Source organism: Girardinichthys multiradiatus, chromosome 21 (assembly GCF_021462225.1).
Source record: "Girardinichthys multiradiatus isolate DD_20200921_A chromosome 21, DD_fGirMul_XY1, whole genome shotgun sequence".
NCBI classification, from domain to species: Eukaryota; Metazoa; Chordata; class Actinopteri; order Cyprinodontiformes; family Goodeidae; genus Girardinichthys; species Girardinichthys multiradiatus.
Window position 1 is genome coordinate 1,484,358 of NC_061813.1, and position 144,179 is coordinate 1,628,536.

Sequence of the window (144,179 nt, forward strand, 5' to 3'; positions counted from 1 at the left end):
TAATTACAGACACATTTTATCGATGCTGTTACTGTTGGAGGCACATCAGGAATCACTCGGTGGAAACACTGGAATGAAAAAACAAAAACAAAACGCAGCTAATAATACGGTGCACATCCTAGAGAAAAGTGCTCCAAGTCTCTTCAGCTACTAAACCTGGGAGGATAGTAGAGATGTTTCATTTCTTTTTACTGCATGAGTCTGCAAAGAGAAGCCAAAATTGTTTCAAGTGATGTCAATCTTTATTATTATGGTAAAATCATATTTTTGTCCTTTATTTGCCATTAATAATACAATTTGCACATAAAAAAAAAATATTGCAGTTTTCAATTAGAATTACATTGCTCATACATTATCTTGCATGTAAACTTTATTTTTCAACAAGCACAATACGGCGGACGATTAATGACATTTAATGGGGATCTATGATGAGAGAGAAAGCTGACCCATGTGTAGTGTACACTCCCTTTAGTTACTGATCTACAAAACAATTTACAAATACAAGAATTAGTTCCTACAGTTTATAAAGCACCAGTTCAGAGCATCACTGGCTTAACTGATGCATGACTGTCTGCTGATAAGCAACAGAATGAATGAGTGCCGCAATCTCACAACAGTTCTTTTAATGGCTCCACTGCAGTCATACTAAGAAACGATCAAACTGGTCACGAGAACATCTGTAACATGTTTCACAATGTATGTAGTTCCTGCACCATTACATCATGGAAAATCATCTGGCCATCTACATGTGTGGAATTAAGTCAACTAAGCTGTGTGGTAAGAGTAGGACTAGCCTCTTTGTTCAAAGAGAAAGAAAAGATTCACATGAATCTTGTATAAATGACGCACTTCTACCACTTTATTCACCAGAGGATGGGTCTTCAGTTTCAGCATGGACAGATCAGATGGTGGCCTTTGTATGGTCAGGAAGGAAGCAGGCAACCTCACACTTTAGGAAGCATCTTCCTCATTTCTTTGCTCCATTGACCCACCTCTCTGAGAAAGGAGGAAGGACTCCCACACAGCCAGGCACTGCAAGAAAGAGGGTCACTGTCATTATCATGAGTAGAAAGAAAGTCAAACACTTCAAAAATTCCTGCCAAGTAAAACTTTGGTCCAGCCTTCCTGTTTCTACATAATTTAAGAGAGAACTTAGCAGCCAGGTTCTGCTAATCAGATCCTCTGGATTCCTGCTCAACAGCAGGTGTTAGCTCCAGGATAGGTCAGACTTTCCAGGTGTAAGTTCACACAATGCCAAGGTGGAAGCTAGGGCTGCACAATATTAGAACATTTTCTGATGGCGATTATATTGGTAAATATTGTGATGATATTAGGTGTGATATCTGCCTATTTTCTTCTTTCCTCTCTTTCTCATCTGTGCCTCCATCATTCTGATTAACATGTAAAATGCAAGTTTATAACAATTAAAATACATTAGCCAACAGTTACTGGACTCCACACAGTCCTTGGTAATATAAATATTATGATGACAATATAATTGCGATATATTGTGCAGCCCAAGTAGAAGCACATTAGCAAAGACCTACAAGAAGCAAATATTCTGCGTAACAATCTGTTTGTACACAGTCTTTTAACCCTTCCCAATCCTTTTACACAGAGAAAGATTACTCACAATGGGGAAACATTTAAGAGCCCAATAACTACATCTTAGGAAGTTCAAGCCAGGACAACTGGAAAGCAAAATGGATCAAGTATGACTTCTTTAAAAGGGTTGCCCAGAGAAAGCCTCTTCTCTCCTTAGTGAAGCTGGTTTCTAGACACCAGCAGCAGATCAGTCAAGGACTGGGTCCGATAGGAGGAAAGTAAAGACTAGAAAGCATGTCTGCTTGGCTGTCCGTCCGTCTTAAACCCTTTACAAATGTTTTTCCCTTTACAAATGTTGATTATTTTGATGGTTTTGGGTCACTCAGTTACATAAAAACTAGAAAACATCCAAAGCACAACAAAGCAAAACCCAAACTTCTTCAAAGTTCTCCAAATGTAAAAAGAACTTAATGATTTATGAGATTCCTGTGAAAATGAGCACACAGTCAAAGCTTAATGTAACACATTACCAAAGCCAAAAGTAAAGGAGATCAGAAGGGAACATCACTTTTCAAAGAGTCTGATTAGTTATAAAGTCGGACCAGCACCACAAGGATCTGTACAGGAAGGCACTGAATGGCTTTAATACTTTCAAGTCAACTGATGAGGAAAATCAAATGTGTAAGTTGACTTGAATTATCCTGTAATTAAGTTTTATCACCAGGTTTCCCTCGGCTGTAATTCAGACATGACAAAAGTCTGAATAACAGTGGACCTTTGAAGGTCTATCTCAGCACTTCTTTCATTTTTCCTAAATTCTTTTTTCAAAGAAATTTTTTGCCGTCTCATCAACATGGCTGCAGAGCTTACGTGTGTGTGTGTGTGTGTGTGTGTGTAAAATGAAAGACTTGACAAAGCAAATCGCACTTTTATGACATAGAGGTAGTTATCTAGGAGGCAGAAAGCCATCCAGCCATGGAGTGAAAATGACAAGCACATACCAATAAACACAAATGCATCCAGAGGCCCTTTTGTGGAAACCTGGGTGCCACTGTGTCAGAGCACATCAATAAAACAGTCCGTTTCTTCAAGGTACTTGCACTTTTTTTGGAGAGAGCAATAAGTCAGTGCCGCGGCCCACCAACTCTCCATTTAACAGCCAATTTCTCTCAGCAGCAAAAACAGCATCTTGGCACAGCAAGAGGCAGCTGAAATCATGAAAGGAAATTCAGAAGCGGAAATGCCACAACTGAAGCTGAAGCAAAATAAAGATATGAGCTGTGGTGCAGGTCCACATATTAGACCTTTCAGGCTGATGCCAAATAAACACGAGAACCTCCAACATATGGAAGTTCTTGTCATCAAGTGTTCTGGACTTGACTCAAATGAGAAACAGAAAAAAACTTTATTGCCAAGTAGTGTTTTACCTGTACGAGGAATTTGCTTTGGTGGTAAGGTGCTACACATAGACAAACATACAGCTGACATAAATACATTTGGAAATACACTCATCAGCCACTTTATTAGGTACACCTTGCTAGTACCGGGTTGGACCCCTTTTGCCTTCAGAACTGCCTTAATCCTTGGTAGCATAGATTCAACAAGGTACTGGAAACATTCCTCAGAGAGTTTGGTCCATATTGACATGATAGCATCATACAGATGCTGCAGATTTGTCAGCTGCATCCATCATGCGAATCTACACCACATCCCAAAGGTGCTCTATTGTTTAGATGGCACCGTCTAAATTTATGCATAAATAGGTTTATTGTGGTAGGCAGAAGTACAAATTAATTTTCAACTTTCACTACTTGATGCTGCAAAAAGATGACAATAGGCCAAGTATCCATAGTTTTTGTGTCAGACCACCAGGTGCTACAAAGGTGGGCTATACTTTCATTTTTCTGAACGAAATGATTTTGTTTATAACTAATCTATTTGCTTTTTATCTTCATTTTTTCCTTCATAAGCTGTTACACAGCAAGACTGCAATGTCGTTTATTTTTGTCTTCTTTGTATAAAATAATAATGGAAATAACAATGTACAAATATGATTATGTGTTGTCAAATGAAGAAGGTGAAAGAAAGAAAAATGCTGATTTCACTACCCAAGTTTGTGATTTCTTGTTCGTGTTAATTTGTTGTACTGGGATGACTGTATGATCAAATTATTTTCAGGCATTGTCGGTCACAATACTCATGATTTCTCTGGGATGGTTGATGAAGAGTCGTCCCACTATATTGCCTGATGATGTGAGCGATAACCCTAAACCTTTATTTTTCTCCGAGGTGAAGAAGGCCTGAAAAGGTGGCTGGGACCAGCCTGACAAATGGGTCCATTGACTCATTATTACTTAGAACATAAGATCTCTGGGGTTCAGGAACAATAGGAATCGAAAGATTGTGTTTGAGGGTTGAAAACGTGTGGTTGAGAAGAAGGTGACAGGAATGAATGAACGCCCAAGGTATGAATGATGAATGATGTGGGCCACATGAGTGAAAGGTTCATGGATCAAATGGTATGTTTTAGTTTCTGTGAGCTCATTTTTGTTCTGGGTTTTGATTCATAGTTGTGTTCAGACAACTAATGAACGTTTTAGAGTTCACCAAGTTTTGTTTTTCTCTAATGTCAGTGTTCCCTAGATGTGTTCAGATGCTCGTAAGTTGGAACAATGTTCTGGGTTTTAGTTTCAGAGGGTGAAAACTTAAATTTCTTATGAATTTTCTTGAGGTGAAATTGGATCTAAATTCTCTTTGGAATGGGAACAGAACCAAATAGAACCTGTCATTCTGCCATAGGGTTCTGGTTGAATAATTTGATGGTAAAAGATTTGGCAACAAACTTCTTTAAGAGGGGAGGCTGAAGCCGGCATGTGTTGTGTGTCTTAAATGTTTGTCTAAATTTCTGTTTCAATGTTTGTCTGACTAACCTTTAGACTTCAGAGAAAACATAAAGAAATAATAATAATCATAGGATGGGAAAATGGAAATGGATTTATTGGGGACAAAATGACTGTTTATAGTGATCAAATGTTTAACAGGAATGAATAACTAAATAATGATATGATTAAGGTTGTACAGAATATGCAAATTACTTTATCTAGTATTGAGGGTAGAGGTTACGGGGAAGGACCCTAAAGGTCTAATTTAGGTAGATATAATTAAATTATCAATGTGTTTGAAAAGTAGGTTGTCCAAAACACTGGACACCTTCATGGTAAATGATGTGAATACTTTGTTCTGGGGATGATTTCAAAACATTTTATGGAACAAATCTAACTTTGGCTACTAGTTAACGGACAATAAAGTAGCAACTAACTGGGTTACGATATAAATGTGATTTTTGGGTTAAAGGTGAGAAGATGACTCTATTATATTATCTACATATAAGATTCTCATGAAAACAGATACTGGAGCATTTCCTGTTCCCAACAAGCCCTAAAGGAAACTGTTATTGATTTTATGGATTCTGACAACAGAGTGAAAGGATGTAGAGATGCTTGACACTTTCACCTGGTCGGCTGAGAGAGATAATCACACAATCAAAAAACGATTAGCTAAAGTTATACAAAAATGAAGTGTCTGGATGCGCTGCCCTTGGTGATGTTTTACATAAGATCATCACCCACTGAGCTCATGGGTTTAACTCCCCATCAGCCGCTGACAGGAAGAACCATACCCTGACCTTTCACCTCCTCTCTTCAGTCGGGGTGTGAACCCAGTATGGATTCACAGAGAGAACAACTGACATGTTCAAAGATTTTAATCTGCTGTAAAGTTTTTGTCTCATAACACACAGGAGGCCCTAACAAAAGAACCAACAGGGGAGACGCCGGAGCACATTGAGTCTGGGGAGTGGATATACAGAAGGGTGTTCCACAGATCTTGGGAAGACCCAAGGTGGATTGGACCCTTTCAAGTGGTGAGCTCCACCACACACAGTGTGAAGGTCTGGTTGGATGACAGCATGACTAAGGTGAGCAAATTTTAGCACAAATCATATTGCAGCAAGGGAGAGACGTCCTCTGAAGGAAACCTCAGAGAAATCAAAAAAGGAAGAACGTACGAATAGGTTCGATTCGATATCTTTTGACTTAACATTTCATTTCCAGTTAACACATCAAAAATGTGCTTGTGAAACTAAATTTATTTATTCCAGTAACCATAACGTCAAACGGTAAGATTAACTCATCTTTTTGCTTTCAACTAACAAAATACTATTATGTGGAATCTGTGTCATAAATGTTTGAGTGGGCTGGGTTACTTCAACAGAGGGAACGTGATAAAGAAATAAACTGTTAAAATTATATTTGTTGGGTTAAAGCTTGAAGGAATCCTGGTAAATTTGAAAGGAGGTCACAAAATCAAAAATCACAGAGAGAAGGATTTCTAACGTAAAACTGTGAATAATTAACAAACAAATGTCTACTTCTGTGAATGTGGGAAATTGTGGAATAATTTGCATGAAGAGTTAAAGGAGTGTTCAATTATTTAATCAATTCAAATAACTTCATGAATAAAAATTATAACTTCCTATTTGCTTCTGAGTTATTTATTTATAGATGATGTTGGTTACAACTTAGTAGGAGGAGGAGGACCAGACGACTGCAATAGGTAATTGAACAGGGTTTACGATTCAGGGTCTTCTATATACTGATACACATTGTGCTGCTCATTTCCACTATGCTTCTAGTTTTTTTTTTTTTTTTGTTGTTTTAATTTTTCAACAGGGCATTATCATCTATTTGTGATGTTTTAATCATTTAAATTTCAGACACACATCACAGGTCTGTTCTATGGGAAACAGAGGGGGTCCACACACTGAGGGCTGCAGGCAGTTACCAGAGAAATGGCACTCCATTTGGGGCGCCGGAGTTACGCGACGGACGGAAGGAACTGCCGCCAATATTCTAGCTTAGGACCATATGCACTAGACACATTGATTGATGTGAGGTGGGTTCTTCCCACCTCAACAGGGGGATTGTTATGGATGTATGATTCTGTGGCCTTTTCTAATTATCTCTTTGCTGCCCTAATTAAATATATCAGCCCTTGTTGCTTATCTGGCGCACCGCTCACTGCTACAGCTTACACAACATCCTTAGGGGCATGACTACAACCATGGGCTTCATTAAAGGGGGTCCGGGAGTGCCAACCGCCTGTCAGATGCCAATAGTTAAAGGGTCGGGCCCCTCAAATCAAGGGTGTAAGAAAGAGGGGGCCGTGATCAGGCTCACTGGATTGACAGAGGATAACCCATAAGTGATTTTTAGGGGGGGAGCCCGCCATCTGACCCGTTATCCTTCACACTGATTTCTATGACTTAATGAATAATGTTGATATTAAAGGAATCAGAATATTTGATTTAATGGTATGAATGCTGTACCAGATAAGTTAATGATAGATTGATTAAATGAAATTAGTTAAGCACCTGTCATGAATGAAAGTATTAATAGAACCTCGCAGGTTATTTTTTAGTTATGTGTTCACCTCTATAGGTTGATTTTTAGGACATGTTAAGTCATAAATGGAGGCTGCTTTAAATACGTTTTCTAATTGTGTTAAACAGGTACATTGTTTTGTAATGATGAAATATTTTTGGCTAAGATTCATTTGATTAAGCCACTATGTGGCCTGCTTTAATGATAATGATAATAGTAGTTGATGATTACCTACGATTGGGCGTAATCGGCCCGGTATGAACATATGATTTTATATTCCATTTTAAGACTGGGGGTGGGTACCCAGTTGCAGGTGGTCCACTACCCAGTGCCAAGGGGGTTAACTGATCTAAATTAGTGAGGTGCCTTTAAATGACACCTCATCAGGGGGGTTGTTAGGAATAACCTTTATTAATATTGCTCATAGCTATTTTTACCTTTTATACAATAGTGAAGTAAAGTATAAGTTCTAATGTTTCCCTTTTGTTAAAATAGGATAAGAAGCTCGTAGACACACAGTACAAGGACAAATGGCCCAAGGTTTGTCATAAATGACCTGAAACTGGGCCACTGGGTTTGATAGTAGATGAAGTATGGACACCCGCTACTACACAATCTAACAGAGAGACACCACAATGGTGACACATAGTCTACTGATAATCACTGAGGGAGGGAAAATCCATTGCATTGGAGTGCCAAATATAAAACTACATGTGACCTTCTATCGAGGCTCTTCGTCATCCTCTAACAGACGGCGACGGTCCGAGACGGGAGCCTCAGCGCTAATCTCTGTAATCATTCCTCTGCCTTAATTTAGATTAAAGGAGCTAAAAGTTAGAAACTGGTTGAGAGTCGTTCCTTTAAGAGTCTTTAGATAGAGTAGTGACTGTTTCCGGGGTTCCAAAAGGACCGGAGGAGCTCCGAGGCGTCTGACCGCCAACAGGGTGCGGTAGCTCGGATACAAGCGAGGAAAACTCCCTCTGTGAATAAAACAATTTACAGTTTATGGGAAATGATTCCAGGTCAGGACTACATGTCTTCTCACTGGAACAATTGTTTGTTTTTACAGATTGGACTATGATGCATGTTCTCATCAGGTTTTAGATTTTCATCTTCAAGCTCCAATTAGGTAAAAAAAGGATAATTACCTTCAAAACGATCCACAGTGAGAAACAACAAAGCTGCACAGTCTGGTCAAATAGGTCTTCATTGGGAGCATATGCCCGCTCCTGTTGATATTCAAGTCACTCAGCAGTATATCCATATTATATGGGAATAACTGCCAACCAGACAGCTGAAGCTATGACTGTCTGGCTTTTAAGTGTTAGAATAAATTCAAAACCCCTAAAAATATCCCAAGACATCAGTTCTAAAGTCTTTGTACGACAAATAATATTTCTCTTGAATATTTTTTCTGAATTCATTTTTGGCAAATATGATTCAGCCAAACAAAAACAAATGCTTATCAAAGGAGGAGCAGTTTCCACTCTTCCTAACAGAGTTGTTTAATTCAGCCACACTTGAGAGTATAAAAGGCCTGTTTAAGTTTATGACACACCATTTAAATCAAATTCAAGTCCTGACTTTGACTTGGCCACCCCAAAACCTTCATTTTTGTTTTTATGAGCCACTCTAGACCACACTTGCTCGTGTGGTCCAGACCACTGCCCTACTCCAAAGCCCAAATGTGTTCGGACAAACAGACATCCTCATATAGATACATCTTTAAACACAAGGCTAACAATATGTTTGTTTGTGTGTGTGTGCGTATATAAATAAATGAACATATCTTTATATTGAAACAGCTCTCTACTGAATCATTATACTTTGTTATGCCTTGATAGAATCAGTCAGTCATTTTCTACCGCTTATTCCATAGTGGGTCGCGGGGGAGCTGGTGCCTATCTCCAGCAGTCTATGGGCGAGAGGCGGGGTCACCCTGGACAGGTCGCCAGTCCATCGTAGGGCAACACACAAACAACCATGCACACACTCATTCATACACCTAAGGGCAATTTTAGAGTTACCAATTAACCTAACAGGCATGTCTTTGGACTGTGGGAGGAAGCCGGAGTACCCGGTGAGAACCCACGCATGCACGGGGAGAACATGCAAACTCCATGCAGAAAGACCCCAGGCCGGGAATCGAACCCAGGACCTTCTTGCTGCAAGGCAACAGTGCTACCAACTGCACCACCGTGCAGCCTTGATAGAATATTACATTTTATTATTTTCTCAAAAATAAAAATGTATCTACTCTCTTTGGTTTCTTTAGACAGATTGTTCCACAGATTTATTTCATAAACAGAACTACAATGTTCCACTTGTTTAGTTCTTTACGTTTTTTACAAATCTCTGATCCTCTCAAATTATAAATTCTATCTCTTTTAATAAATCTTTTTTGCACACGTGCTGGTAATATACTGTTATGTATTTTAAACATTACTAGCAGAATATAATAGTCCACCAAGTCGTGACATTTCATTAAATTTAATTTGAAGAACGATTTTTTTGGATCTCTGTAGCATTTTTGGCTTATAGTTCTAACAGCTCTTTTTTACAAAAGAAAAGTAGAATTTGTATACATTTTACAGGCATTCCCTCAAACTTCTACACAAAAGGACAAATAAGGAATGATCAATGAATTCTACAGGTCCTTCTCAAAATATTAGCATATTGTGTTAAAGTTCATTATTTTCCATAATGTAATGATGAAAATTTAACATTCATATATTTTAGATTCATTGCACACTAACTGAAATATTTCAGGTCTTTTATTGTCTTAATACGGATGATTTTGGCATACAGCTCATGAAAACCCAAAATTCCTATCTCACAAAATTAGCATATTTCATCCGACCAATAAAAGAAAAGTGTTTTTAATACAAAAAACGTCAACCTTCAAATAATCATGTACAGTTATGCACTCAATACTTGGTCGGGAATCCTTTGGCAGAAATGACGGCTTCAATGCGGCGTGGCATGGAGGCAATCAGCCTGTGGCACTGCTGAGGTCTTATGGAGGCCCAGGATGCTTCGATAGCAGCCTTTAGCTCATCTAGAGTGTTGGGTCTTGAGTCTCTCAACGTTCTCTTCACAATATCCCACAGATTCTCTATGGGGTTCAGGTCAGGAGAGTTGGCAGGCCAATTGAGCACAGTGATACCATGGTCAGTAAACCATTTACCAGTGGTTTTGGCACTGTGAGCAGGTGCCAGGTCATGCTGAAAAATGAAATCTTCATCTCCATAAAGCTTTTCAGCAGATGGAAGCATGAAGTGCTCCAAAATCTCCTGATAGCTAGCTGCATTGACCCTGCCCTTGATAAAACACAGTGGACCAACACCAGCAGCTGACACGGCACCCCAGACCATCACTGACTGTGGGTACTTGACACTGGACTTCTGGCATTTTGGCATTTCCTTCTCCCCAGTCTTCCTCCAGACTCTGGCACCTTGATTTCCGAATGACATGCAGAATTTGCTTTCATCCGAAAAAAGTACTTTGGACCACTGAGCAACAGTCCAGTGCTGCTTCTCTGTAGCCCAGGACTGGGGAATGTGGCATCTGTAGCCCATTTCCAGCACACGCCTGTGCACGGTGGCTCTGGATGTTTCTACTCCAGACTCAGTCCACTGCTTCCGCAGGTCCCCCAAGGTCTGGAATCGGCCCTTCTCCACAATCTTCCTCAGGGTCCGGTCACCTCTTCTCGTTGTGCAGCGTTTTCTGCCACACTTTTTCCTTCCCACAGACTTCCCACTGAGGTGCCTTGATACAGCACTCTGGGAACAGCCTATTCGTTCAGAAATTTCTTTCTGTGTCTTACCCTCTTGCTTGAGGGTGTCAATAGTGGCCTTCTGGACAGCAGTCAGGTCGGCAGTCTTACCCATGATTGGGGTTTTGAGTGATGAACCAGGCTGGGAGTTTTAAAGGCCTCAGGAATCTTTTGCAGGTGTTTAGAGTTAACTCGTTGATTCAGATGATTAGGTTCATAGCTCGTTTAGAGACCCTTTTAATGATATGCTAATTTTGTGAGATAGGAATTTTGGGTTTTCATGAGCTGTATGCCAAAATCATCCGTATTAAGACAATGAAAGACCTGAAATATTTCAGTTAGTGTGCAATGAATCTAAAATATATGAATGTTAAATTTTCATCATGACATTATGGAAAATAATGAACTTTATCACAATATGCTAATTTTTTGAGAAGGACCTGTATGTTTTCACCAAGAGTAACACCCACGTATTTGATCTCTCTCACACGCTTAATCACAGCCCCAATCACTCTATAGCTAAATATCATGTAATTAGATTTTTGAACATTCATTGATAATTTATTTACATTCAACCATGATTTTATGCTACTCAAATCCTTTTTAACTACATCCAACACATCTGTCACATTTTCACCAGAATAGAAAAAAGTGGTGTCATCTGCAAAGAGATTACTTTGAAGATGTCTAGGTACATGAACTAGATCATTGATATATACATAAAAAAAGTATACAAAAACATATTCGTCTTGGATCATTTTTTATCCCATTGTTTATTATACCCCACTGAGTCTTCATGTTATTTTTCTTTTTACTTAATAACTGACTGTAAAAGTATTTTTTACGTTTTCTTTCAGCCTCTTTTGTTCTTATTTTTAAGAAACGTTTATCTAAATATTTTTTCTTCCTAAAGGCATTTCTTTTTCTTTTTTTTTTTTTGGCACTAGAGGCCTCTATTTTCAGTAGGCAGACAGGGAATAGAGGCAGAAAGAGGGGGAAGGACCTGGGACTCGAATCCAGGACGGCCTCTTCGAGGACTGTAGCCTCTATATAACCCCTACACCACCAGCATAGCGCCCTCAGGAATGTCCTAATCCTTTTGTCATCCATGGTTTGTCAATAACATTCTTTGGCGAAAAACAGCACAAGTCGCAATTTTTGTCACACAGTCCTTGCAGTATTATTATGAAAGAGTCATATGCCTGGTTTACATCATGTACATATATTGCATCCCAGTTTTGTTTTCTCAAGTCATCTTTCAACGTTTCTAAGGCTTTAACAAATAACCTTCTCCAGATGTACTGTATATATTTTTGTATAAAGGGGCAATTACCTTCTCACATAGGGCCAGGTTAGGTCATCTGAAAACATATAAAATCATTTGAAAACAGCTGCTTTTGATTTACTCAGGTTATTGGAGTCTGATATTAACATTTCTTTCCTGATTTGAAGTATTTTAGTAGGACAAAAAGCCAAAAACAGAGGCACTTTGTAAGGGGGCAAACACTCATAGCCCTGGATTATGCTTTCTTCCTCACGCTACCACTCTGAACTCTTTTCTGGCCTGAACTCTTTCTAGATGGAATAAAAACGCTTCCAGGAGCTGGCATCTTATTTGATTCTTCAATGTCATATCTCTGTGCTCCACAATCTTAAATCATTTACAGGCCTTGGGGCAAAAATGGCCCTCACCAACACCCATATGATACTTTCCCACAATTAACAGTGTGAGCTTAGCCTGTCTGAAGACATTTCAAAAAACATTTAAGCTATTTTCACACCAAGATAAATTTTTATAGCTATATTTGTGTACATGTTTCCAGTAAAGCATGGATGCAAATAGATTCTCTTAGCAAAGCTTTAGAGTCCTTCACTACTGAAGGTAGCAACTACTGAAAGCTTTACTCTGTGGAACTCATTTTGCCTAACAATACTATTGTGTATTATTAGTTCTGCTGAGCCAATATGTCCTACATAGGAATTGTTCTGATTTACACATGGTGCTACTTCTCTTCTCTGCCTCCTTTCCCCATCTTACAGCTCTCAGACTCCATACGTTTTAAACAACATTTTGGTTCATTTTGCTTTTAAAACCCCATTTCTTATCAGCATAAGACATGTTGACTCCTCCCAACAAAGAAGGTCTACATAAAACAGGGAAGCTGTGTGACACCAAGAACAAACATGATGTCATTTGTTTGACAAAACCAAGCCAAGACGCAGAGGATAAAAATAGCTTTCTCAATGGAATCCTATGTTTATGAGTAGGACTTTGTTTGTGACTATATTTATGTAGAGAAATTAGGCGCTTTTTTGTAAAGTGCCAAATATTTGTGAATTTTGATATATATATAGCTTTTTTTTAGGTTCTACTGCAGAATCTTCCCTTGGCAGATGGACGTTTCTAGCCAGCATCAACAGTCAGACAGATGGCCTCATGTTTGGGTCTATAACACTTAAGTGCACATGCTAATCAATGCTTTAAGATTCTTTTCAGGCGTTTCTGTTTACATGCCAGGTTAGGTTTTTGCCATATGTTGCATCATTTTGGTGCCTTGAGAACTTTCCAGTCTGACACCTTGCTACCATGTTAATCAGCAGCACCCTCCCTTTACTCTCTAGTTGTGCTTTGACTGCAGGAACAGTTTCCAGGAACCAGGGTAGATTCCTCTTTTATCCCGTCTTTTCCACTCAAGCAACCAATACCAGATCGATTTTTCTAGACAGAAATCTACCCCAGGAATGACCCTGGTAGGGTAGTAGAACTTGTAATTGCTTTGCAGAAGAATAGTGCTAAAATATTTCTTACTGGTTGAAACTTTCCAACAGTACGTGTCAGGCATCTCCAGGCTTAAATTCTTTGATTTTATCTTTTTAAATTTTACAACCCATGTATTTTCATTTGCAAATCCAGTTTACCTATGTTGAATACAACTATGTTATACATTGTTTATATCTAATCAGCAAACCTTAGAGAAAATACTAAATGAACAATTAACTTTCTGTCTGGAGGTAGAAAGAGTGATGCACATGTCAAAGTCACTTTTTAGGAATTCAAAGCAGAGTGCTAGAATACTTTACAGTGTTTATGTTCTGAGATATAGATGAAAAAGTGTGAATCATCAACCATTTTAAGGTTGAAAAATACAAGGCAGACTGTCACAGCAGCTACATGCATCTTTAATCCAGCTTCTTAGTATATAGCTTACTAGATGGTGATTTTTGTCTGTTCTAGAGGGTAACTGATGTAAAATAATCCCAACATCTGACTGTCAGGATGGATTCCTGACCAGAGATCTCTTCTCCTTTCTTTTCCTTTCGTCTGCTTTAAACTAAAGTTGAAACTAATTTTGCTGGTGCAGAGATCTGTGTTGTTACAATTACACAAAGTTTAACTTAGCTTTGCAGTCAATTTACATATCTTATAGAGAGTAATTGCTGTGATGGAATCACAGGTTATAGTTTTATTGTTCTCTTCCATACATTCTGGGAGTGTCAGCCAGTTTTATAAAAATTTCCAAAGTAGCAACATGTTCTGAAGTAACAGTAGTGATCCCACTTTACCTGTCCTGTTTTGGACCTCACAATGGAAACACATAAACAGGAAATAGAGATTTCCAGAAAATTGCATTTCTGGGGAACCGTCACCAGGCGTTTAGTGAAAGCGTGGCTTTGTTCCTTATTTAATTGTGTTGCAGTGAAGGAACGTTTAAAGGAACAGCTCATTTTTAAGGTTGTTATGCAGAATAAATGCCTTTTCTGCAGTAGATAATTTTATTAGCTTTTTGGTTTGTTGAAAAAGAGCAACAATAACCAGTCAGAGCAGGAACAAGATAGAAGTTCCAAACATCTGCTATGTTAAAATAAATCCAATCTAAAAAAACAGGTTACATCAGTTCATGAATATATTGTACACATTAAACTGGTGTCATACTTGCATTAGACACTTATTTACATAGAAAGCTTGTTTATAAGAACCATAGTAATAGTTTGCAGTCTGTAACAATATTCCCTGCCATTCAAAACACCTTTTGTCAAACAGTAACCTCTGGTGTTTAAAGCAGTCCTGCACAGACACACACCAGATGGTTCAGTTTAGAGTTACTTTAAGTTTATTAAACTCTGCTTTGGTGTTGGCCCCTTTCTGACTAACTGTTAGCTCCAAAGCCACTAAAGTGAAGATGCTAAAGGAGCGGCAAACTGCAGGTAGGAAATGTACTGGACATGACTCAACTTCTAATAAACTGAGTTATCCCAGAAGTACATGTTGCATCAAATCTTTTTCAGCCAAGTCATATTTTTGATATTTCTTTTTCAGTCGCTGTGATAAAGAAAATTTAAATGTATTTTGTCCTTCTGAGGTGATGATCCATCTGACCTAACAATGGCTTCCACCTTCCTTCCTGTTCCCTCCTGTTGGTCATCCTGACTGCATTTACAAGCTAAAGGGGAAATGTTTATCACAGAGGAGTCGAGATGTCTGCGTGAATATTAGGTTGATTCTCACCTCTGCTCTTCCTAGAGGGGGTGCCAGGCCACATGGGGTTTTTGCTAAGCTGATATAAGGAAGTGTCTCATCAGATTTGGTCTCGGCTCTGCTCAGTAATACGTCTGATACTGCAAGACCCATCTCCCTTATAAGGCCAAATTAATAAAGCTGATTGAATGGTCATCATCGTTCTCTTTCTTTAGAAAATACATTTTTTCTTCAACTATCACCACAAAACATATTTCTGACTTTTTTTCTTTTTCTTTAGATCTTGAAAACAGGCAATTACTAATTTAACTCACAAAATCCAACGGCTTCCTTTCTGCATAGATTAGTTGCCCCTTTACTCAGCAATCAAGAAGTAGTTTTTCTCTACCCATAATAGCCTTTCTGCAGGCCTCGATGCCAAGTACCCGTTGAACAGCAACAAATCAGATTGTTATCCATGTAAAAAAAAAAGACGTAGGACTAAGTGGTAAATCCAAAGGGAAGATTAGAGATTGGGCTTTGGTATCATTCCTTCCCCCATCCTTCTAAGTGCCATTACTTAACTCCGGTAAACACATTAGAACTAATGAATAACTTCAGCAGGGTGTCTTTATGGATATTAGAGTTTTAAAGTGTGAGCTAGCAGCTTACAGTGAGCTGCTGTTACTGAAGGTTGTGGTAGTATTTAAGGCATTAATTAAAAAATAGGGGTTTGTACTGCCTAACTCTTCCTAACCGTGGCTGGAAACAAGCAGGTGGATCAGGTATGAGACCTTGCAGTTTGAAATTCCCTAAAAAACGCAGACAACTTCTTTAGCATGAACACAGCATTTTTTTTTTTTGTAGGATTTCTTTGGAAAGCAAACGATCATTAACTCATAGCTAGTCACACTGAAACCCTTTTTACCTGGTGAGGGAGTCAACCATCCACTACATACATATAGTCAGATCTGTTAATATGGGAAGACCATCATTTGTGTTTTTAAGAGAGAATAACTGAATCTCACTGGCTTTAAAACAGCTTACACAAGACAAAAAAAATCTGAACCTAAGAATGAGAAATAAAAGTGAGGTGCTGCTGCCCTCTGCTGGTAGAGATGGAGCCTCAAGGACCAAAACACACTGAAAGCATACTGAAGCATATTTCTATGATTGAAACCATAATGGTAGAACTGGTTGGTACAGTATAAAATTGATTGCTGTATTATTTACATGCTGCACTGTTAACTGCCCCGTCTAGCTTACTATTGCTTAGTTTCTCCCCATCTCTGATGCATTCCTATCTCTTGTAATACTTAAGTCCTTGCATTACAGATTGGGAACACATGAGATACATGTCAACACATCGGCGGCCATTCTTTCTCCTCCCTATCGCAGGCAACACCACACTGCTGTAGGGTCTTGCGGTGTGGAATGATGAGCCCCCACTGGAGGATCCGGTTACCCTGTTACTCTCCCTGCACCTCTTGGTGTACCTACCTCTGTGTCTGTCAGTGTGGGCCTTCAGGGACCTATCCTGTGCTGCTCTTAGTGGCTGACGTTTGTCACTGTTCTAACAATTTTACTCTTATAGGTAACAAATTCACACAGGCATCTACCCAAAGCACGCACGCACACACACACTCACACTCACCCACACACACAAGCACACACGCACACTCACACACATCCATGTTTTACTATCTTTATGAGGACTTTTCGGTTACTTCAATTAACTTCCATTCATTTTCCTTGATTTTTAGTGCTTAACCCTGACCCTCACACTAACCCTAACCCTAACAATAACTCAATTCATACCCTAGTCCTAAACCTAACCCCTGTCCCAAGAACAGAATTTGAAAAAGTGAGGACCAGGAAAATGTCCTCACTTTGCAATAAAAATCTGAAAAATGGTTCTCTCAGCGACAAGAACACACACACACACTGTGGCTGAAGATCATACAATTACAAAGCTCCCATTTCCTTGATGAGGCCATGATTTAATAAATCAGTCACACAATAGAGATACCATCTCCTATTACCCTTTCAGATGTGCAAAGCTGTCCTGGAACATGCAGGCTGCCAGCTTCTCTGTATGGCACCGCTAAAATACCGACAGCACATGTGGGGAAGAAACTGACAATTATTTTAAATTTAAATCTGGCAGGGGTATGAATAATTTAGGGCTTAACTATATGTCACTATATGAGGAAGATGTTTTAAAATGATTTATCATGGTTTGTTTATACTACAGAAACCTGTTACTATAGAGAGATGTGTACACCTTAGAAAGTTAGTCTACATGGGAATATTATTATTAAGCAATCCACACTAATAAATGTTAATAAGTGGAATGTTGTAGGAATGCATTTTACTTAGAGAAGATGATGGCAGAACAAAATATTTGTTTACCAATCAATACCTGCACATAATTTGAGCAAGTACTGCCTTTTGAAACTTACTGTATAGACCTTATTGTACTAGAAAAGTAACACCTCTGAGGTAAGAGCAGAAAACAGCCTCTATAAGAACTGAACAGCCAAGGTTCTGGAAATGTGAAGACAAAGAAGAATACAAACTGGCATAAAAGGATGAAAGGTCAGTGGAAGGGTTCCACTGAACTATTAATCTCACCTTCTCATAATAATCTACATTCTTGACAGCAGTGGAGATAAAAGCAGATTTAAGGTCAGCTCTCATTCTGGTCCTCCAGAGTGACCAGTCTCCACGCAAAGCGTTGTTGGCCTGTTCCATTCGGACTGCCAGGTCCTCCACCTCCTCCTGCAGCTGCCAGCCAAACACAAAGCAGTCACATGAACATCAGTTCATGCACATAAAAACGTCATAGCTGATGAGTTCAGTCAATCACAGATGAGTCTAGATTACACTGATCCATACAACATACCACAAAGTCCTTCTAGTTACCAGAGAAGATCCTAGAGTGTCTGGTGCTGATATGTCAGAAACAGATCTTTAGAATCAGTTTGACTTGTGGGTCGAGATGTCTGTGGATGAGCCTCTCCTCCCAATATGCTACCAGATGCCCTAGGAGTGGAGTCCAGATAAGACTATCAAACCTTTTCAAGTGTCTTAAGCTGGTGTCCTGCTGAAGGATGGTGCAAATGTAGAATAGTGCTGGATAAGTAGTTGGAAGGTCTTAGAGTAAAAGCTACAGTATCTCCCAAAAGTGGGTACACCCCTCATATTAAGGTAAATATTTTATTATATCTTTTTGTAAGGATTATGATTATTGATTAATTAATATTTATGAAAATTATAATAAAAAATCATAATTCAGGAAAATCATTTCTCAACCAAAAATCATTGCTTACGAATAGAACTCAGAGATGTCATCTGGTGATGTGATTATGGGCTCAAAGCTCTTAATAATTATAATTAGTTATTTATCATTAATAATTGATAATTATTAACCAAAACCACTAAATGTCACTGTTTAATCAACTGTGTCACCAATTGGTGGGGGAACTTTCGCCCTATTTTGACAGATGAATCACTCTTGCATGAAATAAACAGAAATGCTTCTCTTAAATATATATGTGAAGATTTATTGAAGCCATATAGCCCTGATATTCCACCATTCTGGTCCAAAAACCTTCACCTAACTAACCCGCAGCATTCTACCCAAAGGGATAAAAATGACTAATTAACAATAATAATAAAAGAAAATATATGCGCATTGAGTGTCTATGAAGATCAATCCAGCAGTTTTATGGACAAAATGTGCAATTTGGGTTAAATGGAAAGAGAAGTCTTCCTGGTGCTGATGTCTCGATTCCAGCGATCAGCTGATAGAACATGGGTGGGGGGGAGGAACACTTCAGCCACTAGCACCTGATTGTCCCAAATCTCGAACAAAGGGTGGGAGGAAACGAAATTGAGGCGTAAACGAAACTGAGGCGTAAGGTAAGGTAAGGTTATTTATAAAGCGCCTTTCAGCAACGAGACACTCAAAGCGCTGTACATATAATTACAATACAATCACAAAGAAAATAAACACAGATACAGAAAAACAAATCAAACAGAGGTAATACATTTTTTTTAAATAAAATAAAGAGAATAGAATGATATATAAGAAAATGAAAGGAAAATTGGACTGAAAACACAACTAATCATGCCTAGATGGCCCAGTCAAAGGCCACTCTAAACGTTTTTAATCTTGATTTAAAGCAACTTAGGGTTTCGGCGCTTTTACAGTTTTCTGGCAGTTTATTCCAGATTAGTGGAGCATAAGAACTAAAAGCTGCTTCTCCATGTTTGGTTCTGGTTCTGGTTCTGCAGAGTAGATTTGAGCCAGAAGACCTGAGAGGTCTGGCTGGTTGATCCACTGACAACAAGTCTGTAATGTATTTTGGTGCTAAGCCATTCAGTGATTTATAGACTAACAGAAGTATTTTAAAGTCTATTTTCTGAGCTACAGGGAGCCAGTGTAGGGACTTTAGAACCGGGCCGATGTGCTCCACTTTATTAGTTCTAGTGAGGACACGGGCAGCAGCGTTCTGGATCAACTACAGCTGATTGATCCACTTTTTAGGCAGACCTGTGAAGACACCGTTGCAGTAATCAATTCTACTAAAGATGAATTAGTTTTTCAAAGTCCTGCTGAGACATTAGTCCTTTAATCCTGGAGATGTTCTTTAGGTGATAGAAGGCCGACCTAGTTACTACCTTTATGTTCCTCTGAAGGTTCAGGTCTGAGTCCATCACTACACCCAGGTTTCCAGCCTGACTGGTGGTTTCTAGCTGTATTAACTGAAGCTGTGTGCTAACTTTTAAACGCTCTTCCTTTGGTCCAAAGATTATTACTTCAGTTTTGTTTTGATTCAGCTGAAGAAAATTTAGGCCCATCCATGCATTGATTTCTTCTAAGCATTTACCCAGCGCTTGAATGGGTCCATGGTCACCTGGTGACATCGTAACGTATAGCTGTGTGTCGTCTGCATAGTTATGATAATTTACGTTGTTGTTTATTAAAATCTGAGTTAGGGGGAGCATGTAGATATTGAATAGGAGGGGCCCTAAGATGGACCCTTGGGGAACGCCACATGTGATTTTTGTGCTCTCTGATGTAAAGTTACCTACTGACACAAAAAAGTCCCTGTCCTTCAAGTAGGATTTAAACCAGTTGAGTGCTGTACCAGAAAGGCCGACCCAGTTTTCCAGGCGCTCTAATAAAATGGAGTGATCAACAGTGTCGAATGCTGCACTAAGGTCCAATAATACCAGCACCGTGGTTCTTCCACAGTCTGCATTTATACAGATGTCATTGAACACCTTGACAAGAGCAGTCTCTGTACTGTGGTGAGCAGGAAGCCTGACTGGAAGACATCGAAGCGGTTGGTCGTTGTTAGGAAGTTGTTTAACTGCTGAAACACAGCTTTTTCAATAATCTTACTGATGAAGAGGAGGTTTGATATAGGCCTGTAGTTCTGTAGTAGCAGCTTGTCCAAGTTGCTCTTTTTCAATAGAGGTTTGATAATTGCTGTTTTTAGGGCCTGGAGGAAAACACCTGACAAAAGGGACGTGTTTATTATTTGAGTTAAATCAGATGTTATTACAGGCAAAGCTTTCTTAAAGAAAGCTGTGGGTAAAAGATCGAGACAGCAGGAAGAAGAGCTTAGTTGCTGTACGATTTCTTCTGCACAGGAGATCAAAACATCTCAGCATAAAACACTTCAATCAGTATTGCATGCAACAAGTTGATACCTTGGATTAACTACTAGTGATTCTAAATCACCTTCACTATGCCTCATCCTGCCCAGACCTCTAAATGCACCTATCTGGTTTAATATAAAAAAGGAACGAAATCCCTTTGACGTTGATTTCTACTTTCCACCGGTTGAGGATGGGTCAGGTCTGAAGAAAAACTGGGAAAAATATGAGGAACGTTTGAAGTCGACTGAATGAACAAAGAGGAAAACTCATCTCTTTGGAAATAAAACCTGTGTGGGTTTCCACCTGCGCTGGGGTCTTCGATCGGTATATGAATCTTCTGACCTTCTTGTATCAGAAAGAGTTCCAGGTTTCCAGCTCTTCAGAGAATCGCCGTGCGGAGGAAAAGCGCGCCTGCGGGCTTTTGTTTCTCCAGATGTGCGCCTCCGTTGCATTGTCTCGTGAGACACGCTGGAAATGGCAACGAAAGTTTATTTTCCGCGAGTTTTATAATCTTGAGTGACGTCAGAGCTGCAACGTCTGTTGAACTGTGCAGTAGAGGGTGACACGGGAGTGGATTTTCTCTCCTGTCTCATCCCGCTCCCACAGAAAAATGTCTTGTCCCATCCCAATCCCAGGCCTGCATAACAAAGAAAATCCTGTCCCGTCCCACTCCTGGTAAATTGATTCCCACTCCCGTCCCGCTCCCATTCAGAACGACTCCCACTCCTGTGCCACTCCCATTTTTGTTTTCTTCATTTAGTCTTTTGGCAATTTCTTTCTTTGAAGGACCAGTTAGGTCCCTGTTTTTAGTTGTAGTAAAGGCCAGTTAAAGTAAAAAGAATAATAATGAAGAAATAATAAAATATCAAACTAGGAAACAGACCATGCTTATCTTAGTTGAATAAACAAAATGTACATAGTTGTATTTTACTCATTTATTAAGTGATCGTTTCCTTTGAACAATGACATCACTTTTATGTTTCAAGTTGCTGGAACGAAAGAAAAATGCACCTAGTAAGAGAACTGTTCTTGTTGAACAAAAGGACAAAAAGGCAAAACCTTAATAATTTAGAAACTGGACCTCAATGGTTCACAGCCCTGGTCCTCAGGGACCCCTTCCCTGCTTGTTTTAGATGTGTGTCTGCTCCAGAACACCTGAATCAAATTCTGACATGACCTCCTATACAGGCATCAAGAATGGAGGGTCAAACTGGACAAAATTAATACAATAAAATCATCATTAAATAAATAAATGTTGTGAATGTCCCATAAGTGAAGTAAATGTAACATGAAAGAAATGTAACATTAAATTAAAGGTACCATTTATTTATTTAATACATCATTAGAAACAATAAATGTACCATTATATCATGAAATGGAATATTATGCAATTAAATGTGCCACAGAATAATTAAGTATAATTTTAAAGACGACATGACGTAATTAGTGGTACACTTAATATTTAATGATGTATTAAATAAATTGTACATTTAATGGTACATTCTATTTTTTTCTATTTCACAACATATTTATTTAATATCTTCCCTTGATGAAGCCTTTCTACGAGGTCCGCGAGGGGACATGGGGAATTTTTTCTTTTTTGTGTCCCCACGCAATAGTCTTTGCGTTATTTCGCAATACTTTGCGGGATAGTTTCCAAACCAGATAACTGCAAAAATGAAACAAACACTACACCCGTTTTGAGATTTATTGAGTTTTATTTTGAAATCAGCCTTAAATAAAATTATCTTCAATCAGACTAAAAGACAGTTTTTATCCACAAGCTGTCAAACAAACTACTGAACAATAATACTGCACGAAACCACATCTGTGACACGTTGTTTCCTTATTACTGCTGCATGATGTGTACTTTTTTTTTGTAAGCCATTAGTGTTTTTGTTTTTATCGTGATTTGAACGGTTCTTCTTATCCTAAGTATTTAATCGCATTGTTTACTGCGTGTTAACCTGCATATGACAAATAAACCATATCAATCACATATCAGTGCTGTTTGTTTTATGAGCAGTTTGTCATCTGTGCTGTTGCTCCAAAATGCCGAACGCAAAAGTATTGCGTGGGGACGCAAAAGAAATAAATTCCCCCATGTCCCCTCACGGGCTTCCGTACCTTACCTCTTAAATCTTTAGTGCACATGCAGCAATTTTGTTGGTCAGATGAGACTTGACACATGATGGTACTTTTGGTTTGATGAATGAAGAGATGCAGGGTTGATTTAATCCAGAATCTGCCAAACAAGTGTCCCTTAATCACTGGTGTCCTTGATTACGACTAAACACGTTTTATAAGCAGCAGACTGCGTGTTAAAACCGCTACATTCAACTCTCCTGAAGTTCGGTAATATTTGCGACTTTCCTGTCAGCTCTATGAGTTTAATAAATAAGTCCTTACTTCTGACTTTACGTTGCAAATCCAATTTTACCACGTCCAGTTCTCCACCTGTGTTTGCTCCCTCCTTTCTGAACGCAGGTGGAAAACATCGATCAGAAGCACTGTTGGCTTGTGGGTCGTGTAGTTCGTTTGACTCGCATTATAGTATAGGCTTCTTGGAAAAAAACTACACAATGGCGGCGTCGATCCAAGTTTTTTTTCCTTAAAGTTTATAACAAAGTCTCAGTTTTACATTTCCAAGGACAATTGATCCTAGTTTATTTTCCCTCCTATTGGTTAGTTCCCGCTCCCGTCTGCTCCCGTTCATTTTTTATCCTGTACCGTCCCAATCACGTGATCTTTACTGATGCTGTCTCCCGTCCCGCGGGATTCCCGTGACCCGTGGGACTCCCGAAAAATTGTCAGCCTCTACTGTGCAGCCCAGCCGGTCTATTACCCCAAAATGGATGAGCCCAACATTTTCATGGGACAACACTGAATATATGACACTTCATACAATGTTAAGTAGTCAGCTTGTAACACTGTAAATTTGCTGTCCCCTCAAAATAACTCAACACACAGCCATTAATGTCTACACCGCTGGTAACAAAAGTGAGTACACCCCTAAGTGAAAATGTCCACAGTCAGTCAGTGAGACAGGCACATTCCAAAACATTTTAATATTGTGTAAAAGCGCATCTAAGAAAATCTTATATATTATGAAGAATCATTACACATAGAGTGATATATTCCAAGCCTTTGTTTCTTGATGATTACAGGTCCTTCTCAAAATATTAGCATATTGTGATAAAGTTCATTATTTTCCATAATGTCTTGATGAAAATTTAACATTCATATATTTTAGATTCATTGCACACTAACTGAAATATTTCAGGTCTTTTATTGTCTTAATACGGATGATTTTGGCATACAGCTCATGAAAACCCAAAATTCCTATCTCACAAAATTAGCATATCATTAAAAGGGTCTCTAAACGAGCTATGAACCTAATCATCTGAATCAACGAGTTAACTCTAAACACCTGCAAAAGATTCCTGAGGCCTTTAAAACTCCCAGCCTGGTTCATCACTCAAAACCCCAATCATGGGTAAGACTGCCGACCTGACTGCTGTCCAGAAGGCCACTATTGACACCCTCAAGCAAGAGGGTAAGACACAGAAAGACATTTCTGAACGAATAGGCTGTTCCCAGAGTGCTGTATCAAGGCACCTCAGTGGGAAGTCTGTGGGAAGGAAAAGGTGTGGCAGAAAACGCTGCACAACGAGAAGAGGTGACCGGACCCTGAGGAAGATTGTGGAGAAGGGCCGATTCCAGACCTTGGGGGACCTGCGGGGACCCGCATTCCCCAGGTCAAGCCACTTTTGAACCAGAAACAGCGGCAGAAGCGCCTGACCTGGGCTACAGAGAAGCAGCACTGGACTGTTGCTCAGTTGTCCAAAGTACTTTTTTCGGATGAAAGCAAATTCTGCATGTCATTCAGAAATCAAGGTGCCAGAGTCTGGAGGAAGACTGGGGAGAAGGAAATGCCAAAATGCCAGAAGTCCAGTGTCAAGTACCCACAGTCAGTGATGGTCTGGGGTGCCGTGTCAGCTGCTGGTGTTGGTCCACTGTGTTTTATCAAGGGCAGGGTCAATGCAGCTAGCTATCAGGAGATTTTGGAGCACTTCATGCTTCCATCTGCTGAAAAGCTTTATGGAGATGAAGATTTCATTTTTCAGCACGACCTGGCACCTGCTCACAGTGCCAAATCCACTGGTAAATGGTTTACTGACCATGGTATCACTGTGCTCAATTGGCCTGCCAACTCTCCTGACCTGAACCCCATAGAGAATCTGTGGGATATTGTGAAGAGAACGTTGAGAGACTCAAGACCCAACACTCTGGATGAGCTAAAGGCCGCTATCGAAGCATCCTGGGCCTCCATAAGACCTCAGCAGTGCCACAGGCTGATTGCCTCCATGCCACGCCGCATTGAAGCAGTCATTTCTGCCAAAGGATTCCCGACCAAGTATTGAGTGCATAACTGTACATGATTATTTGAAGGTTGACGTTTTTTGTATTAAAAACACTTTTCTTTTATTGGTCGGATGAAATATGCTAATTTTGTGAGATAGGAATTTTGAGTTTTCATGAGCTGTATGCCAAAATCATCCGTATTAAGACAATAAAAGACCTGAAATATTTCAGTTAGTGTGCAATGAATCTAAAATATATGAATGTTAAATTTTCATCATGACATTATGGAAAATAATGAACTTTATCACAATATGCTAATATTTTGAGAAGGACCTGTATGTCTTACAGGTAAAAAATAAATAAATAAATACTGGTGTATACAGGACACTCATGTTGTCATGACAATGTTTTACACCAGTAAAGAGTTAATAACTTTAGAATTGTACCTTAAATCCGAAAGACACCAAGGATTCAACTAAACCTGTGGTCCCATCTTGTTTTATACCGTGAACCTTCATGGAACAATAACAAGGGTGTCCATGTGACATTTCATTTCTTATTACAGTGGATCAGATAAGGGCACAAACTGGCTTATATGCATTAGAAGCTTGAGGAGTGAATTAAAGCTGCTCTGCTCTCATTAACAACAAACACCTGTGTCGGGGCTGGGTTTTCCGGCTGAAGTCCTAATTAAAATCTAGCGGCTGGATTTAATGTTCTGCTGTTGGAGAGAAAATAAACACCGGCAAATCTCCACAAACACATTCCTTTAGCATACAGACAGGAGCAAACAACTCAGTTTCAGCCTCCGTGTTTCCACACTGTGAAGCCTGTTGTCTTCAGGTCTTTAAATCATGTGGTGACTGACACTGTTACAGTGTCCTGCTGGACAGAGGACTAAAAGGAACGCTTACTGAGGTAAGCATCTGTGGGAGATCTTTTCCCTCTACAATATGTACTGAGGTTGGACCCAGGTAGAGAACTCACTCCATGTTCCTCTTTCTTGCATCAAACCACAGTGAAGGTGTGTACAGCAGAGGACAACTATACTGTGCATGTCAATGTGTGTCTGATGAACTAAATCATACTTACTATTTCTTGGTCAGTTTTTCTTGATGCCAGGACCTCATTCTTCACCTCAAACTCGGCCTGGATGTTGTCTCTTCGTCTCATCACAGCCTGTAATAAACAGCAAAGTTTACTGAACTTCAATATATCACCTTTACAATATATGTATTGTATTGTTTTTCATGTTGATGAGGAAATGATCAGAAATGATCTGTCAACTAAACTGGACATCATGCAATACTAGCGATCTTTTTATCTGTATTTATTTCCACTATTGGTACAATCGGATTTCTTTTTTTAACCGTGTCCTGTCCGGCAGAGAAGCGCTCAGAATTGTTGTCTGAGTGCCAAGAAGAAGCCCAATAGATTTATTTTCACAAGTGGAGTATTACTGCAAACATTTTAGTGCTCAGCTTGATATTTATAAAAAATACTTTATTAGAAACTGCTTTGGGATTATTTCAATTGTTACAGAGACAGAAACGAAAAGGAAAAAAAAAAAGCAAGAGAGAAAATTGGGGCAAAAAGGGAAAAGTTAAAAAAAGTGCATGGTACTACTGAATGCAAGATGTATTTAGTGTTAACTGTGGCTCAATATAGAACATGTGTGTATCTGTTAACACCTGAATCTAAACCCCTGTGGGTCTGAGTATGAGCGCGCTTGTGTATACAAGGTTTTTCCATAAAAATATGCAATAGCGATTGTGAGGAGCCACAGACCTGCCCCCTTGGACCTGAGACAAACACGGAGGAGATCCGAGCCACAGGCATCCAAACGCCCCCCAGAGCACAAAAACCCCAGGAAGGCTTACCACAAGGACTACCGCAACCCCCCAGAGAAGAGCAGGGGAGAGCCCCAGGGGAACCACCCAGCAGCCAAAGTGCAGAAAACCCAGGGAGCTACAAGACCACAGGCCCCGCCAGCAACCGTCTACGCCAGAGCAGATTCAGCCATGGACCCAGAGACCCGAGACACATCACTCCCCAAGCAGAGGCCTGACAGAGCCCAGGGGCCCAGGCCCCGGCAAGCAGCCAAAGGGAGTGAACCGGCACACACCAAAGCACCCGGACACCGATAACCACAAATACACCAGCGGGCAGAGACCCCAGCCACCGACAAGGAGTGTGGCGGGGAGGAAATAGGCCCCACATTTGATAAGCAGCCTTAACTGATCCAGGAGAGGGAGCAGCCCAAGACCCAACCTGACACAAAAACAGGCACACAGTCACAATCACACATTCCCACCCTCATGCGTATAGATAAAAACACTCACACCCACGCACCCAATGTAAAGACACACAACAATGGACGTTGTATACTTACACACACTCCCCATACGTATTCTATACTCCCAGGTCCAGGTGCCGATACCTCAAAGGGGCAACCAGGCTCCGGACCCAGGAGGTGGTCCCTTTCCCTCCCGGGGTGGGGACAGGCAGACCACCCCAGCACCAGCCCAGACTAGTGCCAACTCTAGTCTGGGCCTGAACCCGAGCGACCCCAGCCTGGACCACGACCCCCTTGTCCCAACCCCAGTCCCCAACAACCCCCAATCCCAGCCTGAGAGGGCGCCATGTACAAAAGAAGAGTCTACCTGGTCCAAACTAGCCCACCAACCAGAGCCACCACAGGATAAAACAGTCCCAACCCCCAATGAAATTCTGATCTCAACTCCATGAGCCTGCCATCCCCCATGAACCCCAACATGAATTTCCCCACAGGGCCACCACCAACCAGGACACAGATATCGAACATATGCCCCTGAACCCAAATGCCATGAATTCCCTCCCCACGGGAGCACACCCCCACAGATGAGCTCCATCCCCGAAAAGCCGCCAAAGACGCACCTACACAGAGCAAGCTTCACACACAGACCCGCTCCAAGCACCCCGCCGCATCCTCACCCCCACCAAACAATGCGCCATGACGGCAAGGCAAGGGCCCCAGACGACACCACCACAGCCTCCGCCCAAAGGCGCAACAGGGCAGACACCACCAAGCACCGTGCCCACAACGGAACCCTCGACCCCACACCAAGATGGGACAAACTCACGCGGCAAGAGGACCCCGGCCAGCGGCAAGAACCCAGGGACGGCGGACAATATGATTCTTAATAAATATGAGTGACTGTTTCTGAAGTAAAATACATTTTGGTTATTAGACTGCAACTTAGAGTTTTTGGAAGCAAACAGTATTTTTGCAAAGTAGTTTAACAGTGTGGCTTACATTTAGAGGTTTGTTTTTGATTTATAAGACTGAATGAACATACCTGAGAGAAAGACCTAATAGAGCTAATATCTAGATGAGATCAGACTGGTGCTGGTGAAAAGGTGTATGAATGTCACTCAGAAAAGGAAGGATTTGCATATGGACTGTTCTGGTCTTAAGAGTTCTGGTGTTCTGCATGTTTTAGATGTTGTCCTTGATCAAGGCACCCGAAGGAAAAAAATGGGTGATTAGCAGGCTCATGCGGAATATTGGCAGGCTGAAGACATAACTCAGCCCTTTGTTTAGGGTGAGTTGGAGCAGGAACACATCTAAATGTTGCAGGACACCAGCTGACATGTGCTGGATGTAGTCACAGTTAAGGCGACGATGCTGAGGGAGCTGAGGAGAATCAAGATCCTGATGCTGAGAAAGTTGGAACTTTGCTTCCAGACAGAGAAACAGGATAATGGAAAGCCAACGATCATTTTTATTAAAGCTAATAAATAACCTGTTTTAGGGTAGGAGCATTGTTTTTATGCTTCCTAACTGTAATATCAGGTTGTTGTAATTAGGTCTGCATATCAATTGATGCAGTGATACTTCTCATTTTCTTTTTGTTATAGTGCCATGGAAAATATTTTCGATATTGTAGGAAACAGGAGAAGGTAGTGAGGGCTTTGGGTGAAGATGATGTAGCCTCATCAGTGAGACAGGCCGAGAAACCAGGAACAATCATATCAGAGAATGATCAGACCTGTGGCGGTGTTCCTTCAGTTCTGTGATTTTTAACCAAATACCTTTTTCATTTCTTTGCCAATCCATATTTTAAAGTCTTCCTGTCATGTTGTGAACCTGAGTGGACATGTGAAATACTCCGAACAATCAGAGTATTTTATGCTTAACACATGACAATGAGTGAGTGAAATCCTGTGGGACACCGGCATAACCCCTACATGAAGAGGAGAAACATAGCATTAATCCAATGCTGAAAACCAACGTGAAACGAAATCAGACATTGGCAGTTCCAGGTGACCCACGGTAAGAATTGCCTGACATAACATTTTTGTCAAAGCACCTTCAGGATCCAGTCAGGCATGTGATCAGTTTAACTGATGATTCTAACTGTAGATAGTCGACCTCACAGTCCCTCTCCTTGAACCGCCACCTTAATGTGGTGGAGGGGTTTAAGTGCTCGAATGATCCTAGAGGCTATGTTGTCTGGGGCTTCAATGCCCCTGGTAGGGTCTCCCATGGCAAACTAGGCTTTAGGTGACGGGTCAGACAAAGAGCGGTTCAAGACACCCCTCATGAGGACCACACAATTGAGGCACATGACGTCGCCCGGTACGGCGGAGCCGGGGTCCCACCTTGGATCCTCGCGGGACAAGGCCGGGCCAAGCCCGAAGGAGAGATGCGAGGCCATCCCCCAGTGGGCCCACCACCTGCAGGGGGAACCGTGAGGGACCAGTGCAAAGAGGACTGGGTGGTGGACGAAGGTGGAGACCTCAGCGGCCCGAACCCCGGATGCTTACGCTGGTTCTAGGGACGTGGAATGTCACCTCGCTGGGGGGGGGGAGGAGCCTGAGCTGGTGCGGGAGGATGAGAGATATCGACTAGAAATAGTCGGGCTCACCTCCAGAGCCCTTGGCCAGGCAGGTATTCAACTCCCACCTCCCTTACAGCGTCCCTTACTGCCGGACACCGGCAGTAAGGGACGCTGTCAAGCTGAAGAAGGAGTCCTATGTGCTGTGGTTGGCTTGTGGGACTCCTGAGGCGGCTGACGAGTACCGTGAGGCCAAGTGTGCCGCAGCCCGGGCTGTGGCAGACGGTAAAGCCTGGGCCTGGAGTTTGGTGAGGCCATGGAGAAGGACTACCAGTTGGCCTCAAAGCAATTCTGGCAAACCGTCCGGCGCCTCAGGAGGGGGAAGTAGTGCTTTGCCAACACTGTTTATAGTGGGGGTGGGAGGCTGCTGACCTCGACTGGGGACATTATCGGCCGGTGGAAGGAGTACTTCGAGGATCTCCTCAATCCTGCCATCACGCATTCCCTGATGGAAACAGAGGCTGGGGACTCGGGGTTAGACTCTTTCATCACCCAGGCTGAAGTCACCGAGGTGGTTAAAAAGCTCAGTGGGGGCTTCGGGGATGGATGAGATCCACCCTGAGTACCTCAAGTCTCTGGATGTTGTAGGGCTGTCATGGTTGACACGCCTCTTCAACATCGCGTGGTGGTCGGGGACAGTGCCTCTGGACTGGCAGACAAGGGTGGTGGTCACCCTTCTTATGAGGGGGACCGGAGGGTGTGTTCCAACTACAGTGGGATCACACTCCTCAGCCTCCCTGGTAAAGCCTACGCCAGGGTATTGGAGAGGAGAGTCCGGCCAATAGTCGAACCACGGCTTCAGGAGGAGCAGTGTGGTTTTCGTCCTGGCCGTGGAACACTGGACCAGCTCTACACCCTCTACAGGGTACTCGAGGGTTCATGGGAGTTTGCCCAACCGGTCCACATGTGTTTTGTGGACCTGGAGAAAGCATTCAACTGTGTCCCTCGTGGTGCCCTGTGGTGGGTGCTCCAGGATTATGGAATCGGGGGCCCTTTACTAGGGGCCATCCGGTCTCTGTACGAGCGGAGCAGGAGTTTGGTCCGCATTGTCGGCACTAAGTCGGACCTGTTCCTGGTGCATGTTGGACTCCGGCAGGGCTGCCCTTTGTCACCGGTCCTGTTCATAACTTTTATGGACAGGACTTCTAGGTGCAGCCAAGGGCCGGAGGGGGTCTAGTTTGGGGACCAGAGGATTTTGTCTCTTCTTTTTGCAGATGATGTGGTCCTGCTGGCCCCCTCTAGCCAAGACCTACAGCATGCGCTGGGGCGGTTCGCAGCAGAGTGTGAAGCGGCTGGGATGAAGATCAGCTCCTCAAAGTTCAAGGCCATGGTTCTCGACAGGAAAAGGGTGGCTTGTCCTCTTCAGGTTGGAGGGGAGTTCCTGCCTCAAGTGGAGTTCAAGTATCTCGGGGGTCTTCTTCACGAGTGAGGGAAGAATGGAGCGGGAGATTGACCGAAGGATTGGTGCGGCTGCCGCAGTCATAGGGGCACTGTGCCAGTCCGTTGTGGTGAAGAGAGAGCTGAGCCGAAAAGCGAAGCTCTCAATTTACCGGTCGGTCTACGTTCCTACCCTCACCTATGGCCATGAACTTTGGGTCATGACTGAAAGAACGAGGTCCCGGATACAAGAGGCTGAAATGAGCTTCCTCCGTAGGGTGGCCGGGCACTTCCTTAGAGATAGGGTGAGGAGCTCGGCCATCTGGGAGGGGCTCGGAGTAGAGCTGCTGCTCCTCCACATCGAGAGGGGCCAGTTGAGGTGGCTCAGGCATCTATGATGTGACTAAGATGTCACTTTCCATGGCATTCGTCACAATTTTGCACTGCCCAGCTGGAAACGGTAGCAGTTAGCAAAACAGATTTGGACTAGAACAGAATTGCACAACTGAGAGACAGCAAGACGTTAGAGCTCATTAATAAACAGAGATAAAACTTTATTCTAGCCTAGTTGAAAGGCTCATAGAAACCGTCTGGATATGGGACCTAGTTTGTATTGTAAAATTCGCATACAACCAGTCAGTCATTTTCTACCGCTTATTCCATATTGGGTCACAGGGGAGCTGGTGCCTATCTCCAGCAGTCTATGGGTGAGAGGCAGGGTACACCCTGGACAAGTCGCCAGTCCATCGCAGGGTAACACACAAACAACCAAGCACACACTCATTCATAGACCTAATTTAGAGTTACCAATTAACCTAACAGGCATGTCTTTGGACTGTGGGAGGAAGCCGGAGTACCCGGTGAGAACCCACGCATGCACGGGGAGAACATGCAAACTCCATGCAGAAAGACCCCAGGCTGGGAATTGAACCCAGGACCTTCTTGCTGCAAGGCAACAGTGCTACCAACTGCGCCACCGTGCAGCCCACGCATACAACCATTCAAACTTTAAAATGCTATCGAGGTTACAGAGCATGTGATGATCTGACCCTGCAGCAGTCCGATACACTGGATTGCATCAACTCTTCTGCCTGTGGAGTTGAGAGGAGAGGCACTGACATATATGATTAAAAGTTGCCTTCGACATGATAAAGTTCCGAATAAACTCGGTCTCTGTAAAGTTGTTAACATCCCTGCTCCACATTGCTGGCTGTGTCTCCGCATCCAAACAGTTTGTTTTGCTGAATTGGCAGTCAGATCTCCTTAAAACAGAACAATAAAGAGTTTCGCTCTCCTTTTATTCATGTGTTTCCCACACAGCTCCCACTGACAATAAATGGCTTCTGTTGTGTACTTAAACCATAACACCTATTTCTCCGTGTTTACTGACGATGCTCGTATTGTTCTTATGCGCATGCGGGTCAGTTTGTAGCTGCAACATGTAGCCATAATGGGAACGACCACACACAAAAAAATCAGATTTCTGAAAAAATAGGATTTGAGCATTAAGACCTGCAGTGTGAACGTAGCCTAACAGCTTAAGGTTGTGACTCTAGATGGGCTGCTCCAAACCACTGATAATATTACTAGGCCGAAGAAACATATTTATTAAATGAAAAGATTACTTAAAACCTAAATGGTGTTTTTCAGATGTCAACAATGCAGCATGTTCTCACCTTGAGAGTATCAGCACAGAGGACGTACTCATGCAGGGCGGGGACAAGGACCTCCGACAGCTGTTGGATCTGCTCCTCTGTCTCCTTACTGCACCTCTCCAAACAGCTACCAATGCCCTTCAGTGGTTCTGCCAGCTCCTCCTCTGACTCAGCCCACTGGAAATAGGTAGGGCTGTACTGCTTCAGTTCATCCATGTATTCTAAAAGCACACAGAACACAGTTAAGTTTTGGATTATATCTGCATGCATCAGTGTATTTGGTTTGTGAAATTGTATTCTTGTATAAACTGCATCCAGTAATTTTTTCCCCTCACATCTCCTGCCTCACCATTTTGGACATAACATAGGGAGAAGCCCCCAGAATGGTACTATGGCTGCATGATTGACTTTATAAACTCAAGATACCATGTGGGATGAAAGTAAACCGGTCACAACAATGAACCAGCCACCTGTATTTGTTTGACTTTCAGCCATTTCAGTGAGAATGGGCAGGCCAAACCCAGAGCCAGCACAAAGGAGGTGGCAGGCAGTCAGTTAGAAGTCTGGCCAACCATGTGGACAGAGCACCCCACCTGAAACCCCTGGATAACCAGGACCGAGGAATCATAAGGGCCCTGTTAAGATGGTGCCTTGGAAGACATCCCAACCTCATTTGTCCTGTATAGTGTGATCAATAGATTATTTTGTATTGCCTAAGCTAAAAGTTGGCATTTTAAGTCTTTCTAAAAGCAAATTTAGCTGAAATCTGTGCCAGTAGACAGATCAACTTCTAACTGAAAGGAAATGAGATTGTCAAATTCACCTTTGAAAGGTTTATATACATTTTTGAAAATAACTTAAAGTTAAAGAAAATGTTTATTACTGGAGAAAATTATGTTTACTTATTTTATCTTGAATCTGGACCATCTGGAATCTGGTTGTCCAAATTGATTTTTTCCAAATCCATTTTAATAAATATTGTAATCTAATATTTCTATTTAATATTTATATATGTTTAGGAGTAGCATTCTAGAAGTTTAACCTTTTGTAAAAATTCTGAACCTATATGTGGAGGCTCAAATGTCCATAAATATTATAATATGCTGGAACTTTAATTTTTATACCAAGTCTGGGGTGGTTAAACCAGAACCACACAGAATATTTTGTTTCTTTTAGGAAGGACCATCATCTTGATTGCAGACATTCTTCCTAAACGTGAGGGAGAGAGGGAGGGTTTTCAACCTTGTAAAGTCATCTTCTATTGCTTAGAATATTAGAATTTAATTGTAAAAGCTTGTTCAGCCTGTTAGAAATGTTGATGCCCAAGTACCTAATTTTCCTAATTTGTAATGGGATGGTTGGAATGAGCGCTACGGTTCGGGCCGCATTAATGCAAACGGTATAATAAAAATAAACTGCAAAAATGCAGTGTGAATGCTGTAAGCTGAATTCTTTAGCTGAAAGCTGGCAGAAACAAGCTGAAGTTGACTGCAGAAAATCTCCTGAAATGTAATGAATTAGCAGAAAACAGAAATGCTAAACTCCTCTGCTGAAAACTGGCAGAATGAGGCTACGCTTGACAGTGGAATATTTGCTGATATCTGATAAATTAGCAGAAATAGCAGAAACATTAGCAAAGAAAAACTCATCTGATCTGTTTAAATAGGAAGGCCATCAGCGATAAAACGGCTTAACAAGGTGAAATTACCTCAAAACTACTTGTTACAACAGTTAATGAAATCCAAGAACTGACAAAAACTTTAAAAAAGCAGGAAAGAGCTGCCAATAGATGAGCTGAAAAAGCATAGACTGAAGCAAAAATATGTTAAAATATATAAAATAAATGTTAAAATGTTAGGACTGCCTTGAATTTCAGAACAAGGAAGAACAAACAACAAATAAGCTGAAGAAACACAAAAACAAACTAAAAATTGCCTAAAAAGGCAGAAATCAGTGTAAGCACAGTCAGTGAAATGTAAGAATTTGGCAGAAACTTAGAGAGAAAGACAGGACGGCTAGACAGAGAAGAGATAAAGAGAGAGGGATGAGTGAAAGACAGACAGACAGACAGACAGACAGACAGACAGACAGAGACACGAGAAAGTCACAGAGGAGGAACAGACAAAAAGGCAGACAAACAGATGGAGAGAAAAAGTTAAATATAGTGGCAGAAAGAAAAAAAGAAGCAGAAATGTTAGAGAGAAGAGTGAAAGAGGCAGAAAGGAGAAAAAGAGAGCAAAAAAAGGAGGGAAAGAAGCAAAAAGGAAATAAAGAGAGAAGAGAGGATATAGAGGAGAAAAAGAAGCAGAATCGAGAGAGAGAGAGAGAGAGAAAGAGAAGCTAAAATGCTAACATTAGCATTTTGGCTATCACTAGCATGAAGGTTGATATTAATTTACCCCGTCTACTATGCAAAAAGCAATGTATAAGCTAAAATTTGCTAAAATGGTAATGCTAACTACAGCCTATGTTAAAAAGTCTATGAAATTGTCCTTTAAATGATTCACTCTTGTTCAGGTGTTTGAACAGCAGTAGAAGCTGTTTAAGTAGCTGACATCAAATGGTCGCTGTTTTGATGCTCCACTGGGACCTATGAAGATGGTCTTATCATCATAAGTCACACAGTAGTGGTTTCATTCTGGTTCTGATAGAAATTGGAAATGGTTCTGATAAAGTTTGAACCGGGTTCTGAAAACATTTGAACCTGGTTCTGATGGGATGTTTTTCCTGGTTCTGATAGAATTTGGATCTGGTTCTTATAGAGGTTTATACCTGGTTCAGATGAAAATTTGTAGAAGGTTCTTATATGCCTCTTTTCCACTGGCTCATTTTAGCCGGCGCGGCTCCGCTTCACCCGGTTTCGCTCTACTCGGTATGGTACCTGTTGTGTTTCCACTGACCCGCCGACGGCAGAAACTATGTTGGCTGAAGCCCCGCCTCCAGCTATGAGTATAGAGCGTTCTGCTGCTATTAACGTTACTGCGTTACATTAATTCACATTAAAGTAATCTGCGTGAAATGATAAAAAATAAATAAAAACATAAATAAACTAAATACTGATAACGTTTGTATTAATGTATATGCAAGAATGCTTTTTTATGTCTAAAATCATCCACTAGAATAAGTATCTGGACCACAGCCCAGTCAGAACTTCTAAAATACGGTTCAGAGGTAGTGATGTGAGGCGGGTGTGGCAGGAGAAGCAGAGAGGAGACGCTGCTGTCCCCCCTTTGGGGGAAATGTTTGTGCCTCTAAACAGCTGATTTTATGTGTGATCAGCTGGGTTAGGATGTTATTACATACAGCGCTCTGTCTGCGTTTAATTCAGAAAGCTGATTTGTCCTTTTTCTTTTCTGTCAGGCTTCAGGCTGGTTTATGACCCGTAAATTGTAAAATTACATGTATGACCTGCTCCAGCCACTGTGGTCCTTAATATTATTGTAGTTGCTCTTGAGTTTTATCAAATTTTCCCTGCACCGTCTCAATAAAAACATTCTCGTTTCTCCTCTTCCCACGGCCAATCAGTGGACAGCAGTCTGGTCACGTCACACGTAGTCCCTGCTCAGCCCCGGTCGGACCTGCTCAGGAGCACGGACCAAAAAACGTTAGTACCGGTACGGAAATAACAGTAATGGAAACGCTCGCAAAGCGAACCAAGTAGAGTAGAGTAGGGCCAAATCGAGCCAGTGGAAAAAGGGTTTTTGTGGGAAGATAGGATGTTGTTTTACTGTCAAAACCAGAACTAGAAGTCCAGACGCTGGAGAGGTCCATATCAGATCCTACAGATCCATCCACACAGCTGTGTGCAGAGTGTGTTACCAGGATAACCGTGTCACACTGCAAGAAAGCTCCAGCTCCTTCAGATTCCCCTGGCTCCCAGGACACAAGGCATCATTCAACTGGATCATCTCCTGCCTAAAAGTGTGAGAGCGGGCCACCACAAGCCAAAGAACTGTAAGCTGAGGAACATACAGGGAAGACCTTCACACATTGCACATAACCTTTCTCCGACATGATGAACTGGCGACGTCTGCAGCAGAGAGCATGTGAAACATGCGCCACAATATTTATTCTTCTTAATCTTTTTTGTTTCATCTGATGGCTGCTAGGGAGTCTTTTGCCTCGATAACAAGGTCTGCGACAGGGACCCAAGGAGTGTGAGTTGTTTTACAAATATTATATTCATCATTTATTCTTTTAATGTTTCTTGATTCTAATAATGCATCTGTAGAAGAGCAATGAACATAGTGAGTGCAAATAGCACAAAAGGCACTTTTGTGAGGTGATGCTCTGTCTGGCCTAGACAAAGGCTTTTGTCCCCCCTCCTGCAGCCTCTTGCAACTTTCTGCTCCCTGCTACAGCAGGAGCCCCCACTGTAGAATATATGATGAATGGAACATTTTAATACAGAAGAGTCGAGACATCTGGGTGACAGTTAATGAACAGTTTTGGCTCAGCTCAGCAACACGTCTGACCTGTAAACTGTCACCCTTATAAGGCTAAATTAATAAAGCTGATTAAGAGATGATCATCCATCTCCTTTGGTAAATATGATTTTTTTCCCACAACACGGTGCATCTCCCAGCTTACAGTGAAATGCTGCAAGAGCGGTCGTAAAAGCTAAACCTATCCAATGGTCAGCAAAAAAGAAAAGAGCAGAGCAAAGGATCAGCCAATTAAGGACCTGCATGAAGATCGTTCATTTTTGTAGGCTAAACACATAGAAAGTAATGACACCTCTACTTTGAATCAAATCCAGGATGTGGCGCAATCCCTGAGCAGCCTATGAAGAACAAATAGAGAGAAAAGCCCTATTTACCCTAATGGACCCAAATCTAAAAACTTCTAGCAAGGAGAATATGTAAACAATGAACCTAAAGAACCAAATATAATGTGAAATGCCTTCAGTAGCAAAAGATTTATCATAAATCAAAGAGGATAGAACAAACCTTTAAAACATACTGCACAGCATAATATTCCCAACCTGAAGCAGCAAACCTGGAAACAGCATCTATGTTTTTAACAACTTTAGATCTGCCATTATTAGGAACATACCAGAACTAAGAAAATACCCCAGGAAGACTGTTATCCATCTGAAAGGATTTTTTAAGGATGTGATCCTCTCAACATCAAAAAACTTTTAATTTCGTCCTTAAAGATGAGACGACTCCTGCCTTCTTTAGACGGGAGGAGATCTCAGTAATTCTTAAGCCTGGTACATATGGCAATGAATGTGAATCTTTTAGGCCACCCTGATCATTTAATATGGACTACAGATTGTTCACATCAACATTAGAATCAGATTAAACAGGTTTCTTAAAAACAGACAAACATCCCATAATGCCAGAAAAGAAAGCTCTTATATATGAAAAAATCTTCAAGAGTCTTTGATCCTGAGTCTGTATTACCTCTTTTCCACAAACATGGTTCGGAGCCCGTTCCGGATCCCGAATGTGATTTTGAACAGGTGTTGCGTGTTTACACCAACGAAAAAAGGTTCCAAAGCACAAACTCTGGTTCAACTCGGGCCCAGCAGAATACTTGGTTCTGCAAACCGTAACGTCACCCGTGGGAGGGTCGAAGTTGCAGACAAAAGAAGCAACAAGTACAGCGGCGAAGACGAAGATCGTACCATATAAACATTATCTATGTTTGTATAGTCACACTAAACATCCATTGTACAACTACATGTTACACTCAGGGATGCTGAACATATGCAAATGAAAACGTTATTCATACTATTGTTCTTGCACAGAGTTACAATGCAGTTTACGGACGATCTCTTTTTGCATTAAAAGAAACTCCGCTCTCACCCTCAAGCTTCCCCTCCGCACTGTATAACACCCACTGTTGATGACTCATGCTTCGTTCCCAAAACTGGTGGAAATGGGCGTCGGTGCTCAACTATGCAGCAAATTTCGAAGGGATGCGAAATGAATCGGTTCAAAAACGAGAATTCCTTCGGTGGAAAAACACAAAGCCTTTTCCACAGTTTTCAGTTAAGACTGATGGGCATAGCTTTATTTAGAACTATTAGTATTAGTATTATGATTATTTTTATTACTAGACTGATTTGGTTTTGAATATCAGATAATTAGATGTTTGAAATTTTACATCACAGCCCAACTGCTGTACTTAAAATAAATGGCAACATATCTGACCAAATAGCCATAGCAAAGCCTTGGAAAAAGGCAGCACAACTGTGCTTACGGTCATATTAGTTAGATAATAACTACAAATCTAAGTGGACAGAGATGGACACCCCTCATTGCTCAATACTAGGAAGCATACATTTTCAAAAGGAAATATTTAGTTAAACCCAATAAATGGATAAAAGTACCCCTGAGGACTTGGTACACACCCTCCATTTCTGCTACCTGTATGACCCCTTCTCTTTTCCAATGGTTATAATCAGTCTGAGAGAGGGAGGTATCCCAATCATTGTGGTGTTTAGTATAACAATGACCATCAGTGGGACCCTTTGTGGGGTTCCTTGAGACGACATTGTTCTAAATAAGCTCCGTTTAACTAAATAATCTGAACTGAAACTATCTCTGTAGTTATGCTGCTATAGGCTTAGGCTGCTGGAGGACATAATGACCACTTTCACCCTCTTCGCTACATTCTCACACTACTCTCCAATTTTGCATTATTTGCTGTTATTTCAGCTTTTAACCTTGTTCTCTCTTTTCTCTTCCTAGAAGCTACACCTGGCCTGACTCTGTGTCTACCAGTGACACCTATCTGGAGAGGGGAATCGTCCAAGCTTCTGCTGGCAACAACTTAATGCTCACCTTCTACAGATGATCCACATGGCTCTGTCTTTTAGTGTTTAACCCTTTCTCTCTCCTAGACATGGCTACTGACTGAGCTTCTACAGTCACTAACTCTATGTGCTCTCTTTCAGACTCTAACCTTGAAAACTGGCTCAGAGTTTATCTGTTCTTTCTTTCTAGATGAAACGACTAAAGGAGCTACATCCATTAACATTTACTTTTTCTTCCAATAGAAAGTACTCCTGGATCAGTACTTCTTTGTTCTCTTTGTGTCTCTGCTCTGTTCTCTCAAACCTCCAGTCGGTCGTGACAGATGGCCGCTCACACTGAGCCTGGTTCTGGTTCTGCTGGAGGTTTCTTCCTGTTAAAAGGGAGTTTTTCCTCTCCACTGTCGCTACATGCATGCTCAGTATGAGGGATTGCTGCAAAGTCAACACCAGTGACTGTCCACTGTCTCTACATGCTCATCCAGGAGGAGTGAATGCTGCAAGTCACTGACTGGATGCAATCTGCTGGGTTTCCTTAGATAGAAAAACTTTTTATCTAATTTGAATAAAAAGCTAACTCCGACTGCACTGTTCAATTGTTAGGATTAATTGGAATGTATGAACCTGACTGTTGTGAAGAACCTTGAGACGACATGTGTTGTGAATTGGTGCTATATAAATAAACTGAATTGAATTACAATCAGTTAAAAGATCAAAGACTACGGAGAACTGTAAGAATATTAATAGTCAGTGGCCTATCTCTTATCTCTCTTGTACCAAAAGGCTTGTATCTCTTTCAGAAACTCAGTGTAATGTTGCTTAGAAGAGGACTGCTTTAATTCTCTCTACATACGACATGACTTTAATAAAAAATATCAGTACTACAGTCTGTGTGAATGCATATAAAAAGTTTAAGCAAAAACGAAACCTACTTCTAATTTGAACAGGTCGAAACCAGAAGATACTAGACTTGTACATTAAATCTAGACGACAGAAAGAACTGACACAAATTGATTGGCTAAATATATGTAGACACACTTTTATCACCTCAAGTTCAGAAACATGGAGAGAATTTTTATGGAAAAATATCCTGAGATTCCCAAACTGCTGTCTCTGAACAGGAGAAAATGTAGGGACAAATCTGTCAATCTGTTCCACATATTTTGGGACTGTCCTAAACTGTCCCCCTACTGGAGCAAGGTGGTAACTACAATCAACTCTTAATTTACCATTCGGTTTTACCAAGAAATACAAATATTACAAAGCTATAAGTAGATGATTGTTGAGAGAAATGAGCCCAACTATTAAAGATTGGAGAGTAACTGATGGTCTTTCTCTTTACGGCTCCTAAACTTTAAAAATAGAATTCTCTTCTGAATCACATAGTCTAATCTCTATTTAAAGATGGCTCTGTCTCACTGTTCATGACTTTTAATGTTGTAATATTGTCTTTGGTTGAACCCATTATGGGCCAGCAGGTCAAAACAGGATCAGGAATATATGTTAGCTGTATGTGAAAGATAGAATGCAATATAAAAGTTACTCGACCTTCATATTCTGTTTCTGTACCGTCCCTTATGTCTGTCATGATATTTTACAGTAAAAAATAGCAAGAAAAATAAAGAAAAAATGTTAAAGCCAGTTTAGAAGTGCAAAATTGAAATAGCCATCCTGTGTAGTATCCGTTTTCCTACGTGTGTCCAAAATCAGCTTGTTGTCTGTGAAATGTCCAGTTCAGACCAGATCTACTCTTGCCAGCTCAGCATGCCACACTAGGAGATGCCTGGAATGCAAGGCCTTCCTGATATGGAGGTTTGCTTACCCAAGAGAAGATCCCTCTCTTCTCTCCAGGATTAGATATCTGATGGTCAAGGACTGTTTTATCTCTTTGTCTCCACTGTATTGTGAATTACATCGTCAGCGTGTGAAAGAACTGCAAAAGGCTTGGAAGTTCCTGTCTACAGCCGACTCAGACACAGGATTGATTGTCCGTTCTCAATTCTTGCAAGAATTCATTAAAGTTCCACTTTGATTTTCACCAATCTCCTTGTTAACTGAAATTATTGAGGTGCATTTTTAGTTTTCCATTTACAAACTCCATAATCATTTTGTCTGTTTTTAAATAATGGTGAAACCCTGTTTTACACCAGCTGCTCTGTCTCAGACACTGAGATATTCCCACAGCTCCTACTCTAATTTTTAAATATAATCTTTCAGCAGGTACTAAACATACTTCTCATTAAGCATACATTTCTGTATTAAGAATATATTTTTATTGGTCTGATGTAATATTCTGATCTAAAATGTCATATTTGCATTGGCTGGAAGCAGAAAACCATGCTTATGAACACAATTAAATGGCTTAAAAACATCAGTCTGTGTTCATTTATTTCAGTAACTTAGTTCACTTAGTGAAACACAGTTTAACTGAACTTTCAATAATATTCTAGTTTGTTGAATATGACTGTAATTTATTTAATAAATATGCTTGTCAGACTTGTTTGTTTTCCAGTTGAATTGTAAAGGACGTGTCACATTAAAATACTGGAAATAATTCCTCAAACCTGGAGGTGTGTATACTTTTGAGAGCCACTATATCTCAATCTTTCAACTATTACAGAATTCCAAATTCATCAATGTTTCATGCATTTAACTCCAGAAACTCTAATACAGACATTTAACTATCTAAAGGGTTAGGGTTCTATAATAAAATGTAAATGGCATCTCTAAAAATGAACGTGAGTTTGTTGCTGTGACTTTTTATCTCTGATGTTTTTAGTAAATATCTGAGGGGTGGGGAAAGAAGAAGAAATCAGAAGAGCAAAGCAGGATTAAGAAAAGTTTCCAATCAAAATTAACATTAATCAAGTAACAGGAGAAAATAACATTCAATTTAGATACATTTTCTATTACATCTGCTCACAAGCTGGTGTGGTACCTCTCTGTTCCTTGATGATCCTTTGGGTGACTTTGTCCACGGAGCAGATTTTGTTACTGAAGTCCTCAACATATTCCTGCATGACAGCAAACTCCTCCAGCTTGCTCCTCAGGCCTCGTACAGAGTTGGCCATCGCCCTCATCGTCTCGCCCATCCTGCTCAGAAAGCCTGGACCCTGTTTCCTGTGAGGGGCCAGCTCCTGCAGGACAGCCAGCATCAAAAGGCTTTTAAATGAATTGGTGGCTGGAAAAAAGTTTGGAGGTATAAATATTTTCCCAATGCTTATTCAAGTCAAGAAAAGGCTTCATTCCATCCTTTTTTCTGACTGTGTAGGAAACCTGAAGTTTAAAGGACCTCAGATTGTTTAAACATTTTGATTTAATTGATGTCGCTCACTAAAGCAAGTTTTTACTCCTCACAATCCCTTTACACATCAGTGTGTGTGTGTATGTGCATGAATGTGTGTCACAGAAACCTCTTCAGTAAGAAAGACTTTGAAGTGGTGGCTGTTGGACAGGATGGGATGCTCAGAGATCCTGTTGAGGAAGCGATGCAGGGCTTTCCTCCTGGTCTCGATAAAGTCATCATTGAAGCGATCCACCATGCCTTTCATCACAAACTTCTCTGGGAGAGGCTGCAAACACATCAACATCAAACCTCACACAAGCAATCAACATGATGACCATGATGCAGTTTCATCTGTTCATTTGTGGAAGTTGGTGTTAGGAGGTCAGGTGACAACTGATTTTCTGAGCTCTTCCACCTGTGGCTGTTTCATGGTTGTACTTGTTGTGCAACAACACACTTGGTTTTACCATTAGCAGATATGAATAATTATAACAACGTTTAGTCTGTTAGGTATTGTCCTGTGAATACCAGTCCAATGAGGCGTGGTATGACAGAACAACAGATCAAGATGTAATTCTGACATATTTTAGGTTAGGGAGAGAAGATGAAGGGACAACACAGCTAAAACAGGCAAACTCACCTTACTGGACCATTAGCGTTTCATCCGCTTATTGAAATCAAGTTTGTCTCAACTTTAAAACACAGCCCAAATTAAAAACAAAACTAGCCTCAGGGATTAGTGGCTGGTTGGCACGCAAATAGTTAAAGGCTCACAATGAAATATATAGTTTATTTATACAAATGCTTTTATGCAGAAGCTCAAAAAGAAATGTTATGGAGGCTAGTCTTTCTTTGGTCGGTTTATGATTGACGAATACAAGTGGTATCTGTCACATCTTCACAGCTTCCAAACACTGATCTGATGGCTCTGATTCAGACACTGGGTTTTCTGGAGCCCCGTGTGAAGGAGCTGGAGATGAGATTGCAACCTCAAGATGAGATGCAAGTCTGAAACCAGTGAGTGCGCCCCCCTCCTGATCCTTGCTCTTAGCAATCTGAAGCCAGCAGCAGGACTTTGATGTGTGCAAAGTCGAATTGATTACAACCACAATGTCGTCACAGGTCTGTTTAAAAAGTCACTCAGACATCTACTGCTGATCCAGAACGCTGCTGGCCGAGTCCTCACTAAAACTAAGAAAGTATCACCCAGAGAGCATATGACCCGGATTCTAAAGTCCTTCCACTGACTCCCTGTATCTAGAATAGATACAATAGATGTAGAATAGACTTTAAAATACTTCTGTTAGTCTATAAGTCACTGAATGGCTTAGCACCTAAATACATTTAAACGCTACTGCTGTTGTATCAACGTTCCCAAACCACTCAGGTCTTCTGGTTCCAGTCTTCTCTACATCCCCAGAACCAGAACCAAACATGGAGAAGCAGCATTCAGTTCTTATGCATCCAGAAGAATGTAAAAATACTAAATCTCTGAGTTATTTTAAATCAAGGTCTATTTGTTTAGATTTGCTTTTGATTTTATTTAAACTATTAACTGAAGCATTAATCTTAGTCTGTAGTCCAACTTTTTATTACCTGCCTTTATCATGTCACTGTATTGTACTTTTTTCATAATGTAAAGCATTTTAAATTGTCTTGTTGCTGAAGGGTGCTATTCAAATAAACTTATCTTGCCTTACAACCATGTTTGAAAGCTTCTGTTGCCATTTACCAGATTATCAGAAATCTCTGAAGATGGACAACCAAACTGTTTGGAGGATGATGTCATAATAATAATAATGTTGGAAACTCATGGTGTCACAACCTAATCAGTTAAATAATAAATAATAAAACCTGCAAAGGTTTCCTGAGCCTCTTAATGGTCTCTCCGTCGGGGTCAATAGGAGACACAATCATGGAGAAGACTGCTGACTGGACAGATGTCCAGAAGACATTCATCGACACCCTCCATAAGGAGGTTAAGCCACAAAAGGTCATTGTTGTTGAAAGAGTGCTGTGTCCAAGCATATTCATAAAAGGTTGACTGGAAGGGAAAAGTGTGGTAGGTAAAGGTGCACCAGCAACAGGGGTACCTGCAGCCTCGAGGGAATTTTCAAGCAAAATTTATTGGAGAATGAAGTTTGCATTATATTTGTAAATAAGGTCCCAGAGTCTGGAAGAAGAATGGAGAAGCAACAGAATCCATGTTGGCTGAAATCCAGTTTGAAGGTTCCAGAGTCAGCGATGATCTGGGCTACCATGTTACCTGCTGGTTCTGGTCCACTGGATTTTCTGAAGTAAACAGTCAACACAGCCATCTACCAGGACATTTTAAAGCGTTTCATGCTTCCTTCTGCTGGCAAGCTTTATGAAGACGCTGATCTTGGTACCTGCCATGTTGCGCTGATGCACTGATTCAGGTGAAAGGAGCCAAAGTATTGAGCGCATGAACATAAGAATGAACATACTTTTCAGAAGTCTGACTTTTCTGTTTAAAATATCCTTTTCTATTGATCTCATGTGATATTCTAATATTCTGGGACACCGAATTTTTGATTTTCATTCTCTGTAAGCCATAATCATCCAAATCATAAATAAAGACTTAAAAATAGCTCACTTTATGTGTAACTAATCTATGTAATATATGCGTTCACATTCGGAAATAAGAGACAACAAACATTGAACTTTTTCACAATATTGTACATTTGTTTTGTAAAAATACCTGTATTACAGTTCCTAATACAAGCAAAAAGAAATTAACGGGTTCCATTATAGTCTTCTGAGTCCGAAACAGAAACCTCAATATTTACTTCTGGTGTGGCTGAAAAGGTGATGCTGTGATACATACATGGACAATTAGAGTTGGGTAGTTTTCCTCCAACCGGCTTTTGAGCCACAGAAAATCCTGGTACCGTCGATGTACTTCATACTCGCTGGAGTCAAACTCACTGCGTGTGGTCTGGAGAAGACAAACGTTCATCATGCAGATTTACTTCTGTGCTTTGATCAGTACTGGGACTTAATTTTAACTAAGTAATTACAAAAACAAATAATGCGTTAAAAAGTAATCACACTGTGAACTATAAACCCATATCCCATCTAGAACAAGTTGTTGAATGAACAGTTGAGTAAATATCAGATGGTGCAGATGATTGTTACTACAGTCTATGAAACATCCAGTCCTGTCACATTTATCAGTGTGTGTTTTACCTATGGCACTCTTCTGTTACATGGTGTGTGTGTTTATCAAGATGACGCTTTTTAGACTGACGATGTTCTACTGCATAGGGAGCTTCTGTCAGTTGATTTTTTCTATCCCACTTTTAGGTTTACTGACTATGTTGGGCTGAAAGTCCAAGGCTCCGTTCACAACGAATGACTTCAACAATTAAAATAATTATTTGTTGAGTTACTCAGAAGACTGTGCCAAGTCCCCTGCCATGTCAGCCACACCAGGCATTAGCCATGTTGAGGTAAGGGGATTATCATCAGTGCAGACAGAGATTCTGCATATCGTAGTACGAGATTAAAATGCTTATAGGGTCATGGCTACATCTTTTAAGTACCACTCGTGTTAATAACCTAATAGTGGTGCATATGTGTGGAAGTTGCAGATTACCAAAATATCAAAAAACTCCAGCCTGGTTTAGCTGCAGAAATCGAGTCATTTCATGACATCAACAAACAGTACTTAGTTCCACTAATTTTCATATTAACTCAAAAATATGCATTTTAAACCGGTTCACAACAGACTGTGGAACTACTAACATACTCTGTGAGTGGACAGATTTACTAGCTCACCTTGGTCACAACTCTGTACATAACGAAGGTCTCAATAGCAGTGATGTGGCTCTCTGGGTTGTCCACAGTAATGAAGATCTCTTTATTAATGGCATCTTGCTGCTCCTCTTCATCCAGTCTGAACTGGTTGACCATGGAGTCAGGAGAGTTGGGCATGGGGCTACCTTCAGCCAGGGAGGTGTTCTGGATAAACAGATAATAATATGTTCTTCTTATGCTCTTAGATTAGTGTGATGATTTCAACAGTGTGGGTTGATCATGAAAAATGATTAAACCATAGCCTGACTACGCTCAGCAGTTTGAATAATACATGTCTTCTGTAGGGGGGAAAAAAAAGAACAAATTATAAACTACTGTTTATGTCTTCCAATGGTCCGATTCTCACCATTTTGCTTTATTTTATGCCCAGTTCAACATGTTTTGGTTATGAGTGGGTTATGAGGATATGTGGTTAAACCTCTAGATAATCAAAAACGTTCGCTCATGAAACAAATTGTTTTCTATGACCTGCCAAGTTTATGTTCTGTGTTTTTGGTATGGCAGGATGATATCTTATTCATCCATCCATCCATTATCTAAACCCTCTTATTTGTGCAGGGCCGCAGGGATGATGCAGCCTTCACGAATCAAAAAGCTTCCACCTTGTGACATCTACAGATAATGAATCACTGCTGGATGTGCAGGTTTATGATGTAGGAAAATAAAACATCACAATGAAGAAATTATTGTTAAATATTCAGAGTAGAGGGTGGAACAGGAACTGCTCTACTCAATATGAAACAGTAAGCAATACACTTTAACAATATCATTACATTTTTAGGCTGGAATTATTTCATGTTTTCAAAGAGCATGTCATACTTTAGCACGTTGCTGTTTAGAAAGTTGGACATTTGAACTGAACAGGTATTTGATAGTGACAACACTAACAACATAATAATAGTGATCTAGATGAAGTGCAGTAGAACAAATTCAGCAGTACATGTTAGAAAAAGCTTCTGTATACATCCACAGTATGACACACACAAGACCTCCCTCACTGTGGAGGTACTGTCCTCACATTCAAATCATACTGTTTATGCAAACATCAGTGCTCCCTGTAGGACGGTTTCCTCTGAAACAGCCTAGAAACTGCTGAGGTCAGCAGAAACTCTAAGGGATATACAGCAAAGAGAGATCTAACTCTGACCCTGTTTTAAGAATAGCCGCCTACTCACCCTGCAGCACTTCTTCACAAAATGTAGTCAACTCAAGATAAGTTTATTTTCAAAGAACTGGTTGTTATGGTTGCAGACTAAAGGAACAAGGGAGCAGCCTACTCTATAGGAGTTACACATGTTTTGGCATCATCATATAATCTTTTATATTTGAATTAGCTTAGATTATCTGAACCAAAATGATGAAGAAATGTCTGTCTGTAATTGAACTAGAAATGTAAAATACACAAAGGTGGGATTCTGACACGCCTAATGGTAGCCCTGTAAATTTTAACCTAAAATAATACACTCACCGGCCACTTTATTAGGTACACCTTGCTAGTACCAGGTTGGACCCCCTTCAGAACTGCCTTAATCCTTGGTGGCATAGATTCAACAAGGTACTGAAACATTCCTCAGAGAGTTTGGTCCATATAGACATGATAGCATCACACAGATGCTGCAGATTTGTCGGCTGCATCCATGATGAGAATCTACACCACATCCCAAAGGTGCTCTATTAGATTAAGATCTGGTGAATGGAGGCCATTTGAGTCCAGTGAACTCATTGTCATGTTCAAGAAACCAGTCTGAGATGATTCCTGCTTTATGACATGACGTATTATCCTGCTGGAAGTAACCATCAGAAGATGGGTCCACTGTGGTCATAAAGGGATGGACATGGTCAGCAACAATACTCAGGTAGGCTGTGGCGTTGACACAATGCTCAATTTGTACTAAGGGGCCCAAAATGTGCCAAGAAAATATCCCCCACACCATTATACCACCACCACCAGCAGCCTAAACCGTTGATACAAGGCAGGATGGATCCATGCTTTCATGTCGTTGACACCAAATTCTGACCCTACCATCCGAATGTCGCAGCAGAAATCGAGACTCATCAGACCAGGCAACGTTTTTCCAATTTTCTATTGTCCAATTTTGGTGAGCCTGTGTGAATTGTAGCTTCAGTTTCCTGTTCTAGCTGACAGGAGTAGCACCCGGTGTGGTCTTCTGCTGCTGTAGCCCATCCGCCTCAAGGTTTGACATGTTGTGCGTTCAGAGATGCTCTTCTGCATGCCTTGGTTGTAATGAGTGGCCATTCTCCTCTGACCTCTGCCATCAACAAGGCACTTGCGCCCACAGAACTGCTGCTCACTGGATATTTTCTCTTTTTCGGACCATTCTCTGTAAACCCTAGAGATGGTAGTGCGTGAAAATCCCAGTAGATCAACAGTTTCTGAAATACTCAGACAAGCCCGTCTGGCACCAACAACCATGCTACGTTCAAAGTCACTTAAATCACCTTTCTTCCCCATTCTGATGCTCAGTTTGAACTGCAGCAGATCATCTTGACCATGTCTACATGCCCAAATGCATTGAGTTGCTGCCATGTGATTGGCTGATTAGAAAGTTGCGTTAACTAGCAGTTGGACAGTTGTACCTAATAAAGTGGCTGGTGAGTGTATGACTGTGGTTGTTGAACTGCTACAAGTGGAAAATATCCAGGATGATTTACTTTACAGCTGCCCTGAGAGGCTCGCCAGGTCTTGTGATTATGGTAATCTAATCAGTGAACTCTGTCTTTGTTATGAGAGGAAGAGGGATAAGTCTGGTAGGTCAAACCAAACACGTCAGATAGTATTCTGCTCAGTTCTGTAAACCACTGGTTTCTGTAAACCCCTCTGAATTGAATCTTTGAACCAGGCCAGGCGGATTAATGACAGCTGGTGTTAGGGCTACAGCGACTGGATCATTATGAGCTTAGCCACATTATATGAACTCGAACATTTAACAGAATTCCAGGTTCATCCAATTTCCAACAGCCTGTCTCAAAGTGAAGCAGGAGAACCTCTGTAAGCATCTGTCCTCGTATGTTCTTCTTGTATGTTCTGGCCGGTGTTTACATCCCACCTAAGCTGATAACACACATGGAGAAAAAACACCCAGACTCGTCATTGTTCTTGGGGATTTTAACAGCGCAAATCTCTTTTTTTTCTACAACTTATTTTTGTTATTGAGTTTTCTTCGAACGGTCACAGTGTTGGAGCACATCGTACATACATAGTTATACATTCTTACATCAATGTCCTTATTAACCAGTATTGATGGTGGTGTCGTCTTCTTGTGATCTATAATCTGGCCATTTTTCCTCAAATTGTGTCTCTTGTAGTCCTATTTTATGTGTAATATTTCCATAACAAATAGTTCTTCCACTGTGCACAGCCACCGCTGCAAGGTTGGTGGTTCCACTTTGTACCACAATTTCGTAATTGTTTTTTCACTTGCTGATAGCAGCAAATACTCTCAGTATGCATTGTCCTAGATTACCCAGATAAAGTATTTGACACTTTTTTGGCACCTCATATCCTGTTAATTTTTTTTTTACTTAGCCATATTTTGTCCCAATAATCTTTTATCATTTGACATGATAAAAGATTTCTTTTTTTTTTACCGTGTCCTGTCCGGCTCTGTGTACTATTTAATTCCGTACCTCAGTGTAAGAACATTCATCTTGACTATCTCTAGCCAAAATCCAAGACCAAAATAACAGCCAACCCTATCTCCAAGTCTTTCCTAATTTCCTGGTTGATTTTTAAATAATTTGTCATATAATCAAATAACTTATTCATTTCTTTTGTGACATTTACTCCTAAGTATTTTATCGATTTTGCTTTCTGGTTGAGCTTATATATGCATCCTTTTTCTCCTGTGATGGAGAATAAATTAATTGACAAAATTTGCATTTTTGTGAATCCTGAATACTTTCCATAATCCTCTAATAACCTCTAATAGTTTTTAGGCAGCTATTGTTATCCTGCTTTTTTTTAAAAAAACACTGTATCATCCACATAAAGTCCTACTCTATGTTCCTCCTCCCCTATCTTCACCCCCTTAACATCTATTTGGTGCCTCATCATTTAAGCTAATGGTTCGATAAACAATGCGAAGAGACAGCACCCATCATGTTCCTCTTTCTAATGTGAATTTCTTTGTCAAGCTACCGTTTATTTTAATCCTTGCCTGTGGTTCCTGATACAGTGCCTTGCTAAAGTACTCGGCCCCCTGGAACTGGTCAACCTCTTGCCACATTTCAGGCTTCAAACATAAAGATATAAAATTCAATTTTTTTGTGAAGAATCAACAACAAGTGGGACACACTCGTGAAGTGGAATGAAATTTATTGGATGTGTCAAACTTTTTTAACAAATAAAAAACTTAAAAGTGGGGCATGCAATATTATTTGGCCCCCTTGAGTTAATACTTTGTAGCGCCACCCTTTCCTCCAATTACAGCTGCAAGTCACTTGGGGTTTGTCTCTATCAGTTTTGCATTGCATTGTGGCCAAACAGTTTGATTTTGGTTTCATCTGACCAGAGCACCTTCTTCCACATGTTTGGTGTCTCCCAGGTGGCTTGTGGCAAACTTTAAATGAGACTTTTTATGGATATCTTTGAGAAATGGCTTTCTTCTTGCCACTCTTCCGTAAAGGCCAGATTTGTGCAGTGTACGACTGATTGTTGTCCTATAGACAGACTCTCCCACCTCAGCTGTAGATCTCTGCAGTTCATCAAGAATGATCATGGACCTCTTGGCTGCATCTCTGATCAGTCTTCTCCTTGTTTGAGATGGAAGTTTAGAGGGACGGCCGGGTCTTGGTAGATTTGCAGTGGTCTGATACTCCTTCCATTTCAATATTATTGCTTGCACAGTGCTCCTTGGGATGTTTAAAGCTTGGGAAATCTTTTTGTATCCAAATCCGGCTTTAAACTTCTCCACAACAGTATCTCGGACCTGGCTGGTGTGTTCCTTGGTCTTCATGATGCTCTCTGTGCTTTGAACAGAACCCTGAGACTATCACAGAGCAGGTGCATTTATACGGAGACTTGATTACACACAGGTGGATTCTATTTATCATCATCAGTCATTTGGGACAACATGAATCATTCAGAGATCCTCACTGAACTTCTGGAGTCAGTTTGCTGCACTGAAAGTAAGGGGGCCGGATAATATTACACGCCCCACTTTTCAGTTTTATATTTGTTAAAAAAGTTTGACACATCCAATAAATTTCACTCCACTTCACGATTGTGTCCCACTTGTCTTTGATTCTTCACAAAAAATTAGAATTTTATATCTTTATGTTTGAAGCCTGAAATGTGGCAAGAGGTTGACCAGTTTAAGGGGGCCGAGTACTTTCACAAGGCTCTGTACATCAATTTCTGTGAGGACGTGTGTGCAGAGGAAGACCTTCTGCAAGATTGGTTTACATGGGTCACTTCCCATCTCAGGAAGCTGCTTAGGCACAAAGAAGAGTTTTACAGCAATGGGGATCGGGCCTTGTATAAGTGGGCAAGAAACAAACTGACCAAGGAGATCAGGGCTGTTAAGAGAAGCTACCGCAAGAAACTAAAAAATCAGCTTCTCAGCTAATGTTCCAGCTGCAGTTTGGATTGGTCTGAGAAACATCCCTGCCTAGAAGAGCCCATCTCCCAACTCTGAGCAGAATCCTAGTCTGGCACATGACTTTAAGAGCTTCTACCGCAGGTTTGAAAAGCAGCCGTTAACACCTCCCACCAACTCGTCCATATCACGTTCAAACACTAAAGCTCCCATGCACTAACCACACTCGTCTCCTTAGTTTGGATTGAAGATCTCCGAGGAAAATGTAAATAGGCCCTTTCATCGATCAGAAGACCAGGAAAGCTCCAGGGCCTGACAATGTCCTCCCTCGTGCCTGAGAACCTGTGCTGACCAACCGGCCCCCATCTTCACTCATACTTTCAAAAAGTCTCTGGATCTATGAGTGGTTTCTTCATGCTTGAAATGATTCAAATTCCTTGTTTGTGTGTCACAAACTTGGATGAAAGTGTTGATATGCAACACATGCATATTGGGAAAGTTAGATGTTTCAAAAGAGAAAATGAATTAAGTAAAAAAATAACAAATATTTTTAGTCCCCATAGCTGAGTGTAAATGAATATTCTAATGGTCCTTTTCAACTGGCTCTATGTAGGCCAGCCCCAATCCACCCAGCCCGCTTTGTGAGTGTTTCCATTACTGTTTTTCCGTACTGTGTTGTCCGTTTACGGCCATGTTCCTGAGCAGGTACAACTGAGTAGGGACTAAATGTGATGTGAACAGTCTGTTGTTCACATCAAGGTTTTCACCGAGGTAGTACAGGGAAAGTTTATTCAACTCAAAAACGACTACATTTTGGGCTTTTTCAATGGCCACAGCGGGTCAAACCGAAATATTTGCAAATTATAAACCATGACTGAAGGCTGAAAGAAAAGAAAAGAAAAAGGACACCATGTCAGCTTTCTGAATTACAGGCAGGTAGGGGCTCTGTATTTAATAACATCCTAAATCAACTGATCACACATAAATTCAGCTGTTCAGACTTGCAAACATTTCCCTCAAAACACACATAACAAAACCACCATAAAACAGTGTGTTTGGTTCGGAAATTTATTGACTGTCTTAAAATTCTGGCTGGGCTGTGGTCCAGATAATTATCCCACTGGATCATTTTATACATAAAAATATACAAGACATTCTTGCATATACAATAACACAAAAAGTATTTGTATTTTGGTTTTTTTATGTTTTTATTTTCTATGAATATTTTATGGTTTCACGCAGATGACTTTAATGTGACAATGTAACACATTTAACAGCGCACTACACTGATGGCTGGAGGCAGGGCTTCCAGCCAGAACTCCAGCCGTCAGTGAGTCAGTGAAGAGGCAGTAGGTTCTACACAGAGTGCCTCAAACAACTCAGTGGAAAATGGGCCAAAGACTTCATTCAATTAAAGAAGTGTGGTAAACAAATGATGTGAGTGATATACAATCACCAACCACTTTATTAGGTACAACTGTCCAGCTGCTCGTTAACGTAAATTTCTAATCAGCCAATCAAATGGCAGCAACTCAATGCATTTAGGCATGTAGACATGGTAAAGACGATCTCCTGCAGTTCAAACCGAGCATCAGAATGGGGAAGAAAGGTGATTTAAGTGACTTTGAACGTAGCATGGTTGTTGGTGCCAGACGGACTGGTCTGAGTATTTCAGAAACTGCTGATCTACTGGGATTTTCACGCACTACCATCTCTAGGGTTTACAGAGAATGGTCCGAAAAAGAGAAAACATCCAGTGAGCGGCAGTTCTGTGGGCCTAATGCCTTGTTGATGGCAGAGGTCAGAGGAGAATGGCCATACTGGTTCCAGCTGATAGAAAGGCAACAGTAACTCAAAGAACCACTTGTTACAACCAAGGCATGCAGAAGAGCATCTCTGAACACACAACACATCGAACCTTGAGGCAGATGGGCTACAGCAGCAGAAGACCACACCGGGTGCTACTCCTGTCAGCTAGAACAGGAAACTGAGGCTACAATTCACACAGCCTCACCAAAATCGGACAATAGAGGATTGGAAAAACGTTGCCTGGTCTGATGAGTCTCGATTTCTGCTGCGACATTCGGATGGTCGGGTCAGAATTTGGTGTCAACGACATGAAAGCATGGATCCATCCTGCCTTGTATCAACGGTTCAGGCTGGTGGTGGTGGTGGTGTAATGGTGTGGGGGATATTTTCTTGCCACACTTTGGGCCCCTTGGTACCAATTGAGCATTATTGGTATAAACACTTAATACAATAGCATGCACTTTGGTGCACTTATTTCAAGTACTTTAGAAAATATCAGATACAGAAGAGCGATTTATGGTTTATATGGGGATAGTCTTGTAATGTCATAATGTGATGTTAGATTTAAAACTAACATACCTATCAAAGAACCCTTACTGGTCCTCAGGAAAGACCTCCAAGTAAAGCAGATATCGGTACCGTTCAGGAAGCCGATTGGTGCATTATTTACCTGAAATTCTGGGTTGCTCTTTTACTCAGGCACAAGGTCAGCTTCCCTAACTTACAGAACTGAATGTCGACATAATTTCTTTTAGCAAAATTAAGCGGTTCGAAAACAACAGCGGTAGTGAAAAAGTTTGGCGTTATTTACGACAGAGTCTGGATTCTGGATACGGTTCTGTTCAACGCTTCCTGATGTCAGCTGAACGCGAATCAAAGTCCAGAAACTCGGAGCGGAGCAAAGCGGAATGTTCGACACCAACTTTGTTTTACCTTACTGAACACCTCAAGGTCTTCATCTTCATCCAGGTCCAACATGTGTCCAGAAATGTCCGCTGGGACCGTGGCTCCACTCATTACGCCGCCCGACCTTTCCAATGAAATCAATTCAGTCAGAAGACCTGAGTGAAACTTCCATTCCAACTTCTGAGCGGCAGATGACACATCCACAGCTACCGACACCACTTCCGCTGAGCACTTTCAAAGTATAAGCATGAGAACTGCGGCTGTTCTTTAGCCTCTTCAATTCACTTTATTTTGCGCTCATTCACAATAAAATACCGCCTAAAAGCAGCCAAGTCCATCAGATTTGAGGTATATATAGAAATATGAACTGAGAGTAATCCAGTCATGAAGACGGATCCAAATCCTGGTACATGAGGCGCAGTTCAATCCTGAGTGACAATGCAGTCAGTCCAGTGGTTGTGTATGACAACTTACTGAAAATGTTCAGCACGACAAAGGTGTGGGATGACAGATTAAATGACATTAAATGGCTAATCATATATTCTTGAGAGATTAAATAAATCGATTACATGATGAAAGAAGTAGTGCAGACTTCTTTGGTATTTTATGAAGAAACTAAATAACTGGTGCTTTTATTTTGCTAAATAACTAACCCACTTTCGGTATAATTATTGTCCTTTTTTAATACAACTGGAATCTACAGTACGCAGATGCGGAAGAGTCAGATCAGCATACAATCGGTCCTTTCACAGAGTGGCTTAAACTGATGGGTGTGTGCGGTAGTAGCTCCACAGCACTTTATCCTTCCTGCTACTGACCGACATGACTGTGGTTTACTCTTGTTTCAATAATGGTGCAAGACAGAAACTTTTTCAAAGATATCCCTTATCTCAGGTGATAGTGCATAAAGCTGAAATGGCTGTTATTCCATCGCTTCTGTTCAGGGTCAAACAGTGCATGTGGTTGCAGCCAGTTTTCTTGGCACTGCCTGTGATTCCTTACATCCACACTCTAGGAAAAACCATTGGAAAAACCCAAAAATCACATCTCCAACTGCACATGTCTGGAGCTGTCTTATTAATCCATGTAGCAGTCTGAGGTAACAGTACTTAAACATTTAGGAAATTCATTTTATATCAGAGAAATGTGTGAAGTTGACTGTAATCAGAGATGAGTTGCAATGAAATACCATACTTTTCATAATCTGTTGTGTAAAAACCAGTATGATAAAAAAAAGAGATAGAACCAGGAGTTTCTTACACATGGTTATGCAAAGAACAAAACAAGGATGCACATCAGTGTTTGTTGGAAGCATTAAATTCATTAAAATGACTCCATGGAAAATTTAGTTCCTGTGCAGAAAAATGGGATCCACGACAACTCCTAGGGTTGTAGACAACATAAAATGCAGAATAAAAAAAATAACGACAGTATAAAAAGACCTGTAGACTTTCTACTGAAATCCTAACCATTTAAAATATGATCTCATTTGTAACAATGTCTTTTGTCTTTAACCAATCAATACACATATTTACTCCTTCTGTCCTATTTTATTCTGTTCCGTTTTATCAAACTATATAGAATGGACGGTAGTCGTAGTATTATTGCTTACATTACAAGTGCCATAGCCTGATCTTGATCTGTGTCTCACTCAAACCTGCCCCCCTGGGAACATAACATGTAACTAACAACCCACTTGTTACATGGCCAATTACCAGGTTGGCTGGGCCTACAAGTAAGAGCTAAAAAGGCTGAATGAAGCTGGTTCTCTCAATTGCAGTCATATAAATTCTCAAGAAGGGTGTATTTCCTACAATTTACAAAAAAACATCTTTAAATCTTTTAACCATCTCAAAATAAAGAAGTCGGAGCAGAGTTGGCTACTATAGGACTGATGTCTAACTGACGTTGGCAACTGAAAAAAAATATGTTAACAATATAAAATATTTTTGCACAGTCAAATATGGGGCCCTACTACAGGTGTGTACACTCACCGGCCACTTTATTAGGTACACCTGTCCAGCTGCTCGTTAACGTAACTTTCTAATCAGCCAATCATATGGCAGCAACTCAATGCATTTAGGCATATAGACATGGTCAAGATGATCTGCTGCAGTTCAAACTGAGCATCAGAATGGGGAAGAAAGGTGATTTAAGTGACTTTGAACGTAGCATGGTTGTTGGTGCCAGACGGGCTGGTCTGAGTATTTCAGAAACTGCTGATCTACTGGGATTTTCGCGCACTACCATCTCTAGGGTTTACAGAGAATGGTTCGAAAAAGAGAAAACATCCAGTGAGCGGCGGTTCTGTGGGCCTAATGCCTTGTTGATGCCAGAGGTCAGAGGAGAATGGCCAGGCTGGTTCCAGCTGATAGAAAGGCAACAGTAACTCAAAGAACCACTTGTTACAACCAAGGCATGCAGAAGAGCATCTCTGAACTCACAACACGTGGAACCTTGAGGCGGATGGGCTACAGCAGCAGAAGACCACACCGGGTGCTACTCCTGTCAGCTAGAACAGGAAACTGAGGCTACAATTCACACAGCCTCACCAAAATTGGACAATAGAAGTTTGGAAAAACGTTGCCTGGTCTGATGAGTCTCGATTTCTGCTGCGGCATTCGGATGGTCGGGTCAGAATTTGGTGTCAATGACATGAAAGCATGGGTCCATCCTGCCTTGTATCAACGGTTTAGGCTGGTGGTGGTGGTATAATGGTGTGGGGGATATTTTCTTGCCACACTTTGGGCCCCTTAGTACCAATTGAGCATCGTGTCAATGTCACAGCCAACCTGAATATTGTTGCTGACCATGTCCATCCCTTTATGACACTTCAACTGTTTCTGTCTTAGTTTGGCATGCACACAAAATAACATAGGGCATGAAAACACATTAATACAACTACAACGCTGTATAATTGTATCCTGTGCAGATATTAAATTGTATTCAAATGAGTAAATAAATCCAGCTCAAAACATCTATTTACCAGGTCCAACTGCATGTTTTAAGACATAAGCAGAGGACCATACTCTTTAGTGTCATGTTTGCACTAGACTAAAACAGACTTCTGTGTTTTGGGATTGATCTAACATTGTGCTGAGTTCTAATTCTTTTAGGCGTAGTTTTTTTGAACAATGACGACACAATGTTGCAATCTAAATTGTTGTAATTCAAAACGAACACACATATTTCAATTCAATTCAATTCAAAAATTCTTTATTAATCCCAAAGGGAAATTAAATGTTGTTGTAGCTTATTATGAGGGTTTCCTCAAAGAGCCGTTGTAGATGATGATGGCTGTGAGCAGACATCATTTGTGAAGAGATCAGGATTTAATCTAAATTAACTGAAAACCTTGCCAAAACGAAGAGTCAGGAGAACGTTTCAGAGTCCTTCCCATCTGAAATCTCATTTCCTGCTCAGCATTTGAAACAATATGATACAGTCTGCATTTTTGTTGGGGCCAGACTTGGTGCCACCTTCAGTCTTGTCAACAAATGGCTTCACAGCCAGGCTCTCTGTCACCTTGAGGACTCAAGTAATTGTCCAAACATGAAGAGCTGGTGCAGCGTACACAGACAGCCTGTGTGCAGATGAAGCAGTCATTTGCATAATGCAATCATAATCTTTATTTACTGTAGTGTGGTGGGCCCTTGGGCTGCACTGACACAAGCCTCAGCGCCAAAAGATGTCAGTGTTGTACAAGCCACGTTGCACTACAGTCATTCATGCTACCTCTGGCCGCTGCTTGTTTTTGGCTCAATCATAAGCTGTACTACATTCTGAGTACAGCATCATAGCTGCTGCTTTAGATATCTTACTTATGTCTTACTGATTTGTGTAAAACAAAATTTGTGCAGTTAACTACAGGAACTAGGAGAGATTCTTTCTCAGTTACAGTTCTGTGCAAAAGGTCCCAAACCACATTTTTATTGCTTCCAATAAGACTTTTTGAATCTTTTTAAGTGGTCAGTCTGGCATATATATATATATATATATATCGAATCCATACAGTAAAACAACAGTATTTTTCTTCAGCTGTAGGGGACCTAAAAACACCTGTCACATCTTCTCATAGTCAAGCAGAAGGGAGGCTTGCCAAATAAATCAGTTCAACTCCACGGTCACTATTGTCTGTTCACCACATTCAGTCTCTATAGTAACAAGCCATTACAGCCGCTGTAATTGGTTATTTTCTCTACTATTTCAATACTCTGTCATCTTTTAACCCTGATATCCACCACAACATTATAACAAAGGTTGTGCAGCAGACCCAATGCTTTTTCAACTGGGCAGAATGGTATTGCTGCTGATTTAGTCAAAAACAAATAGACAGCAGTGTCTTCCTCGCAGACGTTTATGCTGCTTCTTACACATCAGCTTTTAATAATTCATCATGTGATCCATGGGGCGACATGAGCGGGAAAAAGCAATTGTGTACTTGTTTCCCTAACAGCCCCTCTGTCCAGCATCTTTCTACAAGCAAACTACATAATGTACATCCTCACTCAGTCAGATGGCTGCCTCCTTAGCAGTCATGGAACTTCTCTGCAAAAGTCTCTATAAAAAAACTCCTAAATGCAAAGGATGAACCTGTGTCATGTCTGCACATAACCTAGCACACAAGTGATTGTTTTATGGTCAATGTCAATGACATTCCATTGTTCTCACATTTTCATCCTAACATTTATTATGGGAAAAAAGCTAGCCAAACTAACCTGGTCCAATGTAAAATAAATGTTAACTGCTTGTGCCACCTTTACAACTGTAACTGGTAATGAGTGTTTTTGCAGAGATAATTTCATGAATAACATTCAAGCATGAATGCCCAGATTAAGATCATACCACAGGAGCTAAATGCGATTTAAATCTAGACTTTGATTAGGCCACTACAACATCTTCTTTTTGTTTTTTCAGGAGGCGTTGAGAAGTCGACTTGCTAGTGTCCTGCTGCATGAGCCAATTAAACCACTGTAGCTCAAAGAGTTAGTTTGGATTTTTTGGAGCATGGTTCTGTGAAGGTATGGGGAACAATTCTCTAACCCAAAGTATATAGACGTCAGATTACCATGGGTTTGTAGGAAAATTAAGTATACCCTCAAAGGTGGTGGAAGCTAAGAAGCTATTTTGACATGTGCTATATCAACCCACTTTATTAGCTGATTTGGTGAATCAGCTGATTATCACTCTGTTGGGATCATTTTTAAGCCTAGGAACATACTATTAGAGGAACATGGACGTTGTTTGGCTGAACAAAGCAGCACCCGAATTTAACAATGCTCTGTTGTAAAATTGCGAAGTAAAATTGAGTTTTATTTTAAAGATTTGTCTGAATGAGTCATTGATTCACTTTTGGATTAATTAGGGTAGGTAGGCCTCTTCTGGGAAGGTTCACCACTGTTCCATGTTATCTTCATTTATGAGTAAAGGCTCTCTTTGTGGTTCAATTGAGCCTCAAAGCCTTAAACACATATCAGTCCGGAACAGTTTATTCACATCAATGACCTTGTTTCTCCTTGTATTGCATGACGTCTAATAATGGAACCATTTACAGTATATAATGGTCCAATAACTATCTGTGGTGTGTGAAAGGGATTCATCATTTGAATGAACTCAAATGTGTCAGCAAATATGGTTCAATGAACTTACATGACCTTCCTCCATAGAGTAGACTTGAAGATAGGGTGAGGTGCTCCATCTTCCGAGGGGAACTCAGATGAGCGCAAAACCTCCTCCGACACATAGATTTTTGGTAAACAGATTAAAAAATATTGTTAAAAAAATCTCTGGCAAAGAGCAGATGTAAGAGTTTAAAGCTAAATTTTTGCTTGAACTTGCTAAAAACTGAAAATTTCGAATCCTAAATACTGGTTTTGCTAATTTACTAAATGTCTGGGAAATAAAATCTCTAGTTCAGTCTGACATATTTTAGGGTATTTTATAAGAATAACATTTTCTTTTTTCATAAAGACCTTTACATTCCAGACAAATAACTTATCCTATTTAATGCCCCAGTCTGTTCTGACTGACCCTAGAAAAGCAAATTGTGATGTATATCTGGTAACTAAACTAACTGTAAACTGATTTCTCCTATCTATGCTCACTTATGTTATGTGTCATCACATAACCCTTTCAAACATCACCTATTATCCTAAATAGGCAGAAGATAATCAATGCATATTGATCCATTCTCTCCACTACAGTCATAATTACTGCCAGTTTATCTCGTTTAATAAGATTGTTAAATCTACTCTCTCACATCTGAATACTCACAACATTGAACATAATTATTCTATTCCAACACTCCACGGGACATTTTGCTTTATTTTTTTAATATGCACCCTTCCAATTGCATTACAAACAATGCAGCCTTCCACTTTTGGCATTTTGTAATTCAAAACAATTCAAGCTCTCCCTGACAGGAATACTAAGGAGAAAAGAAAGGCACTCCAACACCAACCAGCATTAACATAGAGGAAACCATTACCACAACAGGAAGGTTGTGTCATGCATGCCTGGCAGATCACTTGTCTCATTCTTGTGAGTAGAATGTTTTTGTGTATACATGTCAGTGCCACTGTATGTACCCTCATCTACTTGGCTGCCTTAACTCCCCAAGGCTGTATGCTTTTAGTGACACATGAAGGAAATGCAACACAAGACAATATGTGATGTCAGTGTGTGCGTGTGTATGGGTAGTTTACACGTGTGTACATGTGTGTCTACCCATCCCCCCACCTTTCAGATTGGAATTTTCTGTAATGGTACTACAAAGGTCAGGCTTTTTCAGTGCTTGGCTGTAGCAGCGCTGTGCTAAAGGTCACCTCGCCATACCATTACATTATCTCCATGCCATTTCATACCAGTTTGTCTGTCTGATTGATTTTTAAAATAAAGTTGCATCTTCTGAAGGTTTTGGTGTGGCTGCTTGTCTTTCACAATGAAAGCTGTGCAAAGGTAGAAAAAAGAGAGAAAAACGGGGGGTCGTTGCCAGAGCTAAGTGATTGTCAGACTAGGAGAGGTGTGTCTAGCGTTCATGCCTCAAATGGTGACAATGATGAGCATTGCCTGCTGTGCAGGTGGCTGCCTTTTGTCAAGGTTCACTGTTGTTAGTGTTTCATATGTGCAGGTGTTGAAACATCACATCTAGTTGGCATAGAAACTTTCACATTGATGTGTAAAAGGTTAGAAGACCACCTCTAGATTAAGGGGAAAGTGTTTTATCTATAGTCTTTGTATATTTAAGGTTTCTTCATAGAATAATACCTTTGTCATTTTTATATTGAGCTTTGATACATTGTTCTTGTTTTTTTCTTTTCATTTGGTGGGGAAGCCAGTGTTATAAATTATGTGGGGGTTAAAAATCCCTTCATCTTTGTCTCTGTCAGAGGAACATCTGTACATTTGAGAAAATGAATATGTTGACAATTGCATTGACAAAAACTGTTTTGCAATTTTCCTGTATGAATGCGACCACTGCAGTCTTTGGCACTGCATTATTGGAAAGTGTGTGTATGACTGCAAATTTGCCCCCTGTATGTGCATCATAGTTAAAGTAACAAAAAGGGTAAAAGCCCCACAACTTGGGGCTGGTGGCATGGACCACCAAGGGTCGCTACTCCAGGTAGCAGGACCCAATCACACCCACATGATAGCCGTACACCTGACGGGAGCCTGAGGAAGATCAAAGGAACAGCAGCCCCTAGGCCAGAGGAAGGAAAGACACGAATATAGAATATAAGACATATTTTCAGCTGTTTCACACTTTTTTGTTCAGTATATACAGGGGTTGGCAATGAAACTGAAACACCTGGTTTTAGACCACAATAATTTATTAGTATGGTGTAGGGCCTCCTTATGCGGCCAATACAGCGTCAATTCATCTTGGGAATGACATATACAAGTCCTGCACAGTGGTCAGAGGGATTTTAAGCCATTCTTCTTGCAGGATAGTGGCCAGGTCACTACGTGATACTGGTGGAGGAAAACGTTTCCTGACTCGCTCCTCCAAAACACCCCAAAGTGGCTCAATAATATTTAGATCTGGTGACTGTGCAGGCCATGGGAGATGTTCAACTTCACTTTCATGTTCATCAAACCAATCTTTCACCAGTCTTGCTGTGTGTATTGGTGCATTGTCATCCTGATACACGGCACCGCCTTCAGGATACAATGTTTGAACCATTGGATGCACATGATCCTCAAGAATGGTTCGGTAGTCCTTGGCAGTGACGCGCTCATCTAGCACAAGTATTGGGCCAAGGGAAGCCATGATATGGCAGCCCAAACCATCACTGATCCACCCCCATGCTTCATTCTGGGCATGCAACAGTCTGGGTGGTACGCTTCTTTGGGGCTTCTCCACACCGTAACTCTCCCGGATGTAGGGAAAACAGTAAAGGTGGACTCATCAGAGAACAATACATGTTTCACATTGTCCACAGCCCAAGATTTGCGCTCCTTGCACCATTGAAACCGACGTTTGGCATTGGCATGAGTGACCAAAAGTTTGACTATAGCAGCCCGGCCGTGTATATTGACCCTGTGGAGCTCCTGACGGACAGTTCTGGTGGAAACAGGAGAGTTGAGGTGCACATTTAATTCTGCTGTGATTTGAGCAGCCGTGGTTTCATGTTTTTTGGATACAATCCGGGTTAACACCCGAACATCCCTTTCAGACAGCTTCCTCTTGCGTCCACAGTTAATCCTGTTGGATGTGGTTCGTCCTTCTTGGTGGTATGCTGACATGACCATGGATACCGTGGCTCTTGATACATCACAAAGACTTGCTGTCTTGGTCACAGATGCGCCAGCAAGACGTGCACCAACAATTTGTCCTCTTTTGAACTCTGGTATGTCACCCATAATGTTGTGTGCATTTCAATATTTTGAGCAAAACTGTGCTCTTACACTGCTAATTGAACCCTATATGTATATATATATATATATATATATATATATATATATATATATATGTGTATATATATATACAGGTCCTTCTCAAAATATTAGCATATTGTGATAAAGTTCATTATTTTCCATAATGTCTTGATGAAAATTTAACATTCATATATTTTAGATTAATTGCACACTAACTGAAATATTTCAGGTCTTTTATTGTCTTAATACGGATGATTTTGGCATATAGCTCATGAAAACCCAAAATTCCTATCTCACAAAATTAGCATATTTCATCCGACCAATAAAAGAAAAGTGTTTTTAATACAAAAAACGTCAACCTTCAAATAATCATGTACAGTTATGCACTCAATACTTGGTCGGGAATCCTTTTGCAGAAATGACTGCTTCAATGCGGCGTGGCATGGAGGCAATCAGCCTGTGGCACTGCTGAGGTCTTATGGAGGCCCAGGATGCTTCGATAGCGGCCTTTAGCTTATCCAGAGTGTTGGGTCTTGAGTCTCTCAATGTTCTCTTCACAATATCCCACAGATTCTCTATGGGGTTCAGGTCAGGAGAGTTGGCAGGCCAATTGAGCACAGTGATACCATGGTCAGTAAACCATTTACCAGTGGTTTTGGCACTGTGAGCAGGTGCCAGGTCGTGATGAAAAATGAAATCTTCATCTCCATAAAGCTTTTCAGCAGATGGAAGCATGAAGTGCTCCAAAATCTCCTGATAGCTAGCTGCATTGACCCTGCCCTTGATAAAACACAGTGGACCAACACCAGCAGCTGACACGGCACCCCAGACCATCACTGACTGTGGGTACTTGACACTGGACTTCTGGCATTTTGGCATTTCCTTCTCCCCAGTCTTCCTCGAGACTCTGGCACCTTGATTTCTGAATGACATGCAGAATTTGCTTTCATCCGAAAAAAGTACTTTGGACCACTGAGCAACAGTCCAGTGCTGCTTCTCTGTAGCCCAGGTCAGGCGCTTCTGCCGCTGTTTCTGGTTCAAAAGTGGCTTGACCTGGGGAATGCAGCACCTGTAGCCCATTTCCTGCACACGCCTGTGCACGGTGGCTCTGGATGTTTCTACTCCAGACTCAGTCCACTGCTTCCGCAGGTCCCCCAAGGTCTGGAATCGGCCCTTCTCCACAATCTTCCTCAGGGTCCGGTCACCTCTTCTCGTTGTGCAGCGTTTTCTGCCACACTTTTTCCTTCCCACAGACTTCCCACTGAGGTGCCTTGATACAGCACTCTGGGAACAGCCTATTCGTTCAGAAATGTCTTTCTGTGTCTTACCCTCTTGCTTGAGGGTGTCAATAGTGGCCTTCTGGACAGCAGTCAGGTCGGCAGTCTAACCCATGATTGGGGTTTTGAGTGATGAACCAGGCTGGGAGTTTTAAAGGCCTCAGGAATCTTTTGCAGGTGTTTAGAGTTAACTCGTTGATTCGGATGATTAGGTTCATAGCTCGTTTAGAGACCCTTTTAATGATATGCTAATTTTGTGAGATAGGAATTTTGGGTTTTCATGAGCTGTATGCCAAAATCATCCATATTAAGACAATAAAAGACCTGAAATATTTCAGTTAGTGTGCAATGAATCTAAAATATATGAATGTTAAATTTTCATCATTATGGAAAAATAATGAACTTTATCACAATATGCTAAGAAGGACCTGTATTCATATGTAACAGGTGGTACCACGAGGGTTCGCACCTTCCCTGGGTCTAGGCCTCAATAAAAGGGAAGCTGGCAGTGTTGTTGGGAGGTGACAGTTTCCTGTAGGTGGCCAGTTGGTTGTTTGGCTTCACATGCTATGTGCATGTGATTGTGGTAGGTTTGGAGAACAGTTTTATAAATTGATTGTTTTAAACAGTTTTGTATATGCTGATGTGTGGGGTATATTCTTATAACAGGGCCATGCATTTTTCAAAGAACAAAGATTGAAGTGAAATTGACTGGGCATGGGGTTCGATGCCACAGGTAGGCCTTTAGGGTTTCGGGTTTTAATTAGATTGTGTTGTATATGGGTTTGTTAATGTTTTGTTTGTAAGGGCCACACTCAATGCTGAGGATCTGCTGTGTCAGAGTGTGGGCTTATTAGACACCACAGGTATGGAGTGATTTTTAGTTTGTTTTAAGAGATTGATTAGAATAAAGTGTTCATTGCATTTAGTAATTCTTATGTGTTGTGTTTTTACAGTTTATCACCGTTTACCTGCTGTCCTTCTTGGTTTTGTTTTTTCTTTTTGGTAAGTTCGCCCAGTGTTGGATTGTATTTTTTTTTTAGTGCATGTGAAGGGGGACTAACTATTTTTTTCATATCTTTTTGTTTGTGTGTCCCGTATTGTGTTCTGGGTCACTTCCCTGAATAAGCAGAAATTCCATATTGCTTTTAAAAGGTAAACCTGAAACCCGATTCTGTTTGCAGTGCTGCCTTTGGTGTTTGCATATAATTGAGTTGCAGTGAAATGAATGCATCATATGGGTTGCAGTGAGCAGTTGTAGTGTTCTTATGCGGGTGTGTCCGCATGAAGTGGTGTTCTAAGTAGGGGTCAACTGTTATTCGGTTAACAGCGAATAGAAAAAGCATGAAGGGAAACCCCCTTATTTGTGTGACAATCAATATTATTATGAACTGCATTTATTCTTGTCTTACTCGAGCCGTGTGGGGCCTTAACACATACACACATCTATTTATCTATTCTTTCTCCATCTGTCCATCCATCCATCCATCCATCATGTAAGTATTTAATTACCAAGCTCAGTCTTATGGATCTAGGGGGATTATTTCATCTTCGACAGTCAAGTTCACCTGTGTTCGAGCTCACGTAACTCAGCGTGGGTGACAGAGTATGAGGAGTGTGGTTTCGTCCAGATTTTGTCAAGTTAATAGAAAGTAGAGTAGCGATGACGCAGGGACAGAAATAGCTCACAACGTGGTTTAATAAAATAAATGACAACTGTGAAAACGTCCGTTTTAACTTTATTGGTGGGGCGGGGCGCCCCCTTGGATAATGGTGGGGTTAATGTTGCCCTCAGTCAAACGTGTTAGCAAAAATAGTACGACAAATGATTATTAAAGAAAATCATTTTATTTACTCTCTTTTAATTTGTTCTTTTCAGCTGAAATTAAACATAAAGATAACTCTGTTGCCACGAATGTGAATAAGTAATCTATAGGGGGGTCAAGCTTAGGGAGTGAAGCATAGAAGGGGCCTAGGGGAGTGAAAACTTAGGGGAGTGAGAAGCATAGAGAGTGCAAGGTCATAAATTAGAAGAGGACAGGGAAGGCCAGAGACAGGGGAGGATGAGTTGCATGTTACAATCAGAAGTATTCCTTATTTGGACTGTTATGTTATGTTATGTTATACATGTGTGACATGATATATGTATATGTTGAACACACCCTTGAGACTGAATAAAACGAGCTGAAAGCAAGAGTTGATTAGAGTTGGGTTTGCATCTGCTTGGCTCTCCATCTCTCACTCTGCAGAGGCGAACATAAGTAGACTGTACTTGTGTTTATTTCACTCTTTGAAACCTGTACCCAAATCAACGGACCGGGGAAGCAGAGTCGGCTTCAACAGCCGTCCCCTGGGCCTTTTCCCAGTGGGACGTGCCTGGAACACCTCCCGAGGAAGGCGTCCAGGAGGCATCCGGTATAGATGCCTGAGCCACCTCAACTGGCCCCTCTCGATGTGGAGGAGCAGCAGCTCTACTCCAAGCCCCTCCCAGATGGCCGAGCTCCTCACCCTATCTCTAAGGAAGTGCCCGGCCACCCTACGGAGGAAGCTCATTTCAGCCTCTTGTATCCGGGACCTCGTTCTTTCAGTCATGACCCAAAGTTCATGGCCATAGGTGAGGGTAGGAATGTAGACCGACCGGTAAATCGAGAGCTTCGCTTTTCGGCTCAGCTCTCTCTTCACCACAACGGACCGGCACAGCGCCTCCATTACTGCGGCAGCCGCACCGATCCGTCTGTCGATCTCCCGCTCCATTTTTCCCTCACTTGTGAACAAGACCCCGAGATACTTGAACTCCTCCACTTGAGGCAGGAACTCCTCTCCAACCTGAAGAGGACAAGCCACCCTTTTCCGGTCGAGAACCATGGCCTCGGACTTGGAGGAGCTGATCTTCATCCCAGCCAATTCACACTCGGATACAGTTGTTTTTTTGGACAACTGTCCTCTCCGGTGTCAGATGCTGTGCAGCTTGGAGGATTTCTCCTAATACTTTCTATTTTTGGACATTTGTTATGATGCATTGCCATGGCAACGGGGTTGTTTCTTACAACCGGTAGCAGCTGATTAATATCTCAAAAGTGCAAATAAAACTTCAACTACAACCCCAAATCCCTGATGAGCTGAAAAGGAGACGCCGTGGATGCAGAGCAGAAGCTAAGAGAAGAGAGAGAAGGTGGAAGTTCAAACCATCTCTTCCGTCGATTATGATGGGCAATGTGAGATCGTTGGGAAACAAGTTGGATGAACTCCAAGCCCTACAAAGGACCCAGCCAGAGTACCGGGCATGCAGTATTATGTGTTTTACTGAGATATGGCTGCAGGATCATATTCCCGACTCCAGTGTCTCTATGCCGGGCTTTTTAACCATACGAGCAGACAGAGATTTAAAGAGGAGCGGCAAACGTAAAGGAGGTGGACTGGCAGTACTTGTGAACAACAGACGGTGTCATCCAGTACATGTTACTGTCAAGTGTCATCTCTGCAGTCCAGATATTGAACTGTTGGCAGTAAGTTTTTGTCCATATTATTTACCCAGAGAGTTCACCAGTGTTATTTTGGCAACAGTTTACGTTACACCTTCCGCTGTTGCTGACACTGCATGTGATGCCATCAGCTCAGTTGTTGCTAAGCTACAGACACAAAACCCCAATGCTTTTGTGGCAATTTCTGATGATTTTAACCATGCTTCACTCTCTGCTTCACTTTCCACATGTCAACAGTTTGTCAGCTGCTCTACCAGAGAAAACAAAACATTGGATTTGTTTTATGCAAATGTCAAGGACTCATACATCTCTACAGCAAGACCTCCTCTAGGCAAATCAGATCACAATCTTATTTTCTCTGCTCGAAATATAAGCCCCTTGTTCAGAGGCAACCTGTAATAAAGAGGACAGTGAGAAAATGGTCACAGGAAGCTGAAGAAGCTCTGCAAGGTTGCTTTAAGGCTACAGACTGGGACGCACTGTGCCAGCCACATGGAGAGGACATCAATGCCATGACTGAGTGTGTAACCGACTATATAAACTTCTGTGTGGATAACATCATCCCAACCAGAACCATGACATTGTTGGGACCCACAGCCACGGATTTCAACATTAAACTCCAGTACGAACTCTTCTGGAACTTTTCAAAATAAAGTGCATTAACCTTCTTCCGGCACAGCCAGGAAATGGGATAACTGCGGACTTCCTGTGACGCCACTACCCAAATAAAAGCACAGCTGTTGCTACATCCGCCCTCTTCCACATGGCCTTCAAAAGGGACCGGATAGGGGGACAAGCGCGCTGATGACATAAACTCTTCAACTGGATCCAAGGATGTCATACGATCATCGATCATATGCAAAGTTAAGTACGAATGAAATACTGTCTGTGTATCTGGTATTTTCATTCATGAACGGGGGTAATTAAGGTACAAGCATTGCTTGACTTTCTCTCCGAGCCCTGCAGAAGCAAACGGTGTTTGAGAGAAACCCCTGCAAAGACGCGGTCTTCCAGTCTGGAAGGAAGACAGCAGAGACCGCATCATCGTGTTAACCCGTGTGGTCAGCGGACAGGACGGGCCGCCCAGCTACAGCTCTGAAGCTAACCCTTTTGTTCACAGAGTGAACGCACCTTCAATCCCCCTGCAAAGCTACCGAGCTAACCGCTTATTGACTGTGGACGTTTCTTCAAACTTCGTCCCTTGGACAACATTTCCTCAACATGGTCAGAGGTTAGGTTTGGGCATATTAACCGTTAGGATGAAATGATCTGAACGTTTTCATTCTATGAAGTTTGGTTTTGTTTGTATGAAACTTGGCTATTTTAGTGCTAGCAGGCTATATGCAGCACACGTGCCCTGTTTGTGTGTTTTAAGTTAAGACAAACTTTATTTAAAGGGTGATTTTAAACAGAACATTGATCATAACGCGCCGTCCGCGCTTATGCATTTTAACCATTTTATTAACCCTGGTATTTTAAAGGTATGTGTTGATTCTGGTGCTAAGCTATCCGCTTCTTTGTTAGCTCAAATGCTAACCGGTAAGAACACGTGCTTGCTACTAAAGAGTATTTAACAGAAAGGTTGTTAGTTTTCAAGCTAGTGAATAATACTCCCTGAACATCATTTACTAGATTTGATAACTAAGTAAACACCATTAAGCCCCATTTCTCCAGAAAGATTTGGCACTTTTCCAAAATACTTCCTTAATAATATTTCTTCAAATATTATTTCAATAAATAAAGGCAGCTAATTAGACACCGTTGAGAAATGGTCATCCAGAAGGTTGGTTTTATTCAGCAGATCATTATTTAAAACATTATTTTATTAAAATAATATTTTACCCGATCTTGCATTGTGAGTGGTTGTCTAAACGTTTGCTGATTATTGCCCAAGTTAGTTCCAAGACTAACTTAACTTCATTTCCAGATTCTTCAAGATAATCCTTGGTTCTCAAACATAAACATTGCATGGTAATGTTGCATAACTCTTTTGGTCATGATTTTCAATCATCTTTAATCAACTTGTTTATATTGTACATAGCCCATTAGTCTTCGTTATTCTTTAATTCTGCTCTATAGTTTAGTTGGATTGTTTTAGCATAGTATAGAGTTTGTTAATTGAAATATGTTTGACTTTGAGTTGACTTATTTTTGTTAATAAATTCTTGTATTTTAAGAAATTGTGTTAATTCATTCCATATATGTGCAGAGTTTATGCTGTTCAATAATGTCAGGGCTCGTCTCACACCTTTCTATTTTGTCCTAATACCATCGCCTTAAGCATCCGGGGATCGGGCCGTTGAGGTCTCCGCCTTCGTCCGCCACCCAATCCTCTTTGCACCGGTCCCTCGCGGTTCCCCCTGCAGGTGGTGGGCCCACTGGGGGCTATGGTACTCGACCGGAAAATGGTGGCTTGTCCTCTTCAGGTTGGAGGGGAGTTCCTGCCCGGGCTGTGGCAGATGCTAAAGCCTGGGCCTGGAGTTTGGTGAGGCCATGGAGAAGGACTACCAGTTGGCCTCAAAGCAATTCTGGCAAACAGTCCGGCGCCTCAGGAGGGGGAAGTAGTGCTTTGCCAACACTGTTTACAGTGGGGGTGGGAGCCTGCTGACCTCGACTGGGGACATTATCGGCCGGTGGAAGGAGTACTTCGAGGATCTCCTCAATCCTGCCATCACGCATTCCCTGATGGAAACAGAGGCTGGGGACTCGGGGTTAGACTCTTTCATCACCCAGGCTGAAGTCACCGAGGTGGTTAAAAAGCTCAGTGGGGGCTTCGGGGATGGATGAGATCCACCCTGAGTACCTCAAGTCTCTGGATGTTGTAGGGCTGTCATGGTTGACACGCCTCTTCAACATTGCGTGGTGGTCGGGGACAGTGCCTCTGGACTGGCAGACAAGGGTGGTGGTCACCCTTCTTATGAGGGGGACCGGAGGGTGTGTTCCAACTACAGTGGGATCACACTCCTCAGCCTCCCTGGTAAAGCCTACGCCAGGGTATTGGAGAGGAGAGTCCGGCCAATAGTCGAACCACGGCTTCAGGAGGAGCAGTGTGGTTTTCGTCCTGGCCGTGGAACACTGGACCAGCTCTACACCCTCTACAGGGTACTCGAGGGTTCATGGGAGTTTGCCCAACCGGTCCACATGTGTTTTGTGGACCTGGAGAAGGCATTCAACTGTGTCCCTCGTGGTGCCCTGTGGTGGGTGCTCCAGGATTATGGAATCGGGGGCCCTTTACTAGGGGCCATCCGGTCTCTGTACGAGCGGAGCAGGAGTTTGGTCCGCATTGTCGGCACTAAGTCGGACCTGTTCCTGGTGCATGTTGGACTCCGGCAGGGCTGCCCTTTGTCACCGGTCCTGTTCATAACTTTTATGGACAGGACTTCTAGGTGCAGCCAAGGGGGGTCTGGTTTGGGGACCAGAGGATTTTGTCTCTTCTTTTTGCAGATGATGTGGTCCTGCTGGCCCCCTCTAGCCAAGACCTACAGCATGCGCTGGGGCGGTTCGCAGCAGAGTGTGAAGCGGCTGGGATGAAGATCAGCTCCTCAAAGTTCAAGGCCATGGTTCTCGACAGGAAAAGGGTGGCTTGTCCTCTTCAGGTTGGAGGGGAGTTCCTGCCTCAAGTGGAGTTCAAGTATCTCGGGGGTCTTCTTCACGAGTGAGGGAAGAATGGAGCGGGAGATTGACAGAAGGATTGGTGCGGCTGCCGCAGTCATAGGGGCACTGTGCCAGTCCGTTGTGGTGAAGAGAGAGCTGAGCCGAAAAGCAAAGCTCTCAATTTACTGGTCGGTCTACGTTCCTACCCTCACCTATGGCCATGAACTTTGGGTCATGACCGAAAGAACGAGATCACGGATACAAGCGGCTGAAATGAGCTTCCTCCGTAGGGTGGCCGGGCACTCCCTTAGAGATAGGGTGAGGAGCTCGGCCATCCGGGAGGAGCTCGGAGTAGAGCCGCTGCTCCTCCACATTGAGAGGAGCCAGTTGAGGTGGCTCGGGCATCTATACCGGATGCCTCCTGGACGCCTTCCTCGGGAGGTGTTCCAGGCACGTCCCACCGGGAGGAGGCCCAGGGGACGGCCCAGGACACGCTGGAGGGACTATGTCTCTCGGCTGGCCTGGGAACGCCTTGGGCTCCCCCTGGAGGAGCTGGAGGAGGTGTCTGGAGAGAGGGATGTCTGGGCGTCTCTGCTGAGTCTGCTGCCCCCGCGACCCGGTCCTGGATAAGCGGAAGACGACGAACGAACGAATCATCGCCTTACTGGGCACAATCTTTGCTGTGCTGGCATGCTGTGGTGGTCTTCCCCCGGTGCCTTCTCCCGTGGCTCTGGCCCCTGGCGGGGCGCTGGGCTGCGGTCAGGTGGGTGGAGAGGTGGGAGCATGTCTTGTGCCTGCCCTGGGGTGGCTGGCAGGTTGTGCTCTGCCTGGGGCGGTTGGCCTGCCCAGCCCAGTTACCCGGCTGGTGCATGTTTCTCTCTCATGGAGGAGAGAGAAATATGGCTGCTGGTCTGGGCTTCTCCCTGGGCTGTCATTGCAGCGGCGGTGATGTGGTGTGTTTGTGTGGTTGCGGGGGGCGTGGTGGGGGCAGTCGGCCCAGGTGCGTGCCGTTGGCCAGGGACCTCTAGCCAGATGAGTTTGTCCTGTCTTGGTGCATGTGCTCGATATCTGTGTCCTGGTTGGGGGTCGCCCTGTGGGGAGATTCATGTTGGGGTTCATGAAAGGTGGGAGGCTCATAGGGTTGAGATTAGAATTCATTTGGGGGTTGAGACTGTTTCATCCTGGGACAGCTCTGGTTGGCGGGCTCGTTTGTACCAGGTAGACCCCTCTTTTGTACATGGCCCCCTCTCCGGATGGGGACGGGGGTCGTTGGGGGCTGGGGTTGGATCGGAGGGGTCAGGGTTTGGGCCTGGGTTGCTCGGGTTCAGACGGTGTCTGGGCAGGTGCTGGGGCAGTCAGCCTGTCTCCACCATGGAAGAAAGGGGACTGCCTCCTGGGTCTATGGGCTGGGTGCCCCTCTGGAGTATTGCCACCTGGACCTGGGAGTATTGAGTATGTATGGGAAGTGTGAGTGAGTGTAGGACATCCATCGTTATGTGTCTTTACGTTGGATGCGTGGGTGTGGGTGTTGTTATGTGTATGCATGAAGGAGGGAATGTGTGATTGTGATTGTGTGTGCCTGTTTTTGTGTCAGGCTGCTCCCGGTCTGGATCAGTTTAGGCTCCCCATCAAATGTGGGGCCTATTTCCTCCCCCGCAACACTCCCTGCCGGTGGCTGGTATCTCTGCCTGCTCGTGTATTTGTGGTTCTTGGTTTAAAGGGCTGGGTGCTTTGGTGTGTCCTGGCTTACTCCTGGTGGCTGCTTGCCAGGGCCTGGGCTCCTTTGCTCTGTCGGCCCTCTGCTTGGGTAGTGATGTGTCCTGGGGTCTCTGGGTCCATGGCTGGATCTGCTCCTGCGTAGACGGCTGCTGCTGGGGCCTGTGGGCTTGTCGCTACAGTTCCCTTGGGCTAAGTTCTACTATTCTCTGGGGGGGTTGCGGTAGTCCCGGCAGTGGTTCTCTTGGGGTTCCCGTGCCCTGGGGGGCCTTTGAATGGCTGTGGCTCAGACCTCCTCCATGTCTGTCTTGGGTCCAGGGGGGCAGGTTTGTGGCTCCTCACACTCGCTATTGCATATTTTTATGGAGAAACCTTGTATTCAAAAGCGCTCTCACACTCAGACCCACAGGTGTTTAGGTTCAGGTGTTAACAGATGCATAGATGTTCTATATTGAGCCGCAGTTACTACTAAATACATTGCATTCATTAGTACCGTTTACTTTTTGGTAACAATTCTGTTATTATAGATGTTTCTGCAGGTGTAGAAGCAGTCTTCTAGGGTGGTATCTTGTATTTTCATTATCCTTCTTTCTCTCCTCCATTCTTTTCTTCTTCTCTCTCCTTTTCCTTTCTGCTCCACCTCTCTCTCTTTCTTGCTTGTTATTTTTTCCTTTTTGTTTCCATCTCCATGGCCATAAGAATTGAACTAATCCCAAAGGAGTTTCTAATAAAGTTTCTTTCATAAATATCAAGGAGAGGTAAGGTAAGGTAAGGTAAGTTTATTCATATAGCGCTTTTCAGTAACGAGACACTCAAAGCGCTGTACATACAATTACAATACAATCACAAAGAAAACAAACACAGATACAGACACAGAAAAACTAATCAAATGATACTACAATCCTTCTAAGAAATCTAAAGATCTCTGGCTAACATTACAATGATACAGATAACGTTAATAATCCTTTGGGTTTTACTGGTTCTAAACTAATCTTTCTAAAGAGGTAATTATATCATTAAGTCCTCTATGTAGGGGAAAGCATCTTGTGCTAAGAGAATGATCCTTGGGTTTGCTGGTATAATGCAGTTGTAGTCCAAAAATAACAGTCATTTGCATCCATTGAAATTTAACTAAGCAATCACTGAGTTCTAACTAAGGAAGCTGAGTTACTAGTGTAAAAACAGCTTTTGTTCAAATTTTTAAGAAACTAGTATAATTTTCCTTTCACTGGTGTTATGGAAATTTTTAGTGCCTTGCTTGATTTGCTCTTTGATACTCTACAGGAACTGACAAAAGTATTAGAACTTCTCTGTGTTGTTCCATTCTTCTCTTATTTAGTCTTAGAGTAATGGTTTCTCAGCCTTCTGTTTGCAGCTGTGTGAGATAATATGTATGCCACACTGTTAAGATTATGTCTCATGAGAGTCACCTTGAAAACTGTTGTAGCTTATAGGAGAACTTTTACCTTGTCTGGTCAGAATGATTTGGCAGCACTACTGAGCACATCTCCAATGCTGTAAAATCCTTCTCTCTTGCAAGATTCTAATAAAGCTGATTCTGAGTGACAATCATCAGTCTCTGGATGCACATTTTTCTACAACAACTGATAAATCTAAAAATCTATGAAAAGGAGAAGAAATGAAGAAAGGAAATCCACATTTAGGTAAAAAATAAGGAGCATGGGAAACCAACACACATAAGTAAAGATTTTGCAGGGGCATGGTGGACTCGTGAGGGTGCCAATATTTAAGCATGATCATGTGTGCAAAGAATTAGACTGTCAAATTCAAAATTCAAATTCAAAAATACTTTATTCATCCCAGAGAGAAATTAAATGTTGTTTTAGGTCATTATGAAGGTTTCTTCAAAGAGCCGTTGTAGATGCTGATGGCTGTGGGCAGGAAGGATCTCCTGTAGCGCTCCGTCTTACAGCAGATCTGAAGAAGCCTCTGACTGAAGACACTCTGTTGTTGTAGGACAGTCTCATGAAGAGGATGCTCAGGGTTCTCCATAATGTTCTTCATTTTATGAAGAATCCTTCTTTCCACAATGATCTCCAGAGGATCCAGAGGAGTCCCCAGAACAGAGCCAGCCTTTTTTATCAGCTTGTTGAGCTTTTTTAAGTCCCTGGTTCTGATGCTGCTACCCCAGGAGATGATAGCAGAAGAGATCACACTCTCCACAACAGACTTATAGAAGATAAGGTGGTGCAAACACCAAAGGACCTAAGCTTCCTCAAGGAGTACAGACTGCTCTGTCCCTTCTTGTAGATGGCTTCACAGTTGCATCTCCACTCTAGTCTGTTGTCCAGGTGAACACCGAGGTATTTATACTCCTCCACCACCTCCACTTCTTCTCCCATGATGGAAATAGTTTTTGACTTATTCCTGTTTCTCTTAAAATAATAAGAAAATAATAACAACACTGACGAAGGTGCCATTGTCCTTGAAAAAGTGATGGAAGTTTTATCAAACGGCCATCCAGTTCTGTTCACAGATGAGGGGGGTTGCTGGGGCAGAGCGTCATGTTCACAGAACATCCAGGAGAAATGTTTTGATAAGAAGCCTGTGAAGGCCATATCTGGGCGCCTGAATTAGACAAACAATAAATGTTTTGGTTCAGGCCGGCTGTGATTTTCTGCCTGCCTTCAAAGTCTTTCTGGCATTCTCAAATTTCTGGTACTTTCAGTAGATCCTGAGCAAACAACTTTCTCCAAGATTAAATCATATCACCTCTGAGTCTTCGAAACGCAGCCAGCCTGCGATTCTATTCAAGGATCGCGTCCAGCTTGCGATTCTGCTCTCTTAACATATCAGTCTGAGTGCTGAGAGCTCTAAAGATCCCTTCAAACATCCCAGTCAGCTTTGGAGTACGTTGAACAGCTGCGATGTTTTACGAATCTTTCAATAAGCCAGGTAACCGCCAACTCCAAAAAGCAGAAATCCTGTTATCAGAAATCCAATTATGTACAAATCTTCAACGTCCTCGACTGACATTGTTGTCAGGCACACAATCTTCCCCTGCTGCCAGGAATCCCATTGCGTATCCGGCGAAGAACAAGAGGGTTCGCCTTTACCCTGTCTTCCCGTCAAGAAAATTTGATCGATTGCGTTGAGAGACCAGCTGACCAAATCCATAATGATCAAATTAGGAGGATATGCGAACAGAGCCTCTAAGAAAAACAGACAAAAAGCTGAAGCAGGGCAGAAAATGGGGGAGGATCAAGGAGAGAGTGGAAAAGCGTCTGACCCCACCGAGAGCAAAAGAGAAAGAGCTCTCAAAGCGTTAGCTGTAATGCTCCACTTGTGAAAGTAAATCTGTTTGGACTTCTTTGTGGCAGTCAGACAAAAATTCTGAGTGCTACTCTGCCGGACACACGGTATAAAAAAAAAAAAAAAGGTTTATCTGCTCATTTATTTGACTGTTTAGAGGCTGTATCTCGTGCAATCAAGCATCTTATTAATTCACTATTGTTCATTGTACAGAGAATATCTCTCCTTTCCCTCTGTCTTTCCACCATCGACTCAGCACTGTTAGGCTCACTAAAAGTCCTCCTCACTACTCTTAACATTTGTTCACGTTTGGAGCTCTCTTGAGGCAACAGGGGCTTCGTGGATAACTTTTATCTTATCGAGGGAAATTTGTAAGATCTTTCTTAGACTGACGTCACAAGGAGCTATTTTTTAAGATTCTTTGTGAATACGGGCCCTTGTGTATAGACATGGGCATGCCTCTCCATCTCTTTTGACATAGCCTGACATAACACAGTTCATTGTACAGTGTCCTAATTTGTTCACATGATTGAATTTCCTCACTGAAGGACAATAAAAGATTCTATTTCTATTTTATTCTGTTGTTAATATACTGCTTTTCCATTGTATTTATGCCTTGTAAAACACTACCTAGATATGGTTATGAGTCTATATTAGGGGACAGTGACTCAGAGGGAGGATTTATAGTCCTGCAATCTGAAAGTTGTGGGTTTGATTCCAGCTTCATCCTGTGACATATTAAAACCGCCCTTTTTCTAGTCTATGTATTTTAATTTTTTGCAATTTTGTCATTCTGGTGTAGAGTCCTTGAGTGGTTGGTACAACTAGAAAGGTTTTATATAAATTCAGTTCATTTAATTTAAGGTCTAAGCATTTGCTGTACCTTTAGGACATGACGAGGAAAGTTATGTCACATATTCCTGCTAATACATTATCTGGGCCCAAATTAGTTGTCAATACAAGACCAGTCTTTTTCAAATAGATGTGTTTGCATAAACCTGCTAAGATCCCTGGCAGTGGGACAGAATCAAGAATCATGCTCAGCCACCAGCAGCAGAGTAAAAATAAGATCAGTTCATCCACAGGCCTCCCATAATAATGGCCTCCATAGACCATTGATTTTCAACTGTCATGGCCATTAACCCAAAGAAGGGTAGGTGGCTTCTCCCCACGACAGAGAGAGGAAAATCAAAAAGAAAAAAAATATTTACGGTTACTGTTTGCCCTGGATGAAGTCCAAAATGACAAAAAAAGAAAAGCATTACTGACAATTATGGCACAACTCCTGTGTCTTTGTCAGTTTTCAGCATTCTTCCCACTCTCGTCGCCTCCATCTATTCTCTTTGTCTAACGTAGAATGAACTGCTCTTGTTCAGGAAATTGCCACTAACAGTTGGAGGCAGTTCCAAATATGTTGCACTCAAAGAGAGGGAAAGACACAGCACAGGGAGGGAATAAATGCAGGAACCTGGCCACCTGGATGAATGCAGGGCGAGAATAATTAAAAATCTACTTAGCATCAAAAAACCTTTGCCTTCTAATTAGTACCACATGCAGGCCAGAAGGGGTTTTCTGTTAAGGAGTCTGCGCCCCCACTCCCACCTTTTTTCATTCGCTAATTCTGTGACCACATAATCATACTCCTTAAACACAGTGATATCTAGTGACATCTGGTTGTCATTGGTCAGACTAGGACTTCCACAATAGGCTTAAATGTAACTTAAAGTGTAAAGGTAATTGTTTCACTACAGTTAAGCAGAATTTGTACTGATCTTGATTCCAATGAAGATCTCATATGGTGTGATGCTGCAGTGGTTTATAAAGCAAACATAAGGTTAAACCCCTCGGCTTCTCTTGCATAACCATTATTGAAAATTATAAAGAAATAATTGTGAAATGGCGTATCTACACTCATGGACTCAAGATTCAGCAGTCACACAAAGGTGTTTTGTGGCTTTAACATTTACATCAGATGCCTCTGACAAGACGTAATGCAACCCTGGAAAAAAATCTAACATTTAATAATCTAAATAATATATAAACACTTAAATATATATAAGCATACGTTTGATAAATAAGCACACAAATCTCACTCTACTCACTGCTTCGACCACACGCGCCACCTTTTTCCATGAATATTAATGGAAAATTCTCATGAACTCTCAGTTAACCTTTGTGTGTTGCTGCGTCAGTTGGATGCTCAATACTGTAACTTAGTTGATGCTGTGTTTTGTTGACATTGACCAAAACCTACCATAATTCAAGAGCAATTAAATTCCAACAACCGGCTCAACTGGGTTTTGTAAATACTGTTTTGTTATTTAATTAGTTTTTTTGTTCTGTAAATAGTTTTTTTGTAATAACTTCAATACAAGGTGCAACCACTAAACATAAATATCTCTGTGTTGTTAATTGCTTACCACCAGCTCCAGCAGTCGAACTTAACTTCTGAGTATGAACTAGTCCATTGTTTCTGTTATTCCTATAATTGCATTATATTAGTAACTCATAACTATTGGCTTTTTAGAGGCAACAATGCAATACAAACCTACATTTTGCATTTGCAAACCTACATTTTGTGTAGATATTGCACAAACAGCTTTATCTTTATTGAAGAAATAGTTCATATGACAAACATATTCATTGGAAAATAAAATATTTCAAAAATGGAAGCAGTTGCATTTGTAATGTGGAGAAAACGTGTTTGTATCAGAAGAGAGTTTGAATAAAAATTGTATTTGCCAAATAGGGGGATCTGCTGCAAAAAATGTTCCCTTTATTATGTATTTCACAGGCTCAGAAACATCTGCATAACTAAAACAGAGTTGTCTGCAGAGCCCTTTGTTTCTCAGCCCTGACGCATGTTTGCATAGAGAAACTCAGCTCATAGGACATTTTGATTAGGTCAGACAGAAAGTCAGTTCATAGGACAAAGGCACTTTCTAAATTTTGATCACAGGGTCATTGCATAAAACTAAAATCACCTAAGTTTAGCAAATGGAGTTCAAACGAAAATTCAGAATGAAAGACTCACCCTCACCGTCTCTGCCATCCAATGACTCCTCTGTGCGTCTCCCGGCCCTCCAATCAGCATCCTGTCTGCTTGATTCATCATCCAATCACCTTTGGCTGTGTTCCTCCTCGCTTGTCAGCTGAGCTCATCCCTCCTCCACCCCACCTCCACCATCTTCCTTCACATCTATTATGGCTTCCTCGCTCCCTGGCCGCCAATCCACCACCAGTGTCGGATCAGGGGGAAGACATCTTTAAATCTAAGCCTTACAAATGTTCATCTTAGCTCATGTCATTCTTAGCATTCATGTCTTCCTTCCAGGTCCGAGCGCCAAAGATATAATTATGTAATTTCTCATCATTAAAACTTTTCTAATTGCAAACCCTCTCTCTGTGAGTGTTTTCAGATTGAATTATATTCTAGGCAGGGAACATTCTCTTTCTAGGACGAACAATGAAGATCATATGAGGAACAAAATGCAATGGGATTCACGCATCTCACTGTGGGAAAAGTTTCCAGATACCTATGGAAGACCACACCCCTTGCCTGGAAATTAGAATCATAAGGTCATTTGCCTCATCACACACACACCACGGTGAGCGACACCTTCAGGTTCATTCAGGAAAGACGTCTACACTTTGCACATAACTTTTCTTTAACATGATGAACAGGAGACGTCTGCAGAGAAGTCACCTGTTAGATCACCTGATAGGGGACTTGCTATTGTTGCCAGAGTGGGAAGACAGAAACCGTTTCAAACTGGGTCTATACCCACCCTGGTTTCTTTGTGTTGTATAAAACTGCAGTCCCCCTTTGACTAGGCATCCTTTTTGGCTCAGACAAGCTGACTGCATGGAGTGGAGCCGAAAAGGTCATAGACCAAAGGAAAAACTCCATATTGGTTGTGTGAAAGGATAGAAGCACTTGATATGGGGCCTCTTCTTTATATTTTAGTAATGTATAGTTCTGCCCCTCCCCTATGTATTTCACAGATCCATCCCCTAAAATTTCCCTTTCAACCACCAGTCTCCTTCACATCTGAGGTCATCTGTGGAGTGTCAAAAACATCATTTGGTTGATTATTTGCATTATTTGTATTTCTCTAGATTTTAAGGTTTTTCTCATATAATCTGCCAACTTTCTATCTGGTTGTGGGTCTTTTAATTCCTTCTCCAAATCAGGAATGTAATAGGGTCTGCCATGTATTATTTCAAAAAGTGTTAAACCTCCTTGAGCTGATGGAGTTATTCTCATATTAAGTTTTACTATATCCAAGCATTCAACCCAGTTTCTCTTTGTTTCTTCCATTGTTTTTCTTAATTTATTTTTATTGTGCCATTAGGCCTTTCTACAAGTCTTGCACTCTGAGGATGATAACTGCAATGTGTTTTTAAATCAATATTAAAACATTTTCCTAATTCCTGTATTATTTTATTTACAAAATGCATTCCATTATCACTATAGATTCTTCTTGGGATTCCAAAAGTTGGTATTATATTTTTACATAAAACATTTCTACAGTTATTGCGTCAGGTGATTTGCAGGGAAAGATCACGTTGAAAAAGCATCCATTATCACTAAGCAATATTAATATTTATACTCCCTCCTGTTGAGACATGGCTTTGCCTATGACTCACATTTGTAATCCATTCACATTTACACTCAGCTAATTTAGCTGGTAATTCAACCTGGACAGACTCACAAAGAGAAGACAGGGATGCAATACAAAAAGATTATTATGAATGTTTATTTCTATGGCACTCGGACCCCAGTGGAAGAGGTGAATGCTGCGCTTGAATGAACATCTTAGGTTTAGATTTAGAGATGTCTTCCCCCATGGGATCCGATCCTGGTGGTGGAGTGGAGGCCTGAGGAGATTTGGAAGGAGTTTGAAAGCCAAATGGTGGAGATAAGGTGGAGGAGGGTCAAAGTTCAGCTGCAGAACGGAGGGTTCCGTGGATGAAGATCTTTTAAAGCGAAGCCTTGAAGGATGATTGGCTGGGGAGAAATGCAGACTTGATGCTGATTGGTGGAGCAGAGCCGCATTGAGGAGTAATTAGACGAAGCTGGAGGTGATGGTGAGTCTTCCATGTTAAATTTACATTTAGACTCCATTTCAACCTGGAAAGACTCACAAAGAGAAGACAGGAATGCAATTAGAAAAATGTATTAGTGAATGTTTATTTCTTTGGCGCTCGGACCCCAGTGGAAGACATGAATGTTGAGAATGACATGCGCTTGAATGAACATCTTATGGTTAGATTCAGAGATGTCTTCCCCCCAAAAAAGGGGGCCAAAGCTGGAAATAAGAAAGGAAGGGAAGTTAGTGAGGATTATAAAGATTTGAATAGCAGGTGTGAAGAAGGGATGATTTGAGCCTAGAGAAAAGGAATAGGTTAGTGTGCCTGACCAGGCATCGATGGGGCTGAGCCTGACAAGGCGTAGATGGGGCTGAAGATCTAAGAGAAGAAAATAATTAATTAACGATAGTGCCTGTAGAGGAGAAAAATGAGGCAGAGACTGAGAAGACGTGGCCTAATTGAGTACTAAAAGGGTAATCTATCAGGAAAATAGAAAGAAATAAAAGGGAAGAAAGAAGCGCACAGCGTGGAAAGGATAAATAATGCAGAGAAATGTAGTTTGTAAATAGGCTGTGAAAGCAAGGAAAATAATAGGGATGCAAAGCAGATGATAGAAATTCCTAAAAGTCTATGTAGATAAAGAATTGGAATAAAGCTATAAAAAGAGATCTGCCGAGCGGGAAAAAAGAAATAGATAGACTGGGTAATAGAGGAAGAAAGGCAGGAAATGAAAGATGTAATTAAAGGGAAGAAGAAGCTTAAATGAAACGGAAAAGTGGCCCGCATGAAGAAAAAAAGGGGATATAAAGTGAAATGAAGAAATTTCAGAAGCGCTATGGAGTGCTGGAAATGCCTGAAGGAAATACTGATTAAGATATGAAATAAAGCAATAACACAGATCTATTAATAAGGAGTTAGAAGATAAATCAGTCGTGAAGGCAGAAAAGAACATAGGTGAGATAGAGTGAGGGAGAATAATTAGACACGACTGGCAGGTGCTGAAGGAAGAGTCCTGCAAAATGGAAAAATGAAGATTGAACAAAGCCAATGATGGATAAAGGCCAACCACCGCCAGTAAATGCAGGAAGCTCATACCTAAGAGCTGGGAGATCGTTGAACAGGTAGCACAGAGTGGCTGAAGAAGGCCAGCGGCCGAGTTGATGGAGGGAAGCTGTATAAACGCTTTGGGTTGCTGCTGTAGAGGCAGCTCCAATTCTAAGTAAGTGACTTGAGACCTGACTAGGAGGCGGGTTGTACTAGTTTAAAGATGCCTCAAAACTTAAAGAACCAGGAGGTAGACATAGGGGCTCCTTCTAGAGTGAGAAAGTAGGGCATGCTGGGCGAGCTGAGTTTGAAATGTTTTAAGAGTGGATTTAAGCATGCTAGAGATGGGCAGAACGGGCCATCAAGGCGAACAATAGAGATGATACATGGGCCTTTCCCTTTGGTATGTTAGGGTTGAGTTGGAAATGATCAGGATAGAACTTGAGGTCTGAGAAGGCTAAATTTCTAGAAGGAACTAACAAATTGATAGGGGAAGTAAATTCACCTAACCTGAGAAGCCCGTAGAAGGCTTGAACATCACAAGGTTAAGATTAGATATGTCTTCCCCCAAAAATGCTGAGCAAGACTGAGCTGAAAGATATATGAATGAAGGGGCAGAAGGGAGACCAGAAGAGTGGATGAAGTGAGCCTGACAGGCGCAGAAGAGGAAGGATCTTCTGTGCTAAGGGACGAGGGAAAAGGAAACATAACAATAAGATGAGTGTAAGAGCTAAGCAGAGCCTAACGCGTGGAAGAAAACGGACGAAGCTGACTGAGTTTGGAGAGGGAATGGTACAACCTGATTGGCGTGGAGGATGTAGAATCAGCTGAGCCTGACGAGGAGAACAGAGAGTGAGACCTATCGAGCCTGGCAAGGCATGGAGGGGATATGAGGCAAACCTGACTAGGTATAGAGGGTGCGGACCTGAGCGAGCCTGACACGTAGTAGAGGGAAAATAGTGAAAGCCTGAGTAGGCAAGAGGATGAGAACTTGCAGAACCTGACGAGGCGAGCAGAAGATGAGACTTGGACGTGCCTGACAAGGCGTGGAGGGGAAATGATGTATTCCTGATAGGGCGTGGAGGCCTGACTGCAACTGACAAGTAGCAAGTGAGGGATTGGCTTGTATGAAGGAGCGCGAGGGGGAAAATAAATAGCTGCGCCTGACATACACTTGAAAGATTTTAATTAAAGGTTCTGAGTTGTACTGGTTTCTCTTACCTTTATATGAATTTTATGAAAAGTTATTGTTTCTTCCATACCTCTGACTCTCTGAGGGGCTCACCGAGGGACAGATGCACAACACTGTTAGCAGCTGCTAAATGTGCTAACCTAATCTTGTAAGTGCCACCATTTCTAAAAGAGAAAGATAGATCTGCTCTACTGAACAAATATTGCTTCCTACACTGTTCGAGATTCCCAACATAAATGAGTTGTTAAAGTTAAAACCTGCCAATGTTATGAATACGAATGAGGAATTCAGCCAGAGAAAATAACTAATCGATCTCAAATCAGTTTGTCTTATGCGGATTGAGTGGAGAAAATAATATTTGAAAAAACTGATGGTTATATCTTCACGCTACTAAAGCCTTGCATTATATGTGACTCTTCAGTCACACTAAGAGGTTTGTGCGGAGATCAAACCTTGAGGAACTCTGAAAGCTGTATAAACCAAAGTCCAAACCGGGTTGCTGTGTGGGCCAATGATGAGTGGACCCTTAAATTAGACTCTCTTGTCCAGTTCTTTAGATTTGGACTGAGAAAACTGACTGTCCAAGTGGTCCGACAACTTTAAATATCTCCAACTTTGTTGGAGTAGAACCACAAAATATAAACACGAAGCCCTTCTTTAAACAACTGAGAGAGCAGCAAAGTTCGATGAGTTTCATAGATCCAGCCTATGATCAGTCAGCAAAACATCCACACTGTGATGTTATTTCTGCAGCTTCCACCTATCTGAGAAAATGTTATTGTTAATAAATGAGCTGCATTTCCTAGGAACACTGTCTTCCTCCTGGATGAGCATCACCTGTTGAAAAACTTTCATCGTTGTTTGTTTCACATATTCAATCACATCTTTATATTATACCAGTAGGTGAAGTTGTTAGTATCTCATGTAGACTGACATATACTGTTGCATTTGGAGAGGATCTCAGATTAAATAAACATAGTTAGAGCTTCAATCCAGGTTCATTTTGTGTCTGCAGACTTTAGCCAATTTTTCTTTTTTTATACATAAAGAGCAAGATTCAAAACATTTTCAAAAGGCAGATTGTGGCAGAATGTAGACAAAACTGCTTATTGATTGACAATCAATAATTTTTATTTTTTTATTTTTATTTTATTTAACCAAGATAATCTCACCAGGATAATCTTTACCAATCTCTTTTTCAAGGGAGTCCTTGCCAAGACAGTGGAAAAAATCACATTGAAAACAGTTTACAAAACTTTTAATTGACATTTTCATAAAACAATTACAATCCATGGACTTAATTTCCAAACTTTTGAGTAATAGTTCAATTTGTCCTTTTGGAACCAGTTCCTTCAATTTCCAGTCTATTTGTAAAATGCACCATGTTGTGGGGGCAAAATACTGAAATGCCACTTTACCAGCCTCTGTACACATAGTACAGACAGTAGTTGGGATTTTTGAGAAAGTAAAGAATACAGTCCAGCTGTACTTTGACCAAACATTACAGGTGCTTCTCAAAATATTAGCATATTGTGATAAAGTTCATTATTTTCCATAATGTAATGATGAACATTTAACATTAATATATTTTAGATTCATTGCACACTAATTAAAATATTTCAGGTCTTTTATTGTCTTAATACGGATGATTTTGGCATACAGCTCATGAAAACCCAAAATTCCTATCTCACAAAATTAGCATATCATTAAAAGGGTCTCTAAACGAGCTATGAACCTAATCATCTGAATCAACGAGTTAACTCTAAACACCTGCAAAAGATTCCTGAGGCCTTTAAAACTCCCAGCCTGGTTCATCACTCAAAACCCCAATCATGGGTTAGACTGCCGACCTGACTGCTGTCCAGAAGGCCCCTATTGACACACTCAAGCAAGAGGGTAAGACACAGAAAGACATTTCTGAACGAATAGGCTGTTCCCAGAGTGCTGTATCAAGGCACCTCAGTGGGAAGTCTGTGGGAAGGAAAAAGTGTGGCAGAAAACGCTGCACAACGAGAAGAGGTGACCGGACCCTGAGGAAGATTGTGGAGAAGGGCCGATTCCAGACCTTGGGGGACCTGCGGAAGCAGTGGACTGAGTCTGGAGTAGAAACACCCAGGCCACCGTGCACAGGCGTGTGCAGGAAATGGGCTACAGGTGCCGCATTCCCCAGGTCAAGCCACTTTTGAACCAGAAACAGCGGCAAAAGCGCCTGACCTGGGCTACAGAGAAGCAGCACTGGACTGTTGCTCAGTGGTCCAAAGTACTTTTTTCGGATGAAAGCAAATTCTACATGTCATTTGGAAATCAAGGTGCCAGAGTCTGGAGGAAGACTGGGGAGAAGGAAATGCCAAAATGCCAGAAGTCCAGTGTCAAGTACCCACAGTCAGTGATGGTCTGGGGTGCCGTGTCAGCTGCTGGTGTTGGTCCACTGTGTTTTATCAAGGGCAGGGTCAATGCAGCAAGCTATCAGGAGATTTTGGAGCACTTCATGCTTCCATCTGCTGAAAAGCTTTATGGAGATGAAGATTTCATTTTTCAGCATGACCTGGCACCTGCTCACAGTGCCAAAACCAGTGGTAAATGGTTTACTGACCATGGTATCACTGTGCTCAATTGGCCTGCCAACTCTCCTGACCTGAACCCCATAGAGAATCTGTGGGATATTGTGAAGAGAACGTTGAGAGACTCAAGACCCAACACTCTGGATGAGCTAAAGGCCGCTATCGAAGCATCCTCGGCCTCCATAAGACCTCAGCAGTGCCACAGGCTGATTGCCTCCATGCCACGCCGCATTGAAGCAGTCATTTCTGCAAAAGGATTCCCGACCAAGTATTGAGTGCATAACTGTACATGATTATTTGAAGGTTGACATTTTTTGTATTAAAAACACTTTTCTTTTATTGGTCGGATGAAATCTGCTAATTTTGTGAGATAGGAATTTTGGGTTTTCACGAGCTGTATGCCAAAATCATCCGTATTAAGACAATAAAAGACCTGAAATATGTCAGTTAGTGTGCAATGAATCTAAAATATATGAATGTTAAATTTTCATGATGACATTATGGAAAATAATGAACTTTATCACAATATGCTAATATTTTGAGAAGCACCTGTATAGTCTCAGATATGTTCCAGAACTTTTAAAATGACTAGTAACCCCAGTATGCTGTATAACATACTATACAGGTCAACGAATGTTCACGATCCCTGGGCTAGGGTTGTTGGGGGGTCTGGCGCCAGGGGCTGCTGCCCCGACTGGGGTGGGGCTTTGGTGGCTCTCGGGGGTGTCAAAAATCTTGTTCCTTGTCTGGGTTCCGGTTCCTGACACGGTTCTGTCTTGGGGAGGGGTGTCAGAGGGGTCTGCATGGTTTGGGCGGGCGGGCTGGCTGGGGTTGATCTTGGGGTGGACTGGTCTCAGTTTCTTGGTGGGTTATGATTTTGGCTCTGCGGGCTCTCCGCCTTTTGTGGGCTTCGGTGTGGGTTTTCTCACGGGGCTACTTCTGGCAGGGGTATGGGTATGGGCATGTTCTTGGACCTGGATGCTGTGGCTCTTCTTTTTCTTTCGAGGGGGCTTTGTTTCTGGGGGGCTAGTGGGGTTGCATTTGCACGGTGTGGGCTTTGTGCACAGCTTTTGCTTTCAGTGCTTTTTGCTGCATTCTGTCCTCTGCTGTATGGCCTGCTGTGGTGTTGGGGCGGTGGTCCTGTGCGCGCCGCCGCTCTGGCCTCCGAATGTGGGTGCTGCAGGGCAAGCGTCGTTTGGCTCAATGGTTGCATCGGGCTTCTCGGCCTTATACTGAGGTGGGGTTTGCTCGTCTGCTGGATGGTTCCTGGTGGGTGTTGTGGGCTTGGGGTTGATGGTCTTCACTGTGCCGCTACCAATGTATGGAAGGATATGTGGTGTTGCTGTGGTGTTGGCTTGGGGGGAACCATGGGTTGGCTTGGCTCCGTCGTTTTTGCTTTGCTGGATGTTGGTGGTTCTGCGTCTCGAGGGAGAATGAGGCCTCTATGCGTTGCATGCTGTCGCCTTTTTGTGGCACCCTTCAGTTATGGGGGGACGGGGTCCGGGCTGTGTTGGTCCCGGTTTTTGGTCGGTTCTAAAGGCCTGGTTTCTGTTCCTAGCCTTTGGCTCAGTGGATATGCCTATGTCTCCCTCCTTTGTTGAAACTCGGGGGTGCCTATAGGGGTCAGCCGGGCAGCTGGCTCCCTGGGAGAGCTGCTCTGCTGGCTGTTGTGTCCAGGAGGACATTGGGGTGGCGGACTACGGGGTGGCGGATCACATGGTGGCGTGGAAGTGCTGCAACATGTGGGGTGGTCTTCTTGGATGTGGACCACTGTCATTTGAATCGGCTGAGCGGCGGTGGTAGAGCTGAACTGGATAATGTTTCTCCCTGGGCTATCATTGTAGTGGCAGGGATGTGATGTGTTTGTTTGGTCACAGGGGCGTGGTGAGGGACATCGGCCCCGAGTGCTTGCCGCTGGTCGCGATCCTCTTGCTGGGTGAGTTTATCCCATCTTGGTGTGGGGTCAGGGGTTCCGTTGTGGGTGCAGTGCTTGATGGTGTCTGACCTGTTGCGTCTGTAGGTGGGGGCTGGGGTAGTATTGCGCAGCTATCGCAGTTTGGGTTTGGGGGCATATGTTTGATATCTTTGTCCTGGTTAGGGGTGGCCCTGTGTGGAAATTCATGTTGGGGTTCATTGGGGTTGGGGGGCTCATGGGGTTAGGATTGGAATTCATTGGGGGCTGGGGACTGTTTCATCCTGTGTTGGCTCTGGTTGTTGGGCTGGTTTGGACCTTGTAGACCCCTCTGTTGTACATGGCCCCCTCTCCAGAGGATGGTGGTAGTTGGGGACTGGGGTCGGGGCGGGTTGGTCAGGGTCCGGTCCGGGGTCGCTCAGGTTTTGGCACCAGCCTAGGCTAGTCCAGCCCAGGTATAGGAGCTGGGGCGGTCTGCCTGTCTCCACCCCCGGAGGGGGGTGGTAGTCCTGGCAGCGGTTCTCCTAGGGATTCCTGTGCTCTGGGGGCCTTTGGATGTCTTTGGCTCGGATCTTCGCTGTATCTCTCCCGGGTCCAGGGGGTCAGGTCTGTGTCTTGTATACCCAAGCGCGCTCACACTCAGACCCGCAGGTGTTTAGATTCAGGTGTTAACAGATACACAAATGTACTATATTGAGTCACATTTACCACTAAATACATCTGGCACTCATAAGTACCGTGCACTTTTTGGTAAAAAAGCTGTTAATATGAACGTTTTTGTAGGTGTAGAAGCAAGCAAACTGTTATCTTGTATTCTTTTCATCCTTCTTTCTTTCCTCCATTCTTTTCTCCTTCTCTCCCTTTGCCCCACCTCTCTCTTACGTGATTCTTATTTTTTTTCTTTTTCATTTCTGTCTCCGTGTTTGTAACAATTGAAAAAATCCCAAAGCAATTTCTAATAAAGTTTCTTTTATAAATATGAAGCAGAGCTTTAAAGCGTTAGCTGCAATGCTTGTGAAAGTAAATCTGTTGGGCTTTTTCTTGGCACTCAGACAATTCTGAGTGCTACTTCACTGGATAGGACACGGTTAAAAAAACATAAAAAAGAAGAGTGACAGTAGGACAACTAATCTGCAGATTAAGCTTTGTTTTTGAAATTAACATTAACTTGCTCTCATTTGAATTTAAAGAAAGGTCTAATTTTAGAAACCCATTCTGAATTATGTTAAACGTATTTTGTAATGTAGAGACCCTGGCACTTAGAGTTTTTGCAGAACTATAGATAACCATGTCATCGGCGTAAAAATTGAATTTAGTGTCCACAAGATCCTGGCCAAGATTATTGACATAGATAGTAAATATGAGTGACCCTAAAACAGAGTCTTAGGGGCCTCCTTTAGTTGATGAAAGAATATTAGAACAAACACTTTCTGATTTGATACATTAGGATCTGTCAGTAAGGTAATTACAAATCCATCCAACAGGTTTTCTATATAGTCCAATACTAATCAAACTAAAAGTAAACAAAGTAAAATATGATTGCCTGAATCAAAAGCTTTTGATAAATCAACACAGCGCGGCACAGTGTTGCTTATTGTCAAGAGCTGTTGAAATATCATTGATCACTTTCAGTGTTGCTGTTATGGTACTATGACCTTTTCTAAAACCTGACTGAAATGTACACAGTAGGTTACTGGAGTATAAATGTTCTTTCCACTGTTCATTTATTAAAGACTCTAACACTTTTGATAAAATGCAAAGCTTTGATATTGGCCTATAGTTATTTAAGATTGCTGGATCACCACCTTTGAATAATGGAGTGACAAAAGCCAATTTCCAGATTATAGGAATTTGCACAGTGCTCAGACTTAAGTTAAAAATGTAAGTCACATGATGTGCTCACTCTTTGAGTGAATCTTCTGGCATGCATACCGTCTTTGGGTCTTTATTCACATTGGCCTTGCTTATGTTGGTAGACTGCAATAAGAATTCTTCACCCTAAATATCCAATCCACCAACCTATTCAGCTGTTCCAAGAGAAAAAGTGCTGCACCACCTATCACTGGCCCCGAGTAAGCATGTTAACTGTAGCATTCTTTTTTCTTTCAGGATTTGCCTATGGGCGTATTTTCAAATCATAGGACATTTTTGCTAAGTCTCTGCTGACTTTGTGAAAAAGGAATGTCCATTAGTCCAACTTCAATTTTGGACAAGCTGTGTTACCTTTTATCCTTTGGATGCATAATCAGCAGGGTTCAGGTGTGCACCGACATATTGCCATTGGGGTAATGTAGTTAGTTTGAGGATCTTGTAGTTTCATTGTTGATGTACTTCAATCCAGTGAGAACCATGGCTCAAATTCACAAATAATCCTAAGACTAAAATTAGCTCCTAGTGACGTCATTATAAGAGAAATCTAAGAATTTCTTGAATTTTAAGATTTTTCTTAGAATTTTCCCTTGGTTAGTTAAAAGTTATTCACAAAGCACCTTAGGCTTTAAGAGAGCTCCTAAAGTGAACAAATGTTAAGAGTAGTGAGGAGAACTTTTAGTGAGCCTAACACTGTCTTAAGCAGGCAAGATAGCAGAAAGACCAAGAGAAAGGAGACATATTCTCTGTACAATGAATGACAGCAAATTAATAAAATGCTACCGGCTCAATCTTAGAGGGATCCACCCCTAAAGAGTCGAATAAATGAACACATAAATTTCTATAAGAATCACACAAATATTAATTATAATTATTAAGATAAGATTAATCTTATCATAAGGTAACAATCTAAACACCATATACACAGAACAAATATGTAAATGAGGTGAATACTTATTTGCTGTATTCATGTCAGTAGCCTTCATCCTAAATGGTCATCCACAATGCACCCCTGTCTGAGGAGAAATTCTCCTCTTCTAATTCCATCTCCTCTTCTGACTGCAGCAGGTATCAACATTTTTCACATTCCAGGCTGGTGTGTGAAAGCAGAGGGAACAACTAATCTGCTCCATTGGAATGTATGAACCTGACTTCGTGAAGTGCCTTGAGACGACATGTGTTGTGAATTGGCACTATCTAAATAAACTGAATTGAATTGAATTGCTCGGGTATGCCTGTTTGTTCACACTGTGATCCCAGGACCAAATCTACCTATCAACACTCCTCTCTTCTCTTGCACCAGCTGTGCCAACACCAGGTTCTGGTCCTCTGTCTAGTTCAGTTTTCTCCACCTTTTTTTCTCCATTTTGTTTTTGGTTGTTTTACCAAATTAAACCTCTTTATACAAGAAGGCGATCGCAGTAAAAGTGCTGACAGGTGAGTCTCCACATTACTATCAAATAGATGACGAAGGAAAATGACCGGCATGGGGAGTAAATCAAAAGTAATGACAAACATGTAAATAAGCTCTGTTCAAGCATTTTGATGCTGTGTGACAGTTAATTTGATTTTGATAAGTTTGGTCATGCATGATTTACACATTTCTGAATCCAGGCTAAATTCCATCATCAGTTAATTTCTCTTCATTGATTAGTAGGAGCACATTTCTTTCTTTTTTTTTTTTTTTGCAACAACCGCTCATGAAGCTTAAGCTTGTCCCAATATGTTCCTCTTCTCCTTGCCACTGATTTTTTTCCCTATCATCTCCATAATTTGCCTTTAGAATGGTCTAACAATCTCCCTTGTCCAATTTCCTTTTGCTCTTGTATTCTTACACCCCCTCTTTTTGCTATCTCTCTCTCTCTTCCTTGATTTCTTCACATTACCCTACTTCTTCCTTTGTCTTCCTATTGTCCCTAATGAGGCAGAGGCAGCCTAATTAAGAGTGTTGCGCCTGTTGCAAGATTCAAACACTCCTGTTTACTACAATTAGCACAGACATTAACAAACCCTTCACAACATCGGGGCAGCTTTGCACACTGCATTATTTATAAATAAGGAAGTATGCAATGGGATGTAACTTTAGTTTATCTATTTCAAAACCATTTCTTTCTACACCTCACTTTTCCCATTGAAAACATTGTACCCAGTGTGTCACTCCTCCTCTCTGTGACATATAGGCTTCTTTCAAACATTAAATCAATCATCATATTAATTAAAACCTGATGGCTTCATTTATCTGCTGTGTCAATCGTCTGTTGTATCATATCATATGTTACAAATGTTTGACATTTACACATGCTGTCAATGCAGACAAAGGGGGCCGCAGCTGCTGCCAGATTTTTTTTTACATATGTATCAAATGGATGATAACAAGTAACTTGATGAACTGCATAAAATAAAAAATGCAGCATCGGCAGTTTTAATTAATTGCCAGTGGTCATACACACGTTAATATTTATATTAATGGTAGTTGACTTAAAGGGGCTGCTAAATAAAGACCGCTATTTTGCCTTAGCGCTGCTAAACCACTTACCAGGATGTGACTCACTTCTGTCCCTAACAGAGCGCAGACACATCCTTTCCTCACAGGGTCCTTTTGTAACCACGGTTAGCTAAGCACGAGCACAGAAAGATTCTTGATCCATGAAAACACAGGGACTACCTCCAACCCAGACGCGTTGCTCTTCCATTCCTGGTCTACTACGCAGCACAAGGACAAAAACACTTTTGTACCCACTCGAGTGATGGCTCTCTGACTGGATGACATATTTTTGCAGTCCATACGCAACACCCGCGAGGGTGGCATTTTCAGAAAAGACAGTCACTGCGGACCGGTGAGTGGGCACCTCCAGGCACATGTCCCAATACTCGAACCTGTTCTGCGTGACCTTCTCTATGCGTCTTCAGATTGTGGAGTCAGTGTGAGCACAACGCCTCTTGTAAAAAGTACACTGGGCCCCTCTCTGACTGAATGCTTGGCGTGGAAACCGTGTACGTTCCGACCATAGACCTGCTCATGATAAGAGAAATGGTAATTCTCGGAATATCAAGTGACTATGGGAACGGCAATGTTTCCCTCGGTCCCTACCAGCTTGGAGACAGGCATACAGAAACATGTGTAGTACCTGTACGCGAGCAACACGTGTTTTATGACCGCACGGTTGGGCAACCCGGCAATGACCTTGTCCCTAACAATTTTTTCTACACCCTCACAGGTACACCTCCTCTCTTAGGTGGTCAATATTGCATGTGCATGTGCAACCAGTTCCGTGACTGCATCGAACAGTCCAGTTGTAGTCGCGCATGTCCGCGTGTTGTCCGCAGTCGATTTGCTTTGATCTCCGCAGTCGGGTAATGACAGGAGACAGATACCACGGAGGGTGTGTCTCCTAACCATAATCCTGGTTCCCCTTTCGCTCATCTCCTACTCCTAGTGGTTGGTGTTCAGCTCCTAGTGCACTTCTCCTTGTCTGTTTATCTGGTCACACATGCTGTCACTGAACAGAGTTTTCAGATAATTTTTTTTTTTGGATCGGCTTACTGTTGTTGTGATTATGAATCATAACTCTGATTCTTTATCAAAAATATATTCCTTACTTTTGGCATATCTTGAACTGTCAGTTAGCTTAATGGCACCAGGGAAAACTTTCAATCTAATAAATCACCAATGATTCTGTATGCAAAACAAATTCTTCAAATTAGTTTAAACTATTTCATTAACCTTTTAAAAGTAAAACACATGAATCTAAATGTCATGCTACATCCTTAATTATTATGCAAAAAACATGTTTTTAAGGCAACAATCACTACAAGCATTCTGATTCTATTGTCTCTTAAACAGTATTAAAACTCAGAAAGGGAGGTGCTGAACCATGAAAGTGAAGGCATGAACCAACCTGGTAGGTGGGCGGAGTCAGGCAGAACTAACCTTTGATGGGCAGCCTATGGGCAGACCCACAGTTTCTTCCAACCCATCTTAGTGAACCTTAAACTGCAAAACTGTTAACATGCACCTACCTCAGAAACAAGCTGCTTCTTAACTCTCCTGAAAACTCAAAGTTTTAATCAATCTTATTGATTGACAAAATAACATTCAAGCACACAATCACCATATTAAAGGCTCTACTTCTAGAGAATCACTAAACTTCTGGGGTCCGGTTTTGGCCCGCGGACCTTGAGTTTGACACATGCAGGGTAGAGATACAATCTTTATCAGACCTTTCAGCAGAGACAGACTTCTACTGTTTGCAGAAGTTTTATCTTTGTTTTCAGGCAGCTGCATCTCTTTGTCAAGGTCGTTTCACAGAGCTGAAATTTAACTTCTCTCAAAGAGGAGAGAATCAAAAATGCACACAATCTGAGCCAAATATGGAATTATTTTCCTGTAAAAGGAATCTTTTGCATTTTATCATGGTATTGTTGGTAGTATAACACCATTATAATTTGGGGCTACCTTGGTATTTTAAACTGGGATGGGTGGCGGTCCGCCCCCCCTTATTTGTTTTCAGTTAAGCTGAAAGTTTTTTCTGTGCTTTTCTTTAGGCCTCAGTATTATGGCTATGTCAGTTAAAAGCTGCTCTTGTTGTTTTTTTTTTATTCATCTTTTTGTTTTAATCTGTTTATCAACTGTGTGCACTCAGGGACGGAAAGGTTCCCTTTAAAATTATAATCTGGCAAGGATTTTTTATTGTCTCTTGAATCTTTTGAATGCATAATCTCCAGTTTAAGATCCCCGTGTAGTTTTAGAATTTCAATGATAATTAAGTTACCTGAAAATCCGTATTTTTATGCCATCGTGTACATATTTCTGTTTTAAAAGGGTTGCTTGATTTATCTGGCTTTTTCTCGGGGGTTTGAGGAGGTGCTGCTGCTGCGCCTTCTTCCTCCTCCTCACGCTGTACTACTGCCTGTGTAGCAGGCGGCTGCTCTCCTGGAGGCTGCCGCCTTTGCTGTCTGAAGGCAGCTGTAGTCTCCTCCTCTTGCCGCACCAAAACTGCGACTGTTATCTTTTCTTTTCGCTTCTCCCTCTTATCCTGCCTCTGTATGTTTCTCAGCTTGCTCTGTTCCAACCATTTTTCGGAGAGTTTATATTCAACCTTCCTTTGTTCTTTCTTTTGTCTCTTTTTGGTTTTCATTATTTCTAATGTTAAATCCCCTTGTAATTTTAAGATATTGTTAATATTTAGTTTACCCAAGAAACCATGTTTTTTATTCCATCTATGACAGATCATACCTGCTCCTTTTACATAGTTCTCCATAAACTATACATCCCCTTCTAAGTCAATTAGTTTACTTTTTTTTTCTTCCCCATTATGTTTTATGTTAGTTTAATTGTAGTATGGATGTCCCAGATAAAAGGTCACTGGCATGAGACTTATGGAGAGGACATTAACACGGCCTCCTAATGAAATCTGACCTTAATCTCCAAAGTCACCAGTACGTAGTTTTAATCTGGGCAAAATAAAACACAGGACTAGCAGAATCCTACTAAGATTCAATTAAAATGCTTAGTCCTCCATACACACACAACACAGTCACAAAGTTAGTATTTTAACATATTTATGTCCCTTCAGCAATATGTATGGTCGACCTAGCTTAGTTTATGAGCTCCCTTATTATTCAACATTGTTTCTGATCTCCTTACGGCGAGATCCAACCCAAATTTATCGCTATTTCCTTGTGGCGAAATAACACCTTTCCAATGCAGTGTCCTTACGGTGACACACTACCAACGACTTTTAAGTACTTTTCTTCTTTTATTTATATAGCGCTTACTCTTATCTCATGTACTGTATTTTAAAACTGTCTCACCTCTGAGTTGACTTCTAGGTGACTGTCGGACCTCCAGAGTCACCCGGCGTCGAGCAAGACGATAACCCACCGGCCAGATGCGAATGTCACACACCGGGACTTTCAGCCACCAGGCCTAGGTATGGCTGTGCGGCAGCGCTTAACTCGACGTCAGGCTGTTCCTGGAGATCCGCCAGTCACTGCAAAGAAAAATAAGATCAGTTTAGTTCTTATAATATCCGGCTCGAAGGACCAAGTTATGTTAGGTATTATTTAGTCAACTCAGAGGTAAGGAACGACACAGAGTCAGTTTTACTTGTGACAAGGGTAGCCCACTTTGCAGTGCAACTACAAAGTTTTTGACACCCTATCTCTTTATTTATATGCTGTGGTCCAAACACAGTTCAACAGACAGTTCAGACAGGGTGTGTGTGTGAGAGAGACTGAAAGGAGGATGGTTTTCATGGGCCTCTGGTGTGTGTGTGTGTGTGTACAAATAGATAACGGAATCCCACACACAGGGAGGACTGCATACCAGAGCATGATACAGCAGGTGCCTTGCAGCACAAAGTTTTTACATGAGTGATAACAAGTCCTCGCACCCATCCAACACATGGCAAGCCTTTGCAGTCCAGAATCAACCCTGTAAAATCTATCAAACAAGGTATGAAGATGGTAAATAATTTCCAACACCCTATATTCTGTTTTAATCTTTTTCTTTCTTATGGTTTTGAACTTCAGAAATTAAGGTTTAAAAGCAGTATTATTATGGTGTGAAAATTATTACATGACGTTTATTTTGTTTTTTTCTCTTTAAAACATTTTATTAGTGTTAGTCTCTGCCCAAGCCTGCCTCACTCCTGTCCAAACACTAACCTCTGAACCAAAATGAACTGTTGAACTCTGCCTACTTACAGGACCCCAGTAACTCTTTTCACGTGGCTGAGGACAGACTGTTAGCCCCAAAGACTGTGGACTTCATCCCATTCTTCAGAACTAAAAGGGGGGATGTTGGGACCCAGCCATGGATTTCAACATTAAACTCCAGTACGAACATTTCTGGAACTTTCAAAATAAATTGCATTTAACAAGACTTTCAGCACAACTTCAGAAGGGGGGTAGCAGAGGACTTCCCATGATGCCACTGCCCGCATACGACCCCCACCCTTCCCACAAGTCTTTCTCTTCCACACCGATGACCATCGGGATAGGAGGGAAACAAAGCGCGCTGATGTCTTTTGCTGGCAAAAAGACATAAATTCAACGGGATCCAAGGAAGCCATACGATCATCGATCATATGCAAAGTTAAGTAGAATGAAATACTGTCTGTGTATCCGGTATTTTCATTCATGAGCGGGGAAATTAAGGTGTAAGAGTTGCTTACATTTTCTCTCCGAAGCCCTGCAGAAGCAAAACTGTGTCGAAGAGAAACCCCGGGAGAGAAGCTGTTTCTACAAGCCGAGTCTGAAGGAAGGACCACGGCTTGCACCACCGTGTTACGGTAACGAACAGCTGGTTGACGGACAGAAGAGCCGTCTTTCAAGCTACAGCTCTGAAGGTCAGGTTAGCTGAAAGCTAACCGCTTGTTAACTGTGGACGTTTCTTCATACGCCCCTTGGACAACATTTCCTCACCATGGTCAGAGGTTAGGTTTGGGCAGATTAACAGATAGGTTTAGGATGAAATGATCTAAACGTTTTCATGGTATGAAGTTTGTTTTGTGGAACCCGGCTATCTTTGTGCTAGCATGCTATCTGTAGCACACAGGCCGGTTTGTGTTCTTTTTATGTTTTAAAGTTAAGACAAACTTTACTTGAAGGGTGATTTTAAACAGAAGATCGCTCATAGCGCGCCTTCCGCGCTTATGCATTTTAACTCTTTTATTAACCCTGGTATTTTAAAGGTATGTGTTGATTCTGGTGCTAAGCTATCCGCTTCTTTGTTAGCTTAACTGCTAACGATAAGGACACGTGCTTGCTACTAAAGAGTATTTAACAGAAAGGTTGTTGGTTTTCAAGCTAGTGAATAATAGTCCCTGAACATCATTTACTAGATTTGATAACTAAGTAAACACCATTAAGCCCCATTTCTCCAGAAAGATTTGGCTCTTTTCCAAAATACCCCTTTAATAATATTTCTTCAAATATTATTTCAATTAATAAAGGCAGCTAATTAGACACCGTTGAGAAATGGTCATCCAGAAGGTTGGTTTTATTCAGCAGATCATTATTTAAAACATTATTTTATTAAAATAATATTTTATCTGATCTTGCATTGTGAATGGTTGTCTAAAGGTTGCTGATTATTGTCTAAGTTGGTTCCAAGACTAACTTAACTTCATTTCCAGATTCTTCAAGATAATCCTTGGTTCTCAAACATAAACATTGCATGGTAATGTTGCATCACTCTTTTGGTCATGATTTCTAATCATCTTTAATCAACTTGTTTATATTGTACATAGTCCATTAGTCTTCATTATTCTTTAATTCTGCTTGGTAGTTTAGTTGGATTGTTTTAGCAAAGTAAAGAGTTTGTTGATTGAAATATGTCTGACTTTGAGTTGACTTATTTTTGTTAATAAATTCTTGTATTTTAAGAAGTTGTGTGAATTTGTTAGGGTTTTATGACTTTTTATATTGTTTATCACTTGTGTCTGCTCTAAGTGCTTTCTTCCCCCACATGTCATAGACAAAGAGATAAGAGAGAAGGGTGAGTTATGCTATTATCAGCAACATCTAGGGACTGGCACCAATCCTCACTCCTTTCTCTAAAATCAAGACACATGAACCCTAACCTTTCTGACTCCACACACACACACACCCCCACTCTGAATGATGTTTGAACTGTGTTTGACCAAGCATGTATAAATAAAGAGAGAGGGGGCTAATACTTTGTAGTCTGTAGTGCACAGCTACCCTTGCAAGTAAAACTGACTCTGTGTCTTTCCTTACCTCTGAGTTGATTAAATAATACCTATCATTATTTTGGTCCTTCGAGCCGGAGATTATAAGAACTAAACTGATTTTATCTTTCTTTGCAGTGACTGGCGGATCTCCGGGAACAGCCTGACGTCGAGTTAAGCGCTGCCGCACAGCCGCATCTAGGCCTGGTGGTTGAAAGTCCCGGTGTGTGACGTTCGCACCTGGCCGGTGGATTATTGTCTTGCTCGATGCCGGGCAGGTCCGGGAGATCCGACAGAGTCACCTGAAAGTCAACTCAGAGGTGAGACAGTTTTAAAATACAGTACGTGAGATAAGAGTAAGCGCTATATAAATAAAAGAAGAAACGTACTTAAAAGTCGTTTGGTAGTGTGTCGCCGTAAGGACACTGCATTGGAAAGGTGTTATTTTGCCGCAAGGAAATAGTGATAAATTTAGGTAGGATCTCGCCGCAAGGAGATCAGAAACGACTAAACTGAGCTCGGTCGACCATACATATTGCTGAAGGGACATAAATATGTTAAAATATTAACTGTGTGAGTGCTATATTATTGTTCTTCCTATTTTTATTACACATTAACCATCATCTCCTAAACATCAAAGTGGGGATGATTGTGTTAAATGTGCTTTAATTTGGAAGATAAGTTTGGTTTTTTACAGTGTGGAAGTTTGAGTATAAATGAGTAAAAAAAAAGTTACAACTTTCCTGAAGGAAGTTTCGTTTGTCTTAAATATTGCGATCAGTCGGAAAAGAAGGTAAAAAAGTGAAAAGGGACATTAGAGAGTTGAAAAGAAAGTTGTTTTAGAAAGGAGTATAGTTCATGTTGTGGAAGGAAGTGACAGGCAGGAGGACAACTGACTGACTGACTGATAATATTTATTTGTGCAAAATCTGAACCTATATTAAACTTTTTCTTCTGTCTCTCTCACACACAAATACACACATATATGGGATTTGAGTTCAACATCTGCGTTTTTGAGTCTGGATTTTAGAAACCTGCCCTTCTCCATGGCTACTCCGCCAGAGACGCTTCTCCAGCACAGCCTGAAAGAGAGAGATCTGCCTTCCTGTCTGCCTGCTTGTTGCAAATCGCAGTGTGAATTTCCACAAAAAACGAAACTCAGAAGAAGTCTGGCCCGAACCCACTGAGATGGACAAAGATCCATGCTGTTTGCAAGAGCCAGAAGAGTGATACACTGGATTTATATTGAAAGCATCTTATGCGGGCAGAAGAGAAACTGGAGCAAAGTTTCTTCTTTCTCCCTCCTGGAGAAGTTAAAGTGGACAAAGAATGATTCAATGTCTCACCAACAGACCTGGGAAGGGCCTGGTTGTTTTTTGGACTGATAGAGAACTGTGTGCAATGACAGTCTGACTCTGGAGCGATTTAGAATTATTTTAGGGTTAGAAAAGTATCTTTAAAAGGGTGATAACTTAACTCATTTGATACTTTCCGGTTAATTCTTTTAGAGAAACAAGTTCTCTTTTGTCGTGGAATATTAAGGGTAAAAGCAGATGAAGTTACAACATCTCCAAAACTCAGCAGTAACCATGTGTTATTCTATGTTATTCTCAGGACAGATCTCATGAAGGAGCATTTTTAAAACCCAGCGCATGCGTAAAACCTGATGGGTTTCTCCTTCAGATATTATTTTCTGTTGTCAGAGTTTGTATCCCATAAATCTAATGGGTAGAGACCTCATTAAAACAGGCTTAGTGTTACTGCAGATGGTCTTCATACAGTTTCTGACACAGTATTTACAGTTTGGTGCAGTTTTTGTCCGCAAGTGTTAACTGACGCTTATGGAAAGTACAAATTCATTGTTTTTCACAGCAGCTGCTGGGAAGAGGTTATATTAGGTTTTTTTCTTCCCTCTTCTGATTCATGCAGCCTGTTGATTTACACTGTACCTTATATCAGGTCCTGACAAAAACTATGAAAGGTTTGGTTCTGCAGTTTCTTTTTTTCTCCCTTTGGAGAAGGAAAGGACACCTGATCAGTTCTGTGTTGCATAGAAATATTAAAACACTTGTTGTTTTCTAAGATATAACCAGCTAAAAACTTTTAAAACTTTGAGAGTAATTGGTTTTGTTAAACACATTTCCCTTGGTAAAACAAACCTTTAAAATGAGAATGAAAAATTGGATTATTTAGAAAGAATCTGATTGGACAGTGGTACCACACAAAAATTAAACTAATCTCATGTTTCCTAAAAGACTGCATGAAAAGGCCTTCAGAACCGTGGAGTTATTTTCCACCACAGTACCAAGTTTTTAAGGATGCTTTTTCTTTATTTTAAAACAGATCTGTATTTTTTGTTCTTGGTTTTTTAGCATAATGTTTGTCTGAAGCTTCTTATGAACTGTGTTAGGAGCAAATATAATCTGAGGTAAATTAGGAGCTGTGAACTAATAATTTTAAATCTGATTATTGTCCAAGCAGAAATAATATATTTAGCCAATCCTTCAATTTCTGCAGAAAGTTAACACCATTGTTCAATGCAGTAGTACTCAACTTGTGGTTCCTGGACTCCTGAAGCCCGTAAGCCATAGATTTTGGGTCCATAAAATTATAATACTTAATTAAAGGTAGACCGATTACTTATTAAAATAGATCTAAGCCAATGATGAGTTCCAGTCATTTGGTGGCTTTGAAATGCAATAATACTCAAAATTTCTACTCTGGGGAACACAGATTGGGGTTGAAGAGTTTAGTTTTGGAACCAAGGCTAGGATTTTTATAACAGAATCAAGACAAGTAAAATCCTTTATTTTAGGAAAAGAAAAGAAATAAAGGCCCTCTTAACAGTAAGAGGATGGTCGGCTCAAACTCCAGTCTCCTTGTTTGATTTCTTAGGGTTTTAAAGATTAAAAGAATACATATACAAAGGTACACAAGGTGATTTCAGATTATTAAGAGATAAAATATTGGAACATTTATCACCATTTGGATTATTAAAGAGGGGTTCTAGTAATAAGTTTTCCCCAACTCTCAAAATTTAAATAGCCAAATTAAAGAAAATGATGTTTGTTCTTTTTTAAACACTATGTGGGAAAAAGTCCAGTTTGGAGTCAAGCTTCTTATCTTAATTTCTGATTAAGTCAAACACTGCAGTTTTGTTTAGTTTGGGTATACCATGAAAATGTCAACGCTGACTTTTCTAATTTCCCCTCGGGGATCAATAAGGTATCTTTGAATTTGAATTGAATTAAAATACTTCTTTGCATTTAACTTAAAATTCTGCAATACGGCTGTGATCAAATTGAGCCAAACAAAAAGAGAATTATAACAATAACTCTCAGGATTGTAGTTATTATTATTACAGAGTTACAGTACAAAGAATTAGCAAAAGGTTTCAGCATCAGTAAATTTGGATTCATTTAAGAGAAAACTGTTGCTGTGCTTCTAAATAGTTTGTGCACTCATTTTAAAAAGGATCCTGAAGATTGTCATAACAAGATTGATCAATTATAGCATTAAAAGATATGGTTGAGAAAACATATTCTGAAAAGAGATTGTTAAAAATTTATTTTAATTCCTGAAGCTTCAACTTTGGCAATTTGTCTGTCTTTGATGTTTTGTCTTTGTTTTGATGGAATGAATGTTTGTTTATATGTTGCATGAAACAATAATCCATGTTTAGAATAATGTTTCTAAATCCCAGATTGCTTAAACTTTGAGTTTTCAGGAGAGTTAAGAAGCAGCTTGTTTCTGAGGTAGGTGCATGTTAACAGCTTTGCAGTTTAAGTTACACTAATGTGGGATGGGATGAAGAAACTGTGGGTCCGCCCATAGGCTGTCCATCAAAGGTTAGTTCTGCCTGACTCCGCCCACCTACCAGGTTGGTTCATGCCTTTGCTGTCATGGTAACGCTCATCACCTCCCTTCCTGAGTTTTAACACTGTTTAAGAGACAATAGAATCAAAATGCTTGTAGTGATTGTTGCCTTAATAACATGTTTTTTTTGGATGTAGGATGACTTTTAGATTTATGTGTTTTACTATAAAAAGGTTAATGAAATAGTTTAAACTAGTTTGAAGAATTAGTTTTGCATACATACAGGTCCTTCTCAAAATATTAGCTGTATGCCAAAATCATCCGTATTAAGACAATAAAAGACCTGAAATATTTCAGTTAGTGTGCAATGAATCTAAAATATATGAATGTTAAATTTTCATCATGACATTATGGAAAATAATTAACTTTATCACAATATGCTAATATTTTGAGAAGGACCTGTAATCATTGATGATTTATTAGATTGAAAGTGTTCCCTTGTGCCATTAAGCTAACTGACAGTTCAAGATATGCAAAAGTAAGGAATATATTTCTGATAAAGAATCAGAGTTATGATTTCATACTTGGTTGGAATTATTTATTAGATTCGAATTTGTAGGGTTTATGCATCTGAATTACATTAGATGTCCATTAATCTAAAACTTTTCTTCATACAAGATAAATCAGGATGATATGTGACTAATTTCTAAGTGAAATATTGATGAACTGTACGACAACTGAAGTTTGTGTTTTGTTGTTAATGGAACTGAGTTACAGTTAAAAAACATCTGGATTTTCTTTATGTTGCTTTCGTTAATTTCATAGTGACACATAGTTATGTCAGAATTCATTTCTTTGGTTCTAGGTAATGTGATCTTGGTTACTAGACCATTTTTGTTCAAACTTCTGCTGGATTGTCGCATGGGTTGGACCCTGTGCCAGGAGAGGTGAATGTCAGAATAAAGTAACATGGGGTTCCAAAAGTTTTAGCACTCATGGAAAAAGGGTAGTTCAGACCTCCAGTGAGGACTTAGTGACAATGTGAGAGAAATGTTGTACTTTGTTTCTATAAATGGTGCATAGCTCCCTAAGACCACATTCTGAAAACCTCTCTGAAATTATGGTGTTGATTCTTTTGTGAAATTTTACATCTCCACAGATTAGACAATTTTTGAAATTCTTTTTGGGTATTCTGAAACTATGAAATACTGATCTGTAATCAGGCCTTCCACAAACATCATGTCACATTTTTGATATTCAGAATATTTAGCTGATGGTCACTGCTAGTATATCAGGTGAAGTCAGAAGATTAATTATTTTGATTTTTTTGGATGTTTTGATGAAGTTCATGTAGTTAAGCACTTAGGTTTGAGAATGGGACTTTGAATTGAAAATTAGCCAAGTGTTGTGAAGGCTCTACCTATTGTTCTCACTTATATGAGATTGAGACAAAGGACACAGGCAAATCTCAGTCCATTTGAAGTGCTGTGTGGCAGGTCTCCTAATTTGGACATGGGGATATTACCAAGATCATCTTCTTCCACATCTTTGTGTGAAGGTAGGATGTTGTTACTGTCAAAACCTGTCCACTGTGTTTTCTCAAGTTTCACAGACGGTGAAGGCTGCATTACCAGAAACAGCCACTTTCACCCTCCAGTCCTTTATTCCTGGCGACTGGATTCCGGTCAGAGAATTTAGGAGAAAACACAGGAAGTCCAAATGGCCCATATCAGATCCTACTAGACACCCAGGAAAGCTGCAGGAAAGCTCCTCCAGCTTCATCTGGCTTCCAGGACACAAGTCATTTTCCAACTGGATCATCCACGGCCTGAAAGGTGTGAGGACAGCGGACCACCACAAGACAAAGAACTGTAAGCTGATCACTGGCGAGTGATTGAAGAGGTGGTTGAAGAACACTGTTCTTACAAGGGCACAATAATCCCTTGGGCAGTGCAATGTTATTTCAGAATCTACTTAAGGCCATCGCATTGCCTGAAAGTTAGAAATCATAAGGTCATTTGCCTCACTGCACACACACCACAGTGAGAGACACATAGGAAACATACAGGGAAGACCTCTACACATTTGCACATAACCTTTCTCTGGATGATGGACTGGTGACGTCTGCAACAGAGAGACAGTCAAACATGCGCCATGATGCTTATTCTCCTTAATTTCTTAATATTTGGTGGCTACTAGGCTCCTTTGCCTGGACAACGAGGGTCAGCCAAATTCTTTTCTCCCACTTCGACAGCAAAACTGACACTGAGGAGGAAATCTCGGATGCTTTTATCTAACTTTTATGTTTATTGCTTGATATTTATCATGGTATTATAACAAATTTGAATGTGTTCATTTCCACTGTTGTTTAGTTGGACTATGGAAGCCTAACTTCCAACAGGTTAGAGTTCCTGTTTCTAAATGTAATTCTGGTGGAGCTTCCTACGACCGCCCACCTGTACCAGACTGGTAACAGGGCAGCTTGAAGCGCAGAAGCCACTCAGGAGAGACAGCAGGTTTCTTGTTTTTTTAAATTTGTTTATAATTTGTTTTCTTTGAGAAAAAACTGTTTGCTTTCAGTACCAGAAGAAAGGACATTCCACTTCATTCCACTTCAAGGTCACGATGCAGCTATATGGAAGATGGTCTGTTCTGATGCTAATGATTGGTATTGCCAGTCTTTTTATAACTCTTGTGTTCATTTGGAAAAGGTGCAGCAAAGATAATGTAAGGCTAATCTGAGGAATTATGCTAATAATACTCATCAGCGGATTCGAAGAGAGATTCATCACTTTCCTGAGTACTATGATCATGCTGATAATGTTTGGTGGCAACGGATGCATCAAACTGTAAGGAATATAAGAAATGACAGTTGCTATGTTTGTTGTTTTTATTCAAATTGGATAAAAAGTTTTTCTATCTAAGGAAACCCAGCAGATTGCATCCAGTCAGTGACTTGCAGCATTCCCTCCTCCCGGATGAGCATGTAAAAAGTACAGTTGTACTTGTGTTTATTTCACTCTTTGAAACCTGTACCCAAATCAACGGACCCGAGGAAGCAGAGACGGTTTCAACAATTGGAGGCTCGTCCGGGATTTGGAACAACAGGCGAAATAAATTCGGACCACTGACGAGGACCAACAGGCATCAGACACGGGCTAGCCAAAACTACACAACAGGTAAGCAGAACCTGTTTAATCAAACTCTGCTTTTGGATTTTCGATAGACTAAATTAATATTGTGTCTGATGTCTAAGTAAGTCTGAGTCTGCCAAAACTAAAAAAAAAGAGTGTCATAAAAGTTGACTAGGTTTTAAACTGGTGAATAAGATGTTGTTTTATGAGAATTACAAGACTTAGTGGTGGTATTGTGTGGAAAATATAGTAGTTTCCCGAACGTGGCGGTTCAGAGTACGTCCTCAACGGAGGTCTACTGTTAGCTGGGTTAGAGGCCCGAGGAAGTGAGAAACCTCAAATTCTATAGAAAAGTAAATACACTGAGATCAGGCACAAACACTTGGGTGTGAATGCCATGTTTTACGTGAGTTCTGCCTCAGTAAAACCAGACGTAATAAAAGCACAAACACATAGTCTGAGAGTGAGTCCTGTGAAGTGATATAATGAACTGTGAGCTGACATAAAATTCAGCAAGACCAGGCTTTTTGGTGAAAAACTCATGATCTGTGCGCAGAGGAAATAATCTGTGTTACAGACATTATAGGCGGAGTTAGTGAAACTTTGTGTATGACTGGAGAAGCAGCTGTGGAGAGCAGCTCTCTCATAAGCAGGTGACTGAATGCAGTTTTCTATCTGGAAATCTTACGGATAGACTGCTGATTGCTGCTTTTGATGAGTAACAAAATATTTCTCTGTGAAAATTCAGATTATAAACACATAAACTTAGAAGGAACAATATAAGCGGTGGAAATAACACCGTAAGATATAGAAAGTTCTGTGAGTTTGACATGTTTTTCTTAAAGAGCTGTGAACAGCAGTTTTTATAACTGTAAGACCGGTCATGAGCTGTTAAGTTGGAGAAATAACCAACAACAGACTTGTTATGGTTAGAAAAGTGCATGAGCTGGACACACAACACTCCGGCAAATATTAGACAAGATTTATAGTTTAAGTCCATAAGCTGTGAGACACACACACACACTGACCACTAAAAACAGCCTTCTGGGGGTTGTTGAAGCACCCTCCCAAGGGGTCTTCTTGCGTGTTTGTTTATTCACCATCAGCTGAAAGAATTCACAAGATATTAGAATAAATCACACGGAGACAGCTGTATGTTATTCAAATACCTGGCCAGGGGAAGCTCTCTGTCATGTGATCTGACCACACACCGAGACGACTTCAGAGCTTCTCACTGGGGCCATTGCTTTTATTGAAACACACATGAAAATGAACAGCCCCTGTTTACAGTTTTTTCACACATATGGTTTCATACACACTCTTCTGGCTTACCATATTTGGACAGCTATTGTCCTGCACCTGGACTCTGCTTTTCTGCTGATATGAGAAGGGAGTGCTTGGCCAGTTAATCTTTCTCACATCCTTTCCTACCCCTACAGTTCTTCAGTATTTTCTGCTTCACCACACTCAAGGCCAAGTTTGTGAAACAACACTTCTGCAGGCCACAATGTCTTATACTAACACAGGTTATACATTTTATTTCCCACACTGTTTCTGAACATAATAATAACACACTGGTTATGAACATAATAATAATTAATGCACACACATAATATATCTCCACAATTTCCCCCTTTTGAAGTCAGCTATGTGACTTCACCACTACTTGGAGATGCTAAATAAAAGATTTTAACAATCATTACAACCTGTGGAGCAGAAGGAAATGTTTGTCATCATGCTTTTTGACCCTGCCTCCAATGCCATGCCATGTGCCCAGGGACTTTTGCCTGTCGGGCCTTTGTAGTCCCAAGGATGCTTACAACATTCTAAGTCTTGACAGGGAATATTGACCCCTCTAACTGGAGGGTGTCCATCCGTGCTTTATTCCATAGTCTATCAAATTTTGCCAATATAATATTCTACCATCCTTCTGCTCCCTAGACAGTAATACATATCAGACGCCCTGTAATTTACTCTTACGGGTTAATCTTCGTCCTCCTCCTCGTTAGCATCCACAGGTAACCATAATAGCTACAAAAACAGCAATGGAAATAAACAATGACATAATCAACCCTTTCCCGTGTCCAAACATGCCAGTCATCCAGTCTTCTAACAGATTGTCTATTTCTGAGTGCTCATGCATGGTTGCGGAAAGTGTTTTTAATCCTTCTAAAGCTTTTGAGACGGAACCATCAGGTGCAGTGTTGTTGGGAATAAAAGTGCAACACATATCCCCAAACATCGAACAGACGCCCCCTTTTTCTGCTAACAACATATCTAATGCCATTCGGTTTTGCACAGCTATGAGGGAGGTTGGTGCCAATTGTTCGGACAGGCCTTCTACCGCATCCCTTGTTAAGTTAGCTAAACGTAAAACATTGTAATGGATGTAGTTGATGCGGTCTGCGTTTTTATTGGGAGTAACATGGAACAAAGCTGTTATAATGGGGATGTTTTCAAAGCCTGCTGAGACTTGATCCGCCCGCTAATTTGTATTCATTAGGTATGCCTTGAGGAACTCCTATTGCATCAATGTAAGTGGGTGAGTCTTTGCTTAAGTCAAAGGTGTTTGCGCTCCGTTTTATGATATGTCTACGCCTTCTCCTAGTTAAAGCTGTGCTTTGGGCGTGTGTTGAAGGAAAATACTTAAGGTCTTTTCCTAACAAGAGGAGAGGTGCCTGCAACCTAACCATGGCACACACTCCAATAGTATTATTTTGGATCCTAGTCAGAAGGCGGTGTCCTCCACAATAATAATAAAGTCCTGATCTTGCCCAAGGACCTATCACTGAGCCTGACACAGTGGAGTTGCACCAATCACGAGGAATTTCCCCAACATTCACCTGCAGGGTTTTGGAAGTGAAGTTAAAGCAAGTGTATGTGCCATTTCTCCGTAGAGGGGTAAAAGGGCCAGCCCTGGTTTTGTTGGCAATGGGTGGAGCGCTGCGTTTTGATACTTTATTGTCTGGATGACTGGAGCATGCTTGGAAAGGCAGTTCAAAGAACAATTCAAAAATCAATGTAACAATGAAGAATGCTAAAACACCTATACCTACCATGACCCAACCCTTAAGGGGCCTGGGTCCTAGATTTTCACCTCCCATTCGTTTCGAAGGTACCTGCAAAGGAAGATGAGGATTAACAATATGGTGAAACACAAAATACTTTTTTATTATTATTATTATTATTATTTTTTTTTTAAAGTTCAGAGTGTTCAGTTCAGTTCTCGGTGGGAGAGCAGCTACGACCACCAGTGAAAGAGAGGAAAGCTCAATCACATCCGCCTCTTCTATGTGATGTCCTGGTCTTCACTCACAGGTGTAGACTGACCTGGAGCTAAGTGGCTAACGGTGCACCTAAGGTGTAGACTAACCTTTAGGTGTAAATGAACGCTTTCTCACCCTAGGGGATTATTCTGCCCCTTGAATTGGGTGAGAAAGATCTACAATAGGCCCTTGCAGTTTTCCTGCTCGGGCCTAATAAAAGTCCTCTCAACACTAAAGAGGATGGTCGCCTCAAACTCCAGTCTCCTTGTTTGATTTCTTAAGGTTTAAAGATTAAAAGAATACATAGCAGTACAAAGGTACACAAGGTAATTTCAGATTACTAATTCATAAAATATTGGAACATTTATCAGCATTTGGATTATTAAAGAGGGGTTCTAGTAATAATTTTCTCCCCAACTCACAAAATGTAAATAGCCAAATTAAGGAAAATTATGTGTCTTCCCTTTGAAACGCTATGTGGAAAAAAAGTCCAGTTTGGAGTCAAGTTTCTTATCTTAATTTCTGATTAAGTCAAACACTGCAGTTTTTGTTTTGTTTGGGTAGACCATAAAAATGTCAAAGCTGGCTTAAAATACTTCTTTACATTTAACCTGAGCAGAAACTTTCTTGAATGCAGCTGCGATCAAATTGAGCAAAACAAAAAGAGAATTAAAGCAATAACTCAGGATTGTAGTTATTATTACAGAGTTACAGTACAAAGAATTGGCAAAAGGTTTCAGCATCGGTGAATTTGGATTAATTTAAGAGAAAACTGTTGCTGTGCTTCTAAATAGTTTGAGATCTCTTTGGATTATGTGCACTCATCTTAAAAAGGATCCTGAAGATTGTCATAACAAAATGGATCAATTACAGCATTAAAAGATATGGTTGAGAAAACATATTCTGAAAAGAGATTGTTAAAAATTTCTTTGAATTCCTGAAGCTTCAAATTTGGCCATTTGTCTGTCTTTGATGTTTTGTCTTTGTTTTGTTGGAATGAATGTTTGTTTATATGTTGCATGAAACAATAATCCATGTTTAGAATAATGTTTCTAAATCCCAGATTGATTAAAACTTTTTTTTTTTTTTTTGTGTCTTTTACTGTGTCATGTCCGGCAGAGTATCGCTCAGAATTGTTGTCTGAGTGCCAAGAAATTGCCCAACAGATTTACTTTCACAAGCAGAGCATTACAGCTAATGCTTTAAGGCTCTGCTTGATATTTATAGAAGAAACGTTATTATAAACTTATTTGGGAATATTTCAATTGTTACGGACACGGAGACTGAAATGAAAAGGAAAAATGAAGCTCAAAAAAGAGAGAGATGGGGAAAAAGGGGAGAAAAGGAGAAAAGAGTGGAGGAGAGAAAGAAGGATAAAGAGAATACAAGATTACACCCTGCTTGCTTATACACCTACAGCTGTTTTTTTTTTTAAACAAAATAGTACACGGTAATTCTGAATGTAAAATGTACTTAGTGAGAGGTGCAGCCCAAAATAGAACATATGTGTTTCTGTCAACACCTGAAGCTTAACACCTGTGAGTATGAGTGTGGACACGCTTTTGTATACAAGGTTTCTCCACCAAAAATATGCAATAGCGAGTGTGAGGACCCACAGGCCTGCCCCATGGTCCCTGGACGGACACTGAGGAGATCTGAGTCACAGACATCTAAAGGCCCCCCAAAGCACAAGAACCCCAGGAGAACCACCGCCGGGACTACCGCAACCCCCCCAGAGAAGAGCAGTGGAGAGTCCCAGGGGAACCACCCAGCAGCGACAGTGCAGAAGCCCCAGGGAGCCGCAGCGACAAGTCCACAGGCCCCGCCTGCAGCCGTCCACGCCCGAGCAGATCCAGCCATGGACCCAAAGGCCCAAGACCCCGGGAAACACCTCCCCCCAAGCAGAGGCCCGACAGAGCCCAAGGGGCCAGGCCCCGGCAAGCAGCCACCGGGAGTGAGCCAGCCCACACCAAAGCACCCGGCCGTGGTCACCGGGAACCACAAGTACACCAGTGGGCAGAGACTCCAACCACCAGCAGGCGGTGTGGCGGGGAGGAAGCTGATCCAGGAGAGGGAGCAGTTCAAGACCCAACCTGTCGCAAAAAAAAAAAAAACAACAGGCACACACAGTCACAATCACCCACTCCCACCCTCATGCATACACATAAAATCACTCACACCCAACATAAGGATAACAACAATGGACGTCATACACTCACTCACACTCCCCATGCATACTCTATACTCCCAGGTCCAGGTGCCTGTACCCCAACCAGCCCCCGGACCCAGGAGGTAGTCCCCTTCCGTCCTGGGGCAGAGGCAGGCAGACAGCGCCGGTACTGCCCAGACCCGGGTGACCCCGGCCTAGCTCCCACCCCCCTGCCCCGAACCCAGTCCCCAACAACCCCCATCCACCTCCGGAGAGGGGGCTATGTACAAAAGAGGGGTCCACATGGCCCAAAGCAACCGCCAACCGAAGCCGCCCCAGGGCGGAGCAGTCCCGACCCCCCAACGAGCCCTGATCTCAACCCCATGAGTCTCCCACCCCCAGTGAACCCCAACAAGAACAAGAACCTCCCCACAGGGCCACCCCCAACAAGGACACTGATATCGAACACATCCCCCCGAACCCAAACAGCACAAATCCCCACCCCCACAGGGGCACACCCCCACAGGTGAACTCCGTGGCCGAGAAGCCAATGAAGCCACACCCACACAGCGCAAGCTCCACACACAGCCTCGCTCTAAGAACCCCCGTCGCACCCCGCTCCCCCACCACACAGTGCGCCACAACGGCAAGGCAAGGGCCCTGCGCAACGCCCACTGGCGCAACAGGGCAGACCCCACCCAGCACCGCACCCACAACCGGACCCCCGACCCCACACCCTGATGGCACAAACTCATCCACCCAGAGGTCCCCGGCCAGCGGCAGGCACCCAGGGCCAGTGACCCCACCACGCCCCCCTCAGCAACAAAAAACACTACATCACTGCCACTGCAACGACCGCCCAGGGAGAACACTATCCAGCTCAGCTCCACCATCGCCGCCTAGCCAATCCAAATGCCAGTGACCCCACGCCCTAGAAGTGGACACAACCCCTCCACCCCACAGGCTGCGGCCCCTCCACGCCACCCCCCAGTCCACTGCCCCGATCCTCCCTCGGACAAGACAGCCAGCAGAGCAGCACACCTCCAAGCCCGCCCAACCCCCCCAGACAGTGCCAGCAGCTCCAGCCCACCATTCCACGAGAGGGATTCATGCACTGGCCGGGGACCTGGGCCATGCAGGCCAACCGCTCCAGGCCAAGCACACCCCGCCAGCCATTCCGGTGTAGTCACAAGACATGCTCTGCCGCCCCACCCACCCGACCGCCAACCGCAGCCCAGCGCCCGAACCCTGGCCAGGACCACAGAAGGAAACAGTGGAAAGAAGGCCACGGCGGCCCCAGTTTCCAGGCACCCCACCAACCCCACCCCCAAGCCCAGGGGCGCCCCAGCCCACCTACACCCCTGCATGGCGCACCACGGCCATGCGGGGGTGCGGGTGGCACCCTCCATCAAAGCGGGGCCACATCCCAATAAACGTCGGCTAAGACCCCCCCGCCGGAGCCTGTAACCCCCCCACCCGGCAGACCAGGGCCCAAAGCCAGGGGCCGAGATCCAAGGGAACCCAAGCCATCCCGAGAGAGCTGAAACGCCAGCCCAGCACCACAATCCCCAAGACCCGACCCCCAACCAGAGGTTAGGCTACTAGAATATCCTTCCCTCCTGATGCCATTGAGTGCGCCTACCCCCAAGACCCTACATGTGAATGTCATGAAAATTTTATAAGTGAGAGTGTCTAAGTTGTACAATAAAATTGGGGCACAGGCTGCCATGAGACCGCAGAGATGGAAAACCCTTGCGGCACTCCGATGGCGCACTCGCACCCCAAGGCCCTCCATGAGTGGTATTGTGATGGAGCTGGCAGAGGGAGGTGTCTGGGGATGGGGAGGGAAAGACTGGGGGGCAAACCACTGTCCCAGGGAGCCAGCTCCCTGGCTGACCCCAATAGGCACCCCCGTTTGCCAAGTTCCAACAAAGGAGGGAGGCATAGGCACATCTGCCGGGCAAAAAACTAGGGACAGGTAACAGGCCCCGAGAACCAACGGAAAACCGGGACCAATGTCCCCAGCCCCCCCCCGGAACCACCCAGCCCCTCAGACTCCGAACGCCAGCCCCGTTACCCAGTCCGCTGCCCGAAATAGCCACCGACCCCCAACAAAAAGGACCCAGCCACAAGCGGCCAAGAATGCGGCCCCACTCCAAACAAAGGAGCAGACCAGCCAGCCCAGCGCAACCAAAATACGCCACACAAAGGAGGGCACATGACCAGCACGTCCAGCCACCCCCGAACCCACGGGGCAGAGCCAACAGAGCGTCCAGCCCCCGAAGCCCGGCACCAGACAGCAGGCACAACCAGGCAAGCAGAGCAACAAAACACATCCCACTCCAACACCAAGGCCACCACTAAACCGCACCCAACCCAAAATGGCAGGCCCACCCAAATGCAAGCTCCAGGCCATGATAGGTACATACACCCCCCCCCCCACCCCCCACCCCCCCATAGACAGGCAAACCGAGACCACCGGGCCAGCTGGGCAGTCAAACAGACCCCACGATGCACCACACCGCCCAATACCATGCCCAAACAAAAGACACCGGCCCAGCAAGCCGAAGGCCGCCACAGAAAGGCCCCAGCACACGGAGCAAAGAGGTCACACCCCCATCCAGAGATGCAGACCCACCTATATCCAGGTCAGCCAAGCAAAATCGATAGAGCCAAGCCAGACCGCAGATCCCCCCGAGCCAGCACCACAGCAACACCACCCATCCTTCTGTGCATTCGTAGGGGCACGGCAAGGACCACTAACCCCAAGCACACCGAACCCACCAGGAACCATCCAGCAAACGAGCAAACCCCACCCCAGTATGAGGCCGAGACGCCCGACGCAAGCGCAGAGCCCAGCGACGCGCGCCCTGCCGCACCCACGCCCGGAGGTCAGAGCCGCCGTGCACAGAACCACCACCCCAACACCACAGCACGCTATACAGTGGAGGACGGAATGCAGCAAAGAGCAAAATTAATTGCAATTATTAATAAGCAGTTTTGTCTACATTCTGCCACAATCTGCCTTTTGAAAATGCTTTGAATCTTGCTCTTTATGTATAAAAAAAAAAAGAAAAATTGGCTAAAGTCTGCAGACACAAAATTAACCTGGATTGAAGCTCTACACTAAGTTTATTTAATCTGAGATCCTCTCCAAATGCAACAGTATATGTCAGTCTACATGAGATACTAACAACTTCACCTACTGGTATAATATAAAGATCTGATTGAATATGTGAAACAAACAATGATGAAAGTTTTTCAACAGGTGATGCTCATCCAGGAGGAAGACAGTGTTCCTAGGAAATGCAGCTCATTCATTAACAATAAATGTTTCTCCTATAGGTGGAAGTTTTGCTGACTAATCATAGGCTGGATCTATAAAACATTATGAGCACAGACCAAATGACCAAGGTTCTGACTGACCTATGAACCTCACTGACCTGACAATGATAACATGACACCCAACATACAACACCTTTAAGGTGGACCCCACTAAGACCACCTTATTGATTCTTGGTGAATAAAAAAAAAAGAATTGAAGCGTTCAAAACAGACCTAGTGGAAACAAAAGGGGTTATGAGGAAACAATGTGCATTTTAAGAATAATAGAAGTCAAATTATGTTCAAATTTTTGCAAATAAAATTACTCTGACAGAAAAATAAGTAAGTAGTGTGTGAATGTGTGTGAATGGGAATGACTGATTACATTGTAATGCATCTTTGAGGGACCTTAAAAGCGCTAATAAAGGTCTGATGTTCTGATGATCATTGCCAAATTTATATCTTAATAAGGTTTCCAGAATCTTTTCCGAAAAATCATATAAAGATGGCAAAGGTTCTACCTCTATTGAAAATACTGATAACCATAAGAAAGTTCATAGACTCGTCTACAATTTCTCACAATTCTTTTACAAACAGGGTATTTAAACTTTCATGTGGCCAAATGTCTGTATTTGACTTCCTGTTTTTGTGAAATAATGTCTGTTTCATGTTATGTAAAAATTAGAGTCCTCAACATTACCATAATAATATTAGGTCAGTTCTCTATAGTAAAACAAAAAGATTTTAACAGATGTTTAGACTTTTTCCAGTCAGGTTCAAAATGATTGAATTAGACTCAAACTTAACATAAGATGAAATGAACCTTAACAGAATTACTGGACTGGACTGAAATAGAGAAAACTTGAGTTAATTGAAACAGACTTTAGTTACTTGAACTAAATACAAAGCTGACTGAAACTGTATGTTGTACCTATAAAACTGGGTAAGATAAACTAAGATTATAAGATATAATATGCCCTTCATTTTTTGTGTTCATCAGTGAGTTTTTATTTTTAATAAGAACTAAACCAAGCATTATTCATAATAATAGCAACTACCAAAAATATTGATCTCATTTTTAAATGTAATAAGGACTTACTTTATAAAATATGATAAAAAAAGAATAAGAAGAATTTGGAAAAACAGAGGCTTTAAACCTCTGCAGGAACAGCACTGACACTGTCGAAAGTAGATCCTCATACAGAAATCTGGAAGCTCACTCTAGGATGGACAGTCAAAGTCCATCCAGGGACACATTTAGATGAGGCAGAGGGACAAATACAGGGCTTAGCTGAGAGCAAAGAGAGCAACATTCATCCTGCTCTAGCTGCCGTCCCACCTGAACTGTGGTCCCAATCATCAACTGATGTAGGGCTTATAAAGGGATTTCCCACCATACAAGGTTAAAACTAATATCTGAAAAAAGACTATTAGTCCGCCAATACCCCTTCAAGCCAGAAGCTAAAGAAGGTATTAAGTCAGTACTACAAGATATGTTGAAGTCAGGAATATTAAGAGAAGCACCTGACGCTACATGCAAGGCATATCACACTGACATCGCTATTATTATCACAGCCAAACATAACTCTAAAAAGATGTGCCCTTTAAATCCAAGTACTCTAATACCTACTGCAGAAGATGGAAAACCACATTCCTGTAAAACAAAGGTAGAAGAAGATACAAAACCTAGACAAGATATTTCCCAAACACCATTATCAAACTCACAAACGGTGTTTGTAGATGGCTCAGCATCTAAAGATGAATATGGAAAGAATAGAGTTGGTTATGCAGTAACAACCATTGATAGGATAATAGAAGCTAAATCTCTACCCAATACATGCTCAGCCCAGACTGCAGAGTTGTATGCTGTAGTAAGAGCATGTGAATTACATGAGGGACAAATACTTACTATATACACAGACAGCCAATACGTCTTCGGATCAGTACATCACCACGCAAATATTTGGCAAAATAGAGGTTTTAAAACATCATCAGGAACAGAATTAACACATTTTAATCTTTTGAAAAGATTATTATCGGCAATACAGCTGCCTGGTAAAATAGCACTCTGTAAATGTAAAGCTCACCAAACAGATTCTAGCACGGAAACAAAGGGGAAAACCTTTGCAGACATAACTGCAAAGAAAGCTGCAACAGAACCCCTAAACACTAAAAATGTCAGATCTGCTATTTATAGACACAGATGTGCTGAAAGACGCCCAACAGTCAGCACCCAAGACAGAAATAAAGGCCTGGCTAAAGAGAGGAGCACAGAAAAAAGATGACATCTATCAGATAGAAGATAAACCAATCCTCCCAAAAAATTTATACAACACAGCGGCTACAGTGACACATTGGGAAGACCCACGTGTCAAGGGGGGAATATGTCACATCTGGTAAAGCATTAATGCTACACTATAAATTTTTCTGACTATGCAAAGAATTTTTGCAGATCATGCATAATTTGTTGCAAACACGGGGGAAGAAATATTGCCTAGTTGTAATAGATTAACCTAGTGACACATTTCTTCCCCACATATGGTATCCCACAGATTATAAGGTCAGATAATGGAACTCATTTTGTAAATAAATTAATAGAACTAAGTTCTAATGCATTAGGGTTTCAGTTAAAGATTAAGGAAAACAATGGAAGAAACAGGGAGGCCATGACCCGAATGCCTATCCCTGGTTAAATTATGGATGAGAATAACTCCAAATCAAACTGGTCTTACTCCATTTGCCACCTACTGTACATCATTGTATAACTCCACCCACTGTGTTCTGAGCCTGAGATCACGTGGCACCAAGTTGCTGATGTGAATTTGTATTCTCAAAGAAATAGTACATGGCGGACCGTTTTCTCTGCCCTCTGACATGAATGAAATAGAGAAAGCACAACAGGAAACTTAATTAGCTGAGTGGATGAATAAAATGTTGCAGACAAAAGAAGAACAAATGTCCAGTGGTCTGCCGATAATCTCTGCTCCTATCCCACAGAACAACCTGAGGCCTGGAGACCTGGTCCTGATTAAGACACTCCACCAGAAGGATTGGAGCACTCCTCGGTGGAAAGGGCAGTTTCAAAAACTCCTGACAACGCCCACAGCTCTGAAAATAGCAGAGAGGCCTTCCTGGATCCATAAAAGCCACTGTAAGCCAGTTTTGCCGTTACAGGAGCCAAACCAACCGACGGGGTAAGCAGAAGGAAGTCCGGGTTCAAAGGAGTTGGAGGACCCATATGGCCCAGCGTCTCAAACCGGTGAAGAAAACAGCTGATCTGCACCCAATTATAAAATGGCTCTCTGTAACATGTGGACAGGACTGATAAGCCTGAGCTTAATTCTGGTAGCAGGACTCTTTCTCTATCTAAAGCAGGATCCACAGGAGGTGATACCGAACCAGAAGAGATGGACATCAGACTGGACCCATCTCAGACCACTGACGGAAGGACATGACACACACCCATTTCTGCAAAATTACTGGTATCGTTATGTGTATGACACAGCTAAAACTCAAAATAAAACTGATTGTTATGTGTGTTCTATAATGCCCGTGCATTTCCAAGGCCCCACCATATATGTCAAAGCTATGAACCTCACCGAGACAAGTTGCGCCATATCAATGGGCCTGATAGGATATACAAATAAAAAGTTATTTCTTATGCCAGACCAATCTTTCAGTAACCAGAGATTAAATTATAGTTGTGACCCAGAAAACTGCACTTGCGACAGAAAACAATGGCAACCTCTCAACATTACAGGGAAATCAGAACCATTCAAAGCATATGTAACAGACCCCGGGAACCATCGACACTGCATAAGACAAAATATTACAGGGAATCATACTTATTTTGTAGGGAATACTATGAAATGTAACTACTTCTACACTTACAGGAATAATCCCGGAAACGGCACATACTGGATAGAAGGGGTGGCATGGTTATGTGATAATAACGCTTATGTACTTCCACCCAGTTGGTATGGTGTATGTGCCCCAGTTTTTACATCAGATCACACTGTGGTACTTAGTAAGCAGACTATAGTTATACCACATAGGAGATCAAAAAGGGAAATAGATGTTAAACCACATGACCCCATTTGGGGAACTAATGTCTCAGATGAATTTAAACTTTGAAATAGTGATGATAAAACATTATTATCTCTCTTACCCTGGTTGGGTGTGGGCAAATTAATGCTGCGCGTGGAAACTTTAAGTTATCGATTTGGATTGTTTCTAAATAACTCCCTAATAGTAGAAGAGGGTCAAAACACAGAAATGAGCGCTATGTGAGCCATGATAATTCAGAACCGCATGGTTTTGGATATTCTAACAGCATCAACGGGGGGTGTTTGTGTTCTATTGAATAACACCTGTTGCACATATATCCCAGATAATATACACTCTGCAAACATAACGGGAGCATTAAACAACCTACGGAATCTGCTAAATGTCATGGCACATGACCACCCAGATCCTAACTCTTCTTGGTTAGATTGGATGCTCACAGGGGGATGGATAAATCTTTTTAAGGTTCTCCTAGTTGCAGTAATAGCATGCATGGGCCTTCTGTGTTTCCTGTCAATATGTATTATCCCATGTTGCAAATACATGGTACAAAGAATAGTAACTCAGTCAGTCACGGTGGCATATGCAACACTGAACCAGGTAGAAATGCACAAAAATGAAGGGGACGATTATGATGACATGTTGTAAATAAATCCCATCGAAAGCCTGAGTGTACTCATACATTGTATTTCATAAAATAACCTTACAGCAGAAAATCGAAAGAAGTTGTTGCTTAAGTGAAATGAGAAAAAGTACAATGATGACATAAACAGGGCAGATTTTTAAATTCCTTTATTATGTTTTACTGTTTTCATCAATTATTATTTTATTTTTATGTTTTCAAGTATTATTCTTTTATTTTTATGATTTCAAGTATTATTCTATTATTTTTATGATTTCAAGTATTATTCTTTTATTTTTATGATTTCAAGTATTATTCTTTTATTTTTATGATTTCAAGTATTAATCAACATTTAACTTTTAATGGTTGCCGAGGGCGGCGGGGCCGTATGAGTATTTCCCACAAAATATAATCTGTTTACCGTCCGTGGGTTTTCGCTCATACAAAGTATTTTTCTTACTCGTTTTTATATTAAATGTTTTTACTTGTGATAAAAGGAGGGACTGTTGGATGGGTGCAAAAACTTGTTATCACTCATGTAAAAACTTTGTGTTGCAAGGCACCTGCACTATGCCTTCCTCCCTGTGTGTGTGAGATCATTGTTATCTCTGTGTGAACCAGCTTCCTTTCTGTCTCACACACACCCTGTCTGAAACTGTCTGTTGAACCGTGCATATAAATAAAGAGATAGGGTGTCAAAAACTTTGTAGTTTCACTGCAAAGTGGGCTACCCTTGCTGCAAGTAACTATGACTGTATCGTTCTTACCTCTGAGTTGACTAAATAATACCCAACACACACACACACACACACACAAGTGAGGACATTTCCGTGGGTAAAAACCTCTGACGGTCCTTGCTCGGCAGCAAATACAAGAACACACACACACAGTTACAAGCTATCTGATCAGCCTCTTGTTGCACTTTGCACTTCCTTGTTTGAAATTAGAGCGTGGGCAGAAGGCTATTGATCAATAGGCATACCATCTAGAGAGCCACCACTGGGGCTCATTAGAAGTTACATGTGGCTTCACTGTCACACACAAATAATGACAAACACACACTTCCCCAGAGAATTGTGATAAAGATTGGAGCAACACACAAGTTCCTCCCACAGCGACACGAGAACACAAAGAGAAGTCTGAGGCATTTACCAATCAGCATCTCTTGATAAAAACTAGAGAAAGTAAATACTCACTGCACTCTCCACTTGATTAAATTCTACACAGTGGGTCCAAGTCTTATTACACAGACTGCAATATATACTTATACATTTAGATGCGGGTTATATTATGCAACATAAATAAAACTATGTGCAAAGAAAAAGGAGAAAGGGGAGTATTTTTGGTTACAACCAGTATTGGGGAGCCTACAGAAGCTGTGGGTGTATACAGAAAAGGCTCATAACCATTTTTCATTTAATCTTATGAACTGGAAGATATTGCAAACCTCCTACTGTATTACACCATCTAAGCAATATCTGAACTCCATCAGAATATTCCAATGCGACATTTAAAACCGCTTAATTAGTAGTTTTTAGAAGAAAATTCAAAAGTTGATGATCCCCCCAAAATATTTAAAAAACATTTATTTGCTGTATTAGTCTGGCAGGAATCTCATTCTGTGGGTGGTGAATCAATTCCCAGCCATGCAGCCTGTAGAGAGTATGCAGCTTACATTAAAGAATATTATTTTATACTTTCATAGCTTTCCACTGACTGCTAATCAATCCATTACAAAATTGTTACTTTTATTACTTTCAGCTGTACTGATGGTTACATTGGGTTGTCTTCTATTCTGAATTGTGCTTATCTTCTTGTAAGAGAACCTCTAACCAGGTTTGGAGAAAAGATCATGCTCTATCTGAGGTCTGCCTTCTCACTTCCAGTCCGGTCTAGTGCAGGCAACAACAACAGACACTAAAGATGAGTTTAAAATTTTTATTGAAGAAAGAACACAAATGTTTTTGTTTCTGCTTGTTCAGTAGAATTTGGTAATTCGCTTAGTAGGCATGTAGGTTCATTTTTAATGTGGTAATGCAGGCTTAAAGTAAAGCATGTGTATTAATGGTTGCTATTTTCAAATGGTACTTTTAATCTGACAAACGAGCCTCATTGACAAGGTTCTTAATGGTTGCTAGTTTTGTGGAGTTCCTGACAGAATTGAGCATGTTCACTATCTGAGGTTGGCAAATGTTTGGAGAACAAGCCAGTGGAGTTTCTTTGATTCTGTTATCAATTTGCCATCTGGGAGGGTAGGTTATAGTGTGTAGTGGAGAGGCAGAAAGAGAGGCACACAGGTAGAGAAAGAGAGGGTAAGAAAAAAACTAGTCCAACTGAACACAGCCTCCAGGCATTTGTAGGGTTTAAGGGTCTAAACTAAATGAGCAGGGACACAACGAGGTGGTTGGAAGACATGGAAGGTAGGATGAACACAGTTGTGACATGGAGTTTAAGATGGATGGTCGATGGATAGTCGACTGCTATGTATGAAGCATTCTGTTTTGAAGGGTCCTAGGAACTCATGACAGTTGCAGGATTTGAGAGGGAAATCTTTGAATGATACCCAGACCTGACTTGGTGGAAGCAGACATGCATTTTCCATCTGCTGTCGTTTTATTTTGAGCAGCAGTAAGTTAGAGAGACTTGTTTGGTCTGCTTCCAAAACGAACCCCCAGATTCCACCTCCTTTGCTCCGATACGTGTCTGTTCCGTTCCAAACGGCCTCCGTCAGTCCGTGAAAAGCAACACCCACTACATCCACACTAACTCCGTCGAGCTACACTCCAAGTTCTTCGGAGCCTGAAGAAAGAATGAGCGAGTAGTATGAGTGACGAAATTTAAGCCTTTCAGAATAAAACATGATATAAACATAACATAAAACCCCTCCTTGAACCATCACCTTAACGTGGTGGAGGGGTTTGAGTGCTCGAATGATCCTAGAGACTATGTTGTCTGGGGCTTGAATCTCCCTGGAGGGGTCTCCCATGGGAAACAGGCTCTGGGTGACGGGGCAGACAAAGAGCGGTTAAAGACACCTTCATGAGAGCCTGGAGCCAGGCCTGTGGTCGGGACTCGTTGGAGATTGCCTGGTGGCCTGGTTGCTCCTTGCGGGACATGGTCGTGCAAGCCTGAACAGGAGTCGCGAGGCCATCCCCCAGTGGGCCCACCATGTGCAGGGGGAACCATGAGGTACCAGTGCAAAGAGGACCGGGCAGCAGACGAAGGTGGAGACCTCAGCGGCCCTTAAGCAGGAGGTTGGGAGATATCGACATGAAATAGTCGGGCTCACCTCCATGTACAGTGTGGGCTCTGGAACCCATCTCATTGAGACAGGCTGGAGTCTCTTCTGCTCTGGAGTGGCCAGCGGGGAGAGGTGGCGAGCTGGGGTGGGTTTGCTTGTAGCCCCCAGCTCAGTCATCTTGTGCTGGGGTTTACCCCAGTGGATGAGAGGGTCGCATCCCAGAGCCTTCAGGTTGGGGACAGGTCTCTGACTATCGTTTTGGCCTACGGGCCGAGTGGTAGGTTGGAGTACCCGGCCTTCTTGGCGTCCCTGTTGGAGGTGCTGCATAGTGCCCCTCCCAGTGACTCCATTATTCTGCTTGGGGATTTCAACGCTCACATGAGAAACAAGAGTGACAGTTGGACAGGCTGATGGTACCATGAGGCCAAGCGCGCCGTGGTCCAGGCTATGGCAGAGGCAAAAACTCGGGCCTGGGAAACGTTTAGTGAGGCCATGGAGAAGGACTACCAATTGGCCTCGAAGTGATTATGGCAAACCGTATGGTGCCTCAGGAGGGGGAAGCAGTGTCTCTACTGAGTCTGCTGCCCCCGTGACCTGGTGCCGGATGAAGCGAAAGTGACGAGTACGAGTATAAACGAGTACGAGTATAAACATAAAATAAACAAATTGATACATATATATATATATATATATATATTAGATAGTAATTAGACAATGTGTTTTTCCGGGTACCACCAAAGTTAATGCCCTTAAATTTAGCCATTGTTTATTTAGCATCGTAATTACAAGCAGGATACAATCTATTTGCGGAGGATTACTACGTTTCAAATTTAATGTGTAAATGGCAAATCTGCTTCCTTATTTGGTGCAAGAAGAGTGGTTTGCATCCAATATTTAAATAAAACACTTAACCTTATCTTGAATATTTAAATAAAATGTATTTAATATGTAGTCAATGATCTCTATTTACTCTATTTAACTTTGACACACCAGGTGTTGTTGGCGTTCTTTTTCCTGTTTGTTACGATTGAAATAATGGAACTTGACCTGGCCGGTCCCAGACGGCAGAGAGCAGGTCCATCGAATGTGACGTTCGAAGTCAAAATAAGATGAGATCTTTCCATGTAATCCATGCAACATTCATTTACTGCGCACAGTTAAAATCAATAAAAATTAAAATAAGTATCCTTTTGTGTAATCCACGCAACAATTATTAAAATACACAGCTAAAGCAGTAGAGAGTGAAACAAGCATGTTCTCATATTCTGGGACTGAGAGACTTGAGAGGCCTGTGTGGAGTCACATATTAACTGTCTTATCTTTTGGGTTAGGTTAAGCTTTAGAAATTCTCAATTAGCTATGTATAAAAGACATATAATGTTGATCAATTGTGATGTATGAATAAAAAGAATAAAGTGATGGTTTTATAACTGTGTCTAAATGTAGAAAGCTGAGAGTGGAATGAGTAATACTGTGTAAAGTTTAAGACTGAGCAGATTAGGGAGAGAACTGTAGGATGACTAGGAGTGACGAGAGCCAGCTAGGGGCAGACAGCGAGCCTTTTTGAAGGCCAACAAACAACACGAAGAAGGGAGGACAAGACTAAAGCCAGCTGTTTGCTGATTACTGTTATCTTGTAGGCCGAAAAACAGCACCAGAAAGTCACAGTGACCATGACTAAGGATTGAGCAATAACGTCTTAGGCAATAACATATTGCGCAATAATGGAGAAGCCTAACAAAGGGCTGAGCAGTGAGAGCATCTGCACTATAAAAGCTATGCCAAAAAGGGAACTGCGGTTGTTTCCTCGCAGAAGACCAGCGAATAAGATCAGACGGAGAAAGACACTACAGATGAAGCAGAGGACCAGAGACACAGCCCAACTGATCGACTGCATTAAAAAGACTATCAACACATGTGCCCTGAAAGGACTGTGCCACATGTTGGAATTATGAATCTGAGAATATTATTTAATATTAATATTTTAATATTTTCTCAAATAATATTTCGGTCTGTTAAGGATTGTCCTGTGAATACCAGCCCAGTAAGGCGATGGTATTAGGACAAAATAGAAAGGTGTGAGACGAGCTCTGACATTATTGAACAGCGTAAACTCTGCACATATATGGAATGAATTCACACAATTTCTTAAAATACAAGAATTTATTAACAAAAATAAGTCAACTCAAAGTCAAACATATTTCAATCAACAAACTCTTTACTTTGCTAAAACAATCCAACTAAACTACCAAGCAGAATTAAAGAATAACGGAGACTAATGGACTATCTACAATATAAACAAGTTGATTAAAGATGATTGAAAATCATGACCAAAAGTGATGCAACATTACCATGCAATGTTTATGTTTGAGAACCAAGGATTATCTTGAAGAATCTGGAAGTGAAGTTAAGTTAGTCTTGGAACTAACTTAGGCAATAATCAGCAAACCTTTAGACTACCATTCACAATACAAGATCAGATAAAATATTATTTTAATAAAATAATGTTTTAAAGAATGATCTGCTGAATAAAACCAACCTTCTGGATGACCATTTCTCAACGGTGTCTAATTAGCTGCTTTTATTTATTGAAATAATATTTGAAGAAATATTATTAAGGGAGTATTTGGAAAACAGCCAAATCTTTCTGGAGAAATGGGGCTTAATGGTGTTTATTTAGTTATCAAATCTAGTAAATGATGTTTAGGGACTAGTATTCACTAGCTTGAAAACTAACAACCTTTCTGTTAAATACTCTTTAGTAGCAAGCACGTGTTCTTACCGGTTAGCAGTTGAGCTAACAAAAAAGCTAATAGCTTAGCACCAGAATCAACACGTATCTTTGAAATACCAGGGTTCTCCTGGGGTTCTTGTGCTTTGGGGGGCCTTTAGATGTCTGTGGCTCGGATCTCCTCAGTGTCTGTCCGGGGACCATGGCGCAGGCCTGTGGGTCCTCACACTCGCTATTGCATATTTTTGTGGAGAAACCTTGTATACAAAAGCGCGTCCACACTCATACTCACAGGTGTTAAGCTTCAGGTGTTGACAGAAACACAGATGTTCTATATTCAGAATCAGAATCAGAAAAGCTTTATTGCCAAGTACGTTTTTGGACATACAAGGAATTTGTTTTGGCGTAGTCGGTGCAATACAGTACAAATTAAACAGTATAAACATATCTACAATATAATATAAATATTGGGCTGCACCTCTCACTAAGTACATTTTACATTCAAAAAATTAAAATAATAAAAATAAAATAATACCAGGGTTAATAAAAGGGTTAAAATGCATAAGCACGGATGGCGCGTTATGATCAATGTTCTGTTTAAAATCACCCTTTAAATAAAGTTTGTCTTAACTTTAAAAACACACAAACACAGAACACAAAACTGAGCACGTGCTGATCAGATAGCCTGCTAGCACCAAGATAGCTGAGTTCAACACAAACAAAATCAAACTTCATAAAATGAATAACGTTTAGATTATTTCATTACTAAATACTTCTGAGCTGTTGGGGGGTCGGCTCGCTGTCCGGCCGACCAAAACTGCACAGTACCGGTAACCACGGTGATGCAGTCCCTGTTGTCCTCCTATCAGAAACTGCTTCACTCGGCTTGCTTTGAACTCTCTGGAAACAGTTCGCTTTTGCAGATCTCAGAGAGAAAGTCAAGCAACGCTTGTACCTTAATTTACCCCTTTTTATGAATGAATACCGGATACACATGATTCATTTGTATTTAACTTTATGCATATGATCAATGATCGTATGACACCCTTGGATCCAGTTGAAAAGTTATGTCTGTTTGCCAGCAAAAAGACATTAGCGCGCTGTCTCTCCGGCCAGCCTCGCGGCTTAGCCTTCATAGACAGCACTAATATATGTAGCAGTTGTAGCAGTAACTCCAATGCTGCCATTTTTTTGCTTGCAGAATAAATGAACATGTAAACAGAATATGTAAGCTCACTGTAAGAACATTGTATTTGGCTCTATGGTTCTGAGATTTGCCATAACTGTTCCATTTACCTTTGAAACAAAAGTTATTACACTTTATTCCTATTATTTAGTGAATTTTTGTTAAATGTTTAAATGATGCAGTGTAAAATTTTATTATCATACAGACGTGCAAAAATGTATCCAATATGGTACAGTTTACATTTTAATTTAAATGTTTTGTTGATACGTTCAGGAAAACTTGTAAAGAAAATTTATTTTACTTTTTTTAAAATTTATTTAAAAGTATGCCGAGGGGACTGTAGGCCTATAAAGAAGAGCCACCCTGCTCTAAATAAATGTGTTTTCAAAAGTTATTGTGTGAGGTACCAACTTATTAACTACTCGGTATCGGTACTTGGTATCGGCAAGTACCTAAACTGAAGTACTCGTACTCAGAGACAGATTAAATTGCCAGGTGTCAACATATCTTATTACAATGTTAAAATGATTAGCTCTTATGAAGGTTTCTATACAATGTCCAAGTCCCCCAGTTTTTCACCTTTTGGTTGTTGCAGTCTTAGAATGTAAATCTCTCCATGTTGTGAATTTCCTCCACTATGTCCATTCAATCAGTAGGCAGGGGGGTCCACCTTATATCATTTCCACGTGATGGCTTTCTTGGTCTCTGCCAAAAGAATTCTAACTAAATATCGGTCCTTACTTGGAATGTTGCTTCCTGATAAAGATCCCAAATATATGACTGCACCTGCTTTGGGTTGCTCATATCATAATATTTCTTTCAACTGTTTACAAACATTTTCCCTATAACCTCTCAGCTTTATACATTGCCAAAAAACATGTGAGTTAATTTCCCCCATTTTGTTCATTTGGGCAACATAGTCAGGCTTCTGTGTGACCATTCCTTAAATCTTGAATTTGTGATCCTGTATATCGTCTTCCTCAACATTCAGCTCTATTTCCTTCCACTTTGTGAGACAATCTGTGGTACACCAGCACATCAATGGTTCAATTTGTGCAGCATAATAATAGTTTTGGAGGTTTCCTCTTTTTTTGGGTATTTGGAGTGTGGAATGTTGGACCACTTGTTGCTGAGTATTGGACTATCTGCACGTTGTTGGACGTCACTGTGCCTCTCCAATGGCATCGGCCATTTTGTATCCAGGACAGCCCGCTCCTACATATCCCATCGAGCATTGCGACTGATATGACTGGGCGTCCCAAGTCTGACGTCACAAGACGCTATATAGGAAGGCACCCGTTTTGAACACGCCGCCTTCTGCTAGGGACCAGACTAGCGACTGAAGTGCGCCACTTCAAGAGGAGAACTCTTTGCAGAGTTCATTCATTCTCTCTCGTTGGACAACAAACAATTCCTAACTGAGGTTTCTGGAATGAGAAGACCAGAAATTTCACTTTGCCGATCGAAGACGTGAGTTTAACACGTAACCAAAGCCACGGAGTTTCAAGGAGACGCAACTTTCCCTCCTTGCTTGGTTCTAGTCGACTGCTGATGGTCAGATCCTATTTTTCCTTTTCGTCAAGAAGGCCAAAGGACAGGGACTGACCGCTTTCTTGGAGTTTAACTGCGGACGCACAGCAACGCTTCAACCCCCCCCCCCCTTTCCCTCTCACTCGCTGCTCCAGAAGGAAGCTTCACCAAGTAAAACCCATCTTTTATTTTAATCTTTTATTTCTTTATTAGAAGGCCTGGGCAGGGTCAGAGGTTGTAGAGCGATCAGAATCGCTAGTTAGAATCTCATGTGTTCTGAACATGTGCATGTAACCTTGCTTATTGGAACTTTGATGTGTTGTTTTGATATCTGGAGCCGCTGTGTTCCTAGTTTTGTACGTGTTTTACCATGTGAGAGTCAACGCAGGTGTGCGGTAAGACTGGACTGTTAAAATAACCTCATGGTGAAATTCTCCATTTTCCTTTGTCTTCAACCTCATTGCTTGCTCACTTGCCGCCAAAAGCTTTATAACTCTTTGTCTGCTCAGGAGTTGGGGGACGTTTTATGATTCAGAATAACTGAGTTACAGTTGGAGCTGCGCCCCCCACCTCCACTCGCCACCACACCCCTTCGTCATATTCTCATTCATTCTTTTTGCCCTAACTGCTGGTCAATTCAATACATACCCACTGGTGTTTGCTTTATTTTGCTTAGTTAGATGTGTTACCCTTGTTATGTAGACTTTTGCATGTTGAGTAGGTGAAGATTAATAAATATTCACATAGATAAAAAGAGAGCGTTTTGTGTTTATTGTGTGTGAAAGTGATTCGTCAGTCAAGATAAGGTTAAAGTTCCACACGCTTCGGCAGAAACGGTCGATTAAACAGTGACATCACCGGCAATAGTTATTAATTATTACGGAGTATTTAACGGTTGTAATTGTCAAAGGCGTTGAGCCACAATTACAACACCAGAAACATCTCTGGTGGATTTTGGTTAAGAAATTGATTTTGTCAAATTATGATTTTTAATTATAATTATTGATCAAGATTAATCAATCAATAATCATAACTCCCAACAGGAATATCGAATTCTTACTTTACCCCCATTCCAAATAAATCTTAATAATTTCTTATCCCACTCTACAAATTGTGAGCTTGGTATTAATACCGGCAAGAACTGAAACATACATAACCCTATCTAAATTATATTAATTCTTGCATCTAGATCTAACATCAAGACTCCTCATCTTTCCATATCTTCATAGATTTTCTGGTTCAGGAGTTTAGTTTTATATAATTTTGCTCGGTTGCTTTTAATTGTTTCTCCTAAGTAATTGATTGATTTTTTACTCCACTTAAACTTACATTGTTGGGTAATTTCTCCTGTTGGGGTATAGTTCAGGGACAGGACCTGAGTCTTTCCAATGTTTAGGTTAAATCCTGACAGGTGTCTATATAATTCTAAGAGGGTCATAAGTTTAGGTAAACCTGTGTCAGGCTGTTTTAAATATATGTATGCTTTAAAAGCATACAAAGAACACGAACAGGGCACGTGTGCTGCAGATAGCCTGCTAGCACTAAGATAGCCAAGTTTCACACAAACAAAACTTCATAAAATGAAAAACGTTTAGATCATTTCATCCTAACTGTTAATCTGCCCAAACCTAACCTCGTGAACTGTGGTGAGGAATGTTGTCCAAAAGATGATGAAGTTTGAAGAAGGTATCCGCTAACCTCCTCAGCTTCTCCTGATCAGAAGGTGCATTCGTTCTGTGAACAAAGGGGTTAGCTACCTGCTAACCTCCAGCTGTGGATGAAGAACGGCTCGTTGTCCGCCAACGCCACTGCACGGTGATGGGGTCTCTGTTGTCTTCCTTCAAGACTGGGAGACCGCTCCGCTCGGCTTCATAGAGACCGCGCGTCTCTGTAGGGAACTTCTCTGGGACAATTTGCTTCACAGGCCTCAGAGGAAAAAGTAAGCAACTCTTACACCTTAATTTCCCCCTTCATGAATGAAAATACCGGATACACAGATAGTATTTCATTCGTACTTATCTTTGCATATGATCGATGATCGTATGACATCCTTGGATCCAGTTGAAGAGATTATGTCTGTTTGCCAGCAAAGAGACATCCGCGCGCTGGGCCTCCCAGCAGATGTAGCAACAGCTGTGCTTTTATTTGGGTAGTGGCGTCACAGGAAGTCCGCAGTTATCCCATTTCCTGGCTGTGCCGGAAGAAGGTTAATGCACTTTATTTTGAAAAGTTCCAGAAGAGTTTGTACCGGAGTTTAATGTTGAAATCCATGGCTGTGGGTCCCAACACACAAAATTGAGAATCTGATTTAATCTATTGCCTTTTTACCCAGACAACTGAAGCGAACTTGATCAGTGAACAACTGATTGCTCTAAGTTTCAGGCTTCTGGAAGATCTGAATCAACCTCATTTGTACCTCCGGGGTTTCCTTCAACTCTTCAGCCTCTGGAAGCAACTGTCCTCTGAGACATATGACAACAAAGTTCCTATTTGACCATCAAAACCTGAAGCATCAGTGCTTGTCGACTTAGAGGAAGAAAACTGAAGATTAAATTGTCTTTCCTTCAAGAAATTGCTCGTTGTTACCCGAATAAACATCCCCATCGGCTGCATGGATGAGCCTACGTCTTTAAAGCCTCTTCAAACCCACTAGTTTCAGCATCAGGGAAATACAGGTTGAATTGATTGATTCATTTCTATTATTGAAATTATTATGTGTTGCCGAATATAAGCTGTTACTGACCCCTGCAAAAGCGTTACTAATTAAAGAAAGCATATAAAATTCTAGTTAAATCGTGGACATTCAGTTATTTGAGTCACTGTATTTTTGGGTTTTCATTGGTGGTAAAAAGTTGTTGTAATTATTAATCTGAGAATATTATCTAATATTTAATATTAATATTTTATCAAATAATATTTCGGTCTGTTAAGGGTTGTCCTGTGAATACCAGCCCAGTAAGGCGATGGTACAAACAGAAAACAAGCAACTGTCGAGAGATAAACTAGATAGCCTAAGCACCCCTGGTACCAGGGGCGGCAGCACTTCAGCCAACCAAATCAATCCAAACATATGCTATACATGAACCAATCTATGCGTAATGCATTTCCACTTGACAGGGAAAGGCTCATTTAAATTATTAAAAACATTTTTTTTTTTATTTCAAGCTATTACCTTGGCATGTTGTCTGTCTTTCCCTCATATCTAGATAGATATGCTTCAACACATTCAAACCTGTGTTTTGGATGTGAACATCTGTGCTTTGTGATGTGAGACGTTGCACAGCAAACAATCTGAACTCACAAATGCTCAAATACATACAAAATCAATTTGAGGTTGTGTGGAAAAATTGTTTGTGGAAAATGTTTTCCGCAAACAAATAATTTATTACTTTTTTGAATTTTATTTAACTGGTGTCAATTGTCAGGTGAGGGATCAGACAAAGTCATGGAATGTCACCTCTCTGGTGGGGAAGGAGCCTGAATTGGTGTGCAAGGTAGAGAGGTTCTGGCTAGAAATAGTCGGGCTCACCTCGACGCATGGCTCTGGAACCAATCTCCTTGAGAGGCTTGAGAGGGGTTGGACACTCTTTCACTCTGGAGTTGTCCCTGGTGAGAGGCGCCAAACGGGGTGGGCATTCCTGTTGCCCCCCATCTCGTTGCCTGTACGTTGGGATTCACCCCGTTGAATGAGAGGGTAGCCTCCCTCCGCCTATGGGTGCGGGGACAGGTTCTGACTGTTGTTTGTGCTTATGCACCAAACAGCAGTTCAGACTACCCACCCTTTGGGGAGTCCTTGGAGGGGGTGTTGGAGAGAGCCCCTTCGGGGGACTCCCTTGTTCTGCTGGGGGGACTTCAATGCTCAGGTTGGCAATGACAGTGAGACCTGGAGGGCTCTAGCTGGGAAGCATGGCCCTCCTGTTCTGAACCCGAGTGGTGTTTTTTTATTGGACTTCAATGCTTGTCATGGATTGTCCATAACTAACACTATGTTAAAGCATAAGATTGTCCATATGTGCCCTTGGCACCAGGACACCCTGGGCCGCAGTTCAATGATCAACTTAGTTGTCGTGTCAACTGATCTGTGGCTGCACATCTTGGACACTCGGGTAAAGAGGGGAGTGGAGCTTTCCACTGACCACTACCTGGCAGTGAGCTGGCTCTGATGCTGGGGGAGGTTGCCGGTCAGACCTGGAAGACCCAATCGAATTTTGAGGGTCTGCTGGGAATGCCTGATGTAGTCTCTTGTGAGGCGGAGCTTGAAATCTCACCTCCGGCAGAGCTTCAAACACGTTCCGGGGCCAACTCAGACATTGAGTCCAAGTTGGCCATGTTCCGTGCCTCCATTGCCAAGGCGGTTTACCAGAGCTGTGGTCGCAAGGTTGTTGGTGCCTGTCGCTGCGGAAATCCTCAAACGCACTGGTGGACACAGGCTGTGAGGGATGCTGTCAGGCTGAAGAAGGAGTCCTATCAGGTCTTTTCGGCCTCTGGGTCTCCGGAAGCAGTTGATGGGTACTGGATGTCCAAGCGGCATGAGGCTCGGGTGGTTGCTGAGGCAAAAATGCGGGTTGGGGGGGAGTTCGGAGAGGCCTTGGAAAACAACTTCCGTATGGCTTAGTGGCGATTCTGGTCCACCATCCGGCGTCTGAGGGTGGGAAGAGGTACACCACCAACACTGTATACAGTGGGGAGGGTGTGCTGTTGACCTCAACTCGGGACATGGTGGGTCGGTGGGCAGAGTACTTCGAAGACCTCCTCAATCCCACTGGGACATCTTCCACTGAGGAAGTTGAGCCTGAGGACCTTGGGGCGTGCTTTCCAATTTCTGGTGCTGAGGTCACCGAGGTGATTAAAAAGCTCCTCAGGGGTAAGCCCCCGGGGGGTGGATGAGATTCGCCCGGAGATCCTTACGCTGTGGATGTTGTAGGGTTGTGTTGGCCAACGTGACTCTGCAACATCACATGGACATCGGAGGCAGTTCTACTGGATTGGCAGACCGGGGTGGTGGTCCCCCTACTCAAAAAGGGGGACCGTAGAGTGCATTCCAACTATAGGAGAGTCACACTCTTAAGCCTCCCTGGTAAGGTTTATTCAGGGGTTCTGGCGTGGACGGTCTGTCGGATGGTCGTACCTTGGATTCAGGAAGAGCAGTATGGTTTTCATCCTGGCCATGGAACACTGGATCAGCTCTACACCCTCAGCAGGGTGCACCCTGGAGGGTGCATGGGTGATAGGTATTATTTAGTCAACTCAGAGGTAAGGAACGACACAGAGTCAGTTATACTTGCGGCAAGGGTAGCTGTGCAACACAAACTACGAAGTATTAACACTCCTCCCTCTTTATTTATACATGCTTGGTCACACACAGTTCAAACATCATTCAGGGTGGGTGTGTGTGTGTGTGGGGTCAGAAAGGTTAGGGTTCATTTGTCTTGATTATAAACAAACAGAGGAAGTGGAAAGTGGGGACCTGGTGAATAGCCCCCAGATGCTGCTAATAAAATAATAAAATAATAAAAGCATAACTCATTCTTGTGACCATCTCCCTTCCTGTAACATGTGAGGAGGGAAAAGCACTTAGATGAGTGATAAACAATACAAAAAGTCATAAAAACCCTAACAGTTCCCCCCTGTCTTATCACGAATAAGTAAATACATGTAAAATGAAACACTCTGTGTAAGCACAAACCCACAGGACGGAAAACAGATTATTTTGTGGAAAACACTTACACGGTTCCTCCGCCCCTAGGCAACCACCAATCATGGCAGAGTGAAACAATATAATAAAACAAAGAAACAAAATGTAATAATAAAACATAAAGGAATTAAAACAAACCTTGTTCATAACATCTTTGCACTTTTTCTCATTTCACTTAAACAGCAACTTCTTTCGATTTTCTGCTATAAGGTCATTTTATGAAGTACAAGTATGAATACACTCAGGCATTGAAGATATATTCATTTACAACATGTCATCATAATCATCTGCTTTTTGGATCCAGTGTCCATCTTGTCCATCTCTTCTCGTGTGATGTTGCATCCTGTGGATCCTGTCTTAAACAGAGAAAGAGCCCTGCTACCAGGTTTAAGCTCAGGCTTATCAGTCCTGTCCACACGTTACAAAAAGCCATGCTAAATTGGGCACAGGTCAGTTGTTTTCTTCGCCGGTTTGAGATGTTAGACCATATGGATCAAACCCCTTTGTACCCGGTCATTCCCCTGTTACCCCGTCGGTTGGTTTGGCTCCTGTAACGGCAATATTAGCTTACAAAGGCTCTTGTGGATCCAGGATGGTCTCTCTGCGATTTTCAGAGCTGTTGGTATGGTCAGGAAAACACGATATGGCCCCTTCCAGCAGGGGTGCTCCAGTCCTTTCTGTGAAGTGTCTTAATCAGGACCAGGTCTCCAGGCCTCAGGTTGTTCTGTGAAATCGGAGCAGAATTTACTGGCAGACTACTGGACAACTGTACTTCTTTTGTTTGTAACATTTTATTCATCCATTCAACTAATGATGTTTCCTGCTGTGCTTTTCCTATGTCATCCATTTCTGATGGCAATGGACAAGGTCTGCCATGTACTATTTCAAATGGAGTGAGACCAGTTTGATTTGGAGTTATTCTCATCCATAATTTAACCAGAGATAGACATTCAGGCCATGGCCTCCCTGTTTTTTCCATTGTTTTCCTTAATCTATTTTTTATTGTTCCATTTGTTCGTTCAACCAGCCCAGCAGATAGTGGGTGGTAAGAACAATGGTTTTTTAACTGAAACCCTAATGCTTTAGAGCACAGTTCTATTACATTATTTACAAAATGAGTCTGATCTTATGATTTGTGGGATACCATATGTAGGGAAGAAATGTGTCACTAAACTCTTCGCCACTGTGAACGCATCACAGTGTTTGGCAGGGTACATTTCTACCCACTTCGAAAATGCATCTATAACCACTAAACAATATTTATTTCCCCCCTGACCATGATAACTCTATGAAATCCATGTGTATCTTGTGAAAAGGATGAATAGCTGCTGGGAACTGGCCTCTTTTGGGTCTCATGTTCCCCTGTGGATTATGTTTGCAGCAGATAATACATGATCTACAAAAGTTTTTTGCATAGTCAGAAATATCTATGGTATGGAAATGTAGATTTACTAAGTGTATCATTCCCCCTCTCGACACATGGGAAACCCCGTGTCTCGCATGGGCCGCCGTCTTGTATAAATTCTTTGGTAATATTGGCTTATTTCCCAAATGATAAATGTCATCTTTCTTTATGGCCCCTCTATTCAGCCAAGATTTAACTTCTGCAGCTGGTGCAGATTGTTGTGAATCTTTCAGCACATCTGTATCTATAAATAGGAGATCTGACATTTTCAAAGTGAGGGGAAGTCCCAAAGCTATTTTAGCAGAAATATCAGCAAAGGTGTTCCCCTTTGTTTCCATGGTTTCATCAGATTGATGCGCTTTACATTTACAAAGTGCTATCTTTGCAGGTAGCTGGATAGCTAACAGCAGTCGTTTTCACAGATTAAAATGTGTCAATTCTGTTCCAGCTGATGTTTTAAACCCCCTATTTTCCCATATTTTAGCAAAATGGTGAACAGAACTGAATACATATTGGCTGTCTGTATAAATGGTTAGGATTTCTCCTTCATATAGTTCACACGCTCTGATAACAGCATACAGCTCTGCAGTCTGTACTCAGCATGTATGGGGCAGGGCCTGTGATCTATAATTTTAGTTTCAGTGGTTACTGCATAACCAACTTTGTTTTTTCCATATTCATCTTTTGATGCTGATCCATCTACAAAAATTATTTGTGAGTTTTTCAGAGGAGTCTGAGAGATATCTTGCCTAGGTTTTGCTTCTTCCTCTACCTTTGTTTTGCAAGAATGTGATTTCCCATCTTCTGCTGTTGGAATTAATGTGCTAGGGTTCAGTGGACCACATCTTTGCAAAGTTATATTTGGTTGTGAGAGTAGCAATGAGGTCAACGTAATATGCCTTGCATGAGTCAAGAAAGGAAGTGAAGTTTGTAGCAATATAAGTGACACTGAATGAGGAACTTTCAGTGTGAGCGGGTGGCACAACACAATTTCAGCTGTCTGTTTCACAGCTTCTACTGCTGCGATGCAGCTCTGCAAACAATTTGGAAATCCAGATGCCACCGAATCCAATTTTTTAGAATAAAATGCTAAAGGTCTGTTTTTGGAGCCAAATGGTTGGGTTAATACAGCTTTCATATAACCTTTACATGCATCTACACAAAGTGTGAAAGGCTGGCTATAATCCGGCAGAGCTAAGGTGACTGTTGTTTGAAGCAGATTTTTTAGCTCTGTGAATGCTACTTCTCCTTCCTTAGTCCATGTGATTTTGTCTTTTAATGTCATGTCTTTGCCATAGATCATAGATTGCAATGGTTGTACAATGGCTGCATAGTCTGGTAGCCATTCTCTGCAAAAATTACACAGTCCCAGAAAGGACATCATTTGTTGTTTAGTTCGAGGTTTTGGGGCTTCCTGTATGGCTGTTTTTCTACTACATAGGAGGGAACGGCCATGTTGTGATAACATATGTCCCAAATAAATCACTTCCTCCTTGCAACACTGCAGTTTATCCCTAGAGGCTTTGTGCCCCGTCTGGTAGAGATGTTTCAGAACTGTTATAGTAGCTTCCTCATAGTGTTGTTGAGTGTCTGAAGCTATAAGAATATCATCTACATACAACAGGACTTGACTATGTTCAGGCACCTCACAGGTGCTCATAGAGTATCTTAAGGCTTGTGTATATACATGTGGACTTTCACTGAAGCCTTGTGGTAGTCTGGTGGAAGTGTATTTTTTCCCTTTAAACTGAAAGCCAAATAAATGCTGTGACTCTTCATGCAGTGGTACTGTAAAGAAAGCATTGCTAAGATCTACCACTGAGAAATATTTTTTATCTGGAGTTAATGAATGCAGTAATGTATGTGGATTCGGGACGTCAGGAGCAGCATGCTCCACTATTTTATTTATCGGTCTAAGATCCTGAACCATCCTCCACTTTCCTGTGCTGGCTTTCTGTACTGGAAAGATAGGTGTGTTGCATGTAGCATCAGGTGCTTCCCTTAATATTCCTGACTTCAACATATCTTGTATTACTGGCTTAATACCCTCTTCAGCTTCTGGCTTCAAGGGATACTGGCGAACTACTGGCCGTTCTTCAGATATTAATTTAACCTTATATGGTGGAAACCCCTTTATAAGTCCTACATCAGTCGATGATTGGGACCACAGTTCAGGTGGTACAGCAGCTAGGGCAGGGTGCCTGTTGCTCTCTTTACTTTCAGCTAGGCTCTGTATTTGTCACTTTGCCTCATCCAAATGTGTCTTTGGATGAACTTTGACTATCCACCCTAGAGTGAGTTTCCAGATTCCTGTGTTAGGATCTACTTTCCAGTCAGAGCTTGTTAATGCCTCATATCTCCCTCTTTCAGCACGCTGTATAAAGTTTTCTAATTCTTTCCACTGACCCCCCACAGGTTTAGTTAATGACAGATGAGGTGTACTGCCTTTAAACTGTTGGAGCTGTCTTCCTGACAGTATGAATGAGGTGGAGGATTTCCCTGTTTTGGGGTCAACATACAGGTGCTGTATGGTAACAGTCTGATTATTTTCTCTGTGAAAAACAGTATCATACTGATAATCTGGCCCTGCAGTATTTTTATATCTCATGGTTACATGGAGTTCAGTATCTGGCATGTACTGTGCTTCCTGGGAAATTTGTTTTTCTCTGGTTCTCCTCAGCAGTTCTCTAGCTGTTGGTGTGGGGCCTAGATCGAGGGACCAGTAATAATGCGGCTGTGAGAGTTCATTCAGGACTAGGGCATCTTCTTCCACTACAGCTTTGATACCTGTTTCTGTTGATACTATATTTATATGCAACTTTTGCATAAGATCTCTTCCCAACAGGTTTACTGGGCATTTTTGACTTATCAGAACGGGAGCCTGACAAGTAAGTTTTGTCTCAGGTTCTGTTATTGTTACTGGTGCACTTTGGTAATGTACATCTGATGTGCCAGCTGCTGATCTAACATGCACTGTGGTGTTAGAATATTTTACTCCGGGTGGAGGTTTAGTTAGCACAGTTCTACATCCCCCTGTATCACACAAACAGCTATATACTTTGCCATTCATTATGTTTTTATATGGCAAATCTTGCGTCCTACTTAGTGCTATAAGTTCCAATGCTGCTTGTATGTCAACTTCCTCCATTTCACTACTGTTTCTCTCTGCTAGTGGGGGAGGAGGTGGAGGCTGTGGCTGTAATTGTCAATTCTGGGTAGAGTTGGGGTTATACACCCGCTTTTCATTACATTCTCTTGCAAAATGTCCTGGCTCATTGCAGATCCAGCAGTTTTCATCTCTTGCGCCAGGGTTTTGTAAAATTGTCCTAAATTCTCTAGCATAATTCCACACCTCAGACACACATTGCTCTGTGTGTAACTGTGTCGTGGCCCTCCTCCTCCTCCTCCTCCTCCTCTGTGACCTCTAAATCCCCTCTGTCCTCTTTGCCCGCTTGCCCCTGAGCGATGCAAAGCCATTCAACTGTCTTGCATTCCAAACGTATCTGTCTTCATATCTTGCTGTGTTTTATGAGTGTGCTCCGCGTATTCTAAAGCTTGTGTAACAGTTCCTGTATTTTGATGAACCCAGTGTTTTTAGTTGGTTTCTTGGTTTTTATTATTTCTAATTTTAAATCCCTTTGCAATTTTAAGATATCGTTAATATTTAGTTTACCCGAGACACCATGTTTTTTATTCCATCTGTGGCAGATCATACCTGCTCCTTCTACATAGTTCTCCATAAACTTTAAATCTCCTTCTAAGTTAATTAGTTTCTTCCCCATGATGTTTAATTTTAGTTCACAATACTATAAATGTCCCAAATAGAAATTCATTGGCATGAGATTCAAGGAGAGGACATTAACACGCCCTTCTACTGCGACTAACCCGCAGCGGTGTAAATTTTCTGGGATTAAACCCGACCTTTATCTCCAAGAATCACCAATACGTCTTTCTATTCTGGGCAAAAGAAAACACAAAACCAGCAGAATCCTACTAAGATTCTTCCAAAATGCTTAGTCTTCCAAACACACAAAACAGCACTCACACAATTAGTATTTTAACATATTTATGTCCCTTCAGCAATATGTATGGTCGACCTAGCTTAGTTTATGAGCTCTCTTTATTATTCAACACTTAATTTCATTCCCTTCCGGCGGAATGTTACCAACCAAATTATCCAGTTCACTTTACGGCGCCTAGTCGTTTTTAATCTCTTTATGGCGAGATCCTACCTAAATTTATCATTATTTCTTTGCGGCGAAATAAAACCTTTCCAATGCAGTGTCCTTGCGGCGACACACTAACAAACGACTTTTATGTACTTTTCTTCTTTCATTTATATAGCGCTTATTCTTATCTCATGTACTGTATTTTAAAACTATCTCACCTCGGAGTTGACTTCTAGGTGACTCTGTCGTACCTCCAGAGTCACCCTGGCATCAAGCAAGACAATAATCCACTGGCCAGATGCGAACGTCACACACCGGGACTTTCAGCCACCAGGCCTAGGTGCGGCTGTGTGGCAGCGCTTAACTCGACATCAGGCTGTTCCCGGAGATCCGCCAGTCACTGCAAAGAAAGATAAAATCAGTTTAGTTCTTATAATATCCGGCTCCGAAGGACCAAATTAATGATAGGTATTATTTAGTCAACTCAGAGGTAAGGAACGACACAGAGTCAGTTATACTTGCGGCAAGGGTAGCTGTGCAACGCAAACTACGAAGTATTAACACCCCTCCCTCTTTATTTATACATGCTTGGTCACACACAGTTCAAACATCATTCAGGGTGTGTGTGTGTGTGTGTGTGTGTGTGTGCGTATGTGTGTGTGTGTGTGTGTTTGGGGTCAGAAAGGTTAGGGTTCATCTGTCTTGATTATAAACAAACAGAGGAAGTGGGAAGTGGGGACCTGGTGAATAGCCCCCAGATGCTGCTAATAAAATAATAAAATAATAAAAGCATAACTTATTCTTGTGACCATCTCCCTTCCTGTAACATGTGAGCAGGGAAAAGCACTTAGATGAGTGATAAACAATACAAAAAGTCATAAAAACCCTAACAATGGGAGTTCGTCCAACCAGTCTTCATGTGCTATGTGGGTTTGGAAAAGGGGTTTGACCGTGTCCCTCGGGGGAATCCTTTGGGGTGTACTCCGGGAGTATGGGGTACCAGGTCCTTTATTATGGGCTGTTAGGTCCGTGTATGACTGGTGTCAGAGCTTGGTCCTCATTGCCTGCAGTAAGTGGGAATCATTTCCGGTGAGGGTTGGACTCCGCCAAGGTTGCCCTTCATTATCGATTCTGTTCATAACTTTTATGGACAGAATTTCTAGGTGCACCCAAGGTGTTGAGGGGATCCGTTTTGGTGGCCACAGGACTGCATCTCTGGGTTTTGCAGATGATGTGGTCCTATTGGCTTCATCAGCTCCTGATCTACAGCTCTCACTGGAGCAATTTGCAGCTGAGTGTAAAGCAGCCAGGATGAGAATCAGTGCCTCCAAGTCCGAGGCCATGTTCTTGAGCCGGAAAAGAGTAGAGTGCCTTCTCTGGATAGGGGGTGTTGGATGGGTGCAAAAACTTGTTATCACTCATGTAAAAACCTTGGGTTGCAAGGCACCTGCACTATGCCTTCCTCCCTGTGTGTGTGAGATCATTGTTATCTCTGTGTGAACCAGCCTCCTTTCCGTCTCACACACATACACACCCTGTCTGAACTGTCTGTTGAACTGTGCATATAAATAAAGAGATAGGGTGTCAAAAACTTTGTAGTTTCACTGCAAAGTGGGCTACCCTTGTCACAAGTAACTCTGACTGTATCGTTCTTACCTCTGAGTTGACTAAATAATACCTAACATTTATTGGTCCTTCGAAGCCGGATTAATTCAATAACCTTATTTCTCTTTGCTTTAACAGTGACTCTGGGATCCGTGGGGGAAGCCTGACGTCGAGCGAAGCACCGCTGCACAGCCTCCATTAGCCGGAGTGACTGAAAGTCCCGGTGTGTGTGAATTCACACCTGGCCAGTGGGTTATCGCCTTCCTCGGCGCGGGGTGACTCTCACAGGGTCCAGAGAGTCACCAAGAAGTCAACTCCGAGGTGAGACAGTTTTAAAATACAGTTCATAGGAAAAGTACTTAACAGTCGTTGGTAGTGCGTCGCCGGTAAGGACGCTGCATTCGAATGGTTTTATTCCACCGTGAAAGGAATAGTGACAAATTTGGTACAATCCCGCCGTGAAGGGGATTAAAGAAAACGACTGAGGATTATTCCCCTGCGAGGGAATAGAATAAGCGCTATAAAAGTAAAAAGAACGGAGTAAATTGAGCTCATAAAATAACACCAAGTTAACTTAGAAAAATTACAAGGTACCTGAAACTAACTGTGTGACTGTGTTGTGTGTATATGGAGGACTAAGCATTTTAATAGAATCATAGCAGGATTCTGCTAGTCCTGTGTTTTCTTTTGCCCAGATTAAAACTACGTACTGGTGACTTTGGAGATTCAGGTCGGATTTCATTCCAGAAAATTAACACCGCTGCGAATTAGTCGCAGTAGAAGGGCGTGTTAATGTCCTCTCCTTAAAGTCTCATGCCAGTGACCTTTTATCTGGGACATTTATACTACAATTAAACTAACATAAAACATAATGGAGAAGAAACAAAGTAAACTAATTGACTTAGAAGGGGAGGTAAAGTTTATGGAGAACTATGTAAAAGGAGCAGGTATGATCTGTCATAGATGGAATAAAAAATAAAAAACATGGGTTTTTGGGCAAATTAGATACAAAGGATGTCTTAAAATTACAAGGGGATCTAAAATTAGCAATAATGAAAACTAAAAAGAGAAAAATAACAAAGAACAATGGGGAAAGAACAGAGAAAAAGCTCTGATTTAACAGAAATATGTACACGATGGCATAAAAATACGGATTTTCAGGTAACTTAATTATCACTGAAATCCTAAAACTACACGGGGATCTTAAACTGGAGATTATGCATTCAAAAGATTCAAGAGACAATAAAAAACCTTGCCAGATTATAATTTCAAAGGGGACTTTTCAGTCCCTGAGTGCTCACAGTTGATAAACAGATTAAAACAAAAAGATGAATTAAAAAAACAACAATAAGAGCAGCTTTTAACTGACATAGCCATAATACTGAGGCCTTAAGAAAAGCACAGGAAAAAAACTTTCAGCTTAACTGAAAACAAATAAAGGGGGGCGGACTGCCACCCATCCCAGTTTAGAATACCAAGGTAGCCCCAAATTATAAAGACTAAGAGATGGTTTTAGAGGACGTGGTAAAAGAAGTTAAAAGAGGAGGTGACAATGTGGACAACATGGAAACTGTCCAACTGGACAACCCAGTGAACAATGACTAGAGAAGAGAGAACAGAATGTTGTTAAAGAAGTAATCTGAGAGTAAAAGATTTTGTAGGCAAGCATTAGTGAGAAACAGGTGCTTTAAAAATCATTCTATGGTGTTATACTACCAACAATATCATGATAAAATGCAAAAGACTCATTTTACAGGGAAATAATTCCATATTTGGCTCAGATTGTGTGCATTCTTGATTTTTCCTCTTTGAGAGAAGTTAAATTTCAGCTCTGTGAAATGACCTTGACAAAGAGATGCAGCTGCCTGAAAACAAAGATAAAACTTCTGCAAACAGCAGAAGTCTGTCTCTGCTGAAAGGTCTGAAAAAAAAAAAAAAATTGTAACTCTACCTCTGCATGTGTCAAACTCAAGGTCCGCGGGCCAAAACCGGACCCCAGAAGTTTAGTGATTCTCTAGAAGTAGAGCCTTTTAATATGGTGATTGTGTGCTTGAATGTTATTTTGTCAATCAATAAGCAGTTTTGTCTACATTCTGCCACAATCTGCCTTTTGAAAATGTTTTGAATCTTGCTCTTTATGTATAAAAAAAAAAAGAAAGAAAAGAAGAATTGGCTAAAGTCTGCAGACACAAAATGAACCTGGATTGTAGCTCTAACTAAATTTATTTAATCTGAGATCCTCTCCAAATGCAACAGTATATGTCCGTCTACATGAGATACTAACAACTTCACCTACTGGTATAATATAAAGATCTGATTGAA

The 144,179-nt window shown here is 41.7% G+C and overlaps 1 protein-coding gene across 1 annotated transcript; it reads right to left on the bottom strand.

Annotated features, from left to right (window-relative positions):
* Window positions 1-223: 223 nt before the first annotated feature.
* snx7 (sorting nexin 7) lies at window positions 224-55,543 on the bottom strand. Its single transcript, XM_047348927.1, has 9 exons — window positions 55,357-55,543; window positions 47,018-47,200; window positions 46,065-46,175; window positions 43,344-43,502; window positions 42,869-43,067; window positions 33,189-33,388; window positions 26,348-26,434; window positions 17,852-18,004; window positions 224-1,032 (listed from the first exon to the last, which is right to left on the bottom strand). Exons 1-9 carry the CDS (start codon window positions 55,438-55,440, stop codon window positions 952-954), a joined length of 1,257 nt encoding a protein of 418 aa, XP_047204883.1. The 5' UTR covers window positions 55,441-55,543; the 3' UTR covers window positions 224-951.
* Window positions 55,544-144,179: the final 88,636 nt, after the last annotated feature.

Bases quoted from the DNA above. Each gene is read 5' to 3' on its own strand.
- snx7 (XM_047348927.1), bottom strand. From the start codon at position 55,440: ATGAGTGGAGCCACGGTCCCAGCGGACATTTCTGGACACATGTTGGAC. The intron at 26,435-33,188 runs GTGAGAACATGC...TGTTTATTACAG, and splicing joins TCTGTGCTGATACTCTCAAG to GCTGTGATGAGACGAAGAGA. The intron at 1,033-17,851 runs GTGAGATTAATA...TCTTTCTTGCAG, and splicing joins ATGTAGATTATTATGAGAAG to TGCCTGGCTGTGTGGGAGTC.